This window comes from Crinia signifera, chromosome 4, assembly GCF_055691185.1.
Source record: "Crinia signifera chromosome 4, ASM5569118v1, whole genome shotgun sequence".
Classification (NCBI taxonomy): domain Eukaryota; kingdom Metazoa; phylum Chordata; class Amphibia; order Anura; family Myobatrachidae; genus Crinia; species Crinia signifera.
In genome coordinates, this window is record NC_139220.1 from 297,312,515 (window position 1) to 297,436,544 (window position 124,030).

A 124,030-nucleotide genomic window follows, 5' to 3' on the forward strand; every position below is an offset into this window, starting at 1 on the left:
GTTATATAAAATCTAACCTCTTTCTTCTTTCTTATCAATCTTTCCCTGTTTAGGCTGTCTCTTTCCCTTCACTCTTTTTCCAGCTTTTACTATCTTTCACTGCACCTCCCTCGATATGCCCCGTCCGCGCCGAGTGTCTCGCCCGCCCGCCCGGCTGGCAGAGGACGCCTACCTGGCTTGGGGGGCTGCAGGGCCAAGCGGAGCCATCCCTGGTGGTTCCTGTGGGGACCGGAGGGGTGCCCGACGCGGCACTGTGGCTCCTGAGCGGGCCGCGTCTCCAGCATATGACGCGGCCAGACGCCGGGCCTCGCGTGTTCAGCGCGCAGGCCGCGGCGGCCGCGCTTCACGCGGCCAGCCCTCGGGGGAGTCGGGCAGGGGTAGAGCCCGTGGCGCAGTGACGCGGAGTGGCGGGCCAGGCCTACGCCGCCCCGCAGCTCCCGAGGCTCCAGAATAACTGGCTTCTAGAGGCCGCGGTAGGCAGCAGCCACGCCGCAGTGACGGGGGGTCGGGCACGGGTAGAGCCCGTGGCTCCATAGAAAGGAATAATGGGCAGGGCCCCCGACACACAGCACGTGGCAATAAAGCCAGTGGCCCCACAGTGAGGCCTTCCAGCCGGGCTCGCGCCGGAAGGTCAGGGGGTCAGGTCAGGCGGAGTCAGAGTGCCAGTATGGGCACCAGGGACAGGGTCACTGTTCGCGCCAGCACTACTGTGCCGGATCATAGCGCAAGACAAAGGGGGCTTCCCTCTGGAACCCCTTCCCCTCACACTCCCGCACAGGGCAGAGGTCGGGGGCGGGCTAGGGGGGTAGCACAGGTGCAAGGACAGATGGCGGGGGGACAGTCAGGCCCTGCTGGGCTGGCAGGTGTCCCTCTGGGGACACCTAGGGGTAGGTCCCCTTTACACATTGCCAGCCGCCAATTACTCAGGCGAGCTAGGCTGTTTCCTCTGCGGTCTTCATCTGCACCAACCCCAGCGGCAGTGGCAGCAGCCACTACCCCTTTAACAACTGGGGATGGGGGGGCGCAACAGTTCCTGACGCTGCTGTCCAGCTTGATGAGTCAGGTTAGCCCTCAAGGGAAAATGTATCATTGTTCTAATTATGTTGCTATGAGCTGAGTAGACAGTCTTTGAAGTCCCAGAGAAGGGAAAATAGTCTAATCAGTGCTGTTAAGTGTATAGTGTGGAAGAGAAAAGCCAGCAGTTGATATACTGATCTACCAGAAGTCCATGTGGACAGATATTATTGATCAGATATAAATGAAACTGACCTATATTGGTAATACTTTATTATTATCTTCTCTTATGTACCAGAAACGCTAATTATTAAAGACCTGACAGAATATCATACAGTCAGGCAGGCTCTACCCACACCACTTTACTTAACCTGATATATCAGCACGATTTTTCATATTAAATATTGGGAATAAAATGCCAAATTCCTGAGTCACAGGAAAAACTCAGAACTTGTCAATAAAGACCTGTGGCTTCTAAACCCAAAACCTATCAGTACTGTACCTATATTATAAAAAACAACGGCACTCTTAAATTTTTTCTTGTCTGAGGGGATCCAAATAAATTTGATACCAGATATTCATGGGTGTAGAAATCCTGACACCAAAAAACAGCTAAAATAATTTAAAGGGCCGGGTGTAATATTTAATAAAGATCTCTCAAAATACACACCCAGAGGGGAATTATAACCCCCGGAGCATTATAAAGGAGGATACAGGTGTAATATTAGATAAAAGATCTTTCAAATATACACCCAGAGGGGAATTACACCCCTAGAGCATCATAAAGGATAAAATATCCTATACTATCCCAAATACTGAACCCACCCGCTGATATCAATTACCCCCAAAAAAAACAAAGGGATAAAGGGACACGAGGAAACCAATTATTGGTTATCAAATGCTTTATGTCCTCAGTGTCGGACTAGACCCTATAAGAAGTGACCCATAATGAGTTAAGTTATGACATACATAGCCATCTGGTACTGACTGATAGGAGAATAATTACAGAAATCCCTTGAGAAGTGGGAATTAAAACCCGTCAACAAAGAATACCAACTGTACTCCCTTCTCTAATCCAGGGACTAAATCTAAAGAACTATATTACCAACTACTCATAGCATTTTTTGTAGCCAGTCTTAGTGGTAATTTTATCGCTATAAATTCACCATTTCTTTCTTTTTGTGCATAACGCACATCACATATATATGTTACATGTTTGTATGTCTAAAGTCTTTTTAAACTCTCAAAATATTTCACAAACTCCAGAGGGAGATCTTCCTGTGAGATTATATATATAAAACAATCTGCACAGGCAACAGATCTCACTCCTTTTTAAACTTTGAATAAAAATTAAAAGCTAAGTTTTAAGACATTATACTCTTCTTCTGGTGTGCATCCGTAGTGCAATCCTTCTCTCTTCTTTTTGTCTTCATGCATATTACATTGCCTGGATAGCACCCACTGCCAGAAATTTTCAATAAGGCACCTGATTAACCCTCCCCGAATTGAAATATACTTCTGGGGTATATCATAGGAATTAATGTGTGCGGACCCTTAACAAATCCTCTCCCCTCATCCCCCTACAAAAACTAGCCCTCAAGGGGGGCAGGTGTCCGCCCCTAGTCAGTCTGCTACTGCCTCTTCCGGTGCGATTAACCCTCCTCATGCAGTGGTGGCGGGTCCTTCCACTTCTCACCAAGGGTCTACACCCCTCACGTCCGTGGCGGTTGTCGCATCCGGGACTCCTCCAGTGGGGACAGTGGATACTTCGGCCGAGATGAGCCTCGTGCCAGCGAGAGGCGCTGCAGGTGGGTCAGCAGCTAAGCGTAAGCTGCGCAGGCGTAGGGCGCACACCTCATCCTCCTCGGGTGGGTCCGATTCGGGAACGTCCGAGGGGGAGGGCGGCCGCAAATCACGCAGGAGGCGTCGGCACCGACGTCGCCGACACTCCAGTTCTAGCGGGAGCTCTGGATCACCACTTTTCCCTAGGGGGCAGGTGGTTCAATGTGAAAATACTGCAGTGCTTAGGGGTCTGCGACGCAGCGTACAGGAAAGAATAAATGAAGGGAAATATGTTAGTTTCTTTTCCATGACGGCACAAGCCGAAAAGGAATACCGGGCAGCCAAGCGCCGAGGCGGTATAGGGGAGGAAGCCTTCTGCACCTATCACCGGTGGCAGGCGGGCATGTTTATGTTCGCGGCTTGCTACCTGGAGACGAGGCCACAGGAACACATGAATATGGTGCGTTACATGCACATGATTCATCAAATGTTCCTCTCGGAGGCTGACTCATCATGGCGCTCCTATGATGAAAATTTCAGGCGCAAGCAGTCGGGATTGCATGTCATGGCATTCGGGTGCAAGGACGTGGAGATCTGGATGGGGCCGAAGCCCTCTTCAGCTCAGGTGTCCACACAGGTCTCCACCCCTCCCCCGCGAAAACCCCAGCCTCCCTTTCGAGGGAGGGCGGGGGGAACCCCCGCAGGTCGTTGCTTCGCCTTTAACGGTGCGGGCTGCTCCCTCGGGGCCACCTGCAAGTTCAAACATGCTTGCTCCAAGTGCTGGGGCAATCATCCTTTCAAGGATTGCAGGAAAGGAAAGCAGGGAGGGGCCACCCAGGCTGCAGCAGCCGGGGGTGCACCTCACTAAGGCCCCTTCTCCTGTGCGGGTCGACCGCTTGGCCAGCTGGCTGAGTAGGTACCCGCGTAGGGGGGAGGCTGAGTTCCTGGAGTCCGGGTTTCTCCTGGGCTTCCGCCTCCCTATACAGGGGAACATCATAGCCCACGCCCCCAGGAACTTAAAATCTGCTATCCAGATGCCCGGGGTAGTTTTAGAAAAGGTGGCCAAGGAAGTGAGCCTGGGTAGAATGGTGGGTCCATTCCCGGCACCACCTATCGAGAACTTAGTGCTATCCCCAGTGGGGGTGGTCCCCAAAAAAGCCAGCGGCAAGTTCCGGCTCATCCAGCACTTGTCACACCCCCCGGGTACATCGGTCAACGATGCCATCCCTGAGGACTTGTGCCGCGTGCGGTACCAGTCGTTTGAGGAGGCGCTGGATATAGTGCGCGGCCATGGCCCCGGGGCTCTGATGGCGAAGGTGGACATTGAATCGGCCTTCCGCCTTCTCCCGTTCCGGTTCATGGGCTTTCGCCTCCCCACGGGTTTCTACGTGGACAGGTGTTTGCCTATGGGCTGCTCGATTTCTTGCGCCTACTTCGAGCGCTTTAGCAGTTTCTTACACTGGTGCGTAGTGACAGGCTCGGGCGAGTCGGGAGTGGCCCACTACCTGGATGATTTCCTGTGCGTGGGACCCGCAGGATCACAGCGGTGCGGTCTTATCCTGGCATACCTGCAGGATCTTTTTCAGCACTTGGGGGTTCCCATAGCGGTGGACAAGACGGAGGGGCCAGTATCGTGCCTGTCCTTCTTGGGCATCGAGATCGATACTGTGGCAGCCTGCTGCCGCCTTCCGCTAGACAAGCTGGCTAGACTTCAAAGGGCGGTTAGCCTGGCGTTAGCCACGGGAAAACTCCAGTTGCGCCAGCTTCAGTCTCTACTAGGGCTTCTGCACTTTGCCTGCAGGGTAATACCCATGGGCAGGGTGTTTTGTAGGAAGCTGGAGAGATCCATGGCCGGGGTCAAGCACCCCCTGCATTACGTCCGCCTGCGAGCGGAGGTGAAGAGGGACTTGCGCATCTGGCTTGCCTTCCTGGAGCAATTTAATGGGGTCCTTATTTGGCCAGCAAAACCCCGCACCAATGCGCAGTTGCAACTGTATACCGAAGCTGCGGGCGGGTTTGGCTTTGGAGCCTTCTTGCACGGTTCATGGTGCGCCGCGCCATGGCCCGTCGAGTGGATTGCCGAGGGCCTCACAAAAAACCTTTTGCTGCTTGAGCTGTTTCCCATCGTAGTCGCCCTGGAACTGTGGGCAGAGAGGCTCCGCGACTCTAGTATAATATTTTGGTGTGACAACTTGGGAGTAGTGCACGCGGTGAACAGACAGGGCTCAGCATCCATGCCGGTCGTTCGCCTCCTTGCGCGGCTAGTACTAAAATGCCTGATGTTTAACATCCAATTCATAGCGCAGCATGTACCCGGAGTAGAGAACTCTGTGGCAGACGCATTGTCCAGGGCCGACTGGGTTAAGTTCCGGGCCTTGGCACCTGATGCAGATGTGGTTGGTGAACGCTGTCCCTCTTATATTTGGCAGATGATCAGGCCGGAGTGGAGGGGCTAGCCATGCGGGCTGTAGCACCGAGGACGCTCCATTGCTATCAAGCAGGATGGCAGGAGTGGGAGCAGTTCCGACTGTCCGCATCGCAAGCAGGTAAGACACCTGAGGCGGCCATGGTGGCTTTTGTGTGGAGTGCATACTCCTCTGGTCGCTCTGTCGCCTCCGTGCGCAGAACTTTGGCAGGGGTGTCATTTTTCTCCTCTCTGCAGGGTAGGGCGGACCCGTCACGGTCATTCTTGGTGTCCAGGGCGTTACGGGGTTGGCGGAGGGCTACGCCCGTTCTCCCAGACTGCAGGCGCCCTATTGATATGTCGTTACTTCCAGCATTGCTGGACGCCCTGGTGGACATTTGCTGGCCTTATTATGAGGTCCTGCTGTTCCGCACGGCGTACGTAATGGCGTATCACGGGGCCTTCAGGATTGGGGAGCTGGTGGCCCCGTCAAAACGGGCGCCCTCACCTTTGACCGTGGACGATCTGGTGGTCCAAGCTGATTCGGTGCTATGTCACCTGCGACGTTCCAAGACGGACCAGGCTGGGAGGGGGCGGTGGCTGTCCTTGCTCCCGTGCACGGTGGAAAGGGCGTGCCCTGTGACGTTGGTCTCGACCTTCGCCCAGGTGCGCCCGGACCTCCCGGGCGCATGGCTGATACACGAGGATGGGTCACCGCTCACCAAATACCAATTTTGTCATGTATTGGGACGGGCGCTGGAGGCCACGGGTCTCGATCCTAAGGAATTTGGGTCTCATTCCTTTAGGATTGGGGCGGCTACCTCGGCGGCTGCGGAGGGCCGCTCCGACGCAGAGATTCAAGCTCTGGGTCGATAGCGCTCGGCAGCATTCCGGAGGTACATTCGGCCAGCTTTATCTGTCACTTTCAACCTTGGTCAACTGGACGCATAAGCGCTCGCCAACTTCCAGTGGGGGCCTTGAGGTGTGTTTTCACATCCGTCTGGGGGCACAATTCGGCTATAATTACAATCTGGCATGGCGTACTTGTTAGTTTACTCCAGACGGTGTGTTTTGTGCCTCAAGAGCTGGTCGGCCAGGGTTTTTCTCATTCCTCTCTCCTAACAAGTGTGATGAATGCATGGCATGCAACATTGTCGACAGCCTTCTAACCTCTATATAAATATTTCAGGTCGACAGGACGTTAAGTCCATATGGATGATTGGACATTCCTTTGTCTATTGGGCTTCCAGGGCTAACATCGCTTCTGATATAAGTGTGTTTGGTCGAGCTGGGGAGGTTAGGTGGCTGGGTGAGAGAGGCATGCTGTGGGGAGGACTGCAGGCGGGGCTGATTCGAGCCCTGCGAAATTTTGGGGTCCCGAAGGTCATCATATTTCATCTGGGTGGCAATGACCTGGGGCGGGTAACCGCTCTTGAGCTACGCTCAGTGATGGTTCGGGACCTCTATTTTATTTCACGGTACTTACCGACATGCAGGTTAGTGTGGTCCTCCATTATCTCCAGGATTGTGTGGAGGAATGCTGTGTCCTGCCCCCGCCTGGAGCGTTCACGGAAGACGGTGAACGCTGCAGTTGAGAGGTATCTGCTGACCAGTGGCGGGGGTGTTATTCGCCATGAAGCCATCAGCTTTCAGCGGAGTGCGCTGTATAGGAGCGATGGCGTTCATCTGAGCCCGGAGGGCGTGGCTCTGTTTTTAGGCGATGTTTTTAGTTGGTTAGATGCACAGTGCTGAGCGTTTCCTACTTGGTGGCGGTGCTGCGGCTTAGGGCCTAGCTTTGGCGGTAAAGAACGGTCATCCTTGTAAGATCTTGATGTGTGTGTGTAGATAGTGGGGTGTCGCTCTCTCCTGACATCGATGGTCATCGGCCATGCTCCCGCCCGGGGTGGTGGTCACCACTAGCAACGAGTGGATGACCGGGGAGAGCGATCACCAGCGATGGTGTGTATGGTAACATCTTTAACCCCACTTTCCTATAATGACCGTTCTTTGGTGCCGCCACCATTATATATATATATATAGTTTAGTTTAATTGTCAAATAAATTTGACATTCATGTTTGAAACGCCAGCACTTGTGTCTGTGTCTTTTTTATTAGATAAGTTATGGTTTAAGGTTTAGGTTAAGTTATGGGTGAGTGGAAGCGTGGACCTGGGGGATACCTGATGGGGAGTTTATTAATTAAATGAAAGCGAAAAAAAGCAGAGGTACACTTAAGGGGGTGCACCTGGGGGGCATTACTACTTTGATTGAGTAGCTCTCACCACTGATGTAACATGTGCAGAAAGAGTTACATTTGGGTAAGTTATTTTGTTTCTGTGCTGAGTAAATACTGTCTCTGCACATGTTACACCTGCCCCACCTGCAGTGCACATGATTTTGCCCATTGAAGAAAGAGTTTGCTTTGCTACCCAACCAGAATCACCCTCTTAGCCACTATAGCGCTTGCCCAAAGCTTGTGTGGGGCTTTTCCCCATTCTTTCTGTGCGCATGCACAATAGCTAGGATCCGGGCTGCAGCTGAGGCATACCATTGGATAGACAGCAACTAGGTCGACAAGCATTAGGTCAACACCACTAGGTCGACTAGCATTAGGTCAACACCACTAGGTCAACTAGCATGAAGTTCAACATGACTGAAGGTCAACATGCAGGAATGTCGATATGGGTTAGTTCGACAGGGTCATTAGGTCAACACATAACCTGACCAGAGCTGCTGATGATTCCCCCACACTGGGACATTATAGAGAGATCTCTGCAGACATGTGTATTAAATCCATCTACAGTGATACAAGGGGTTTAAATAGAAGAAAAGTAGAAGGGTTAATGGGGTTTTAAAAGGAAATATGAATGAACAAATATTTCTAGAATGAAATCCACAGAGATGGACGCATCCCAAAACCTGTGATGTAAATGTGGTTGTTGCCTTGCGGATTAATGTTTTCCCACATTTCCATGTCCTCACAGCTTACAGAGAACCATCCAATTCCGTTACATGATCCATCCAATGTCATTTTCAGATGGGAAGATTTGCACAGTCCTTGGTTGCTCAATATTGTCCCAAAACGGGCCCATATATTACATACATATATATCAGTTAGAAATGATGACGTATCAAACCTCGGGGGGTATTCAAAACAAGTTAGATCTGTTTTGTCTGAAAAGGCCACGGATTGTCGAATTCTCTGGCATTTTTCAACAATACGTGGCCGTTTTCGACAATCCTTTGACTTTCCGACACACGACAGTTGGACCATAGAATTCCGACTGTCAAGTTCCTGTCGAACGAAACGAAAATGGATTTCCGACTGTCGGAACGTTCTGCCAGTTGCGATTCCAGATTGATTACCCCCCCCCTTGGAGAGAGATGGGTGTGGATTAACTCACAATGTCTAGGAAAACAGTCAATTGGTCTACACCGAAAGGTTGACATGGAGTAGGACAACATTGGCAAAAGGTCGAGATGCACCAGGTTGGCAGTACCAAAGGTCAATATGTTCTAGATCGACAGTGGCAAAAGGTCGAGATGCACTAGGTTGGCAGTACCAAAGGTCAATATGTGCTAGATCGACAGTGGCAAAAGATCAACACAAGTAAAAGGGCTACAATGGAAAATCAGCTGCGTAAGTTCACCCCAGTTGTTTGGAGGCAAGATTTACTGGTGCCTCCCCCCCCCCCCCCACACCCCCCACAACCTTATATAATATATCTATATATGTGTCTGTTCTTATATATAAATATATGAACACTGACATTGCAAGCATATCCCAAAAAAACATCAGATCGGCAAACAGAATTGCGTTAAGTGCTATGTTTAACTGAACGTACATTCAAATAATCTCGCAATCTATTGTATAATGTAGAGCAGTGTTTTTCAACCACTGTGCCGTGGTACACTAGTGTGCCTTGAGCTGTTCTCAAGTGTGCCCCCAGATCTAGCGATGCTCAAACCAGTTTACAGCCACCACCAGTTCAACTGTTATTTACTGGTCTCATGTAAAGGACCAATGTATTTTATTTTTATTACCTGTGGGGACCAGTGTGATTGTTTTTTTTATATGGGGGCCAATCGGTTTTTTATTTTTTTCCTGTGGGGACCAATGTGTTTTGCCCTGTGGGGATCTCATGGTGTGCCTTGGCAATTTGAAAATCCTATTTAGTGTGCCGCAAGGTAAAAAGGTTAAAAATCACTGATATAGAGCCAACTACACAGTGTAGCGGGAACACACACCTGTGTGGGGGCTCCGCGGGCAGACAGGCACATGAAGGGCACGGAGCCCCCACAGTGATACAGCTTACACATGACCCTCACTGCATATATTTTCTTACATGATGCTAACAATGTACTTCCAAGATCCAAATCTATCTAAACCTATATTTAAGTCTGTCCCGTGGCTGGAGGGAAGAATTTCTGGGATGAGAACCCCATAATTTAGCACATGACCTCAGTCTCTTTACAATATTTATTTTTCATAATATTTCTTTCCATTTAAAAGAGCTGACAGAGCTTTAATCAAATTCACCCAGGGAATAAGATACTTTAATATGCACACAGGCAGAGTTTAACCCTTTGTGTTACACAACTTTTGCATGTTTGGAGTTCTATGCTAGAGATTAAAGCTGCTGTGGTTGCCCATAGCAACCAATCAGCTTCAATTTCTTGTTTATTTATCACCGTCTAGGAGATAATAGATATAATCTGATTGGTTGCTATGGACAATATCATATCTACAATAGAAATCCCATCTTTGTAAATGTAATCCTGAGCAACCAGCTGCCATTAGGCCTAATTCAGACCTGATCGCAGGACAGATTTGTTCTCAAAATGGGCAAATTTGTCCTGCGATCGGGCATGAATTACATCCATTACATACCTCCCTAATTTTTTGGATGGTTGCACAGCCCATCCGGGGCTGGCGGTGTCCCTTGGGGAGGGGGGCAGGTGTCAGTCATCCCTGCTACCCACTGCTCTGCTGACAGTAAATAGACACTGTGCCACCAGGGCTCTTGGCGGAAACATATATTAATAGTGTCCCCCTGCTGTGGCATTACCCTGATGGCTTTTGGAGCCCGCGGCTTGCTGTGTTCCACGGGGGGGGGGGGGGGGGGGGGGGGGGCAGTTGTCAGTCCTTCCTGCTACCCACATTCCACACATGATGGATTCCTCCAGAACAGCACAGAGAGCTGTCATCCAATGTATCGTAGGATGAAGGCGGTGTACGTAGAGCGGTCCCTCGCGCTGTGCACCATATTCCAGTGGTGTTAGCGGTATGAAGCGGGACGCAAAAGCATCAAGAATTTGCCGCAGTCCATGCAGGCACACTTTGTCACCAAACCTGTCACGATTTGGGAGTGCCATGGAAAAGTTGGCCATGGTATTGGTAAATCTGGTAGTGGTTTGGATGGTTCAGGAATATAGCAAAATTGTTTTATGATATATTGAACTGGAAATATTGGGAAATAGGCTAAGCACCACCTCCATTTTTGACTGGGCCATGGCCTAACCAGCACCTGCCAGCAGTAGCCATTGAGTGGCACATACCATCAATGGGTCACTATAAATAGTCTGTGCCATCAATGGTTATCACCAAAATGTGCCATCAATGGTATGTGCCATCAATGGTTATCACCGATGACACAATTCATGGTGACCTTGATGGGCAGCCCACCGATGGCCATCTCTATCACAAACGCAATAACTGAAACAGACCCAAATGCACTAACAAATTGAGAGAACATTCCAAAAGTATAGAGTACGCCTCATATATCCCTTATCAATAGTGACCCCTGCTGGCAGAACTGGGTAATCGCAAATAGTCCATGTAGAACAACTATTAGTTATAATTATAGGGGTATAGACAGATTTAATAACTTTTTTTTTTAAACTAAAATAATGTGAAATAGGGTGTTCTTACATTTTAAGTATTTAAGATAATTTGGAGCAGTTTTATATAAAAATTCCTGCCTCCTGGCAGCTTTCTCTGGCTGTATGCAGAGAATGCGGTGCAGCAACCTGGTTGTTATGATCAGCTTTGAGTTTCTGATGGACACACAAGCTGATCACTGTGTTATGTATATAATTCTACTCACCTATAGCCAGGGACCAGGGATCGGTGAGGGCTGTCAGCCATTGCGTATGAAAAAGTCCAGAGCTTGGACAGACACTACATGACCATGCCTCCAAGGATTGCGGCGTCTTCCCCCATACCTCTGGATTTAAATGCCGCAATCCGCGGGTCTCAGAGGAGGGGGCGGAGCTAAAATGACCACAATCGCGTCATTTTAGCCCCGCCCCCTCCACGGAGATCCGTGAATTTGTTTTTTTTTTTACATCCTGGGGGCGGGGCTTAATGATGTAACGCTCAATGAAATGCTGGGCATTCCCATGGGCAGGACTCATGTGTGCCGTCCTCCACCCGCACTGCTCGATGCAAATGGGCTGGCGACTATACAAGTCGCGATGTCTGTTTGCAAACGGAGCCTGCACATGCGCATAAATGCTTATAAACATGCGCTGTAGAAATGCATCGCTGCTCCGTGCAAACATACGGGAGAGCGTGGTGATCAGAATAACCTCCAATAGGCGACCAATATCGTGGGGGGGGGGTCACAACTCCATGTTGCTGACCATCAGGCTGATGACTTTTCTAATCTCAGTCAGTGATTCAAGGATTCTGAAAATTCTGTTGAATCATCTGTTATGTTAGACTCCTCACATCACTCCACAATGCTGCCATGTATGTGCTGTCTGCTGACTACACATGTGATGGTCCTTCTGCAGGGCCCTGCTGGGGTCCTGTAATTATTTTTATTGTCTAATGGGGTCCCAGAGCAAAATAGTTTGAGGAACCCTTGTCTATGGTGATTGAGACCTCAGTGTAAGTGGGCCCGCCCAGTTGCGACATCACGTGAGACGGAACGGGCTGTGTGTATGGAGAACACACTGCCCGATCCAACAACAGATATATTTGCAGATCAGTTGATCTACAGATATATCTGTGTAGCTAGGGGTTGGTTTGCAGAGAGGCATGAATGAAATATGGATAGTCCCTTCAAAAAATAGATATCAGCTTAATAGCATGAATTAATAGCATCTATTTTTTGAAGGGACTATCCATATTTCATTTTTATTTTTTCGCCTATGGTCGCATTGCATTACCATCAATGCTGACATGACGATATGCGCCTAATGAAATAAAATAGAAGTGTGATTCACTGTCAAGTGGGCTATTGAGCCAATCACACGACACATATTTTTTCTTCTATATTGTTGTTTATCCCCAGCTCTTGTCATATATTCTGAAGGAATCATATTAAAAGTTACGTTTTAAATTAGTTACATTTACAATCAAAAGAGCCCACAAGCATTTTTCGTCTATTGTTTGCCTCTCTGCAAACCAACCCCTAGCTACACAGTTACGTTTACTAGATGCCGGGCGCACCACCAATCGACAACTACAAGAATTAATTACCCAGTAGGGTACTTGTGTATTTTGGCGGCGCCCACGATGAGGATCGCGTCCATCGTGTGTGAAAAATCGGGTCCATCGCGTCCATCGCGTCGCGTCGTGTGCATTAACATGGCACACGACGCGACCGACGCGATGGACGCGATTTCTCCATAGGCTTCAATGTTAAAATATTTAAACATTGAAATCGTGTCGGTCGCGTCGGTCTTGTGCCATTATAATGGCACAAGATAAGATGGACTTGATAAAGTCCATTTTACATGGAATAAAATGGGAAATGGGCCAATATGGCCCATTTCTCATTGTATATGTCCCCGTCATGTCCAAATATAACTGCCCCCCCATTGTGAGCGGCACCCCAGTATTGACGTCAACCCGAAGCGTGGCGAGCGCAGCGAGCCCGCGAGGGGCGGCGGTGCGCGTCCTCCGACCTTTTCATACCCCTACTATCCACGTCGGCGTGGAGTTGAGAATAGAATAGTGTGGCGAGCGCAGCGAGCCACCGAGCCCGAAGCGGACACCTGTGAAGCCTGCGTGGGGACGCGGATACCTGTGAAGGTATCCGCGTCCCCTCGCGGGGCTCGCTGCGCTCGCCATGCTTCGGGCTCGGTGGCTCGCTGCGCTCGCCACACTATTCTATTCTCAACTCCACGCCGACGTGGATAGTAGGGGTATGAAAAGGTCGTAGGACGCGTACCGCCGCCCCTCGCGGGCTCGCTACGCTCGCCACGCTACGCTCGCCACGCTTCGGGTTGGCGTCAATACTGGGGTGCCGCTGACAATGGGGGCCATTTATATTTGGACATGACGGGGCCATATACAATGAGAAATGGGCCATATTGGCCCATTTCCCATTGTTTTCTATGTTAGATGAACTTTATCAACTACATTTGATCTTGTGCCATTATAATGGCACAAGTCCGACGCGACCGACAGTATTTCAATGTTAAAAATATTTTAACATTGAAGCCTATGGAGAAATCGTGTCGGTCGCGTCGGTCGCGTCGTGTGCCTTAACTTTAAGGCACACGACGCGACGGGATGGACCCGATTTCTCCATCGGGTTCAATGTTAAAAATATTTTAACATTGAAGCCTATGGAGAAATCGCGTCCATCGCGTTACGTCGTGTGCCTTAAAGTTAAGGCACACGATGCCCGCGACGGGCGCCGCCAAAATACACAAGTACCCCCAGTAGTTCTTTATATTGGTTTCATATAATTTATTTTATCATCTTTGGTTAAGTCTGTGCGGCTCCTCCTACATCCCATATTACTACAGATATATCTGCCAGTGTCTACAGCGTATCTTAGGAAACCTGTACTCCTGTGTCTCTATCTGCACTGCATACTGTCATGCTCACATTCTGACTTCCTGGTTCTGCTGCTGCATAAGAGGGACAGCTAGTGCAGTAGGACCCAGGGTACCATCACCTTGATAAAGTTGCTAGAGCAACGAAACACGTCTGCACAAGCGACCCACCCAGCTCAGGTACTTTCAAGCCACCAAAGTGTCCGGACCAGCCTCGACATCTGAATTTGTGGTCCTCCCGGGTGACGATCCGGTTGAGGTCCCCACCTACCTCCAAGTGAGCCAGCGTAAAAACATTCCAGGCTACCACAAGCATAGAAGGCTGCTTCCTCCATAAAGTCTAAAAAGGAACATTCCCACCTGCTTTTGGGATTAACCATACCAATGAGGCACCACTAGGAATGGACACACTGCTACAACAGGTCACATGACGTAGGGCAGTACGGATGGTGTAACGGTGAGCATTACCGCCTCACAGCACTGAGGTCATGGGTTCAATACCCACCATGGCCCTAACTGTGCAGAGTTTGTATATTCTCCCCGTACTTGCGTGGGTTTCCTCCGGGTATTTCAGTTTCCTCCCACAATCCAAAAATATACTGGTAGGCTAATTGGCTACCAAAAAATTAACCCTATGTCTGTATGTGCATGTACATGTGGCAGGGACTATAGATTGTAAGCTCCACTGGGGCAGGGACTGATGTGAATGTTCAAATATTCTCTGTAAAGCGCTGCGGTATCTGTGTGCGCTATATAAGAAACTGGTAATAAATAAATAATAAATAAATGACCTAACAGTGACTATATCATTAATACAAACCACCTGAGCTATAGGTCACTTTTTATTTATTGCTCTTATCTACGTAATTGATGTATGTCTATTTGTATCCACCTAATATATTTTTTATTAAAATTTTGTTTTATTAAAATTGTGATAGTCACAATATCGTTGTCATCTACCTACATAGCACAGTTGTAACCCCTCCTTTTTTCCTTTTGCATCTTTGCACAGGAGTGACACCCCCGTTTCACATAACTGCAGCTTAGCACAGCAGCCCACCACTCAGCGCCCCATCAGATACTTGTTATCTGTTTGTATCCATTTCTCCCAGGTACAGTAGGCCTGCCCCGCTTGGAGGTGACCCAGCAGATCACTTCTGCAACCGGCGCGACTCGCAGGATTTGATACAATGTGCACAGGACCGTGCATTGCATCGGACCTGCTGTCAATCACATGCGATTTGGATGCTTTTCATGCAAATGATCGACGCAATCTCATGGAAAAAGCCCAAATCCATGTAAATTGCCTAGTGTATGGGGATACAGTCATTTGGTCTACAACAAGAAGGTCGATAAGCATTGGGTCAACACCATTAGTTTGACATATAGAAAGGTTGACATGGGTCTAGATCGACATGGGTTAGGTCGACAGGGTCATTTGGTCGACACAAGCATTAGGTTGACATGGGCAAGGTCGATAGTCAAAAGGTCAACATGGGGTTTTTCAATGTCTTTTGGCCGACATGTGCCAACAGGCGGTATTTCATGCCCTACCATCCACTAGGGCATGGTGGGAGAATAAAATAGTGTGCCGAGCGTAGCGTGGCACCAAGCCCAAAGCATATCGAGCGCAGCGAGCCATGCTAGGGGCCGCAGTGCACTTTAACCTGTGTCCATGTCGACTGTGTAGACATTCGGGTAAAATAAACAGTGAAAACCCCCATGTCGACCTTTTGACTGTCGACCTTGCCCATGTCAACCTAATGCTTGTGTCGACCTAATCCATGTTGACCTAACCCATGTTTATGTCAACCTTTCTGTATGTTGACCTAATGCTGTTTACCCAATGCTTACAGTTGCATAGTACTTTCGAATGTTGCAGAATCAATAATTGTTGTATTATTATTTAAGTACTGTACAGTATATCCAGGAGAATGTAATTATCTGCAGTCAATTACAACTGCTAATTGATTACTGGGGGTAAATCAGTTGATGCCATAACTGTCATTATCAGGGGTTATTTTTTACTTGGCCAGAGGCTAAAAATGACTAATTGTTGCTGGAAAAATGGGCATTAATTCGATTGGCTGAAGAAAAGAACAGGAAAAAATACTGCAAAAATATTTTTTTCCCCCCTCAGATAATGGAATTCCCCCCCATAGTGGTAAAACATGAAAACAATCTATGGACCTGGGAATGTTGAGAGAGCTGCAAAAGTTTATTCTTCAATCTATGGCTTTTATTTTATGACATTAGTTTTTGTTTGACAACACTTATGATTTATCGTCTCTTGGGACTGCAATGGGGACCAGATATTCTCCTGGTTTTACAAATACTTATATGGGTTATTCCTAAACATCTGGAGGAAACATGCAACAAGAGTGGTCCCCTATGGAAACTTTTTATTTATTATTTCTGAGATGGGGCCTCCTGCTCTTTTACTAGCATTTTAGATTAACTAACCCTTTCATGCATGCATTTTAAATGTATTCGTTTTCAGGACCATTAAAGTGCACAAAAGTTTTTCATTTGTTCAAACTATAAAAGTAAAAATTTGTACCTAGCACCAACCATCAGTGAACAATTTACACAGTACCATTGTGTCCATCTCTGAACCCAGCCTAATATCCTCCTGCTGGGCTACTTTGTCTGAGTCACTTCATTAATGGCCTGAGGTGGTAATTGCCATAAAAGAAAATGCAAATCCACTCCCAGAATCCTCTGGTCCTCAGGAACTAATGACGATATGTCTCCACAGCCTTAGCCAGCATTTTGTGTAAGGTGATCCTTGCTTTACTAGAGTCCAGTTAGCTTTGCGCAGTGGCAGTATCATAGCCAATGAGGTTAATCTGAGGCGTGATTATTGCTTTTTGAAAACTTTTCCCAATACCCCGCCATGATGACTTGAAATATAGTCAGCATAGGCAATTTTTGACAGTCTCCTTGGAGACTGAATAATGTGTTAAATAATAGATCTACATAGAGAACAAAACTGTAAGGGTTGTGTTTGTACATAGATTTTTTATTTGAGAACTATCATTCTAGAAACTATTTATTACTGTTGGCCATCATTGTGATTGCCATTGATGCTAATATACTATATGTCATTGATGACCATCAATGGTTTTAACCATTTTTATTTGACTGACTAGACCATAGGCCAATCAAAATCTGGGAGCAGGGCTTCATGGGTGTCCTGAAACTTTCGGAAAATTGAAAAAACTATTTGATTATGCTGTGCCATCTCTTCAATGTCAAAACTATTCTACATTGACCATAAACCATTGATAAGTTTGACACATGGATGGACATCCCTAATATATATAAACTATGGAGCAAAAAAAATATTTTTTAGACTTTTTGTATATCTGTTTGTTCTGGCATCACGCAAACACTGCTGGAGTTATTTGGATGGAGTTTTTACTACTGTTTAGCTTAGTGACCTAGAAATAAACTGAGTTATGTATTAAATGTAAAGTGTATTTTTATGTGCAGTATACAATGATGGGGGGGGGGTATTGATTTTGGAGACACAATGTATTGGTAAAATCCAGAAATCATAGTGGAAGAAGTAGTGAAAACACTAGTTACCCAGCATCCTGTGCCATGTGGCCAATTTTATTTTTCCTTTTTTTAACTGTGCATGCGTCAAAATGATATAAATGTTTGGAAAGATTGATATTTTCCTGATTACTTTCTGTATAAAATACAAACAGGGCAATCCCGTATTGATGTAGAAGAGTGATGCTGGACCACAGATTTGCCATTCCTACTTCTTATGGCTATGACCAAATGTTAAACAGGTGATGGACGATAGTGGTGCTGAAATAAAGTAAGGTCACCATTTATTAAAGGTATGCTAAGTGGAATTCCAATTATAATTACTACCTGGAGACAGAAGGTTTTTACCTTCATTATAAGGATCATTTTCTCATTGTTAAAGTATAAATCATAGTTAATTCTTGTGTTTTTGCCTAGATTATGATTAGTTTCATAGTGCTTTGTTAAATTTACTACTGTTTTATTATTATTATTATTATTATTATCATTATGTAAGTATTGTAGGTAAATTATCACTTCTAATCGATTCACGGGGGTATTTCAATTGATGCCAGTAGTTGGCATTATCAGGGATTATGTTTCACCTGGACTGGCCAGAGGCATGAGAAACATCTCCAATAATCGTTGTTGTTTTGTGGCGGAAATTGTAACAATACATAGATCCAGGAACTTATTCCAGATCCCATGTGTTTGCTAATTGTTGCTGTAAACAATTAGATATTAATTGGAATGCCTGAAGAAAAAAGAACAGGTAAAAAATAGCAAATATATTTTTTTCACAGATATAGGAATTCCGCTCCATTGTGCTAAAAAACAAAATCAGTGTTTTTTTGTCTGATTTCACACAGCTTTATTGTATGAATTCTGCTGTTTATGGGGATACTCCTGTTTAAAGATATTTAAAGGAGGAAATAATTTTTTTTAGATGTATGGACATGGGAATGTTGAGGGATCTGCAAAAGTTTATTCTTCAATCTATAGATTTCATTTAATGACATTGATTTTTGTTTGACAACACTTTTTATTTAATGTTTTTTGGGACTGCAATGGGGACCAGATATTCTCCTGGTTTTACAAACACTAATATGGGTCATTCCAAAAATCGGTACATCTGGAAACGGGCAACAAGGGTGGTCCCCTATGGCCACTTTTTTCTATTTTTGGGATGTGGTCTCCTGCTCTTCTACTTGCATTGTAGATGAATTAATCTTTCATGCATGAATTCAATATACTGTATATTTTTTTAAATGTATTCGTTTTGATGGCTTCTAGAAATGCACAAAAGTTTTTATTTGTTCAAACTATAAAAAAAAGTTGTACACGTGTCCTCCCAGCTCCTCCCTCTCAGTGGCCAAGTTTAGTTCAGTGCCATTGTGTGTCTATCTCTGAATTCGGATAAAATGCTCCTGCTGGGCTTCTTTGTCTCAATCACTTTATTAATGGCCTGAGGTGGTAATTGCCATGAAAGAAAATGCAAATCCACTCCCAGAATCCTCTGCTCCTCAGGAACTAATGACGATATGTCTCCACAGCCTTAGCCAGCATTTTGTGTAAGGTGATCCTTGCTTTACTAGAGTCCAGTTAGCTTTGCGCAGTGGCAGTATCATAGCCAATGAGGTTAATCTGAGGCGTGATTATTGCTTTTTGAAAACTTTTCCCAATACCCCGCCATGATGACTTGAAATATAGTCAGCATAGGCAATTTTTGACAGTCTCCCTGGAGACTGAATAATGTGTTGAATAATAGATCTATATAGAGAACAAAACTGTAAGGGTTGTGTTTGTACATAGATTTTTTATTTGAGAACTATCATTCTAGAAACTATTTATTACTGTTGGCCATCATTGTGATTGCCATTGATGCTAACATACTATATGTCATTGATGACCATCAACGGTTTTAACCATTTTTATTTGACTGACTAGACCATAGGCCAATCAAAATCTGGGAGCAGGGCTTCATGGGTGTCCTGGAACTTTCGGAAAATTGAAAAAACTATTTGATTATGCTGTGCCATCTCTTCAATGTCAAAACTATTCTGCATTGACCATACACCATTGATAAGTTTGACACATCGATGGACATCCCTAATATATATAAACTATGGAGCAAAAAAATTATTTTTTAGACTTTTTGTATATCTGTTTGTTCTGGCATCACGCAAACACTGCTGGAGTTATTTGGATGGAGTTTTTACTACTGTTTAGCTTTGTGACCTAGAAATAAACTAAGTTATGTATTAAATGTAAAGTGTATTTTTATGTGCAGTATACAATGATGGGGGGGGGGGGGGGTATTGATTTTGGAGACACAATGTATTGGTAAAATCCAGAAATCATAGTGGAAGAAGTAGTGAAAACACTAGTTACCCAGCATCCTGTGCCATGTGGCCAATTTTATTTTTCCTTTTATTAACTGTGCATGCGTCAAAATGATATAAATGTTTGGAAAAATTGATATTTTCCTGATTACTTTCTGTATAAAATACAAACAGGGCAATCCCGTATTGATGTAGAAGAGTAATGCTGGACCATGGATTTGCCATTCCTACTTCTTATGGCTATGACCAAATGTTAAACAGGTGATGGACGATGGTGGTGCTGAAATAAAGTAAGGTCACCATTTATTAAAGGTATGCTAAGTGGAATTCCAATTATAATTACTACCTGGAGACAGAAGGTTTTTACCTTCATTATAAGGATCATTTTCTCATTGTTAAAGTATAAATCATAGTTAATTCTTGTGTTTTTGCCTAGATTATGATTAGTTTCATAGTGCTTTGTTAAATTTACTACTGTTTTATTATTATTATCATTATGTAAGTATTGTAGGTAAATTATCACTTCTAATCGATTCACGGGGGTATTTCAATTGATGCCAGTAGTTGGCATTATCAGGGATTATGTTTCACCTGGACTGGCCAGAGGCATGAGAAACATCCCCAATAATCGTTGTTGTTTTGTGGCGGAAATTGTAACAATACATAGATCCAGGAACTTATTCCAGATCCCATGTGTTTGCTAATTGTTGCTGTAAACAATTAGATATTAATTGGAATGCCTGAAGAAAAAAGAACAGGTAAAAAATAGCAAATATATTTTTTTCACAGATATAGGAATTCCGCTCCATTGTGCTAAAAAACAAAATCAGTATTTTTTTGTCTGATTTCACACAGCTTTATTGTTTGAATTCTGCTGTTTATGGGGATACTCCTGTTTAAAGATATTTAAAGGAGGAAAGAATTTTTTTTAGATGTATGGACATGGGAATGTTGAGGGATCTGCAAAAGTTTATTCTTCAATCTATAGATTTCATTTAATGACATTGATTTTTGTTTGACAACACTTTTTATTTAATGTTTTTGGGACTGCAATGGGGACCAGATATTCTCCTGGTTTTACAAACACTAATATGGGTCATTCCTAAGATCGGTACATCTGGAAACGGGCAACAAGGGTGGTCCCCTATGGCCACTTTTTTTCTATTTTTGGGATGTGGTCTCCTGCTCTTCTACTTGCATTGTAGATTAATTAATCTTTCATGCATGAATTCAATATACTGTATATTTTTTAATGTATTCGTTTTGATGGCTTCTAGAAATGCACAAAAGTTTTTATTTGTTCAAACTATAAAAAAAAGTTGTACACGTGTCCTCCCAGCTCCTCCCTCTCAGTGGCCAAGTTTAGTTCAGTGCCATTGTGTGTCTATCTCTGAATTCGGATAAAATGTTCCTGCTGGGCTTCTTTGTCTCAATCACTTCATTAATGGCCTGAGGTGGTAATTGCCATAAAAGAAAATGCAAATCCACTCCCAGAATCCTCTGCTCCTCAGGAACTAATGACGATATGTCTCCACAGCCTTAGCCAGCATTTTGTGTAAGGTGATCCTTGCTTTACTAGAGTCCAGTTAGCTTTGCGCAGTGGCAGTATCATAGCCAATGAGGTTAATCTGAGGCGTGATTATTGCTTTTTGAAAACTTTTCCCAATACCCCGCCATGATGACTTGAAATATAGTCAGCATAGGCAATTTTTGACAGTCTCCCTGGAGACTGAATAATGCGTTGAATAATAGATCTACATAGAGAACAAAACTGTAAGGGTTGTATTTGTACATAGATTTTTTATTTGAGAACTATCATTCTAGAAACTATTTATTACTGTTGGCCATCATTGTGATTGCCATTGATGCTAATATACTATATGTCATTGATGACCATCAATGGTTTTAACCATTTTTATTTGACTGACTAGACCATAGGCCAATCAAAATCTGGGAGCAGGGCTTCATGGGTGTCCTGGAACTTTCGGAAAATTGAAAAAACTATTTGATTATGCTGTGCCATCTCTTCAATGTCAAAACTATTCTACATTGACCATAAACCATTGATAAGTTTGACACATGGATGGACATCCCTAATATATATAAACTATGGAGCAAAAAAAATATTTTTTAGACTTTTTGTATATCTGTTTGTTCTGGCATCACGCAAACACTGCTGGAGTTATTTGGATGGAGTTTTTACTACTGTTTAGCTTAGTGACCTAGAAATAAACTGAGTTATGTATTAAATGTAAAGTGTATTTTTATGTGCAGTATACAATGATGGGGGGGGGGTATTGATTTTGGAGACACAATGTATTGGTAAAATCCAGAAATCATAGTGGAAGAAGTAGTGAAAACACTAGTTACCCAGCATCCTGTGCCATGTGGCCAATTTTATTTTTCCTTTTATTAACTGTGCATGCGTCAAAATGATATAAATGTTTGGAAAGATTGATATTTTCCTGATTACTTTCTGTATAAAATACAAACAGGGCAATCCCGTATTGATGTAGAAAAGTGATGCTGGACCACGGATTTGCCATTCCTACTTCTTATGGCTATGACCAAATGTTAAACAGGTGATGGACGATGGTGGTGCTGAAATAAAGTAAGGTCACCATTTATTAAAGGTATGCTAAGTGGAATTCCAATTATAATTACTACCTGGAGACAGAAGGTTTTTACCTTCATTATAAGGATCATTTTCTCATTGTTAAAGTATAAATCATAGTTAATTCTTGTGTTTTTGCCTAGATTATGATTAGTTTCATAGTGCTTTGTTAAATTTACTACTGTTTTATTATTATTATCATTATGTAAGTATTGTAGGTAAATTATCACTTCTAATCGATTCACGGGGGTATTTCAATTGATGCCAGTAGTTGGCATTATCAGGGATTATGTTTCACCTGGACTGGCCAGAGGCATGAGAAACATCCCCAATAATCGTTGTTGTTTTGTGGCGGAAATTGTAACAATACATAGATCCAGGAACTTATTCCAGATCCCATGTGTTTGCTAATTGTTGCTGTAAACAATTAGATATTAATTGGAATGCCTGAAGAAAAAAGAACAGGTAAAAAATAGCAAATATATTTTTTTCACAGATATAGGAATTCCGCTCCATTGTGCTAAAAAACAAAATCAGTATTTTTTTGTCTGATTTCACACAGCTTTATTGTATGAATTCTGCTGTTTATGGGGATACTCCTGTTTAAAGATATTTAAAGGAGGAAAGAATTTTTTTTAGATGTATGGACATGGGAATGTTGAGGGATCTGCAAAAGTTTATTCTTCAATCTATAGATTTCATTTAATGACATTGATTTTTGTTTGACAACACTTTTTATTTAATGTTTTTGGGACTGCAATGGGGACCAGATATTCTCCTGGTTTTACAAACACTAATATGGGTCATTCCTAAGATCGGTACATCTGGAAACGGGCAACAAGGGTGGTCCCCTATGGCCACTTTTTTTCTATTTTTGGGATGTGGTCTCCTGCTCTTCTACTTGCATTGTAGATGAATTAATCTTTCATGCATGAATTCAATATACTGTATATTTTTTTAAATGTATTCGTTTTGATGGCTTCTAGAAATGCACAAAAGTTTTTATTTGTTCAAACTATAAAAAAAAGTTGTACACGTGTCCTCCCAGCTCCTCCCTCTCAGTGGCCAAGTTTAGTTCAGTGCCATTGTGTGTCTATCTCTGAATTCGGATAAAATGCTCCTGCTGGGCTTCTTTGTCTCAATCACTTTATTAATGGCCTGAGGTGGTAATTGCCATGAAAGAAAATGCAAATCCACTCCCAGAATCCTCTGCTCCTCAGGAACTAATGACGATATGTCTCCACAGCCTTAGCCAGCATTTTGTGTAAGGTGATCCTTGCTTTACTAGAGTCCAGTTAGCTTTGCGCAGTGGCAGTATCATAGCCAATGAGGTTAATCTGAGGCGTGATTATTGCTTTTTGAAAACTTTTCCCAATACCCCGCCATGATGACTTGAAATATAGTCAGCATAGGCAATTTTTGACAGTCTCCCTGGAGACTGAATAATGTGTTGAATAATAGATCTATATAGAGAACAAAACTGTAAGGGTTGTGTTTGTACATAGATTTTTTATTTGAGAACTATCATTCTAGAAACTATTTATTACTGTTGGCCATCATTGTGATTGCCATTGATGCTAACATACTATATGTCATTGATGACCATCAACGGTTTTAACCATTTTTATTTGACTGACTAGACCATAGGCCAATCAAAATCTGGGAGCAGGGCTTCATGGGTGTCCTGGAACTTTCGGAAAATTGAAAAAACTATTTGATTATGCTGTGCCATCTCTTCAATGTCAAAACTATTCTGCATTGACCATACACCATTGATAAGTTTGACACATCGATGGACATCCCTAATATATATAAACTATGGAGCAAAAAAATTATTTTTTAGACTTTTTGTATATCTGTTTGTTCTGGCATCACGCAAACACTGCTGGAGTTATTTGGATGGAGTTTTTACTACTGTTTAGCTTTGTGACCTAGAAATAAACTAAGTTATGTATTAAATGTAAAGTGTATTTTTATGTGCAGTATACAATGATGGGGGGGGGGGGGGTATTGATTTTGGAGACACAATGTATTGGTAAAATCCAGAAATCATAGTGGAAGAAGTAGTGAAAACACTAGTTACCCAGCATCCTGTGCCATGTGGCCAATTTTATTTTTCCTTTTATTAACTGTGCATGCGTCAAAATGATATAAATGTTTGGAAAAATTGATATTTTCCTGATTACTTTCTGTATAAAATACAAACAGGGCAATCCCGTATTGATGTAGAAGAGTAATGCTGGACCATGGATTTGCCATTCCTACTTCTTATGGCTATGACCAAATGTTAAACAGGTGATGGACGATGGTGGTGCTGAAATAAAGTAAGGTCACCATTTATTAAAGGTATGCTAAGTGGAATTCCAATTATAATTACTACCTGGAGACAGAAGGTTTTTACCTTCATTATAAGGATCATTTTCTCATTGTTAAAGTATAAATCATAGTTAATTCTTGTGTTTTTGCCTAGATTATGATTAGTTTCATAGTGCTTTGTTAAATTTACTACTGTTTTATTATTATTATCATTATGTAAGTATTGTAGGTAAATTATCACTTCTAATCGATTCACGGGGGTATTTCAATTGATGCCAGTAGTTGGCATTATCAGGGATTATGTTTCACCTGGACTGGCCAGAGGCATGAGAAACATCCCCAATAATCGTTGTTGTTTTGTGGCGGAAATTGTAACAATACATAGATCCAGGAACTTATTCCAGATCCCATGTGTTTGCTAATTGTTGCTGTAAACAATTAGATATTAATTGGAATGCCTGAAGAAAAAAGAACAGGTAAAAAATAGCAAATATATTTTTTTCACAGATATAGGAATTCCGCTCCATTGTGCTAAAAAACAAAATCAGTATTTTTTTGTCTGATTTCACACAGCTTTATTGTTTGAATTCTGCTGTTTATGGGGATACTCCTGTTTAAAGATATTTAAAGGAGGAAAGAATTTTTTTTAGATGTATGGACATGGGAATGTTGAGGGATCTGCAAAAGTTTATTCTTCAATCTATAGATTTCATTTAATGACATTGATTTTTGTTTGACAACACTTTTTATTTAATGTTTTTGGGACTGCAATGGGGACCAGATATTCTCCTGGTTTTACAAACACTAATATGGGTCATTCCTAAGATCGGTACATCTGGAAACGGGCAACAAGGGTGGTCCCCTATGGCCACTTTTTTTCTATTTTTGGGATGTGGTCTCCTGCTCTTCTACTTGCATTGTAGATTAATTAATCTTTCATGCATGAATTCAATATACTGTATATTTTTTAATGTATTCGTTTTGATGGCTTCTAGAAATGCACAAAAGTTTTTATTTGTTCAAACTATAAAAAAAAGTTGTACACGTGTCCTCCCAGCTCCTCCCTCTCAGTGGCCAAGTTTAGTTCAGTGCCATTGTGTGTCTATCTCTGAATTCGGATAAAATGTTCCTGCTGGGCTTCTTTGTCTCAATCACTTCATTAATGGCCTGAGGTGGTAATTGCCATAAAAGAAAATGCAAATCCACTCCCAGAATCCTCTGCTCCTCAGGAACTAATGACGATATGTCTCCACAGCCTTAGCCAGCATTTTGTGTAAGGTGATCCTTGCTTTACTAGAGTCCAGTTAGCTTTGCGCAGTGGCAGTATCATAGCCAATGAGGTTAATCTGAGGCGTGATTATTGCTTTTTGAAAACTTTTCCCAATACCCCGCCATGATGACTTGAAATATAGTCAGCATAGGCAATTTTTGACAGTCTCCCTGGAGACTGAATAATGCGTTGAATAATAGATCTACATAGAGAACAAAACTGTAAGGGTTGTATTTGTACATAGATTTTTTATTTGAGAACTATCATTCTAGAAACTATTTATTACTGTTGGCCATCATTGTGATTGCCATTGATGCTAATATACTATATGTCATTGATGACCATCAATGGTTTTAACCATTTTTATTTGACTGACTAGACCATAGGCCAATCAAAATCTGGGAGCAGGGCTTCATGGGTGTCCTGGAACTTTCGGAAAATTGAAAAAACTATTTGATTATGCTGTGCCATCTCTTCAATGTCAAAACTATTCTACATTGACCATAAACCATTGATAAGTTTGACACATGGATGGACATCCCTAATATATATAAACTATGGAGCAAAAAAAATATTTTTTAGACTTTTTGTATATCTGTTTGTTCTGGCATCACGCAAACACTGCTGGAGTTATTTGGATGGAGTTTTTACTACTGTTTAGCTTAGTGACCTAGAAATAAACTGAGTTATGTATTAAATGTAAAGTGTATTTTTATGTGCAGTATACAATGATGGGGGGGGGGTATTGATTTTGGAGACACAATGTATTGGTAAAATCCAGAAATCATAGTGGAAGAAGTAGTGAAAACACTAGTTACCCAGCATCCTGTGCCATGTGGCCAATTTTATTTTTCCTTTTATTAACTGTGCATGCGTCAAAATGATATAAATGTTTGGAAAGATTGATATTTTCCTGATTACTTTCTGTATAAAATACAAACAGGGCAATCCCGTATTGATGTAGAAAAGTGATGCTGGACCACGGATTTGCCATTCCTACTTCTTATGGCTATGACCAAATGTTAAACAGGTGATGGACGATGGTGGTGCTGAAATAAAGTAAGGTCACCATTTATTAAAGGTATGCTAAGTGGAATTCCAATTATAATTACTACCTGGAGACAGAAGGTTTTTACCTTCATTATAAGGATCATTTTCTCATTGTTAAAGTATAAATCATAGTTAATTCTTGTGTTTTTGCCTAGATTATGATTAGTTTCATAGTGCTTTGTTAAATTTACTACTGTTTTATTATTATTATCATTATGTAAGTATTGTAGGTAAATTATCACTTCTAATCGATTCACGGGGGTATTTCAATTGATGCCAGTAGTTGGCATTATCAGGGATTATGTTTCACCTGGACTGGCCAGAGGCATGAGAAACATCCCCAATAATCGTTGTTGTTTTGTGGCGGAAATTGTAACAATACATAGATCCAGGAACTTATTCCAGATCCCATGTGTTTGCTAATTGTTGCTGTAAACAATTAGATATTAATTGGAATGCCTGAAGAAAAAAGAACAGGTAAAAAATAGCAAATATATTTTTTTCACAGATATAGGAATTCCGCTCCATTGTGCTAAAAAACAAAATCAGTATTTTTTTGTCTGATTTCACACAGCTTTATTGTATGAATTCTGCTGTTTATGGGGATACTCCTGTTTAAAGATATTTAAAGGAGGAAAGAATTTTTTTTAGATGTATGGACATGGGAATGTTGAGGGATCTGCAAAAGTTTATTCTTCAATCTATAGATTTCATTTAATGACATTGATTTTTGTTTGACAACACTTTTTATTTAATGTTTTTGGGACTGCAATGGGGACCAGATATTCTCCTGGTTTTACAAACACTAATATGGGTCATTCCTAAGATCGGTACATCTGGAAACGGGCAACAAGGGTGGTCCCCTATGGCCACTTTTTTTCTATTTTTGGGATGTGGTCTCCTGCTCTTCTACTTGCATTGTAGATGAATTAATCTTTCATGCATGAATTCAATATACTGTATATTTTTTTAAATGTATTCGTTTTGATGGCTTCTAGAAATGCACAAAAGTTTTTATTTGTTCAAACTATAAAAAAAAGTTGTACACGTGTCCTCCCAGCTCCTCCCTCTCAGTGGCCAAGTTTAGTTCAGTGCCATTGTGTGTCTATCTCTGAATTCGGATAAAATGCTCCTGCTGGGCTTCTTTGTCTCAATCACTTTATTAATGGCCTGAGGTGGTAATTGCCATGAAAGAAAATGCAAATCCACTCCCAGAATCCTCTGCTCCTCAGGAACTAATGACGATATGTCTCCACAGCCTTAGCCAGCATTTTGTGTAAGGTGATCCTTGCTTTACTAGAGTCCAGTTAGCTTTGCGCAGTGGCAGTATCATAGCCAATGAGGTTAATCTGAGGCGTGATTATTGCTTTTTGAAAACTTTTCCCAATACCCCGCCATGATGACTTGAAATATAGTCAGCATAGGCAATTTTTGACAGTCTCCCTGGAGACTGAATAATGTGTTGAATAATAGATCTATATAGAGAACAAAACTGTAAGGGTTGTGTTTGTACATAGATTTTTTATTTGAGAACTATCATTCTAGAAACTATTTATTACTGTTGGCCATCATTGTGATTGCCATTGATGCTAACATACTATATGTCATTGATGACCATCAACGGTTTTAACCATTTTTATTTGACTGACTAGACCATAGGCCAATCAAAATCTGGGAGCAGGGCTTCATGGGTGTCCTGGAACTTTCGGAAAATTGAAAAAACTATTTGATTATGCTGTGCCATCTCTTCAATGTCAAAACTATTCTCCATTGACCATACACCATTGATAAGTTTGACACATCGATGGACATCCCTAATATATATAAACTATGGAGCAAAAAAATTATTTTTTAGACTTTTTGTATATCTGTTTGTTCTGGCATCACGCAAACACTGCTGGAGTTATTTGGATGGAGTTTTTACTACTGTTTAGCTTTGTGACCTAGAAATAAACTAAGTTATGTATTAAATGTAAAGTGTATTTTTATGTGCAGTATACAATGATGGGGGGGGGGGGGGTATTGATTTTGGAGACACAATGTATTGGTAAAATCCAGAAATCATAGTGGAAGAAGTAGTGAAAACACTAGTTACCCAGCATCCTGTGCCATGTGGCCAATTTTATTTTTCCTTTTATTAACTGTGCATGCGTCAAAATGATATAAATGTTTGGAAAAATTGATATTTTCCTGATTACTTTCTGTATAAAATACAAACAGGGCAATCCCGTATTGATGTAGAAGAGTAATGCTGGACCATGGATTTGCCATTCCTACTTCTTATGGCTATGACCAAATGTTAAACAGGTGATGGACGATGGTGGTGCTGAAATAAAGTAAGGTCACCATTTATTAAAGGTATGCTAAGTGGAATTCCAATTATAATTACTACCTGGAGACAGAAGGTTTTTACCTTCATTATAAGGATCATTTTCTCATTGTTAAAGTATAAATCATAGTTAATTCTTATGTTTTTGCCTAGATTATGATTAGTTTCATAGTGCTTTGTTAAATTTACTACTGTTTTATTATTATTATCATTATGTAAGTATTGTAGGTAAATTATCACTTCTAATCGATTCACGGGGGTATTTCAATTGATGCCAGTAGTTGGCATTATCAGGGATTATGTTTCACCTGGACTGGCCAGAGGCATGAGAAACATCCCCAATAATCGTTGTTGTTTTGTGGCGGAAATTGTAACAATACATAGATCCAGGAACTTATTCCAGATCCCATGTGTTTGCTAATTGTTGCTGTAAACAATTAGATATTAATTGGAATGCCTGAAGAAAAAAAGAACAGGTAAAAAATAGCAAATATATTTTTTTCACAGATATAGGAATTCCGCTCCATTGTGCTAAAAAACAAAATCAGTATTTTTTTGTCTGATTTCACACAGCTTTATTGTTTGAATTCTGCTGTTTATGGGGATACTCCTGTTTAAAGATATTTAAAGGAGGAAAGAATTTTTTTTAGATGTATGGACATGGGAATGTTGAGGGATCTGCAAAAGTTTATTCTTCAATCTATAGATTTCATTTAATGACATTGATTTTTGTTTGACAACACTTTTTATTTAATGTTTTTGGGACTGCAATGGGGACCAGATATTCTCCTGGTTTTACAAACACTAATATGGGTCATTCCTAAGATCGGTACATCTGGAAACGGGCAACAAGGGTGGTCCCCTATGGCCACTTTTTTTCTATTTTTGGGATGTGGTCTCCTGCTCTTCTACTTGCATTGTAGATTAATTAATCTTTCATGCATGAATTCAATATACTGTATATTTTTTAATGTATTCGTTTTGATGGCTTCTAGAAATGCACAAAAGTTTTTATTTGTTCAAACTATAAAAAAAAGTTGTACACGTGTCCTCCCAGCTCCTCCCTCTCAGTGGCCAAGTTTAGTTCAGTGCCATTGTGTGTCTATCTCTGAATTCGGATAAAATGTTCCTGCTGGGCTTCTTTGTCTCAATCACTTCATTAATGGCCTGAGGTGGTAATTGCCATAAAAGAAAATGCAAATCCACTCCCAGAATCCTCTGCTCCTCAGGAACTAATGACGATATGTCTCCACAGCCTTAGCCAGCATTTTGTGTAAGGTGATCCTTGCTTTACTAGAGTCCAGTTAGCTTTGCGCAGTGGCAGTATCATAGCCAATGAGGTTAATCTGAGGCGTGATTATTGCTTTTTGAAAACTTTTCCCAATACCCCGCCATGATGACTTGAAATATAGTCAGCATAGGCAATTTTTGACAGTCTCCCTGGAGACTGAATAATGCGTTGAATAATAGATCTACATAGAGAACAAAACTGTAAGGGTTGTATTTGTACATAGATTTTTTATTTGAGAACTATCATTCTAGAAACTATTTATTACTGTTGGCCATCATTGTGATTGCCATTGATGCTAATATACTATATGTCATTGATGACCATCAATGGTTTTAACCATTTTTATTTGACTGACTAGACCATAGGCCAATCAAAATCTGGGAGCAGGGCTTCATGGGTGTCCTGGAACTTTCGGAAAATTGAAAAAACTATTTGATTATGCTGTGCCATCTCTTCAATGTCAAAACTATTCTACATTGACCATAAACCATTGATAAGTTTGACACATGGATGGACATCCCTAATATATATAAACTATGGAGCAAAAAAAATATTTTTTAGACTTTTTGTATATCTGTTTGTTCTGGCATCACGCAAACACTGCTGGAGTTATTTGGATGGAGTTTTTACTACTGTTTAGCTTAGTGACCTAGAAATAAACTGAGTTATGTATTAAATGTAAAGTGTATTTTTATGTGCAGTATACAATGATGGGGGGGGGTATTGATTTTGGAGACACAATGTATTGGTAAAATCCAGAAATCATAGTGGAAGAAGTAGTGAAAACACTAGTTACCCAGCATCCTGTGCCATGTGGCCAATTTTATTTTTCCTTTTATTAACTGTGCATGCGTCAAAATGATATAAATGTTTGGAAAGATTGATATTTTCCTGATTACTTTCTGTATAAAATACAAACAGGGCAATCCCGTATTGATGTAGAAAAGTGATGCTGGACCACGGATTTGCCATTCCTACTTCTTATGGCTATGACCAAATGTTAAACAGGTGATGGACGATGGTGGTGCTGAAATAAAGTAAGGTCACCATTTATTAAAGGTATGCTAAGTGGAATTCCAATTATAATTACTACCTGGAGACAGAAGGTTTTTACCTTCATTATAAGGATCATTTTCTCATTGTTAAAGTATAAATCATAGTTAATTCTTGTGTTTTTGCCTAGATTATGATTAGTTTCATAGTGCTTTGTTAAATTTACTACTGTTTTATTATTATTATCATTATGTAAGTATTGTAGGTAAATTATCACTTCTAATCGATTCACGGGGGTATTTCAATTGATGCCAGTAGTTGGCATTATCAGGGATTATGTTTCACCTGGACTGGCCAGAGGCATGAGAAACATCCCCAATAATCGTTGTTGTTTTGTGGCGGAAATTGTAACAATACATAGATCCAGGAACTTATTCCAGATCCCATGTGTTTGCTAATTGTTGCTGTAAACAATTAGATATTAATTGGAATGCCTGAAGAAAAAAGAACAGGTAAAAAATAGCAAATATATTTTTTTCACAGATATAGGAATTCCGCTCCATTGTGCTAAAAAACAAAATCAGTATTTTTTTGTCTGATTTCACACAGCTTTATTGTATGAATTCTGCTGTTTATGGGGATACTCCTGTTTAAAGATATTTAAAGGAGGAAAGAATTTTTTTTAGATGTATGGACATGGGAATGTTGAGGGATCTGCAAAAGTTTATTCTTCAATCTATAGATTTCATTTAATGACATTGATTTTTGTTTGACAACACTTTTTATTTAATGTTTTTGGGACTGCAATGGGGACCAGATATTCTCCTGGTTTTACAAACACTAATATGGGTCATTCCTAAGATCGGTACATCTGGAAACGGGCAACAAGGGTGGTCCCCTATGGCCACTTTTTTTCTATTTTTGGGATGTGGTCTCCTGCTCTTCTACTTGCATTGTAGATGAATTAATCTTTCATGCATGAATTCAATATACTGTATATTTTTTTAAATGTATTCGTTTTGATGGCTTCTAGAAATGCACAAAAGTTTTTATTTGTTCAAACTATAAAAAAAAGTTGTACACGTGTCCTCCCAGCTCCTCCCTCTCAGTGGCCAAGTTTAGTTCAGTGCCATTGTGTGTCTATCTCTGAATTCGGATAAAATGCTCCTGCTGGGCTTCTTTGTCTCAATCACTTTATTAATGGCCTGAGGTGGTAATTGCCATGAAAGAAAATGCAAATCCACTCCCAGAATCCTCTGCTCCTCAGGAACTAATGACGATATGTCTCCACAGCCTTAGCCAGCATTTTGTGTAAGGTGATCCTTGCTTTACTAGAGTCCAGTTAGCTTTGCGCAGTGGCAGTATCATAGCCAATGAGGTTAATCTGAGGCGTGATTATTGCTTTTTGAAAACTTTTCCCAATACCCCGCCATGATGACTTGAAATATAGTCAGCATAGGCAATTTTTGACAGTCTCCCTGGAGACTGAATAATGTGTTGAATAATAGATCTATATAGAGAACAAAACTGTAAGGGTTGTGTTTGTACATAGATTTTTTATTTGAGAACTATCATTCTAGAAACTATTTATTACTGTTGGCCATCATTGTGATTGCCATTGATGCTAACATACTATATGTCATTGATGACCATCAACGGTTTTAACCATTTTTATTTGACTGACTAGACCATAGGCCAATCAAAATCTGGGAGCAGGGCTTCATGGGTGTCCTGGAACTTTCGGAAAATTGAAAAAACTATTTGATTATGCTGTGCCATCTCTTCAATGTCAAAACTATTCTCCATTGACCATACACCATTGATAAGTTTGACACATCGATGGACATCCCTAATATATATAAACTATGGAGCAAAAAAATTATTTTTTAGACTTTTTGTATATCTGTTTGTTCTGGCATCACGCAAACACTGCTGGAGTTATTTGGATGGAGTTTTTACTACTGTTTAGCTTTGTGACCTAGAAATAAACTAAGTTATGTATTAAATGTAAAGTGTATTTTTATGTGCAGTATACAATGATGGGGGGGGGGGGGTATTGATTTTGGAGACACAATGTATTGGTAAAATCCAGAAATCATAGTGGAAGAAGTAGTGAAAACACTAGTTACCCAGCATCCTGTGCCATGTGGCCAATTTTATTTTTCCTTTTATTAACTGTGCATGCGTCAAAATGATATAAATGTTTGGAAAAATTGATATTTTCCTGATTACTTTCTGTATAAAATACAAACAGGGCAATCCCGTATTGATGTAGAAGAGTAATGCTGGACCATGGATTTGCCATTCCTACTTCTTATGGCTATGACCAAATGTTAAACAGGTGATGGACGATGGTGGTGCTGAAATAAAGTAAGGTCACCATTTATTAAAGGTATGCTAAGTGGAATTCCAATTATAATTACTACCTGGAGACAGAAGGTTTTTACCTTCATTATAAGGATCATTTTCTCATTGTTAAAGTATAAATCATAGTTAATTCTTATGTTTTTGCCTAGATTATGATTAGTTTCATAGTGCTTTGTTAAATTTACTACTGTTTTATTATTATTATCATTATGTAAGTATTGTAGGTAAATTATCACTTCTAATCGATTCACGGGGGTATTTCAATTGATGCCAGTAGTTGGCATTATCAGGGATTATGTTTCACCTGGACTGGCCAGAGGCATGAGAAACATCCCCAATAATCGTTGTTGTTTTGTGGCGGAAATTGTAACAATACATAGATCCAGGAACTTATTCCAGATCCCATGTGTTTGCTAATTGTTGCTGTAAACAATTAGATATTAATTGGAATGCCTGAAGAAAAAAAGAACAGGTAAAAAATAGCAAATATATTTTTTTCACAGATATAGGAATTCCGCTCCATTGTGCTAAAAAACAAAATCAGTATTTTTTTGTCTGATTTCACACAGCTTTATTGTTTGAATTCTGCTGTTTATGGGGATACTCCTGTTTAAAGATATTTAAAGGAGGAAAGAATTTTTTTTAGATGTATGGACATGGGAATGTTGAGGGATCTGCAAAAGTTTATTCTTCAATCTATAGATTTCATTTAATGACATTGATTTTTGTTTGACAACACTTTTTATTTAATGTTTTTGGGACTGCAATGGGGACCACATATTCTCCTGGTTTTACAAACACTAATATGGGTCATTCCTAAGATCGGTACATCTGGAAACGGGCAACAAGGGTGGTCCCCTATGGCCACTTTTTTTCTATTTTTGGGATGTGGTCTCCTGCTCTTCTACTTGCATTGTAGATTAATTAATCTTTCATGCATGAATTCAATATACTGTATATTTTTTAATGTATTCGTTTTGATGGCTTCTAGAAATGCACAAAAGTTTTTATTTGTTCAAACTATAAAAAAAAGTTGTACACGTGTCCTCCCAGCTCCTCCCTCTCAGTGGCCAAGTTTAGTTCAGTGCCATTGTGTGTCTATCTCTGAATTCGGATAAAATGTTCCTGCTGGGCTTCTTTGTCTCAATCACTTCATTAATGGCCTGAGGTGGTAATTGCCATAAAAGAAAATGCAAATCCACTCCCAGAATCCTCTGCTCCTCAGGAACTAATGACGATATGTCTCCACAGCCTTAGCCAGCATTTTGTGTAAGGTGATCCTTGCTTTACTAGAGTCCAGTTAGCTTTGCGCAGTGGCAGTATCATAGCCAATGAGGTTAATCTGAGGCGTGATTATTGCTTTTTGAAAACTTTTCCCAATACCCCGCCATGATGACTTGAAATATAGTCAGCATAGGCAATTTTTGACAGTCTCCCTGGAGACTGAATAATGTGTTGAATAATAGATCTACATAGAGAACAAAACTGTAAGGGTTGTATTTGTACATAGATTTTTTATTTGAGAACTATCATTCTAGAAACTATTTATTACTGTTGGCCATCATTGTGATTGCCATTGATGCTAATATACTATATGTCATTGATGACCATCAATGGTTTTAACCATTTTTATTTGACTGACTAGACCATAGGCCAATCAAAATCTGGGAGCAGGGCTTCATGGGTGTCCTGGAACTTTCGGAAAATTGAAAAAACTATTTGATTATGCTGTGCCATCTCTTCAATGTCAAAACTATTCTACATTGACCATAAACCATTGATAAGTTTGACACATGGATGGACATCCCTAATATATATAAACTATGGAGCAAAAAAAATATTTTTTAGACTTTTTGTATATCTGTTTGTTCTGGCATCACGCAAACACTGCTGGAGTTATTTGGATGGAGTTTTTACTACTGTTTAGCTTAGTGACCTAGAAATAAACTGAGTTATGTATTAAATGTAAAGTGTATTTTTATGTGCAGTATACAATGATGGGGGGGGGGGTATTGATTTTGGAGACACAATGTATTGGTAAAATCCAGAAATCATAGTGGAAGAAGTAGTGAAAACACTAGTTACCCAGCATCCTGTGCCATGTGGCCAATTTTATTTTTCCTTTTATTAACTGTGCATGCGTCAAAATGATATAAATGTTTGGAAAGATTGATATTTTCCTGATTACTTTCTGTATAAAATACAAACAGGGCAATCCCGTATTGATGTAGAAAAGTGATGCTGGACCACGGATTTGCCATTCCTACTTCTTATGGCTATGACCAAATGTTAAACAGGTGATGGACGATGGTGGTGCTGAAATAAAGTAAGGTCACCATTTATTAAAGGTATGCTAAGTGGAATTCCAATTATAATTACTACCTGGAGACAGAAGGTTTTTACCTTCATTATAAGGATCATTTTCTCATTGTTAAAGTATAAATCATAGTTAATTCTTGTGTTTTTGCCTAGATTATGATTAGTTTCATAGTGCTTTGTTAAATTTACTACTGTTTTATTATTATTATCATTATGTAAGTATTGTAGGTAAATTATCACTTCTAATCGATTCACGGGGGTATTTCAATTGATGCCAGTAGTTGGCATTATCAGGGATTATGTTTCACCTGGACTGGCCAGAGGCATGAGAAACATCCCCAATAATCGTTGTTGTTTTGTGGCGGAAATTGTAACAATACATAGATCCAGGAACTTATTCCAGATCCCATGTGTTTGCTAATTGTTGCTGTAAACAATTAGACATTAATTGGAATGCCTGAAGAAAAAAGAACAGGTAAAAAATAGCAAATATATTTTTTTCACAGATATAGGAATTCCGCTCCATTGTGCTAAAAAACAAAATCAGCATTTTTTTGTCTGATTTCACACAGCTTTATTGTATGAATTCTGCTGTTTATGGGGATACTCCTGTTTAAAGATATTTAAAGGAGGAAAGAATTTTTTTTAGATGTATGGACATGGGAATGTTGAGGGATCTGCAAAAGTTTATTCTTCAATCTATAGATTTCATTTAATGACATTGATTTTTGTTTGACAACACTTTTTATTTAATGTTTTTGGGACTGCAATGGGGACCAGATATTCTCCTGGTTTTACAAACACTAATATGGCTCATTCCTAAGATCGGTACATCTGGAAACGGGCAACAAGGGTGGTCCCCTATGGCCACTTTTTTTCTATTTTTGGGATGTGGTCTCCTGCTCTTCTACTTGCATTGTAGATGAATTAATCTTTCATGCATGAATTCAATATACTGTATATTTTTTTAAATGTATTCGTTTTGATGGCTTCTAGAAATGCACAAAAGTTTTTATTTGTTCAAACTATAAAAAAAAGTTGTACACGTGTCCTCCCAGCTCCTCCCTCTCAGTGGCCAAGTTTAGTTCAGTGCCATTGTGTGTCTATCTCTGAATTCGGATAAAATGCTCCTGCTGGGCTTCTTTGTCTCAATCACTTTATTAATGGCCTGAGGTGGTAATTGCCATGAAAGAAAATACAAATCCACTCCCAGAATCCTCTGCTCCTCAGGAACTAATGACGATATGTCTCCACAGCCTTAGCCAGCATTTTGTGTAAGGTGATCCTTGCTTTACTAGAGTCCAGTTAGCTTTGCGCAGTGGCAGTATCATAGCCAATGAGGTTAATCTGAGGCGTGATTATTGCTTTTTGAAAACTTTTCCCAATACCCCGCCATGATGACTTGAAATATAGTCAGCATAGGCAATTTTTGACAGTCTCCCTGGAGACTGAATAATGTGTTGAATAATAGATCTATATAGAGAACAAAACTGTAAGGGTTGTGTTTGTACATAGATTTTTTTATTTGAGAACTATCATTCTAGAAACTATTTATTACTGTTGGCCATCATTGTGATTGCCATTGATGCTAACATACTATATGTCATTGATGACCATCAACGGTTTTAACCATTTTTATTTGACTGACTAGACCATAGGCCAATCAAAATCTGGGAGCAGGGCTTCATGGGTGTCCTGGAACTTTCGGAAAATTGAAAAAACTATTTGATTATGCTGTGCCATCTCTTCAATGTCAAAACTATTCTCCATTGACCATACACCATTGATAAGTTTGACACATCGATGGACATCCCTAATATATATAAACTATGGAGCAAAAAAATTATTTTTTAGACTTTTTGTATATCTGTTTGTTCTGGCATCACGCAAACACTGCTGGAGTTATTTGGATGGAGTTTTTACTACTGTTTAGCTTTGTGACCTAGAAATAAACTAAGTTATGTATTAAATGTAAAGTGTATTTGTATGTGCAGTATACAATGATGGGGGGGGGGTATTGATTTTGGAGACACAATGTATTGGTAAAATCCAGAAATCATAGTGGAAGAAGTAGTGAAAACACTAGTTACCCAGCATCCTGTGCCATGTGGCCAATTTTATTTTTCCTTTTATTAACTGTGCATGCGTCAAAATGATATAAATGTTTGGAAAAATTGATATTTTCCTGATTACTTTCTGTATAAAATACAAACAGGGCAATCCCGTATTGATGTAGAAGAGTAATGCTGGACCATGGATTTGCCATTCCTACTTCTTATGGCTATGACCAAATGTTAAACAGGTGATGGACGATGGTGGTGCTGAAATAAAGTAAGGTCACCATTTATTAAAGGTATGCTAAGTGGAATTCCAATTATAATTACTACCTGGAGACAGAAGGTTTTTACCTTCATTATAAGGATCATTTTCTCATTGTTAAAGTATAAATCATAGTTAATTCTTATGTTTTTGCCTAGATTATGATTAGTTTCATAGTGCTTTGTTAAATTTACTACTGTTTTATTATTATTATCATTATGTAAGTATTGTAGGTAAATTATCACTTCTAATCGATTCACGGGGGTATTTCAATTGATGCCAGTAGTTGGCATTATCAGGGATTATGTTTCACCTGGACTGGCCAGAGGCATGAGAAACATCCCCAATAATCGTTGTTGTTTTGTGGCGGAAATTGTAACAATACATAGATCCAGGAACTTATTCCAGATCCCATGTGTTTGCTAATTGTTGCTGTAAACAATTAGATATTAATTGGAATGCCTGAAGAAAAAAGAACAGGTAAAAAATAGCAAATATATTTTTTTCACAGATATAGGAATTCCGCTCCATTGTGCTAAAAAACAAAATCAGTATTTTTTTGTCTGATTTCACACAGCTTTATTGTTTGAATTCTGCTGTTTATGGGGATACTCCTGTTTAAAGATATTTAAAGGAGGAAAGAATTTTTTTTAGATGTATGGACATGGGAATGTTGAGGGATCTGCAAAAGTTTATTCTTCAATCTATAGATTTCATTTAATGACATTGATTTTTGTTTGACAACACTTTTTATTTAATGTTTTTGGGACTGCAATGGGGACCAGATATTCTCCTGGTTTTACAAACACTAATATGGGTCATTCCTAAGATCGGTACATCTGGAAACGGGCAACAAGGGTGGTCCCCTATGGCCACTTTTTTTCTATTTTTGGGATGTGGTCTCCTGCTCTTCTACTTGCATTGTAGATGAATTAATCTTTCATGCATGAATTCAATATACTGTATATTTTTTTAAATGTATTCGTTTTGATGGCTTCTAGAAATGCACAAAAGTTTTTATTTGTTCAAACTATAAAAAAAAGTTGTACACGTGTCCTCCCAGCTCCTCCCTCTCAGTGGCCAAGTTTAGTTCAGTGCCATTGTGTGTCTATCTCTGAATTCGGATAAAATGCTCCTGCTGGGCTTCTTTGTCTCAATCACTTTATTAATGGCCTGAGGTGGTAATTGCCATGAAAGAAAATGCAAATCCACTCCCAGAATCCTCTGCTCCTCAGGAACTAATGACGATATGTCTCCACAGCCTTAGCCAGCATTTTGTGTAAGGTGATCCTTGCTTTACTAGAGTCCAGTTAGCTTTGCGCAGTGGCAGTATCATAGCCAATGAGGTTAATCTGAGGCGTGATTATTGCTTTTTGAAAACTTTTCCCAATACCCCGCCATGATGACTTGAAATATAGTCAGCATAGGCAATTTTTGACAGTCTCCCTGGAGACTGAATAATGTGTTGAATAATAGATCTATATAGAGAACAAAACTGTAAGGGTTGTGTTTGTACATAGATTTTTTTATTTGAGAACTATCATTCTAGAAACTATTTATTACTGTTGGCCATCATTGTGATTGCCATTGATGCTAACATACTATATGTCATTGATGACCATCAACGGTTTTAACCATTTTTATTTGACTGACTAGACCATAGGCCAATCAAAATCTGGGAGCAGGGCTTCATGGGTGTCCTGGAACTTTCGGAAAATTGAAAAAACTATTTGATTATGCTGTGCCATCTCTTCAATGTCAAAACTATTCTCCATTGACCATACACCATTGATAAGTTTGACACATCGATGGACATCCCTAATATATATAAACTATGGAGCAAAAAAATTATTTTTTTGACTTTTTGTATATCTGTTTGTTCTGGCATCACGCAAACACTGCTGGAGTTATTTGGATGGAGTTTTTACTACTGTTTAGCTTTGTGACCTAGAAATAAACTAAGTTATGTATTAAATGTAAAGTGTATTTTTATGTGCAGTATACAATGATGGGGGGGGGGGTATTGATTTTGGAGACACAATGTATTGGTAAAATCCAGAAATCATAGTGGAAGAAGTAGTGAAAACACTAGTTACCCAGCATCCTGTGCCATGTGGCCAATTTTATTTTTCCTTTTATTAACTGTGCATGCGTCAAAATGATATAAATGTTTGGAAAAATTGATATTTTCCTGATTACTTTCTGTATAAAATACAAACAGGGCAATCCCGTATTGATGTAGAAGAGTAATGCTGGACCATGGATTTGCCATTCCTACTTCTTATGGCTATGACCAAATGTTAAACAGGTGATGGACGATGGTGGTGCTGAAATAAAGTAAGGTCACCATTTATTAAAGGTATGCTAAGTGGAATTCCAATTATAATTACTACCTGGAGACAGAAGGTTTTTACCTTCATTATAAGGATCATTTTCTCATTGTTAAAGTATAAATCATAGTTAATTCTTATGTTTTTGCCTAGATTATGATTAGTTTCATAGTGCTTTGTTAAATTTACTACTGTTTTATTATTATTATCATTATGTAAGTATTGTAGGTAAATTATCACTTCTAATCGATTCACGGGGGTATTTCAATTGATGCCAGTAGTTGGCATTATCAGGGATTATGTTTCACCTGGACTGGCCAGAGGCATGAGAAACATCCCCAATAATCGTTGTTGTTTTGTGGCGGAAATTGTAACAATACATAGATCCAGGAACTTATTCCAGATCCCATGTGTTTGCTAATTGTTGCTGTAAACAATTAGATATTAATTGGAATGCCTGAAGAAAAAAGAACAGGTAAAAAATAGCAAATATATTTTTTTCACAGATATAGGAATTCCGCTCCATTGTGCTAAAAAACAAAATCAGTATTTTTTTGTCTGATTTCACACAGCTTTATTGTTTGAATTCTGCTGTTTATGGGGATACTCCTGTTTAAAGATATTTAAAGGAGGAAAGAATTTTTTTTAGATGTATGGACATGGGAATGTTGAGGGATCTGCAAAAGTTTATTCTTCAATCTATAGATTTCATTTAATGACATTGATTTTTGTTTGACAACACTTTTTATTTAATGTTTTTGGGACTGCAATGGGGACCAGATATTCTCCTGGTTTTACAAACACTAATATGGGTCATTCCTAAGATCGGTACATCTGGAAACGGGCAACAAGGGTGGTCCCCTATGGCCACTTTTTTTCTATTTTTGGGATGTGGTCTCCTGCTCTTCTACTTGCATTGTAGATGAATTAATCTTTCATGCATGAATTCAATATACTGTATATTTTTTAATGTATTCGTTTTGATGGCTTCTAGAAATGCACAAAAGTTTTTATTTGTTCAAACTATAAAAAAAAAGTTGTACACGTGTCCTCCCAGCTCCTCCCTCTCAGTGGCCAAGTTTAGTTCAGTGCCATTGTGTGTCTATCTCTGAATTCGGATAAAATGTTCCTGCTGGGCTTCTTTGTCTCAATCACTTCATTAATGGCCTGAGGTGGTAATTGCCATAAAAGAAAATGCAAATCCACTCCCAGAATCCTCTGCTCCTCAGGAACTAATGACGATATGTCTCCACAGCCTTAGCCAGCATTTTGTGTAAGGTGATCCTTGCTTTACTAGAGTCCAGTTAGCTTTGCGCAGTGGCAGTATCATAGCCAATGAGGTTAATCTGAGGCGTGATTATTGCTTTTTGAAAACTTTTCCCAATACCCCGCCATGATGACTTGAAATATAGTCAGCATAGGCAATTTTTGACAGTCTCTCTGGAGACTGAATAATGTGTTGAATAATAGATCTACATAGAGAACAAAACTGTAAGGGTTGTATTTGTACATAGATTTTTTATTTGAGAACTATCATTCTAGAAACTATTTATTACTGTTGGCCATCATTGTGATTGCCATTGATGCTAATATACTATATGTCATTGATGACCATCAATGGTTTTAACCATTTTTATTTGACTGACTAGACCATAGGCCAATCAAAATCTGGGAGCAGGGCTTCATGGGTGTCCTGGAACTTTCGGAAAATTGAAAAAACTATTTGATTATGCTGTGCCATCTCTTCAATGTCAAAACTATTCTACATTGACCATAAACCATTGATAAGTTTGACACATGGATGGACATCCCTAATATATATAAACTATGGAGCAAAAAAAATATTTTTTAGACTTTTTGTATATCTGTTTGTTCTGGCATCACGCAAACACTGCTGGAGTTATTTGGATGGAGTTTTTACTACTGTTTAGCTTAGTGACCTAGAAATAAACTGAGTTATGTATTAAATGTAAAGTGTATTTTTATGTGCAGTATACAATGATGGGGGGGGGTATTGATTTTGGAGACACAATGTATTGGTAAAATCCAGAAATCATAGTGGAAGAAGTAGTGAAAACACTAGTTACCCAGCATCCTGTGCCATGTGGCCAATTTTATTTTTCCTTTTATTAACTGTGCATGCGTCAAAATGATATAAATGTTTGGAAAGATTGATATTTTCCTGATTACTTTCTGTATAAAATACAAACAGGGCAATCCCGTATTGATGTAGAAAAGTGATGCTGGACCACGGATTTGCCATTCCTACTTCTTATGGCTATGACCAAATGTTAAACAGGTGATGGACGATGGTGGTGCTGAAATAAAGTAAGGTCACCATTTATTAAAGGTATGCTAAGTGGAATTCCAATTATAATTACTACCTGGAGACAGAAGGTTTTTACCTTCATTATAAGGATCATTTTCTCATTGTTAAAGTATAAATCATAGTTAATTCTTGTGTTTTTGCCTAGATTATGATTAGTTTCATAGTGCTTTGTTAAATTTACTACTGTTTTATTATTATTATCATTATGTAAGTATTGTAGGTAAATTATCACTTCTAATCGATTCACGGGGGTATTTCAATTGATGCCAGTAGTTGGCATTATCAGGGATTATGTTTCACCTGGACTGGCCAGAGGCATGAGAAACATCCCCAATAATCGTTGTTGTTTTGTGGCGGAAATTGTAACAATACATAGATCCAGGAACTTATTCCAGATCCCATGTGTTTGCTAATTGTTGCTGTAAACAATTAGATATTAATTGGAATGCCTGAAGAAAAAAGAACAGGTAAAAAATAGCAAATATATTTTTTTCACAGATATAGGAATTCCGCTCCATTGTGCTAAAAAACAAAATCAGTATTTTTTTGTCTGATTTCACACAGCTTTATTGTATGAATTCTGCTGTTTATGGGGATACTCCTGTTTAAAGATATTTAAAGGAGGAAAGAATTTTTTTTAGATGTATGGACATGGGAATGTTGAGGGATCTGCAAAAGTTTATTCTTCAATCTATAGATTTCATTTAATGACATTGATTTTTGTTTGACAACACTTTTTATTTAATGTTTTTGGGACTGCAATGGGGACCAGATATTCTCCTGGTTTTACAAACACTAATATGGGTCATTCCTAAGATCGGTACATCTGGAAACGGGCAACAAGGGTGGTCCCCTATGGCCACTTTTTTTCTATTTTTGGGATGTGGTCTCCTGCTCTTCTACTTGCATTGTAGATGAATTAATCTTTCATGCATGAATTCAATATACTGTATATTTTTTAATGTATTCGTTTTGATGGCTTCTAGAAATGCACAAAAGTTTTTATTTGTTCAAACTATAAAAAAAAGTTGTACACGTGTCCTCCCAGCTCCTCCCTCTCAGTGGCCAAGTTTAGTTCAGTGCCATTGTGTGTCTATCTCTGAATTCGGATAAAATGTTCCTGCTGGGCTTCTTTGTCTCAATCACTTCATTAATGGCCTGAGGTGGTAATTGCCATAAAAGAAAATGCAAATCCACTCCCAGAATCCTCTGCTCCTCAGGAACTAATGACGATATGTCTCCACAGCCTTAGCCAGCATTTTGTGTAAGGTGATCCTTGCTTTACTAGAGTCCAGTTAGCTTTGCGCAGTGGCAGTATCATAGCCAATGAGGTTAATCTGAGGCGTGATTATTGCTTTTTGAAAACTTTTCCCAATACCCCGCCATGATGACTTGAAATATAGTCAGCATAGGCAATTTTTGACAGTCTCCCTGGAGACTGAATAATGTGTTGAATAATAGATCTACATAGAGAACAAAACTGTAAGGGTTGTGTTTGTACATAGATTTTTTATTTGAGAACTATCATTCTAGAAACTATTTATTACTGTTGGCCATCATTGTGATTGCCATTGATGCTAATATACTATATGTCATTGATGACCATCAATGGTTTTAACCATTTTTATTTGACTGACTAGACCATAGGCCAATCAAAATCTGGGAGCAGGGCTTCATGGGTGTCCTGGAACTTTCGGAAAATTGAAAAAACTATTTGATTATGCTGTGCCATCTCTTCAATGTCAAAACTATTCTACATTGACCATAAACCATTGATAAGTTTGACACATGGATGGACATCCCTAATATATATAAACTATGGAGCAAAAAAAATATTTTTTAGACTTTTTGTATATCTGTTTGTTCTGGCATCACGCAAACACTGCTGGAGTTATTTGGATGGAGTTTTTACTACTGTTTAGCTTAGTGACCTAGAAATAAACTGAGTTATGTATTAAATGTAAAGTGTATTTTTATGTGCAGTATACAATGATGGGGGGGGGGTATTGATTTTGGAGACACAATGTATTGGTAAAATCCAGAAATCATAGTGGAAGAAGTAGTGAAAACACTAGTTACCCAGCATCCTGTGCCATGTGGCCAATTTTATTTTTCCTTTTATTAACTGTGCATGCGTCAAAATGATATAAATGTTTGGAAAGATTGATATTTTCCTGATTACTTTCTGTATAAAATACAAACAGGGCAATCCCGTATTGATGTAGAAGAGTGATGCTGGACCACGGATTTGCCATTCCTACTTCTTATGGCTATGACCAAATGTTAAACAGGTGATGGACGATAGTGGTGCTGAAATAAAGTAAGGTCACCATTTATTAAAGGTATGCTAAGTGGAATTCCAATTATAATTACTACCTGGAGACAGAAGGTTTTTACCTTCATTATAAGGATCATTTTCTCATTGTTAAAGTATAAATCATAGTTAATTATTGTGTTTTTGCCTAGATTATGATTAGTTTCATAGTGCTTTGTTAAATTTACTACTGTTTTATTATTATTATTATTATCATTATGTAAGTTTTGTAGGTAAATTATCACTTCTAATCGATTCACGGGGGTATTTCAATTGATGCCAGTAGTTGGCATTATCAGGGATTATGTTTCACCTGGACTGGCCAGAGGCATGAGAAACATCCCCAATAATCGTTGTTGTTTTGTGGCGGAAATTGTAACAATACATAGATCCAGGAACTTATTCCAGATCCCATGTGTTTGCTAATTGTTGCTGTAAACAATTAGATATTAATTGGAATGCCTGAAGAAAAAAGAACAGGTAAAAAATAGCAAATATATTTTTTTCACAGATATAGGAATTCCGCTCCATTGTGCTAAAAAACAAAATCAGTATTTTTTTGTCTGATTTCACACAGCTTTATTGTATGAATTCTGCTGTTTATGGGGATACTCCTGTTTAAAGATATTTAAAGGAGGAAATAATTTTTTTTAGATGTATGGACATAGGAATGTTGAGGGATCTGCAAAAGTTTATTCTTCAATCTATAGATTTCATTTAATGACATTGATTTTTGTTTGACAACACTTTTTATTTAATGTTTTTTGGGACTGCAATGGGGACCAGATATTCTCCTGGTTTTACAAACACTAATATGGGTCATTCCAAAAATCGGTACATCTGGAAACGGGCAACAAGGGTGGTCCCCTATGGCCACTTTTTTTCTATTTTTGGGATGTGGTCTCCTGCTCTTCTACTTGCATTGTAGATGAATTAATCTTTCATGCATGAATTCAATATACTGTATATTTTTTTAAATGTATTCGTTTTGATGGCTTCTAGAAATGCACAAAAGTTTTTATTTGTTCAAACTATAAAAAAAAGTTGTACACGTGTCCTCCCAGCTCCTCCCTCTCAGTGGCCAAGTTTAGTTCAGTGCCATTGTGTGTCTATCTCTGAATTCGGATAAAATGCTCCTGCTGGGCTTCTTTGTCTCAATCACTTTATTAATGGCCTGAGGTGGTAATTGCCATGAAAGAAAATGCAAATCCACTCCCAGAATCCTCTGCTCCTCAGGAACTAATGACGATATGTCTCCACAGCCTTAGCCAGCATTTTGTGTAAGGTGATCCTTGCTTTACTAGAGTCCAATTAGCTTTGCGCAGTGGCAGTATCATAGCCAATGAGGTTAATCTGAGGCGTGATTATTGCTTTTTGAAAACTTTTCCCAATACCCCGCCATGATGACTTGAAATATAGTCAGCATAGGCAATTTTTGACAGTCTCCCTGGAGACTGAATAATGTGTTGAATAATAGATCTACATAGAGAACAAAACTGTAAGGGTTGTGTTTGTACATAGATTTTTTATTTGAGAACTATCATTCTAGAAACTATTTATTACTGTTGGCCATCATTGTGATTGCCATTGATGCTAATATACTATATGTCATTGATGACCATCAATGGTTTTAACCATTTTTATTTGACTGACTAGACCATAGGCCAATCAAAATCTGGGAGCAGGGCTTCATGGGTGTCCTGGAACTTTCGGAAAATTGAAAAAACTATTTGATTATGCTGTGCCATCTCTTCAATGTCAAAACTATTCTACATTGACCATAAACCATTGATAAGTTTGACACATGGATGGACATCCCTAATATATATAAACTATGGAGCAAAAAAAATATTTTTTAGACTTTTTGTATATCTGTTTGTTCTGGCATCACGCAAACACTGCTGGAGTTATTTGGATGGAGTTTTTACTACTGTTTAGCTTAGTGACCTAGAAATAAACTGAGTTATGTATTAAATGTAAAGTGTATTTTTATGTGCAGTATACAATGATGGGGGGGGGGGTATTGATTTTGGAGACACAATGTATTGGTAAAATCCAGAAATCATAGTGGAAGAAGTAGTGAAAACACTAGTTACCCAGCATCCTGTGCCATGTGGCCAATTTTATTTTTCCTTTTATTAACTGTGCATGCGTCAAAATGATATAAATGTTTGGAAAGATTGATATTTTCCTGATTACTTTCTGTATAAAATACAAACAGGGCAATCCCGTATTGATGTAGAAGAGTGATGCTGGACCACGGATTTGCCATTCCTACTTCTTATGGCTATGACCAAATGTTAAACAGGTGATGGACGATAGTGGTGCTGAAATAAAGTAAGGTCACCATTTATTAAAGGTATGCTAAGTGGAATTCCAATTATAATTACTACCTGGAGACAGAAGGTTTTTACCTTCATTATAAGGATCATTTTCTCATTGTTAAAGTATAAATCATAGTTAATTCTTGTGTTTTTGCCTAGATTATGATTAGTTTCATAGTGCTTTGTTAAATTTACTACTGTTTTTTTATTATTATTATCATTATGTAAGTATTGTAGGTAAATTATCACTTCTAATCGATTCATGGGGGTATTTCAATTGATGCCAGTAGTTGGCATTATCAGGGATTATGTTTCACCTGGACTGGCCAGAGGCATGAGAAACATCCCCAATAATCGTTATTGTTTTGTGGCGGAAATTGTAACAATACATAGATCCAGGAACTTATTCCAGATCCCATGTGTTTGCTAATTGTTGCTGTAAACAATTAGATATTAATTGGAATGCCTGAAGAAAAAAGAACAGGTAAAAAATAGCAAATATATTTTTTTCACAGATATAGGAATTCCGCTCCATTGTGCTAAAAAACAAAATCAGTATTTTTTTGTCTGATTTCACACAGCTTTATTGTATGAATTCTGCTGTTTATGGGGATACTCCTGTTTAAAGATATTTAAAGGAGGAAAGAATTTTTTTTAGATGTATGGACATGGGAATGTTGAGGGATCTGCAAAAGTTTATTCTTCAATCTATAGATTTCATTTAATGACATTGATTTTTGTTTGACAACACTTTTTATTTAATGTTTTTGGTACTGCAATGGGGACCAGATATTCTCCTGGTTTTACAAACACTAATATGGGTCATTCCTAAGATCGGTACATCTGGAAACGGGCAACAAGGGTGGTCCCCTATGGCCACTTTTTTTCTATTTTTGGGATGTGGTCTCCTGCTCTTCTACTTGCATTGTAGATTAATTAATCTTTCATACATGAATTCAATATACTGTATATTTTTTAATGTATTCGTTTTGATGGCTTCTAGAAATGCACAAAAGTTTTTATTTGTTCAAACTATAAAAAAAAAGTTGTACACGTGTCCTCCCAGCTCCTCCCTCTCAGTGGCCAAGTTTAGTTCAGTGCCATTGTGTGTCTATCTCTGAATTCGGATAAAATGTTCCTGCTGGGCTTCTTTGTCTCAATCACTTCATTAATGGCCTGAGGTGGTAATTGCCATGAAAGAAAATGCAAATCCACTCCCAGAATCCTCTGCTCCTCAGGAACTAATGATGATATGTCTCCACAGCCTTAGCCAGCATTTTGTGTAAGGTGATCCTTGCTTTACTAGAGTCCAGTTAGCTTTGCGCAGTGGCAGTATCATAGCCAATGAGGTTAATCTGAAGGCGTGATTATTGCTTTTTGAAAACTTTTCCCAATACCCCGCCATGATGACTTGAAATATAGTCAGCATAGGCAATTTTTGACAGTCTCCCTGGAGACTGAATAATGTGTTGAATAATAGATCTATATAGAGAACAAAACTGTAAGGGTTGTGTTTGTACATAGATTTTTTATTTGAGAACTATCATTCTAAAAAATATTTATTACTGTTGGCCATCATTGTGATTGCCATTGATGCTAACATACTATATGTCATTGATGACCATCAACGGTTTTAACCATTTTTATTTGACTGACTAGACCATAGGCCAATAAAAATCTGGGAGCAGGGCTTCATGGGTGTCCTGGAACTTTCGGAAAATTGAAAAAACTATTTGATTATGCTGTGCCATCTCTTCAATGTCAAAACTATTCTACATTGACCATAAACCATTGATAAGTTTGACACATCGATGGACATCCCTAATATATATAAACTATGGAGCAAAAAATTTATTTTTTAGACTTTTTGTATATCTGTTTGTTCTGGCATCACGCAAACACTGCTGGAGTTATTTGGATGGAGTTTTTACTACTGTTTAGCTTTGTGACCTAGAAATAAACTAAGTTATGTATTAAATGTAAAGTGTATTTTTATGTGCAGTATACAATGATGGGGGGGGGGGTATTGATTTTGGAGACACAATGTATTGGTAAAATCCAGAAATCATAGTGGAAGAAGTAGTGAAAACACTAGTTACCCAGCATCCTGTGCCATGTGGCCAATTTTATTTTTCCTTTTATTAACTGTGCATGCGTCAAAATGATATAAATGTTTGGAAAAATTGATATTTTCCTGATTACTTTCTGTATAAAATACAAACAGGGCAATCCCGTATTGATGTAGAAGAGTAATGCTGGACCATGGATTTGCCATTCCTACTTCTTATGGCTATGACCAAATGTTAAACAGGTGATGGACGATGGTGGTGCTGAAATAAAGTAAGGTCACCATTTATTAAAGGTATGCTAAGTGGAATTCCAATTATAATTACTACCTGGAGACAGAAGGTTTTTACCTTCATTATAAGGATCATTTTCTCATTGTTAAAGTATAAATCATAGTTAATTCTTATGTTTTTGCCTAGATTATGATTAGTTTCATAGTGCTTTGTTAAATTTACTACTGTTTTATTATTATTATCATTATGTAAGTATTGTAGGTAAATTATCACTTCTAATCGATTCACGGGGGTATTTCAATTGATGCCAGTAGTTGGCATTATCAGGGATTATGTTTCACCTGGACTGGCCAGAGGCATGAGAAACATCCCCAATAATCGTTGTTGTTTTGTGGCGGAAATTGTAACAATACATAGATCCAGGAACTTATTCCAGATCCCATGTGTTTGCTAATTGTTGCTGTAAACAATTAGATATTAATTGGAATGCCTGAAGAAAAAAGAACAGGTAAAAAATAGCAAATATATTTTTTTCACAGATATAGGAATTCCGCTCCATTGTGCTAAAAAACAAAATCAGTATTTTTTTGTCTGATTTCACACAGCTTTATTGTATGAATTCTGCTGTTTATGGGGATACTCCTGTTTAAAGATATTTAAAGGAGGAAAGAATTTTTTTTAGATGTATGGACATGGGAATGTTGAGGGATCTGCAAAAGTTTATTCTTCAATCTATAGATTTCATTTAATGACATTGATTTTTGTTTGACAACACTTTTTATTTAATGTTTTTGGGACTGCAATGGGGACCAGATATTCTCCTGGTTTTACAAACACTAATATGGGTCATTCCTAAGATCGGTACATCTGGAAACGGGCAACAAGGGTGGTCCCCTATGGCCACTTTTTTTCTATTTTTGGGATGTGGTCTCCTGCTCTTCTACTTGCATTGTAGATTAATTAATCTTTCATGCATGAATTCAATATACTGTATATTTTTTAATGTATTCGTTTTGATGGCTTCTAGAAATGCACAAAAGTTTTTATTTGTTCAAACTATAAAAAAAAAGTTGTACACGTGTCCTCCCAGCTCCTCCCTCTCAGTGGCCAAGTTTAGTTCAGTGCCATTGTGTGTCTATCTCTGAATTCGGATAAAATGTTCCTGCTGGGCTTCTTTGTCTCAATCACTTCATTAATGGCCTGAGGTGGTAATTGCCATAAAAGAAAATGCAAATCCACTCCCACAATCCTCTGCTCCTCAGGAACTAATGACGATATGTCTCCACAGCCTTAGCCAGCATTTTGTGTAAGGTGATCCTTGCTTTACTAGAGTCCAGTTAGCTTTGCGCAGTGGCAGTATCATAGCCAATGAGGTTAATCTGAGGCGTGATTATTGCTTTTTGAAAACTTTTCCCAATACCCCGCCATAATGACTTGAAATATAGTCAGCATAGGCAATTTTTGATAGTCTCCCTGGAGACTGAATAATGTGTTGAATAATAGATCTATATAGAGAACAAAACTGTAAGGGTTGTGTTTGTACATAGATTTTTTATTTGAGAACTATCATTCTAGAAACTATTTATTACTGTTGGCCATCATTGTGATTGCCATTGATGCTAATATACTATATGTCATTGATGACCATCAATGGTTTTAACCATTTTTATTTGACTGACTAGACCATAGGCCAATCAAAATCTGGGAGCAGGGCTTCATGGGTGTCCTGGAACTTTCGGAAAATTGAAAAAACTATTTGATTATGCTGTGCCATCTCTTCAATGTCAAAACTATTCTACATTGACCATAAACCATTGATAAGTTTGACACATGGATGGACATCCCTAATATATATAAACTATGGAGCAAAAAAAAAATTTTTTAGACTTTTTGTATATCTGTTTGTTCTGGCATCACGCAATCACTGCTGGAGTTATTTGGATGGAGTTTTTACTACTGTTTAGCTTAGTGACCTAGAAATAAACTGAGTTATGTATTAAATGTAAAGTGTATTTTGATGTGCAGTATACAATGATGGGGGGGGTATTGATTTTGGAGACACAATGTATTGGTAAAATCCAGAAATCATAGTGGAAGAAGTAGTGAAAACACTAGTTACCCAGCATCCTGTGCCATGTGGCCAATTTTATTTTTCCTTTTATTAACTGTGCATGCGTCAAAATGATATAAATGTTTGGAAAGATTGATATTTTCCTGATTACTTTCTGTATAAAATACAAACAGGGCAATCCCGTATTGATGTAGAAAAGTGATGCTGGACCACGGATTTGCCATTCCTACTTCTTATGGCTATGACCAAATGTTAAACAGGTGATGGACGATAGTGGTGCTGAAATAAAGTAAGGTCACCATTTATTAAAGGTATGCTAAGTGGAATTCCAATTATAATTACTACCTGGAGACAGAAGGTTTTTACCTTCATTATAAGGATCATTTTCTCATTGTTAAAGTATAAATCATAGTTAATTCTTGTGTTTTTGCCTAGATTATGATTAGTTTCATAGTGCTTTGTTAAATTTACTACTGTTTTATTATTATTATCATTATGTAAGTATTGTAGGTAAATTATCACTTCTAATCGATTCACAGGGGTATTTCAATTGATGCCAGTAGTTGGCATTATCAGGGATTATGTTTCACCTGGACTGGCCAGAGGCATGAGAAACATCCCCAATAATCGTTGTTGTTTTGTTGCGGAAATTGTAACAATACATAGATCCAGGAACTTATTCCAGATCCCATGTGTTTGCTAATTGTTGCTGTAAACAATTAGATATTAATTGGAATGCCTAAAGAAAAAAGAACAGGTAAAAAATAGCAAATATATTTTTTTCACAGATATAGGAATTCCGCTCCATTGTGCTAAAAAACAAAATCAGTATTTCTTTGTCTGATTTCACACAGCTTTATTGTATGAATTCTGCTGTTTATGGGGATATTCCTGTTTAAAGATATTTAAAGGAGGAAATAATTTTTTTTAGATGTATGGACATGGGAATGTTGAGGGATCTGCAAAAGTTTATTCTTCAATCTATAGATTTCATTTAATGACATTGATTTTTGTTTGACAACACTTTTTATTTAATGTTTTTTGGGACTGCAATGGGGACCAGATATTCTCCTGGTTGGGTCATTCCAAAAATCGGTACATCTGGAAACGGGCAACAAGGGTGGTCCCCTATGGCCACTTTTTTTCTATTTTTGGGATGTGGTCTCCTGCTCTTCTACTTGCATTGTAGATGAATTAATCTTTCATGCATGAATTCAATATACTGTATATTTTTTTAAATGTATTTGTTTTGATGGCTTCTAGAAATGCACAAAAGTTTTTATTTGTTCAAACTATAAAAAAAAGTTGTACACGTGTCCTCCCTGCTCCTCCTTCTCAGTGGCCAAGTTTAGTTCAGTGCCATTGTGTGTCTATCTCTGAATTCGGATAAAATGCTCCTGCTGGGCTTCTTTGTCTCAATCACTTTATTAATGGCCTGAGGTGGTAATTGCCATGAAAGAAAATGCAAATCCACTCCCAGAATCCTCTGCTCCTCAGGAACTCATGACGATATGTCTCCACAGCCTTAGCCAGCATTTTGTGTAAGGTGATCCTTGCTTTACTAGAGTCCAGTTAGCTTTGCGCAGTGGCAGTATCATAGCCAATGAGGTTAATCTGAGGCGTGATTATTGCTTTTTGAAAACTTTTCCCAATACCCCGCCATGATGACTTGAAATATAGTCAGCATAGGCAATTTTTTACAGTCTCCCTGGAGACTGAAAAATGTGTTGAATAATAGATCTACATAGAGAACAAAACTGTAAGGGTTGTGTTTGTACATAGATTTTTTATTTGAGAACTATCATTCTAGAAACTATTTATTACTGTTGGCCATCATTGTGATTGCCATTGATGCTAACATACTATATGTCATTGATGACCATCAACGGTTTTAACCATTTTTATTTGACTGACTAGACCATAGGCCAATCAAAATCTGGGAGCAGGGCTTCATGGGTGTCCTGGAACTTTCGGAAAATTGAAAAAACTATTTGATTATGCTGTGCCATCTCTTCAATGTCAAAACTATTCTACATTGACCATAAACCATTGATAAGTTTGACACATGGATGGACATCCCTAATATATATAAACTATGGAGCAAAAAAAATATTTTTTAGACTTTTTGTATATCTGTTTGTTCTGGCATCACGCAATCACTGCTGGAGTTATTTGGATGGAGTTTTTACTACTGTTTAGCTTAGTGACCTAGAAATAAACTGAGTTATGTATTAAATGTAAAGTGTATTTTTATGTGCAGTATACAATGATGGGGGGGGGGGTATTGATTTTGGAGACACAATGTATTGGTAAAATCCAGAAATCATAGTGGAAGAAGTAGTGAAAACACTAGTTACCCAGCATCCTGTGCCATGTGGCCAATTTTATTTTTCCTTTTATTAACTGTGCATGCGTCAAAATGATATAAATGTTTGGAAAGATTGATATTTTCCTGATTACTTTCTGTATAAAATACAAACAGGGCAATCCCGTATTGATGTAGAAAAGTGATGCTGGACCACGGATTTGCCATTCCTACTTCTTATGGCTATGACCAAATGTTAAACAGGTGATGGACGATAGTGGTGCTGAAATAAAGTAAGGTCACCATTTATTAAAGGTATGCTAAGTGGAATTCCAATTATAATTACTACATGGAGACAGAAGGTTTTTACCTTCATTATAAGGATCATTTTCTCATTGTTAAAGTATAAATCATAGTTAATTCTTGTGTTTTTGCCTAGATTATGATTAGTTTCATAGTGCTTTGTTAAATTTACTACTGTTTTATTATTATTATCATTATGTAAGTATTGTAGGTAAATTATCACTTCTAATCGATTCACGGGGGTATTTCAATTGATGCCAGTAGTTGGCATTATCAGGGATTATGTTTCACCTGGACTGGCCAGAGGCATGAGAAACATCCCCAATAATCGTTGTTGTTTTGTGGCGGAAATTGTAACAATACATAGATCCAGGAACTTATTCTAGATCCCATGTGTTTGCTAATTGTTGCTGTAAACAATTAGATATTAATTGGAATGCCTGAAGAAAAAAGAACAGGTAAAAAATAGCAAATATATTTTTTTTCACAGATATAGGAATTCCGCTCCATTGTGCTAAAAAACAAAATCAGTATTTTTTTGTCTGATTTCACACAGCTTTATTGTATGAATTCTGCTGTTTATGGGGATACTCCTGTTTAAAGATATTTAAAGGAGGAAATAATTTTTTTTAGATGTATGGACATGGGAATGTTGAGGGATCTGCAAAAGTTTATTCTTCAATCTATAGATTTCATTTAATGACATTGATTTTTGTTTGACAACACTTTTTATTTAATGTTTTTTGGGACTGCAATGGGGACCAGATATTCTCCTGGTTGGGTCATTCCAAAAATCGGTACATCTGGAAACGGGCAACAAGGGTGGTCCCCTATGGCCACTTTTTTTCTATTTTTGGGATGTGGTCTCCTGCTCTTCTACTTGCATTGTAGATGAATTAATCTTTCATGCATGAATTCAATATACTGTATATTTTTTTAAATGTATTCGTTTTGATGGCTTCTAGAAATGCACAAAAGTTTTTATTTGTTCAAGCTATAAAAAAAAGTTGTACACGTGTCCTCCCAGCTCCTCCCTCTCAGTGGCCAAGTTTAGTTCAGTGCCATTGTGTGTCTATCTCTGAATTCGGATAAAATGCTCCTGCTGGGCTTCTTTGTCTCAATCACTTTATTAATGGCCTGAGGTGGTAATTGCCATGAAAGAAAATGCAAATCCACTCCCAGAATCCTCTGCTCCTCAGGAACTAATGACGATATGTCTCCACAGCCTTAGCCAGCATTTTGTGTAAGGTGATCCTTGCTAAACTAGAGTCCAGTTAGCTTTGCGCAGTGGCAGTATCATAGCCAATGAGGTTAATCTGAGGCGTGATTATTGCTTTTTGAAAACTTTTCCCAATACCCCGCCATGATGACTTGAAATATAGTCAGCATAGGCAATTTTTGACAGTCTCCCTGGAGACTGAAAAATGTGTTGAATAATAGATCTACATAGAGAACAAAACTGTAAGGGTTGTGTTTGTACATAGATTTTTTATTTGAGAACTATCATTCTAGAAACTATTTATTACTGTTGGCCATCATTGTGATTGCCATTGATGCTAACATACTATATGTCATTGATGACCATCAACGGTTTTAACCATTTTTATTTGACTGACTAGACCATAGGCCAATCAAAATCTGGGAGCAGGGCTTCATGGGTGTCCTGGAACTTTCGGAAAATTGAAAAAACTATTTGATTATGCTGTGCCATCTCTTCAATGTCAAAACTATTCTGCATTGACCATAAACCATTGATAAGTTTGACACATCGATGGACATCCCTAATATATATAAACTATGGAGCAAAAAAATTATTTTTTAGACTTTTTGTATATCTGTTTGTTCTGGCATCACGCAAACACTGCTGGAGTTATTTGGATGGAGTTTTTACTACTGTTTAGCTTTGTGACCTAGAAATAAACTAAGTTATGTATTAAATGTAAAGTGTATTTTTATGTGCAGTATACAATGATGGGGGGGGGGGTATTGATTTTGGAGACACAATGTATTGGTAAAATCCAGAAATCATAGTGGAAGAAGTAGTGAAAACACTAGTTACCCAGCATCCTGTGCCATGTGGCCAATTTTATTTTTCCTTTTATTAACTGTGCATGCGTCAAAATGATATAAATGTTTGGAAAAATTGATATTTTCCTGATTACTTTCTGTATAAAATACAAACAGGGCAATCCCGTATTGATGTAGAAGAGTAATGCTGGACCATGGATTTGCCATTCCTACTTCTTATGGCTATGACCAAATGTTAAACAGGTGATGGACGATGGTGGTGCTGAAATAAAGTAAGGTCACCATTTATTAAAGGTATGCTAAGTGGAATTCCAATTATAATTACTACCTGGAGACAGAAGGTTTTTACCTTCATTATAAGGATCATTTTCTCATTGTTAAAGTATAAATCATAGTTAATTCTTGTGTTTTTGCCTAGATTATGATTAGTTTCATAGTGCTTTGTTAAATTTACTACTGTTTTATTATTATTATCATTATGTAAGTATTGTAGGTAAATTATCACTTCTAATCGATTCACGGGGGTATTTCAATTGATGCCAGTAGTTGGCATTATCAGGGATTATGTTTCACCTGGACTGGCCAGAGGCATGAGAAACATCCCCAATAATCGTTGTTGTTTTGTGGCGGAAATTGTAACAATACATAGATCCAGGAACTTATTCCAGATCCCATGTGTTTGCTAATTGTTGCTGTAAACAATTAGATATTAATTGGAATGCCTAAAGAAAAAAGAACAGGTAAAAAATAGCAAATATATTTTTTTCACAGATATAGAAATTCCGCTCCATTGTGCTAAAAAACAAAATCAGTATTTCTTTGTCTGATTTCACACAGCTTTATTGTATGAATTCTGCTGTTTATGGGGATATTCCTGTTTAAAGATATTTAAAGGAGGAAATAATTTTTTTTAGATGTATGGACATGGGAATGTTGAGGGATCTGCAAAAGTTTATTCTTCAATCTATAGATTTCATTTAATGACATTGATTTTTGTTTGACAACACTTTTTATTTAATGTTTTTTGGGACTGCAATGGGGACCAGATATTCTCCTGGTTGGGTCATTCCAAAAATCGGTACATCTGGAAACGGGCAACAAGGGTGGTCCCCTATGGCCACTTTTTTTCTATTTTTGGGATGTGGTCTCCTGCTCTTCTACTTGCATTGTAGATGAATTAATCTTTCATGCATGAATTCAATATACTGTATATTTTTTTAAATGTATTTGTTTTGATGGCTTCTAGAAATGCACAAAAGTTTTTATTTGTTCAAACTATAAAAAAAAGTTGTACACGTGTCCTCCCTGCTCCTCCTTCTCAGTGGCCAAGTTTAGTTCAGTGCCATTGTGTGTCTATCTCTGAATTCGGATAAAATGCTCCTGCTGGGCTTCTTTGTCTCAATCACTTTATTAATGGCCTGAGGTGGTAATTGCCATGAAAGAAAATGCAAATCCACTCCCAGAATCCTCTGCTCCTCAGGAACTCATGACGATATGTCTCCACAGCCTTAGCCAGCATTTTGTGTAAGGTGATCCTTGCTTTACTAGAGTCCAGTTAGCTTTGCGCAGTGGCAGTATCATAGCCAATGAGGTTAATCTGAGGCGTGATTATTGCTTTTTGAAAACTTTTCCCAATACCCCGCCATGATGACTTGAAATATAGTCAGCATAGGCAATTTTTTACAGTCTCCCTGGAGACTGAAAAATGTGTTGAATAATAGATCTACATAGAGAACAAAACTGTAAGGGTTGTGTTTGTACATAGATTTTTTATTTGAGAACTATCATTCTAGAAACTATTTATTACTGTTGGCCATCATTGTGATTGCCATTGATGCTAACATACTATATGTCATTGATGACCATCAACGGTTTTAACCATTTTTATTTGACTGACTAGACCATAGGCCAATCAAAATCTGGGAGCAGGGCTTCATGGGTGTCCTGGAACTTTCGGAAAATTGAAAAAACTATTTGATTATGCTGTGCCATCTCTTCAATGTCAAAACTATTCTACATTGACCATAAACCATTGATAAGTTTGACACATGGATGGACATCCCTAATATATATAAACTATGGAGCAAAAAAAATATTTTTTAGACTTTTTGTATATCTGTTTGTTCTGGCATCACGCAATCACTGCTGGAGTTATTTGGATGGAGTTTTTACTACTGTTTAGCTTAGTGACCTAGAAATAAACTGAGTTATGTATTAAATGTAAAGTGTATTTTTATGTGCAGTATACAATGATGGGGGGGGGGTATTGATTTTGGAGACACAATGTATTGGTAAAATCCAGAAATCATAGTGGAAGAAGTAGTGAAAACACTAGTTACCCAGCATCCTGTGCCATGTGGCCAATTTTATTTTTCCTTTTATTAACTGTGCATGCGTCAAAATGATATAAATGTTTGGAAAGATTGATATTTTCCTGATTACTTTCTGTATAAAATACAAACAGGGCAATCCCGTATTGATGTAGAAAAGTGATGCTGGACCACGGATTTGCCATTCCTACTTCTTATGGCTATGACCAAATGTTAAACAGGTGATGGACGATAGTGGTGCTGAAATAAAGTAAGGTCACCATTTATTAAAGGTATGCTAAGTGGAATTCCAATTATAATTACTACATGGAGACAGAAGGTTTTTACCTTCATTATAAGGATCATTTTCTCATTGTTAAAGTATAAATCATAGTTAATTCTTGTGTTTTTGCCTAGATTATGATTAGTTTCATAGTGCTTTGTTAAATTTACTACTGTTTTATTATTATTATCATTATGTAAGTATTGTAGGTAAATTATCACTTCTAATCGATTCACGGGGGTATTTCAATTGATGCCAGTAGTTGGCATTATCAGGGATTATGTTTCACCTGGACTGGCCAGAGGCATGAGAAACATCCCCAATAATCGTTGTTGTTTTGTGGCGGAAATTGTAACAATACATAGATCCAGGAACTTATTCTAGATCCCATGTGTTTGCTAATTGTTGCTGTAAACAATTAGATATTAATTGGAATGCCTGAAGAAAAAAGAACAGGTAAAAAATAGCAAATATATTTTTTTTCACAGATATAGGAATTCCGCTCCATTGTGCTAAAAAACAAAATCAGTATTTTTTTGTCTGATTTCACACAGCTTTATTGTATGAATTCTGCTGTTTATGGGGATACTCCTGTTTAAAGATATTTAAAGGAGGAAATAATTTTTTTTAGATGTATGGACATGGGAATGTTGAGGGATCTGCAAAAGTTTATTCTTCAATCTATAGATTTCATTTAATGACATTGATTTTTGTTTGACAACACTTTTTATTTAATGTTTTTTGGGACTGCAATGGGGACCAGATATTCTCCTGGTTGGGTCATTCCAAAAATCGGTACATCTGGAAACGGGCAACAAGGGTGGTCCCCTATGGCCACTTTTTTTCTATTTTTGGGATGTGGTCTCCTGCTCTTCTACTTGCATTGTAGATGAATTAATCTTTCATGCATGAATTCAATATACTGTATATTTTTTTAAATGTATTCGTTTTGATGGCTTCTAGAAATGCACAAAAGTTTTTATTTGTTCAAGCTATAAAAAAAAGTTGTACACGTGTCCTCCCAGCTCCTCCCTCTCAGTGGCCAAGTTTAGTTCAGTGCCATTGTGTGTCTATCTCTGAATTCGGATAAAATGCTCCTGCTGGGCTTCTTTGTCTCAATCACTTTATTAATGGCCTGAGGTGGTAATTGCCATGAAAGAAAATGCAAATCCACTCCCAGAATCCTCTGCTCCTCAGGAACTAATGACGATATGTCTCCACAGCCTTAGCCAGCATTTTGTGTAAGGTGATCCTTGCTAAACTAGAGTCCAGTTAGCTTTGCGCAGTGGCAGTATCATAGCCAATGAGGTTAATCTGAGGCGTGATTATTGCTTTTTGAAAACTTTTCCCAATACCCCGCCATGATGACTTGAAATATAGTCAGCATAGGCAATTTTTGACAGTCTCCCTGGAGACTGAAAAATGTGTTGAATAATAGATCTACATAGAGAACAAAACTGTAAGGGTTGTGTTTGTACATAGATTTTTTATTTGAGAACTATCATTCTAGAAACTATTTATTACTGTTGGCCATCATTGTGATTGCCATTGATGCTAACATACTATATGTCATTGATGACCATCAACGGTTTTAACCATTTTTATTTGACTGACTAGACCATAGGCCAATCAAAATCTGGGAGCAGGGCTTCATGGGTGTCCTGGAACTTTCGGAAAATTGAAAAAACTATTTGATTATGCTGTGCCATCTCTTCAATGTCAAAACTATTCTGCATTGACCATAAACCATTGATAAGTTTGACACATCGATGGACATCCCTAATATATATAAACTATGGAGCAAAAAAATTATTTTTTAGACTTTTTGTATATCTGTTTGTTCTGGCATCACGCAAACACTGCTGGAGTTATTTGGATGGAGTTTTTACTACTGTTTAGCTTTGTGACCTAGAAATAAACTAAGTTATGTATTAAATGTAAAGTGTATTTTTATGTGCAGTATACAATGATGGGGGGGGGGGTATTGATTTTGGAGACACAATGTATTGGTAAAATCCAGAAATCATAGTGGAAGAAGTAGTGAAAACACTAGTTACCCAGCATCCTGTGCCATGTGGCCAATTTTATTTTTCCTTTTATTAACTGTGCATGCGTCAAAATGATATAAATGTTTGGAAAAATTGATATTTTCCTGATTACTTTCTGTATAAAATACAAACAGGGCAATCCCGTATTGATGTAGAAGAGTAATGCTGGACCATGGATTTGCCATTCCTACTTTTTATGGCTATGACCAAATGTTAAACAGGTGATGGACGATGGTGGTGCTGAAATAAAGTAAGGTCACCATTTATTAAAGGTATGCTAAGTGGAATTCCAATTATAATTACTACCTGGAGACAGAAGGTTTTTACCTTCATTATAAGGATCATTTTCTCATTGTTAAAGTATAAATCATAGTTAATTCTTGTGTTTTTGCCTAGATTATGATTAGTTTCATAGTGCTTTGTTAAATTTACTACTGTTTTATTATTATTATCATTATGTAAGTATTGTAGGTAAATTATCACTTCTAATCGATTCACGGGGGTATTTCAATTGATGCCAGTAGTTGGCATTATCAGGGATTATGTTTCACCTGGACTGGCCAGAGGCATGAGAAACATCCCCAATAATCGTTGTTGTTTTGTGGCGGAAATTGTAACAATACATAGATCCAGGAACTTATTCCAGATCCCATGTGTTTGCTAATTGTTGCTGTAAACAATTAGATATTAATTGGAATGCCTGAAGAAAAAAGAACAGGTAAAAAATAGCAAATATATTTTTTTCACAGATATAGGAATTCCGCTCCATTGTGCTAAAAAACAAAATCAGTATTTTTTTGTCTGATTTCACACAGCTTTATTGTATGAATTCTGCTGTTTATGGGGATATTCCTGTTTAAAGATATTTAAAGGAGGAAATAATTTTTTTTAGATGTATGGACATGGGAATGTTGAGGGATCTGCAAAAGTTTATTCTTCAATCTATAGATTTCATTTAATGACATTGATTTTTGTTTGACAACACTTTTTATTTAATGTTTTTTGGGACTGCAATGGGGACCAGATATTCTCCTGGTTGGGTCATTCCAAAAATCGGTACATCTGGAAACGGGCAACAAGGGTGGTCCCCTATGGCCACTTTTTTCTATTTTTGGGATGTGGTCTCCTGCTCTTCTACTTGCATTGTAGATTAATTAATCTTTCATGCATGAATTCAATATACTGTATATTTTTTAATGTATTCGTTTTGATGGCTTCTAGAAATGCACAAAAGTTTTTATTTGTTCAAACTATAAAAAAAAAGTTGTACACGTGTCCTCCCAGCTCCTCCCTCTCAGTGGCCAAGTTTAGTTCAGTGCCATTGTGTGTCTATCTCTGAATTCGGATAAAATGTTCCTGCTGGGCTTCTTTGTCTCAATCACTTCATTAATGGCCTGAGGTGGTAATTGCCATAAAAGAAAATGCAAATCCACTCCTAGAATCCTCTGCTCCTCAGGAACTAATGACGATATGTCTCCACAGCCTTAGCCAGCATTTTGTGTAAGGTGATCCTTGCTTTACTAGAGTCCAGTTAGCTTTGTGCAGTGGCAGTATCATAGCCAATGAGGTTAATCTGAGGCGTGATTATTGCTTTTTGAAAACTTTTCCCAATACCCCGCCATGATGACTTGAAATATAGTCAGCATAGGCAATTTTTGACAGTCTCCCTGGAGACTGAATATCGTGTTGAATAATAGATCTATATAGAGAACAAAACTGTAAGGGTTGTGTTTGTACATAGATTTTTTATTTGAGAACTATCATTCTAGAAACTATTTATTACTGTTGGCCATCATTGTGATTGCCATTGATGCTAACATACTATATGTCATTGATGACCATCAATGGTTTTAACCATTTTTATTTGACTGACTAGACCATAGGCCAATCAAAATCTGGGAGCAGGGCTTCATGGGTGTCCTGGAACTTTCGGAAAATTAAAAAAAACTATTTGATTATGCTGTGCCATCTCTTCAATGTCAAAACTATTCTACATTTACCATAAACCATTGATAAGTTTGACACATCGATGGACATCCCTAATATATATATAAACTATGGAGCAAAAAAAATATTTTTTAGACTTTTTCTATATATGTTTGTTCTGGCATCACGCAAACACTGCTGGAGTTATTTGGATGGAGTTTTTACTACTGTTTAGCTTAGTGACCTAGAAATAAACTGAGTTATGTATTAAATGTAAAGTGTATTTTTATGTGCAGTATACAATGATGGGGGGGGGGTATTGATTTTGGAGACACAATGTATTGGTAAAATCCAGAAATCATAGTGGAAGAAGTAGTGAAAACACTAGTTACCCAGCATCCTGTGCCATGTGGCCAATTTTATTTTTCCTTTTATTAACTGTGCATGCGTCAAAATGATATAAATGTTTGGAAAGATTGATATTTTCCTGATTACTTTCTGTATAAAATACAAACAGGGCAATCCCGTATTGATGTAGAAGAGTGATGCCGGACCACGGATTTGCCATTCCTACTTCTTATGGCTATGACCAAATGTTAAACAGGTGATGGACGATGGTGGTGCTGAAATAAAGTAAGGTCACCATTTATTAAAGGTATGCTAAGTGGAATTCCAATTATAATTACTACCTGGAGACAGAAGGTTTTTACCTTCATTATAAGGATCATTTTCTCATTGTTAAAGTATAAATCATAGTTAATTCTTGTGTTTTTGCCTAGATTATGATTAGTTTCTTAGTGCTTTGTTAAATTTACTACTGTTTTATTATTATTATCATTATGTAAGTATTGTAGGTAAATTATCACTTCTAATCGATTCACGGGGGTATTTCAATTGATGCCAGTAGTTGGCATTATCAGGGATTATGTTTCACCTGGACTGGCCAGAGGCATGAGAAACATCCCCAATAATCGTTGTTGTTTTGTGGCGGAAATTGTAACAATACATAGATCCAGGAACTTATTCCAGATCCCATGTGTTTGCTAATTGTTGCTGTAAACAATTAGATATTAATTGGAATGCCTGAAGAAAAAAGAACAGGTAAAAAATAGCAAATATATTTTTTTCACAGATATAGGAATTCCGCTCCATTGTGCTAAAAAACAAAATCAGTATTTTTTGTCTGATTTCACACAGCTTTATTGTATGAATTCTGCTGTTTATGGGGATACTCCTGTTTAAAGATATTTAAAGGAGGAAAGAATTTTTTTTAGATGTATGGACATGGGAATGTTGAGGGATCTGCAAAAGTTTATTCTTCAATCTATAGATTTCATTTAATGACATTGATTTTTGTTTGACAACACTTTTTATTTAATATTTTTTGGGACTGCAATGGGGACCAGATATTCTCCTGGTTTTACAAACACTAATATGGGTCATTCCTAAAATCGGTACATCTGGAAACGGGCAACAAGGGTGGTCCCCTATGGCCACTTTTTTTCTATTTTTGGGATGTGGTCTCCTGCTCTTCTACTTGCATTGTAGATGAATTAATCTTTCATGCATGAATTCAATATACTGTATATTTTTTTAAATGTATTCGTTTTGATGGCTTCTAGAAATGCACAAAAGTTTTTATTTGTTCAAACTATAAAAAAAAAGTTGTACACGTGTCCTCCCAGCTCCTCCCTCTCAGTGGCCAAGTTTAGTTCAGTGCCATTGTGTGTCTATCTCTGAATTCGGATAAAATGCTCCTGCTGGGCTTCTTTGTCTCAATCACTTCATTAATGGCCTGAGGTGGTAATTGCCATGAAAGAAAATGCAAATCCACTCCCAGAATCCTCTGCTCCTCAGGAACTAATGACGATATGTCTCCACAGCCTTAGCCAGCATTTTGTGTAAGGTGATCCTTGCTTTACTAGAGACCAGTTAGCTTTGCGCAGTGGCAGTATCATAGCCAATGAGGTTAATCTGAGGCGTGATTATTGCTTTTTGAAAACTTTTCCCAATACCCCGCCATGATGACTTGAAATATAGTCAGCATAGGCAATTTTTGACAGTCTCCCTGGAGACTGAATAATGTGTTGAATAATAGATCTATATAGAGAACAAAATTGTAAGGGTTGTGTTTGTACATAGATTTTTTATTTGAGAACTATCATTCTAGAAACTATTTATTACTGTTGGCCATCATTGTGATTGCCATTGATGCTAACATACTATATGTCATTAATGACCATCAATGGTTTTAACCTTTTTTATTTGACTGACTAGACCATAGGCCAATCAAAATCTGGGACTAGGGCTTCATGGGTGTCCTGGAACTTTCGGAAAATTGAAAAAACTATTTGATTATGCTGTGCCATCTCTTCAATGTCAAAACTATTCTACATTGACCATAAACCATTGATAAGTTTGACACATCGATGGACATCCCTAATATATATATAAACTATGGAGCAAAAAAATTATTTTTTAGACTTTTTGTATATCTGTTTGTTCTGGCATCACGCAAACACTGCTGGAGTTATTTGGATGGAGTTTTTACTACTGTTTAGCTTAGTGACCTAAAAATAAACTGAGTTATATATTAAATGTAAAGTGTATTTTTATGTGCAGTATACAATGATGGGGGGGGGGGGGGTATTGAGTTTGGAGATACAATTGATAATACCGAAATCAACGAATCAATAAATCTATACTTTTATCATATTCTGTTTTCCTGACTGCTGCTATTATCGCTGCAGATGACTTTTGCCTGTTGCACAATGTACTATTCACTGCGTATGAGGCCTTCCCTTTGCGCTAAACAGTGATAATATGTCAGACACTGCGACCATTTTGTTAGGCATGACCTGCATATATCGTTACAAGATGGCGTGTGGAATCAGAATACTGCTGAAATAAGTAATTTCTTATGAGATATTGTTTTGGATTTCTGGGTTTAAGAATGCCTTATTGATGTAACAGAGGACAAGGGCAGACAGCCAGTCTGCACAGTTTTGTCTAGAAATAGGAACAAACTAGATAACGGGGTACGCATGCGTAGACCCCAAGGCCTCCAGGTCAACGAGACCTCGATATTTCTCTTCCTAGTTACCAGTCTGAAATGACGTGACTAATTATAATATCATTAATTCAATACTGACTGATCCAATCACATTTTAGGCCATATGAATAATGAAATAACTGAGCTGAATAAAGTATAAATATTGGGCATAAAGGGGGAGTGGTTAAGGAATTGAGGAAGCAGTTCAGGAGCCGTGTGATTGGAGCCGGAGGTGCAGGTAATTATCCCTGAGGTACTGGCTGATTCTGTCCCTGGTCTTCTGATATTGAGTTAAGGTTTAGATCAATTTAAATTAGTATAGTAGGTTTATATCTTTAGTGTGTTAAGTTTGCTTTGGCCTTTGCAACATATGTAATCAAGTTATTCTTTATTATCTTTTATTATTCTTCAAGTAAAGCATTTATACTTTGGTGTTGAGTGAATTCATTTCAGTGTCATTCCAAGGGTTGAAATTCAATGTTTTAACAGTTGGAGTGCCCCAGCGAGATCAATGATAGCGGTGCTATCACCCTTGACGGTGATTGAGAGAATTTGAGTTGCACAAGTGATTGGAAAAAAATATATATATAATAAATAACTTTAAAAAAAAAAAAAAAAAAACTCATCTATCTCTCGATGTCCGTAATGGGGTGGTAAACCAAATCACTTGAAAAAGAAAGGAAGTGTTTTTTTACCCTTGGAGTGTTTAGCTGTAAAAAAAAGGTGATGCTGACGTTTTTTTCTTTCTTCAAGTTTGTGAGCCGGGAGAGTTAAAATTTAACCCCTCCCTTCCAGCCTGTCAGCTCTGTCTTGGCAGCGGGCACAGTGAGATAATCTTTCACTTGTTCCCAGAGTTTGGTCATAGCTGATAACAAACTTGAAGAAAAGCTGAAGAGAATTATAACAGTTTCTCCCTGAGCTAATTAAAAGATTTGTTTTTTTCTTCTTCCAAATAAATATTTAAATGCATAAAATAGTTGTTAATTTTTTTGAGTTATAATAAATTTTTAGTTTTTTTAAGTTTCAACTTTTAGATTTACTCATTTGTATTTTTTTTTTTTTTTAAAGTTTTAATAAGTAGTTTACTATTGTTGGTAGTTTTTACACTGTATTCTGTGATAAGGGAGGAGATTTGTGCAGTACCGTTTCTTGTGGATTGGACGGCTTGGACGGCGGCCGATCACCGGGAGCTGGGGTGCATAATTTCACCTTTCCTGTTGGAAACTCCGGCTGGAGTATTTCAGCGTATTTCAGAGTATTTGTGTTTCAATGTGTTTTAATTGTTTGTATTTTGCTGTATTGGATTTGGCAGATGGTTTGATTAGTGTGGATCGGTTTGTGGAGATATTTTTTAGTGTCTACAGACTTGACTTGTTCATTTCAGAATTTGAAGAAGTGTGCGCTGATGTATTAATTCAAGGAACCTTGGATGATAGTGAAATATCTCTAAATTTGTTTCAAACTGAGTAAATAAGGTTGATTGGAGAAGCTTAGCCTAATAACATCAGAATAAGCTTTATTACAGGTTTTGCAATTTAGCAGGGTTTGGAGAGATTGATTAGTAGCCGATTTTTCTGCTGTGGGTTTTTTTATTTTTTATTTTTATTCAATTTTTTTTTGATTGATAGTTCATTTTCTTTGTTATTTTCAAGGTTGTTTTGAAAAAAAAAAAGGGGTAATAAATTGATAAAGTATCTTAAGGGGTTAATACTGTGGCCACAGTTAGCTAAGATAACCAGGACATATAGCAATCTAAACGCGTACTGATTGCTTTGATGCAAATATGGTAACAGATTGACATATTGCATATAATTTGGTTTTTGATTTGACAAGTTGATTTTTTCCTGTGAGCGTGCTGACCGGTAGCGAGATTCACAGGGGGTATCTGCCACCTACGTGCAAGGTAGAATATACTGACAATAAAGGGTGGGACACGTGACTACTGATAACAGAGGACAGTAGATGAAACACCAGGCTGATAACAGAGACGGACAGTAGGTGGCCCACTATACTGATAACAGGGGACAGTATGTGGAAGGCGTAGGTGTGATAACAGTGACAGACACATAACGCACGGTTAGGTTTTTTTGGGAAGGGTTTTCATTTGACAAGACGTTGTTATTTTATTTTTGATTTTTTTTCCTTGAAAGAAGTAACACCTTTTTAAGCATTTGTATGGGATCCCAGAATGTTTTGAGTACGTGACTTGTGTGAGCAGGTGTGAAAAGTTCCACTGTTGGAATTGGCGTGTGATGCAATGAGTCTTTAATAAAGGTTCTTATCTTGGCGAAAGATCTGGTGATAGGTGTGAAGGAATTGTTTTGAGATAGTATATCCCACTAACCAGCATTTGTTTGAAAGGATTGTAAGATTTCACTGAAGAGTTGAGTCTGTTCGGTGAATGAGGAAGAAAAGTGTTAGTTATTTCAGGGATTTAGTCTAGCTTAAGGGATAATACAGTGATAGCACCATTGGAATTGAGGAGTTGAAAAAATTTTGGTTTTGTTTTTGTTTTTTTAAAGCAGAAGATAGGTTACAAGTCTTTCAATAATGAGCGCGGATAATGGGCTGAGAGCTACACCATTGTCCAGGTCATTTAAGAAAAGACTGGGAAGGAATTGGAATGAGGAAATGGATAAGGAGATTAATTTATTTCGTGATTCAGGGGAAAAAAGTGCATTTGATGTTATGTCTGATAAGTTTGGTGAAGACAGTGTGAAGTTTGTTCCTAATTGGTATAAAATAACTGAGGAATCCACACATCCATTTCCCATGACAGGCACATTTAAACAATCTGTGTTAGAACATCTTAAATCCAAAATAATCTTTTCTAAAGAAAAGAAAAAAATCAAACAATTACAGTGTTTATCCGCTTGGCAACGAGAGGCGGCATTATGGAAAGTTACAGCACGGGACAGTAATCAGCCAACCCAGGGTGCACCTCTGGCTCCACCTCTGTCACCACCTCCAGCTCCTCCTTTACCTCTGTCATCACCTCTGACATCACCTCTGTCACCACCTTCAGCTCCTCCTTTACCACTGTCATCACCTCTGTCACCACCTCCAGCTCCTCCTTTGCCACCCTCTGGGCATAGAGCTGTCTCATCTAAAGCTGTTCCTATTTCCCAGATTTTAACCCCTTCTGTTACAACTTATTCTTCATTAGCTCTGAAACAAAGAAAACCTGTACTTTCATTTTATCCTGTTGTGTCTCAGGCATGTGCAGTGAAGTCAATTGTTTCTGATGATGATGAGGAGGCTGATGAAATGCCTGAGCTTACAGCTATTGCATTACTAGCATACACTAGTGGACCTTCTACTAGTCTGAGTCTGAGAGTGTTACATCTGATACGACATCAGAATCAGAGACTGAGGAGTTACCTGAGACTCTTGTGTTATCTGATGTGCCCGATTCTAAAGTAAAAAAATATGTTAAGGAAAAGAGGGTTACTACCAAAGAGAAAAAAACTGAAAAAAAAAGTAAATCTCCTAAAAAGAGTAAATCCCAAACTGCAGGTACCTCAGCAGAATCATTGTTAATGCCCTTAAGGAGCATGATTCTGCCAGGAGAAGGGGGAAATCCAGACCGCAAGGTGGTTATTGATGCCCCGTGGTCACGTAATGAGTTGCGTTCCATGATCACTGATTTTCCAGACCCACGTAAGGATCTGACAGGATGTTGTCAGTTCATTAAGACTTTGGGTTATTCACTTGAACCCACAAATAAGGATTGGAGGTCACTGCTAGGAGCTGCATTGCCGGACACTATTGACACCACTGCTGCCTGGGTTACAATGGGGATTTCTACTGATAATCGTGAAGCTAATACAACTAACCTTACTGTAATCACAAGTATTTGTAATGCTTTAATGACTCTTTTTCCTCCTAGAGTCGATTGGCAGAAATTGTTTACCATTAAACAAGGACCTCAGGAATCTGTGAGAGATTACTGTCACAGGGCACTGACTGAGATGAGAACATTCACTGGGATAGAAGATATTGACACTAAGGACGCTCACAGAGCCTTGGTAGTCAGTGTTCTGGTGGAGGGCCTAGTTGATTCAGTTAAATCTAGATTGCAAACAGAGACCCCCACCTGGAGGGCAGAGACCCCAGCTATGATTACTGAGCGGGCGGTTTTACATGATGCTAATACCGTTAGACAGAAGGAGGCACAGAAAACCAAACTGTTAAATTTACAGATAAATGACTTAAAAAGAAGAGAGGGGAGAGGGGTTTTTAACACCAACCCTTATACATCAGTTGAGGATAGACGCCAATTACAAAAAGCTTATGGTTGGGATTCTAGGCCTCCTAACACGGAGTACTGGACAGATGGACTTAGATGTCCCTCAACAATCAGATGCTACAATTGTGGTAAGTTGGGGCACATAAGTCGACAGTGTCGCTCCCCTGGTCAAGGGCGTGGTCCTTCAATGGGGCAACGATACCCATACCAGGGCGCAAATTGGAATCCCCGCTTTGAGTATAATGCCAATCCCTATGGAGTTAGACCCACAGCCCCCAGAGGTAGAGGTACTTTTAACCCACAGGCCATGTCTTTCCAGCCCAGGGGAGACTCTTTTCCTCCTTATTGAAAGGAAGGCCATACCAGTGTCATGAATTTTTCTTCTGTACAGTCAGCGCAAGAACCTTTTGTAAACCTTACCATACAGGATCAAAATTACAGATTTTTAATTGACACCGGGGCGGCCAAATCACTAATAAATGAATCATGCTCATTGCCATTGTCACACAACACTATCTCTGCAATGGGGGTGACGGGACAATCAAAAGATTATCCCATAACTCAACCTGTTACAACCACAGTAGGGCCATTAACGTGTGACCATGCTTTCATTTTGGCAGAACAGGCCCCAGTCAATCTTTTGGGACGTGATCTGCTCATGAAAATGAACTGTGTGATATATTGCACTCCGGATGGTATTTACCTTGATATGCCCCATAAAGTTCAGGAGGAGGTTCAATGTGTTCTGGATACCTTGCATTTGCCTAACCATTTATTGTTTGAGAGTGTTTCACAGTTTCCTGAAGAAATAACGCAGATGTTGTCACGGGTTCCTGAGCATCTCTGGACCACTGACATGCAGGAGGTTGGGCTAATGCAACAGGTAAACCCAGTACATATTGAAATAAAACCAGGTGCAAAACTTCCACGTATTCCACAGTACCCACTGAAACCAGAGGCCGAAATTGGTATTTTTCCAATCATTCAAAGATTCTTGCAGCAAGGCATACTAGTCCGCACACATAGTCCATGTAACACGCCACTTTTCCCGGTTTTCAAGGCCAATGGCCGTGATTACCGCTTATGTCAGGATTTGCGCGCAGTTAACAAGATAGTGCAATCTCAGTTCCCGGTGGTGCCTAATCCGGTTACCATTTTGATACAAATCCCGTCACATGCTTCACATTTCACAGTCACCGATTTGTGTTCTGCATTTTTTTCTATTCCTGTACATGCAGATAGTCAATACCTTTTCGCATTTACTTACAGAGGAGTCCAATATACGTGGACCCGATTAAGCCAGGGGTTCATTGACAGTCCAAACATTTTCTCCCAGGCATTGCACGATTGCTTGGAGGGTTACTTACCACAGTGTGGTTCAGTATTGATTCAGTATGTTGATGATCTGTTGTTGTGCTCAAACTCGTTGCAGGACTCTATTACTGACACTTTCCTACTGTTGCTGTACCTCTCTGACACAGGACACAGGGTTTCAAAGTCGAAACTGCAGCCATGCCGCCCCAAGGTAACTTACTTGGGCCATTGCCTCACACAGGGTAAGCGACATCTTACACCAGAAAGGGTTGCCCTCATTCTTAAACATCCGCTTCCCTGCAACCAAAAACAGGTGAGAGCATTCTTGGGATTGTGTGGGTACTGCAGACAGTGGATCCCAGGATTTACTATTATGGCTTTTCCACTTCAGTCTCTGGTCTCACAGAATCTTCCTGACAAAGTACAACATACTGATGACACCATTGCCTTCTTTGAGGCTCTAAAAAAGGCACTGACAGAAGCAGCAGCACTTGGTTTACCAGACTATGACAAAAATTTTTATCTGTTTTGTAATGAACAACAGGCGGCTGCCTTGGGAGTTTTAACACAGATACATGGGGATTCACATAGACCGATTGGGTATTACAGCTGCACACTGGACCAAGTGGCAGCTGCATTACCGACATGCTTAAGAGCTGTGGCGGCTGCCGCGGCCTTAGTGCAGAAAGTAGAGGACATTGTACTACAACACCCACTGACATTATGTGTTCCTCATGCGGTTGCTTTCCTACTGAATTCCTCACAGACAAGACATGTTTCCAGTGCACGCTTCACTCGCTGGGAACTTTTGCTCCTGGCGCCACCTAACCTGACCATAGTCAGGTGTGGTACGCTAAATCCTGCTACTCTGCTACCTGGTGGGACCCAGGAGTCCCAGAGGATGGATGAGAGGCAGGATTTAGAACATGATTGTGAGAAATATTTACAGCAAAATTTCTCCATCAGACCTGATATCTCTGACACACCACTGAGTGAGGTAGATCTTACCCTCTACACAGATGGAAGCTGTCACCGACAGGGAGACTCAGGACTACTGTGTACGGGATACGCAGTAGTGACGGATACGGAGATCCTGGAGGCTGGCCCATTGGGCCCTCCTCACTCTGCACAGGTGGCAGAACTGGTAGCTCTTACCAGGGCTTGTCACCTGGCTAAGGATCAGGCGGTTAACATATATACCGACTCCAGATACGCGCATGGAGTTGTGCACGATTTTGCAATGCTGTGGGCGATACGCGGGTACCTAACCGCGTCGGGTGCCCCAATATCGCATGCCCAGCAGGTAAAAGAGCTCATTGAGGCTGTACAACTCCCTGAAAAGGTAGCAGTTGTTAAGTGTCAAGCTCACACTTCTCAGAGTGATCCTGTATCACTCGGTAACAGAAGGGCGGATGAGGCCGCCAAAAGGGCAGCTGTCGTGAATCACACCAATGTACAATTGAATATTTTTCAGACTATTGATCAACAAAAGTTAATAGATCATCAGGAATCATGCACTAAACAGGAACGTGCCATTTGGATTATGAAGGGATGTAAACAAGAGGCTGATGGCCTATGGAGAGATGGCAAGGGCAGACCAGTGGCTCCCAAATCCCTTCTACCGGCATTAGTAGAGGCTGCCCATGGGATGACCCATGTGGGGAGAGAGGGCATGTGTCGCGTGATTGGGAACTACTGGTGTGCACCTGGATTTTCATCTTATGCAGAAAAGAAGGCCCAAACCTGCCTCATCTGTATGAGAGTGAACCCAGGAAAGACTATTCCTACAGAACCATCTCACATTCCTCCTACCACTGGTCCATTCCAAAGGTTGCAAATTGATTTCATTCATATGCCTAAAGTGAGAAATTTTCAGTACGTCCTTACGGTAATAGATATGTTTTCTGGATGGCCAGAAGCTTATGCAGCTGTATCCTGTACAGCATCATTTACAGCAAAGAAATTGGTACAGGAATTTGTGTCCAGATATGGTATCCCATGTGTTATTGAGAGTGATAGAGGTACACATTTCACAGGGAAGGTTTTCCAGGCAATGTGCCAATACATGGGGATAGAAAGTAAGCTCCATGGGCCGTATCGTCCCCAAGCTTCAGGTCGTATTGAGAGAACTAATATGGTTTTGAAGAACAAATTGTCTAAGGTGGGGGCGGAGACCTCCATGAATTGGCTTGAAGCGTTACCTTTGGTTTTGTACAGCATTCGCACCACTCCAAAGCGGCCACTTAACCTGTCTCCTTATGAAATACTGTTTGGAAAACTGCCTAATCTTGTTATAAGTCCAGCAATTGACTTGTCACTCTCACATGACCTAACTACAGACTATGTTATAAAATTCTCACAGCACCTCAGGACTCTGCAAGGGAAGCAAGGACAGCTGATGAAGGGACTGCCAGAGGGGCCTTGCCATGAAGTAAAACCTGGAGACTATGTGATGGTGAGAAATTTCTTGCGTTCTGGTTGTCTCGTAGATCGGTGGCAAGGTCCATTCCAGGTTCTGCTAACGACCTCAACGTCCCTGAGAGTGGCTGAAAAGGACACTTGGATTCACACATCTCACTGCAAGAAGGTTTCCGACCTGGTGGTGAAGTCAGCTGACCGTAAAGACGCTGGAGAAGATAAATACGGCGATACAGACTTGAACCTAATAAACCTGTTCGATGATGGGCTTATTCCAAGCCACCTCAGTTCCGATCGAGAAGAAGTTCACGGAATCGGGGGGCATTCCTAGGGGTGTCCCTGCGGGTTGTGGACAAAATAAAGGAAGGATTCTAAGGAGCAACAACATGCCAAAGCTTATCCTGGTCATTTGTTTTTTGTTTTTGTCCAACTTTTTGTTTCCAACAGTGAAAAGGGGCGACCAGGAGACAGTGGCTGGCAAAGATGGTGTGGAGAGTTATCACCAAGGTATTGCTAGAGTTCTAGTGGATCCCGTACCCGTAAGTGGTTTATCAACAGTATCCACAGACACACGCACATATTTGACTATTAAGGTACCCCGGTATAAGTACGAATCAGAGGATGGTAAAAAGGCCAAGGTGAAAATTGGTAATGGCCCAAATGTTAAACTGGGTAAAAATAATCGGAAAAAGAGAGCCATCACATTGAAAAGGTGTGGAGGTTTGCCATCAACTTCAAAATGTATATGTGAATATTGTGGTCTTAATCCTGAGAAAATGTGTATACAATGGTGCAGAAATAACACATCTATGCAAACTGACATTTCTTCTCTAGACACTTATCATGAGTTGATAGGGAAAACGATAAGGTTAACTAATTGTTGGGTGTGCAGTCATCTACCATATCACTCCAGCAATGTTGGGTTAATGGCTATTCCCCTACAGCCAAATCAAACAACACTTCTCTCTCTATGTGGTACTCACACAAGTGAACTCTATGTTAATACTGACTCTCCAGGTTTAAAACTAACAAAATACCAAAGGTATGGTCAAGAAAATATTACCTGTATTAATAAGACTGTATGGGACTCAAGATCTGAAGGTACCTATTTGGGAACCAGTGTGTGTAGCACCATCTTAGAGGAAGGACCCTTTAAAAATAAACTGGATTGGGGAAAAGCTATTTTTGAAATCATTAAATACACAAAACCTTATAAAGAACAATGGCCCTTATTCTGATCGGATCGGTACGGCCCGCGTGCGGCCGTACCGCCGATGTTTTTACTCTGCACATGCGCAGAGGTGAATCTGCGCATGTGCAGCCCCCTTCGCCGCAGACGTATTTCGTCCGCCGCAAAGGGGGCGTATAGGGGCGTGAGAGGCATCATGCCCTCATTTCCCTATGTGTACGCCCCGTGTTTCATGGGCGTTCCCATGCAAACGCGGGGCGTACGCATGGTAATGAGGCCATGACGCAACTCATGGGGGCGGAAAGCTGACGTCGCCGGATGTCAGCTTTCAGCCCCCATACAAGCTACCACACGGACGATTGTCCGTGTGGTCTCAGCTTGCGGGAGCTGCCGCGGCGTGCGGACCTGCCTTCGATGGTCGACGACCATCGAATGCAGGGGGCAGCTCCCACCATGGTGGAGGCGTAGCCTCCACCATTTTTATGCGGATCGCCAGTCGTCCGTGTACGGACGGCCGTGGCGATCCGTAGGGTGGGCGGGGATTCGTCTGGTGCGGTCGGAGCCGCATATGCGGCTCGACCGCACCAACCAGAATAAGGGCCAATGTGTGCAGGAACTGGTGAAATGCATAATGAATGCAGGAATTTTGGGTTACAACAAGACATGTAAATTTAATGCGACAAAGTGTGGTGAGCTAGGTGGGAATGGAGATAAAAGAGGTAATCATTGTAATGTTCCTTATGACGCTTTCTCAAGTATATTGTCTAATAAGCCCTGGACACTACCACAAGGGTTGTATTACATTTGTGGACTTAGAGCTTACCGATGGTTACCAGTTAATTCTTTTGGGATATGTTTTATAGGTACAATACTACCTGATGCAGTGGTAATACAACATGAGGATTTGAAAGAAACATACATGAAGGGTTTAATTCCAAAAAGAATGAACATGGTAAAGCGGGAGATACAAGTAGTACATGAGAAGTATAAACACCTTTTCACATTATCCCAAGGTTATAAGATTGGCCTGGGATTTGGAAATATAATCACATTTGGTACATGGGGGGTAACAGCAAATCAGAGAATGATACAGGAGTTGGGAGACCTCATAAATAATATCACTGACATATATGATAGTACCTTTAGATTTGTGGGGAGAGAGTTAAAATTTATAAGAACTGAGATAATGCAAAATAGAATGATTCTGGATTACCTTACCGCCGCAACCTCAGGATATTGTGTTACACTGCAAACAATATATGGGTTAAAATGCTGTACATACATTACCAATTCTTCTGATGCTGAAGAAGTAATTGAAGGAAAGCTAAATGAAATTACTCAGGTTAAAAATGAATTCGCTGAGCGAAATAAGCGCGATGGTGTGATTCCCGACAGTTGGTTAACTTGGTTAAATCCTAATACTTGGTTTGCATGGGTGGGAGATTGGTTGGTCAACATCATGCATACGTTGGGAAGTTTAATCTTTTTTGCCATGATAATATTATTGATTTTCTATATACTAGTGAAATGCTTCAAGAAGGTTTTCCGATGTATTAAGAAAGAGACATACGATGCACAATACGAGAGATACGAACTTTCTTCGGAGATATGAAAAAAGTTCTGAGGATGGACTGATAATACCGAAATCAACGAATCAATAAATCTATACTTTTATCATATTCTGTTTTCCTGACTGCTGCTATTATCGCTGCAGATGACTTTTGCCTGTTGCACAATGTACTATTCACTGCGTATGAGGCCTTCCCTTTGCGCTAAACAGTGATAATATGTCAGACACTGCGACCATTTTGTTAGGCATGACTTGCATATATCGTTACAAGATGGCGTGTGGAATCAGAATACTGCTGAAATAAGTAATTTCTTATGAGATATTGTTTTGGATTTCTGGGTTTAAGAATGCCTTATTGATGTAACAGAGGACAAGGGCAGACAGCCAGTCTGCACAGTTTTGTCTAGAAATGGGAACAAACTAGATAACGGGGTACGCATGCGTAGACCCCAAGGCCTCCAGGTCAACGAGACCTCGATATTTCTCTTCCTAGTTACCAGTCTGAAATGACGTGACTAATTATAATATCATTAATTCAATACTGACTGATCCAATCACATTTTAGGCCATATGAATAATGAAATAACTGAGCTGAATAAAGTATAAATATTGGGCATAAAGGGGGAGTGGTTAAGGAATTGAGGAAGCAGTTCAGGAGCCGTGTGATTGGAGCCGGAGGTGCAGGTAATTATCCCTGAGGTACTGGCTGATTCTGTCCCTGGTCTTCTGATATTGAGTTAAGGTTTAGATCAATTTAAATTAGTATAGTAGGTTTATATCTTTAGTGTGTTAAGTTTGCTTTGGCCTTTGCAACATATGTAATCAAGTTATTCTTTATTATCTTTTATTATTCTTCAAGTAAAGCATTTCTCTATACTTTGGTGTTGAGTGAATTCATTTCAGTGTCATTCCAAGGGTTGAAATTCAATGTTTTAACACAATGTATTGGTAAAATCCAGAAATCATAGTGGAAGAAGTAGTGAAAACACTAGTTACCCAGCATCCTGTGCCATGTGGCCAATTTTATTTTTCCTTTTATTAACTGTGCATGCGTCAAAATGATATAAATGTTTGGAAAGATTGATATTTTCCTGATTACTTTCTGTATAAAATACAAACAGGGCAATCCCGTATTGATGTAGAAGAGTAATGCTGGACCACGGATTTGCCATTCCTACTTCTTATGGCTATGACCAAATGTTAAACAGGTGATGGACGATGGTGGTGCTGAAATAAAGTAAGGTCACCATTTATTAAAGGTATGCTAAGTGGAATTCCAATTATAATTACTACCTGGAGACAGAAGGTTTTTACCTTCATTATAAGGATCATTTTCTCATTGTTAAAGTATAAATCATAGTTAATTCTTGTGTTTTTGCCTAGATTATGATTAGTTTCATAGTGCTTTGTTAAATTTACTACTGTTTTATTATTATTATCATTATGTAAGTATTGTAGGTAAATTATCACTTCTAATCGATTCACGGGGGTATTTCAATTGATGCCAGTAGTTGGCATTATCAGGGATTATGTTTCACCTGGACTGGCCAGAGGCATGAGAAACATCCCCAATAATCGTTGTTGTTTTGTGGCGGAAATTGTAACAATACATAGATCCAGGAACTTATTCCAGATCCCATGTGTTTGCTAATTGTTGCTGTAAACAATTAGATATTAATTGGAATGCCTGAAGAAAAAAGAACAGGTAAAAAATAGCAAATATATTTTTTTTCACAGATATAGGAATTCCGCTCCATTGTGCTAAAAAACAAAATCAGTATTTTTTTGTCTGATTTCACACAGCTTTATTGTATGAATTCTGCTGTTTATGGGGATACTCCTGTTTAAAGATATTTAAAGGAGGAAAGAATTTTTTTTAGATGTATGGACATGGGAATGTTGAGGGATCTGCAAAAGTTTATTCTTCAATCTATAGATTTCATTTAATGACATTGATTTTTGTTTGACAACACTTTTTATTTAATGTTTTTTGGGACTGCAATGGGGACCAGATATTCTCCTGGTTTTACAAACACTAATATGGGTCATTCCTAAAATCGGTACATCTGGAAACGGGCAACAAGGGTGGTCCCCTATGGCCACTTTTTTTCTATTTTTTTGATGTGGTCTCCTGCTCTTCTACTTGCATTGTAGATGAATTAATCTTTCATGCATGAATTCAATATACTGTATATTTTTTTAAATGTATTCGTTTTGATGGCTTCTAGAAATGCACAAAAGTTTTTATTTGTTCAAACTATAAAAAAAAAGTTGTACACGTGTCCTCCCAGCTCCTCCCTCTCAGTGGCCAAGTTTAGTTCAGTGCCATTGTGTTTCTATCTCTGAATTCGGATAAAATGCTCCTGCTGGGCTTCTTTGTCTCAATCACTTCATTAATGGCCTGAGGTGGTAATTGCCATGAAAGAAAATGCAAATCCACTCCCAGAATCCTCTGCTCCTCAGGAACTAATGACGATATGTCTCCACAGCCTTAGCCAGCATTTTGTGTAAGGTGATCCTTGCTTTACTAGAGTCCAGTTAGCTTTGCGCAGTGGCAGTATCATAGCCAATGAGGTTAATCTGAGGCGTGATTATTGCTTTTTGAAAACTTTTCCCAATACCCCGCCATGATGACTTGAAATATAGTCAGCATAGGCAATTTTTGACAGTCTCCCTGGAGACTGAATAATGTGTTGAATAATAGATCTATATAGAGAACAAAACTGTAAGGGTTGTGTTTGTACATAGATTTTTTTATTTGAGAACTATCATTCTAGAAACTATTTATTACTGTTGGCCATCATTGTGATTGCCATTGATGCTAACATACTATATGTTATTGATGACCATCAATGGTTTTAACCATTTTTATTTGACTGACTAGACCATAGGCCAATCAAAATCTGGGAGCAGGGCTTCATGGGTGTCCTGGAACTTTCGGAAAATTGAAAAAACTATTTGATTATGCTGTGCCATCTCTTTAATGTTAAAACTATTCTACATTGACCATAAACCATTGATAAGTTTGACACATCGATGGACATCCCTAATATATATAAACTATGGAGCAAAAAAAATATTTTTTTGACTTTTTGTATATCTGTTTGTTCTGGCATCACGCAAACACTGCTGGAGTTATTTGGATGGAGTTTTTACTACTGTTTAGCTTAGTGACCTAGAAATAAACTGAGTTATGTATTAAATGTAAAGTGTATTTTTATGTGCAGTATACAATGATGGGGGGGGGGTATTGATTTTGGAGACACAATGTATTGGTAAAATCCAGAAATCATAGTGGAAGCAGTAGTGAAAATACTAGTTACCCAGCATCCTGTGCCATGTGGCCAATTTTATTTTTCCTTTTATTAACTGTGCATGCGTCAAAATGATATAAATGTTTGGAAAGATTGATATTTTCCTGATTACTTTCTGTATAAAATACAAACAGGGCAATCCCGTATTGATGTAGAAGAGTAATGCTGGACCACGGATTTGCCATTCCTACTTCTTATGGCTATGACCAAATGTTAAACAGGTGATGGACGATGGTGGTGCTGAAATTAACTTAGGTCACCATTTATTAAAGATATGCTTAGTGGAATTCCAATTATAATTACTACCTGGAGACAGAAGCAGAGGTGGGATTTAGCCGGTTCGCACCGGTTCTGCAGAACCGATACCTAATATACGATTGGGTCTGCAGAGTCGGTGGCTAAGGAGCGCTGCGGACGCTCACAAGGTACTTGAAGCAGGCAGCTGTGACAGCCGGGCAGAGACCTGCATGCTGCCCGGCTGTATATTGAAAGCGGGTTTGCCACCGTCCGCGGCTATTTTGAATGCTACTGCTGGACCGCGAGCCAATAGGAGCTCCAATGGGGGCTTCTTATTGGCTGCCGGCCACAAGCTCCTACTGTCTCTCGGTCCAGTGGAAGAATTCAAAATAGCCCCGGACCTGCTTTCAGCACGCAGCTCTCTGCCCGCATCCCGGCTGTCACAGCTCCTTACAGTGCCTCTCCTCTCTATTAGCCGAGCGCTCCATGGTGGCATTCATCCCTGCAGTCTCCTCCTCCATGCCGAGCGCTGCGGTGTGGACCCAGTGGATGACAGAGAACCCCTCACTCACTCTCACTCCTGGAATCCCTGGCACTGGGACAAATGCCTGTATTTACCGCTGAGCAGGTAGAGCCTCTCTGTGACAGTCTCTAAGATGCTCTCTCTCTCTCTGACACACTCTCTCTCCCTCTCTGAGAGGGTGGGGGGGCCTTCCAAAAACTTTTTGTTTGGGGCCCAAAAAGTTCTAGTTATGCTCCTGGCAACCAGCATGTACTCCCCCTTGGCAACGAGCATGAAGCCCCCTTGGCATCCAGCATGAAGCCCCTGGCATCCAGCATGAAGCCCCTGGCATCGAGAAACAACCCACTAGCAATGAGAATGTAGGTAAGTGGCACATGTTTCAAATATGTAATGGGCATCATGGTGTGCAGCAAAATGTGTAACTGGCATCACGGTGTGTAGCACAATGTGTAATGGGTATTATGGTGTGTGGCCTTATGTGTTATTGGCATTATGGCATGTGGCTTTATGTGCAATGGGCATTAGGACATAGAACCTGTTGTTAATTTATTTAAATCCCACCACTGGACACAAGGTTTTTTACCTTCATTATAAGGATCATTTTCTCATTGTTAAAGTATAAATCATAGTGAATACTTGCATTTTTGCCTAGATTATGATTAGTTTCATAGTGCTTTGTTAAATATACTACTTTTTTATTATTATTATCATTATGTAAGTATTGTAGGTAAATGATCACTTCTAATTGATTCACGGGGGTAATTCAATTGATGCCAGTAGTTGGCATTATCAGGGATTATGTTTCACCTGGACTGCCCAGAGGCATGAGAAACATCCCCAATAATCGTTGTTGTTTTGTGGCAGAAATTGTAACAATACATAGATCCAGGAACTTATTCCAGATCCCGTGTGTTTGCTAATTGTTGCCGTAAACAATTAGGAATTAATTGGATTGCCTAAAAAAAAAACAGGTAAAAAAATAGCAAATATATTTTTTTCACAGATAAAGGAATTCTGCTCCATTGTGCTAAAAACAAAATCAGTATTTTTTTGTCTGATTTCACACAGCTTTATTGTATGAATTCTGCTGTTTATGGGGATACTCCTGTTTAAAGATATTTAAAGGAGGAAATGTTTTTTTTAGATGTATGGACATGGGAATGTTGAGGGATCCGCAAAAGTTTATTCTTCAATCTATAGATTTCATTTAATGACATTAGTTTTTGTTTGACAACACTTTTTATTGAATGTTTTTTGGGACTGCAATGGGGACCAGATATTCTCCTGGTTTTACAAACACTTATATGGGTCATTCCTAAGATCGGTACATCTGGAAACGGGCAACAAGAGTGGTCCCCTATGGCCACTTTTTTTTCTATTTTTGGGATGTGGTCTCCTGCTCTTCTACTTGCATTGTAGATGAATTAACCTTTCATGCATGAATTCAATATACTGTATACTTTTTTAAATGTATTCGTTTTGATGGCTTCTAGAAATGCACAAAAGTTTTTATTTGTTCAAACTATAAAAAAAAAGTTGTACACGTGTCCTCCCAGCTCCTCCCTCTCAGTGGCCAAGTTTAGTTCAGTGCCATTGTGTGTCTATCTCTGAATTCGGATAAAATGCTCCTGCTGGGCTTCTTTGTCTCAATCACTTCATTAATGGCCTGAGGTGGTAATTGCCAAGAAAGAAAATGCAAATCCACTCCCAGAATCCTCTGCTCCTCAGGAACTAATGACGATATGTCTCCACAGCCTTAGCCAGCATTTTGTGTAAGGTGATCCTTGCTTTACTAGAGTCCAGTTAGCTTTGCGCAGTGGCAGTATCATAGCCAATGAGGTTAATCTGAGGCGTGATTATTGCTTTTTGAAAACTTTTCCCAATACCCCGCCATGATGACTTGAAATATAGTCAGCATAGGCAATTTTTGACAGTCTCCCTGGAGACTGAATAATGTGTTGAATAATAGATCTATATAGAGAACAAAACTGTAAGGATTGTGTTTGTACAAGTTTTTTTTATTTGAGAACTATCATTCTAGAAACTATTTATTACTGTTGGCCATCATTGTGATTGCCATTGATGCTAACATACTATATGTCATTGATGACCATCAATGGTTTTAACCATTTTTATTTGACTGACTAGACCATAGGCCAATCAAAACCTGGGAGCAGGGCTTCATGGGTGTCCTGGAACTTTCGGAAAATTGAAAAAAACTATTTGATTATGCTGTGCCATCTCATCAATGTCAAAACTATTCTGCATTGACCATAAACCATTCATAAGTTTGACACATCGATGGACATCCCTAATATATATAAACTATGGAGCAAAAAAAATATTTTTTAGACTTTTTGTATATCTGTTTGTTCTGGCATCACGCAAACACTGCTGGAGTTATTTTGATGGCGTTTTTACTACTGTGTAGCTTAGTGACCTAGAAATAAACTGAGTTATGTATTAAATGTAAAGTGTATTTTTATGTGCAGTATACAATGATGGGGGGGGGGGTATTGATTTTGGAGACACAATGTATTGGTAAAATCCACAAATCATAGTGGAAGCAGTAGTGAAAACACTAGTTACCCAGCATCCTGTGCCATGTGGCCAATTTTATTTTTCCTTTTATTAACTGTGCATGCGTCAAAATGATATAAATGTTTGGAAAGATTGATATTTTCCTGATTACTTTCTGTATAAAATACAAACAGGGCAATCCCGTATTGATGTAGAAGAGTGATGCTGGACCATGGATTTGCCATTCCTACTTCTTATGGCTATGACCAAATGTTAAACAGGTGATGGACGATGGTGGTGCTGAAATAAAGTAAGGTCACCATTTATTAAAGGTATTCTAAGTGGAATTCCAATTATAATTACTACCTGGAGACAGAAGCAGAGGTGCGATTCAGCCGGTTCACACCGGTTCTGCAGAATCGGTGGCTAAGGAGCGCTGCAGACGCTCACAAGGTACTTGAAGCAGGCAGCTGTGACAGCCGGGCAGAGACCTGCATGCTGCCCGGCTGTATATTGAAAGCGGGTTCGCCACCGTCCACGGCTATTTTGAATGCTACTGCTGGACCGCGAGCCAATAGGAGCTCCAATGGGGGCTTCTTATTGGCTGCCGGCCACAAGCTCCTACTGTCTCTCGATCCAGTGGGAGAATTCAAAATAGCCCCGGACCTGCTTTCAGCACGCAGCTCTCTGCCCGCATCCCGGGTGTCACAGCTCCTTACAGCGCCTCTCCTCTCTATTAGCCGAGAGCTCCATGGTGGCATTCATCCCTGCAGTCTACTCCTCCATGCCGAGCGCTGCGTTGTGGACCCAGCGGATGAAAGAGAACCCCTCACTCGCTCTCACTCCTGGAATTCCTGGCACTGGGACAAATGCCTGTATTTACCGCTGAGCAGGTAGAGCCCCTCTGTGACACTCTCTAAGATGCTCTCTCTCTAACACACTCTCTCTCCCTCCCTGAGAGGGTGGGGGGGGGCCTTCCAAAAACTTTTTGTATGGGGCCCAAAAAGTTCTAGTTTTGCTCCTGGCAACCAGCATGTACTCCCCCTTGGCAACGAGCATGAAGCCCCCTTGCCATCCAGCATGAAGCCCCTGGCATCCAGCATGAAGCCCCTGGCATCGAGAAACAACCCCCTAGCAATGAGAATGTAGGTAAGTGGCACATGTTTCAAATATGTAATGGGCATCATGGTGTGCAGCAAAATGTGTAACTGGCATCACGGTGTGTAGCACAATGTGTAATGGGCATTATGGTGTGTGGCCTTATGTGTTATTGGCATTATGGCGTGTGGCTTTATGTGCAATGGGCATTAGGACATAGAACCTGTTGTTAATTTATTTAAATTCCACCACTGGACACAAGGTTTTTTACCTTCATTATAAGGATCATTTTCTCATTGTTAAAGTATAAATCATAGTGAATACTTGCATTTTTGCCTAGATTATGATTAGTTTCATAGTGCTTTGTTAAATTTACTACTTTTTTATTATTATTATTATTATCATTATGTAAGTATTGTAGGTAAATTATCACTTCTAATTGATTCACGGGGGTAATTCAATTGATGCCAGTAGTTGTCATTATCAGGGATTATGTTTCACCTGGACTGGCCAGAGGCATGAGAAACATCCCCAATAATCGTTGTTGTTTTGTGGCGGAAATTGTAACAATACATAGATCCAGGAACTTATTCCAGATCCCATGTGTTTGATAATTGTTGCCGTAAACAATTTGGTATTAATTGGATTGCCTGAAGAAAAAAGAACAGGTAAAAAAATAGCAAATATATATTTTTCACAGATATAGGAATTCCGCTCCATTGTGCTAAAAAACAAAATCAGTATTTTTTTGTCTGATTTCACACAGCTTTTTTGTATGAATTCTGCTGTTTATGGGGATACTCCTGTTTAAAGATATTTAAAGGAGGAAAGGATTTTTTTTAGATGTATGGACATGGGAATGTTGAGGGATCTGCAAAAGTTTATTCTTCAATCTATAGATTTCATTAAATTACATTGTTTTTTGTTTGACAACACTTTTTATTTAATGTTTTTTGGGACTGCAATGGGGACCAGATATTCTCCTGGTTTTACAAACACTAATTTGGGTCATTCCTAAGATCGGTACATCTGGAAACGGGCAACAAGAGTGGTCCCCTATGGCCACTTTTTTTTCTATTTTTGGGATGTGGTCTCCTGCTCTTCTACTTGCATTGTAGATGAATTAACCTTTCATGCATGAATTCAATATACTGTATATTTTTTTAAATGTATTCGTTTTGATGGCTTCTAGAAATGCACAAAAGTTTTTATTTGTTCAAACTATAAAAAAAGTTGTACACGTGTCCTCCCAGCTCCTCCCTCTCAGTGGCCAAGTTTAGTTCAGTGCCATTGTGTGTCTATCTCTGAATTCGGATAAAATGCTCCTGCTGGGCTTCTTTGTCTCAATCACTTCATTAATGGCCTGAGGTGGTAATTGCCATGAAAGAAAATGCAAATCCACTCCCAGAATCCTCTGCTCCTCAGGAACTAATGACGATATGTCTCCACAGCCTTAGCCAGCATTTTGTGTAAGGTGATCCTTGCTTTACTAAAGTCTAGTTAGCTTTGCGCAGTGGCAGTATCATAGCCAATGAGGTTAATCTGAGGCGTGATTATTGCTTTTTGAAAACTTTTCCCAATACCCCGCCATGATGACTTGAAATATAGTCAGCATAGGCAATTTTTGACAGTCTCCCTGGAGACTGAATAATGTGTTGAATAATAGATCTATATAGAGAACAAAACTGTAAGGATTGTGTTTGTACATAGTTTTTTTTATTTGAGAACTATCATTCTAGAAACTATTTATTACTGTTGGCCATCATTGTGATTGCCATTGATGCTAACATACTATATGTCATTGATGACCATCAATGGTTTTAACCATTTTTATTTGACTGACTAGACCATAGGACAATCAAAACCTGGGAGCAGGGCTTCATGGGTGTCCTGGAACTTTCGGAAAATTGAAAAAAACTATTTGATTATGCTGTGCCATCTCATCAATGTCAAAACTATTCTGCATTGACCATAAACCATTCATAAGTTTGACACATCGATGGACATCCCTAATATATATAAACTATGGAGCAAAAAAAATATTTTTTAGACTTTTTGTATATCTGTTTGTTCTGGCATCACGCAAACACTGCTGGAGTTATTTTGATGGCGTTTTTACTACTGTGTAGCTTAGTGACCTAGAAATAAACTGAGTTATGTATTAAATGTAAAGTGTATTTTTATGTGCAGTATACAATGATGGGGGGGGGGGTATTGATTTTGGAGACACAATGTATTGGTAAAATCCAGAAATCATAGTGGAAGCAGTAGTGAAAACACTAGTTACCCAGCATCCTGTGCCATGTGGCCAATTTTATTTTTCCTTTTATTAACTGTGCATGCGTCAAAATGATATAAATGTTTGGAAAGATTGATATTTTCCTGGTTACTTTCTGTATAAAATACAAACAGGGCAATCCCGTATTGATGTAGAAGAGTGATGCTGGACCATGGATTTGCCATTCCTACTTCTTATGGCTATGACCAAATGTTAAACAGGTGATGGACGATGGTGGTGCTGAAATAAAGTAAGGTCACCATTTATTAAAGGTATGCTAAGTGGAATTCCAATTATAATTACTACCTGGAGACAGAAGCAGAGGTGCGATTCAGCCGGTTCACACCGGTTCTGCAGAATCGGTGGCTAAGGAGCGCTGCAGACGCTCACAAGGTACTTGAAGCAGGCAGCTGTGACAGCCGGGCAGAGACCTGCATGCTGCCCGGCTGTATATTGAAAGCGGGTTCGCCACCGTCCACGGCTATTTTGAATGCTACTGCTGGACCGCGAGCCAATAGGAGCTCCAATGGGGGCTTCTTATTGGCTGCCGGCCACAAGCTCCTACTGTCTCTCGATCCAGTGGGAGAATTCAAAATAGCCCCGGACCTGCTTTCAGCACGCAGCTCTCTGCCCGCATCCCGGGTGTCACAGCTCCTTACAGCGCCTCTCCTCTCTATTAGCCGAGAGCTCCATGGTGGCATTCATCCCTGCAGTCTACTCCTCCATGCCGAGCGCTGCGTTGTGGACCCAGCGGATGAAAGAGAACCCCTCACTCGCTCTCACTCCTGGAATTCCTGGCACTGGGACAAATGCCTGTATTTACCGCTGAGCAGGTAGAGCCCCTCTGTGACACTCTCTAAGATGCTCTCTCTCTAACACACTCTCTCTCCCTCCCTGAGAGGGTGGGGGGGGGCCTTCCAAAAACTTTTTGTATGGGGCCCAAAAAGTTCTAGTTTTGCTCCTGGCAACCAGCATGTACTCCCCCTTGGCAACGAGCATGAAGCCCCCTTGCCATCCAGCATGAAGCCCCTGGCATCCAGCATGAAGCCCCTGGCATCGAGAAACAACCCCCTAGCAATGAGAATGTAGGTAAGTGGCACATGTTTCAAATATGTAATGGGCATCATGGTGTGCAGCAAAATGTGTAACTGGCATCACGGTGTGTAGCACAATGTGTAATGGGCATTATGGTGTGTGGCCTTATGTGTTATTGGCATTATGGCGTGTGGCTTTATGTGCAATGGGCATTAGGACATAGAACCTGTTGTTAATTTATTTAAATTCCACCACTGGGCACAAGGTTTTTTACCTTCATTATAAGGATCATTTTCTCATTGTTAAAGTATAAATCATAGTGAATACTTGCATTTTTGCCTAGATTATGATTAGTTTCATAGTGCTTTGTTAAATTTACTACTTTTTTATTATTATTATTATTATTATTATTATTATTATCATTATGTAAGTATTGTAGGTAAATTATCACTTCTAATTGATTCACGGGGGTAATTCAATTGATGCCAGTAGTTGGCATTATCAGGGATTATGTTTCACCTGGACTGGCCAGAGGCATGAGAAACATCCCCAATAATCGTTGTTGTTTTGTGGTGGAAATTGTAACAATACATAGATCCAGGAACTTATTCCAGATCCCATGTGTTTGCTAATTGTTGCCGTAAACAATTTGGCATTAATTGGATTGCCTGAAGAAAAAAGAACAGGTAAAAAAATAGCAAATATGTTTTTTTCACAGATATAGGAATTCTGCTCCATTGTGCTAAAAAACAAAATCAGGGGGGCGTGGCCTGGTCGTCCAGACAGTAAGCCACGTTTTACAGGAGCTCCCTAAGTTTTACTATTAAAACATACGCTTAGGCCATCTGCACTAACAGCAGTAGCCCATCTTAAGAAGCCCCACCATCCCAACACCCTCCGGTGCGTGGTTGACGGTGCTGCAGAGCCAGGAGGGGGAGAAATCCAACTCTGCAGGTTGCGGCCCTCACCTCTCCTGAAGCCGCGGACTAAAGTTGGACCCCTTCACCCGGCAGCCAGGCTCCGTGGACGGATCATCGCGGGCGGCGGGTCCTGGAGGCAGCCAGCCAGCTCGACAGCGTACCTGGAGGTAGGATTGGTGTGCCCCAGACCCCCCTTGTCAGTTCGGCTCCGTCTGAGTGGCTCCGGAGCCGGAGGGAGAGTGAGTAATCTCCAGCTCACAGCCGCGGTTGCCATCTTGGATCCTGGCGCACGGCAGTCTCCAGCCCATGCACTCAGCATAACAGGGGGAGCGGCACTGGAGGGAAGCCGGGGGTACCTCTGCACACCCAGTGAGGCACTACTGTACTCAGGAGGCCAGGGAGACGAGAGGCGGCTGCCAGCTCTCTCCCCCCATATAAAACAGCGGCGGCCATCTTGAAATAGGTATAATAAGCATATATCAGGCAGTGCACCAACACAGTAGCTGCTGCTCCTGGCTCCCATACACCTCTCCTGTGACCTTTGGAGATCACTTAGGGGCCCTGCCAATTGGGAGTATTATTTTGGAGAGTGACATATTTTTTTTTTTTAAATAAAAAATTGAAAAACCCTGCTTTGCACAACTACCAGCCTGTCACATAAAGAAGGATACACTGTAAGCAATATCTGCATCTTTGCTGGGCTTAATATATAAAAGCTACTTATAAAATCATACTGCAGAACCTGCGCTACCCCTTCAGAGTTGAAATACACCTATTACGGGGCGTTGCTTAGGCGGGCACGTAGGAGGAAGTCTTCTTCGGCTGCTCCCCACTCCATTTATCCTTCTACCCCACCCTGACAGCGACTAGGGTCACCAAACATAGATTCTGGTAATTGGAAGAAGAAACGGAACTTCCAAAGAATATTTTACCTGATTCCAGTAATCCGAGTGACTTTTGAAAATGTTCCTCCTCCATCACATCCGACATTAGGGAATTGATATAATGACCGACTGATGACGACCGCCTAGACCATGGAGGAGCCTTGACACGACAATGACCCGCTGTTATTTTTTAACACAAGACCTGAAGAGTGGAGCTTGTTTTTACTAACTGACCTTACAGCCACACGCATATAAACCGGTGCTTATGGTGAAAAATGCTAAGAAAAAATCTAAGACCAAACCGGAGGGAACACCTAAACCCTCTGATTGCCACACAGCTGATCTACGTCAGTTCTTATTACCTTCCAACACGAATTCGTCGAGTACAACAGAAACCCCTTCCTCGTCGGCTTCCCCCTCTCGTTCGGATGAGATGTCTTTACCCGAAGGCACCCAGTCCCAAGATGCTTCTTCATTGACCACAGAGATTAGGGAGATCCTGGCACATGTCAAAACCTTACCAACAAAGCAAGACTTTTCAAACCTGGAGTCTAGCCTACTTGCTACTATCAAACACGAAGTATCTGTCCTTCGGAAAGACATGTCTTCACTTGAGTCAAGAGTAGATATACTAGAGCGACACGAATCACCAACTACAGCTATCTTGACTAAATTCAAGGAAGTGATCTCCCATCAAGCATCAGACATCACCTTCTTTAAAGCCCGCATAGAAGATATGGACAATCGGGGTAGAAGAAATAACATTAGGGTCAGAGGTCTATCAGAAGATATACCACAGTCCAATCTTGTAGATGTCCTTACAAAATTGTTTGGGGAAATCCTGGGTTTAGACCCTGGCAGTGGCGGATTCGGGGGGGGGGGGCACCCGGGCACATTGAATTTTGTAGCTGAGGACCAGGGCTTTCCAACGAGCCCAGCCCCATGTCTCTAGCCCCCCGGGAACCGGAGATATCGCCTGGCAAAGCTGTAACGTTTTTTCCCCATAGGATAATATGGGACCCGTCAATTCCGACCCCCACCCGGTTCCGACGGCTGCCAGTTCCCGCCCTGGCATCATAGAAGTTGTGGTTGATTCCAAATCGCTGGGCCTTCAATATGATACCAGGCTGGTCCATATTGGTCAATCGGTTCCAGAGATATTGGGTGTAAACCGATTTTTTTATTTTTAAAAAGGTAATTTCATGGCTGTTCATGTTCTTTGAGGGCAGATTACTCTGGAACCAAACGTTCCAGTTTCACTGGACCAAAATCATTCAAAGCCCACTCAAAAGTTCTTCAATATGATACTCATGTAAATGGGTCAGTTGCTTCCGAAGATATAGCCGAGATAATGGTTAAAAGGGGGGGGGGGGGGAGGGGTAGTTTTCTCTCCCCCTCACACCAGAAAATGCAGGGACTAGGATGGTGTAAAAGGGGCCAAACTGGAAATGCATTTTCTGGTGTGAAAGGGGTATTATTTCAAATAGCCGGTACCTGCAGTGCTCTGAATACAGCCAGGCTCTGCCACTGTCAGTGGCTATCACTTCTGCCTGGCGGCGGCTGTCCCCCATTTCCTGCGAGCATGTATTCCCCCTTGGCAATGAACATGTAATCCCACATGGCAACGAGCATGGAACCTCTGGCAATGAGCATGGAACCCTTGGCAATGAGCATGTAGATAAGCAGCACTTATGTAGCAAAATTTTGAATAGGCATTATGGTGTTTGGCATAATACATAATGGACATAATGGCGTGTAACTTAACGTGTAATGGACATTATGGTGTAAATGTTTAATGCGTGCCTTTGGTGGACAATGTCCCTGTTTATGAAGCGTATTGTGAATTTTGGCTTAATCTGTGTGCCATTATGTGAATTCTGGCTCAATCCGTGTGGCATTATGTGAATTTTTGCTCAATATATGTGGCATTATGTGAATTTTGGCTCAATCCGTGTGGCATTTTATGTGAATTTTGGCTCAATCCATGTGGCATTATGTGAATTTTGGCTCAATCCATGTGGCATTATGTGAATTTTGGCTCAATTCGTGTGGCAGTATGTGAATTTTGGCTCAATCCATGATGCATTATGTGAATTTTGGCTCAATCCATTTGGCATTATGTGAATTTTGGCTCAATCCGTGTGTTATTATGTAAACTTTGGCTCAATCCATGTGGCATTATTTGAATTTTGGCTCAATCCATGTGGAATTATGTGAATTTAGTTTTATTCCATTTGGCATCATGTGTAAGGGGGAAGTATAAAGGGGTCTAGTATTTTCTTGCATAATATGTAGAAGTTGTATATGGTGTTGTAGACTACACTCAAGGACACACCTCTGTTGAGTGACTACACCCCTTTTCCGGAGCACGCCTTCGGCGTGCGTATAACTACATCCTTCGCTTTTGTCGCCATGGTGGGCCTGCGTACTTTAAATGCCAGCGCCTATTTTTAATCCCATTCCCACCCTCTCTCTGCCGCTCTCTTAGCATGTACACTGGCACCACTAACACTGCCCCTCCCCCACCTAAACCCTCTTTTATCATGGTGCCCCCCCTGTCATTTTATCCTGGATCTGCCCCTGGACCCTGGTACAGCCATTATATTCGATAGAGCACACCGAGCCCTGAGACCCAGGGGCCTTCCATCGGACCGACCTCGTGATGTTATTTGTAGACTGCATTATTACACCCAAAAAGAAGAAATACTACAAAAACACGCCTACTAGAAGGGATCGAATTCCAAGGAGACAAGATCCAATTATTTCCTGATTTGGCATGGTCGACCTTACAGCAGACCTTACAGAGAGAGAGAGAGAGAGAGAACAACCCTTTTTTTTTGGTCACTAAACCCTGGGGTCATGAAAAGTGGTACTGTGGTTCTTTCCTTTTAAAGCCTTATGTGTTCTGTTGACTCAAGGTTTATTATAATGATAGATACTTTCAGTTTTACATTAATCGCTGTATCTTCTCTGCTCATATAGAAGCGACAGATAGATAGCTGATTGTTTATATTTGTGTTGATGCTCAGCTCTTTAATGGTACATCCATTTAGACTTATTTCATATATATTATCTTCATATGTGATTAGTTAGACGACTAACTATTTGCGGTGGACGGTTGTTGTTCTTGGCTCCCCGCTAATCCCCCATTGAGCTGCACCTTTTTTCTCCATGGGACGGGAGGATGCAGGCCTCCTCCCTTGTCCCATTTGCAGCTGTGTTTTTTCTTACATGTTCTTACTTACATAACGTATATAACATACTATCATTGCGCTATGCTACATACTTAGTTATGTGGCAACCTCTTCTTCTTTTTTCCCACCTGTTTCTTCACCTCTACTCCTCTCCCTATCTATATGGCCTTGAGATTTGTAAGATTTGCCTTGAACCAAACTGGCAATGGGTGTTAACGATCTACATATAACTACCCTTAACGTTAAGGGCTTAAACGTTCCAGAGAAACGCTCCGGGTTGCTAAAATGGCTCAGAGATGAGAAAGCATATATCGCGCTCATTCAGGAAACCCATTTTAAAAAGGGTAATGTTCCCTCTCTCAGGTGTCACTACTACCCCCATGTTTTTACTGCAAATAATCCAATAGGAAAATCACTAGGGGTGGGAATTTTGATAGCTAGACATATACCTATCTTGAACGTATCTTCTCATATTATTCTAAAGGGCAGAGCATTACTTGTCAAGTGCGACATTAACTCTCAACGTTTCTCTTTCCTGAATATTTACGCCCCTAATACGAAACAACCTCAATTTATTTCATCAGCCTTATACAAAGCAGATGCTCTTCTCGAGGAAGTGACGGTAATGGGAGGAGACTTAAACTGGACCCTTGATCCCCTTCTTGACTCCTCAAAAAAGGGGCTTATAGATCGGAACGGGAATATAGGGGAATGAGACGCACCTTGCTGGACCACCAGCTGATCTACACCTGGAGACTGACCCACCCCTCAGATTCAGACTTTTCATACTTCTCTCACCCCCACCAATCCTATTCTAGGTTAGATTATATATTTCTCGGCCACCGACATCTGCACCTGATTGCAAACACCTCGATAGGTCAAATCACATGGTCCGATCATGCCCCAGTCCATCTAACTCTGCTTTTTCCTACACAGACCACACGCTCATGGAATTGGCGTTTCAATGACACTCTCTTACAGGATATAGCATGCAAAGCTCAGTTAGATAAAGCCATTGATTCCTATATATCCGATAACGACAACACTGAAGCCTCCAAAATCTCTATTTGGGAGGCACATAAATGCGTGCTACGTGGAGTGTGTATTCAGCTAGGCACCATGCGGAAAAAACAAAAATGTAAACAAAGGGATGATCTACTAACTCAGATTAAAATGCTAGAAACTCTCCATAAGAAATCACAATCCCCATAACATTATATAGATCTTGAACTGGCACGTGCCTCCCTAAATAAACTGCTCAATGACAACATAAAGTTCTCATACCGCAAATGTCATAGCCGATATTATCAATGGGGTAATAAACCCGGCAAACTTCTAGCCAAAGCCCTTAGAGAACAACGAGCCCTCACCTTTATACACGCCATAAAAGATGATGGCGGCAACACGCACCATGACACCTCACAGATAGCCAAAATCTTCCAAACGTACTACTCAAATTTGTATAATCTTTCAGGGCCTGGGGGGAGAACAGACCTAACAGCTCATAGTTCTGCGGTGGCTGAATACTTAAAATCGATAAATTTTCCCACATTACCCAAAGACGAAGTAGATGCCCTAGATGCCCCCTTTACTCTCGAGGAGGTAGAGAAAGCCATAGATTCCTCCGCCAATGGGAAAAGCCCAGGCCCTGACGGGTTCACTACTGCCTACTTCAAGGCCTATAAAAACAAATTGGCTCCCCTACTTACCCGAGCTTTTAATGAGATCTCTGCAGAGTCACATTTTTCCCCGCACTCATTGGAGGCACATATCACTGTACTGCCTAAAGAAGGCAAAGACCCTAGTCTATGCCCAAGCTATAGACCGATCTCTTTATTAAATATCGACATAAAAAATTTCGCCAAACTGATTGCAAATCGCCTAAAAATGTTATTACCTGATTTAATCCATGGAGATCAGGTCGGTTTTGTTATGGGCCGAGAGGCCAGAGACAACACTGTCAAAGTGATTAATATGATCCACTACGCCTCTTTGTCTACACAACCATCAGTCGTTATCACGACAGACGCCGAAAAGGCATTCGATAGAGTAGATTGGGGATTTATGTCGGGGGTACTAAAACACCTGGGACTAGGCAAGACCTGCTTTCATAGAATCCTATGCCTATATACCTCACCATATGCCTGCATTAAAATCAATGGGTCTCTATCTGATCCCTTCACAATTACTAATGGTACGAGACAAGGTTGTCCCTTATCCCCCCTATTTTTTGTCCTATGTATAGAAACATTAGCCAGGAGCATCAGAGTAAACCCAAATATCACAGGTCTTACGGTAAAAGGTAAAGAATACAAGCTAGCTATGTTTGCTGACAACTTACTTGCTCTCATCTCCAACCCATCAACCTCCCTCTCAAACCTGATATCAGAATTCAATAAATTTGGAGCCCTGTCCAATTTTAAAATAAATTATTCTAAATCTATCGCAATGAATTTAACTACACCTACCAATGTACTTCTAAACTTGAAAAATAGTTTCCCGTTTACTTGGCAGGATTGCAAAATAAAATATTTAGGTGTAATGATCCCGAAAGACCTGTCTTAATTATTTGCATTAAATTGTATCCCTTTGCTGAACGCATTGCGTACGGACTTTCAGAAGTGGCGGAAATTACATCTGTCATGGTTTGGCAGAATAAATGTCATTAAAATGAATGCTCTACCAAGAATTCTATTTTTCTTGCAAACATTGCCAATACACATCCCATCTACTTGGTTCCGCTCAATCCAAAATCTAATCAAAGCCTTTGTCTGGGATCGCTCTACCCCACGCTTTAAACATGATATCTTATTCATGAGAAAACACCAAGGAGGCCAACAACTCCCACATATCCCAAAGTACTACGATGCAATACTTTTACATAGAATAATAGATTGGACACGGGCCAAGAGTGAAAAACAATGGGTCCTTCTGGAGGAAGCATGCTTCCAAGAATATATAGAAGTTACACCTTGGTTACCCTCATTGCCGAAAATTTCCCACCCAACGATCACCCCTACACTTAAAAGATGGGATAGGCTCCGAGATAATACTCACATAACCTCTAGAATTTCCTCTCTTACTCCCTTCCTTTATAACCCAGAATTTACCCCTGGGCTCGATAGACTAGCTTTTGACCGATGGGCAGAATGTGGAATCTTTGGACTGGGCCAGCTGGTGAGTGCCGGTGAGGTGCGGACATTCTCTGATGTTCAGTCACTCTGAAGCATACCAAATTCAGACTTTTGGAAGTATCTCCAGGTACGTCACTCCCTTCGAGAAGATGTGCATCTCACCCCAGACCCCTACTCATACTGTCTCCCAAGTATACGCGATCATTATGGACAACTTTGCTGCTAAAACACCCTCTTTTACAACCACCTGGGAGAAAGACATGAAAGCACTAGCTATACAAACAAACTGGGATACAATTTTTCGTAATACACAGTGCAGTTCTCTATGCCTACACACATAAGAAAACCTCTAGAAAATCTTATATAGATGGTATAGAACCCCCATATATTCTCAATAAAATGTTTCCTACAGTGTCCAACCTCTGTTGGAAATGTAAGTCGGCAACGGGCACTTTTGTACACATCTGGTGGGAGTGACACCACATTTCTGCTTTTTGGACTGAGGTATTTAGGTGCTCAGAACTAATACTGGGGGATATTGTGCCCAAAGACCCAGGATTTTGGTTACTAAACCTTATTCAAATAGAGACATGCACTTACAAACACTCACTACTTAGACATTTTAATAATGCGGCCAAAGCCATCATCCCAACCTTATGGAAGTCTTCCACACCTCCCTCGATGAAACAATGGATAAAGAAAATTGACTACTTCTTGGATATGGAAGATCTGATCTCCTATTCCACAGGCCAGTCCATTATCCCACCAGAGACATATCGACTATGTCATAATTTCAAACTTACACCCACTTATAGGTCATATATGTCCACATAACCCTTACACCTTACTTTTCCTTTTCTTTACTTCCTTTCTCTCTTTCCTTTCTTTCTCCCCTCTAGTATATTTTATATTGATTAAATTGTAATGTAGACACTGAGAGCGGGTGCGGGGAACGTGAGCTATGTAGAAATCCTGCTTGTAAATCCTACCCCGGGACCTGCTGATGATCTTTATGCACCTCAGCTTTCGTCAGAACCGCTCCTGTGTCTCCTGAGTTGTCTGCATCTCTTCTGGCTCGTTCGGGGAGTGCTGGTGGACTGGCCTGGCCTGCTGTGCCTCGTGCATCCTCTCCAGCAGCGAGCGCCATTTTGGATTCCCCGGCTGCCTTGGCTAAACGGAGGAGTCCCCAGTCAGCGATCTCCGACATTTGGCTGTGCTTTTGCCTTTGGTCGGGGGGCTCGGCGGGAGGGGGCGTCTGGAAGTACTCCGGGGTGTAGCGGAGAGAGTGACAGCTGATCTCACTGAGACAGGGTGCTCAGCCGCACGGAGGGAACGGCGCTGCCCTGCCTGCTTGTCTCCTGGACTGGGGTAACTATACAGACCTGATCTTGTGCTGGGTACAGCGGCTACATATGGTGTCTGCTTTCTGGAGCCTGCGGGGTCAGCTCTATACCTATTACACACCACTTGGTTTTGCTTAGGGGACGCTACAGCCAGATATCCTGCTGCTACCAATATCCCTAAAGGTTAGGTGGTGTGCTAGCCACCACCATACTTCAGCCTATTAAGCCTCCTTTACAGCAGCCTGCCTACTCATCGCCTGTCGGGTAGTCTGGAGGTGTGCACTGCTGGCGCAAGTATGGAAGCACGCCTGCAACAAATTCTTCAGGCTATATCTGCCTCGGCTGATAGACTTGCTGGCAGGCTTGATGATGTCCGGAAGTTAACCCCTTCTATTTCTTATGTCTCGGACGAATACCCTTTTGTGGCTGGAAAAATTCTGCATCAATATCCCGCGTCTGCAACCCCTATGACGCCTATACTTGTTCATGCCCTGGAGGCATTTCCGAGGATGAATCCTGCTGGCTCTGAAAGTACCTGGTACCCCATACACATCCGCATTGCTATGGCTATGTCTTGCCAAATATCTCCCACTTCTCCTCTATTGACAACTCTACAAGTCTTCACTTCGTTATCTGACTACCCTGGCTGTACTCCTGCGAGTCCCCAAGGGATGAGATATGGGTCTTCTACTATACCGCGGCCCATTCATGGCACTGAAAACTGGCCGGACTAGATCCTGTACTATAAAACTCTGGAATGCCCACTTTATCTCTTGTCCTAATTTGCTATTTTCTCAGCATTATACTGTCTTATTCATAACCTGTCTGTATTTTCTTGTTGTCACAGAAAATATATGTATAGTATACACTTGAATATTCTATGCAAACTGTGCATATCTCCTGTAGGTGTGCTGGCCTCCATATATCCTAGCTTAAGATCCTTTTTCCATTGCCCTGAGTTTTCATCCGACAAATATCCTGTTCATATGGGGGGGGGGGGGGGGGGGTAGGTAGTAGAAGGTAGGATTTATAGTTAGTGGGGAGGGATAAGGTTTAGGGCTCCAGGTATACCTCAAGTTGGGTGTAGGTATACAGGGTGAGGGGTCTTTTTCGGGTGGGTTGCTTTTGGGGGTTAGTTTGTTTTTATTGTTTCTATATCCTTCTTCTTTACGTGGCTAGATATATGCTATCCTAGTTTAGTCTTAGTCAGTACGGGCACTGCAGGGACCTCAAGAGCACTGTAGACATTATATACATAATGGGAGGAAACAAAGCGCTCTGCTTCATATTTTTTGCTTTATTGTATGCCTTAGTTAGGACATATGCTGTGTGTATCTGTGCCCGATTGGCGCCTTCGGGTACTGGTGGACTACAGCTTTTAAACTGTGCTGTTATCTGTATCTTGCAGGTGATACATTAACCCTTACTGCTTTATTACGTGTATGTGCCCCTGAGATATCCTGATGCACTAATTGTACAGCTCTGACTTCACTGCTTTACTGGCTATCTTTTTCTATGTTTGGGGTGTTACTGTTGTCTGTGCAAAAAAAAATCTTCAATAAAAATTATTGAATTTTAAAAAAAAAATTGTAATGTAGACATATTACCGATTTCAACTTGTGGATTGAATGTTATGATCAATGATGTTGTCTACAGCTTCAATAAAAACAGTTTACGTTCAAAAAAAAAAATCAGTATTTTTTGTCTGATTTCACACAGCTTTATTGTATGAATTCTGCTGTTTATGGGGATACTCCTGTTTAAAGATATTTAACCCCTTCCCGACATTTGACGTACATTTACGTCATGGTCGGGAAGTACTTCCCAACACATGGCGTAAATGTACGTCATGGCTTGTAACTGTCACCGCGTCTATAGACGCGGTGACAGTTTCAACATGTCTGCTGTCCCTGACAGCAGACATGTCCCTGCATGCCCAGGGGGGGCTGCGATGCCGCCCCCCCGTCGGCGATCGCTGTGATTGGCTGTTCAGTGTGAACAGCCAATTACAGCGTTTTCTGTGTCACCGGCGAATAACGTTCGCCGGTGACACGCGATCGGAGGTGATTGGTGCTGTAAAGTACAGCACCAATCACCGCGGGGTGTAAGGGTGACACTGGTGTCACCCCACCTCACCCCGCCCGCCCCCAAAGGCCGTGATTGGTTCGTCGGACCGACGGACCAATCACAGCCAAGGAGGGAGATTTAAACTAACGGTGACTGCACTGCAGACGCCATTCCGGTCTGGAATTGCGTGCAGTGCGGTCACCGTGCCTAGCTGCCGCAGTATACTGACCTGAACCGAGCAAAATACTTACCTGATCACTGCTTCATTACTGCTTGTAGTGTGCTGGATGCTTCCTGGATCCTGTTACTACTTGTGACTTCCTGTGTTGTGAACTTGTGCTGCTGCAGTGTAATAGCGTTAGATAGAGAGAGAGAGATAGAGAGAGATAGTGTCAGAGAGTGCTATATTTTGTGCTGCTGCAGTGTGATATAGTTATAGATAGAGAGATAGAGAGAGAGAGATAGAGAGAGATAGAGAGATAGTGACAGATTGTGCTATATATTTTTTATATAACTGACTGCTGCCCCCCCTTTTGTGCTGATCAGTATAAATTAACTGATCAGCAACTTTTTGGGGGCGCAGGGTTTTTTTTATATATATATATATACCTGTCAGTGCTGCTGCTGCAGTGTTATAGAGTGATAGATAGTGAGAGATAGAGAGATAGAGAGATAGAGAGAGATAGTGACAGAGAGTGATAGAGACTGCTATATTTTGTGTCTGCTGCCCCATTTTGTGCACCACCAGCAACTTTTTGGGGGTGCAGGGGTTATTTTTCATATATATAACTGTCAGTGCTGCTGCTGCAGTGTCATAGAGTGATAGATAGTGAGAGATAGAGAGATAGAGAGAGATAGTGACAGAGAGTGATAGAGGCCCTTATTCTGATCTGTGCGGCCGGAGCCGCATACGTTGCTCCGGCCGCACAAACCAATCCCCGCCTACAATACGGATCGCCACGGCCGTCCGTACGCGGACGGCTGGCGATCCGCATGAAAATGGTGGGGCGTACGCCTCCACCATGGTGGGAGCTGCCCCCTGCATTCGATGGTCGGCGACCATCGAAGGCAGGGCCGCACCCTCCACCAGCTCCCGCAAGCTTAGACCACACGGACAATCGTCCGTGTGAAAGCTTGTATGGGGGTGGAGAGCTGACATCCGGCGATGTCAGCTTTCCGCCCCCATCACTGGCGTCATAGCCTCATTACCATGCATACGCCCCGCGTTTGCATGGGAACGCCCATGAAACGCTGGGCGTATGCATAGGGTAATGAGGCTATTAAGCCCCTCAAGCCCCTCACGCCCCTATACGCCCCCTTTGCCGCGTATACATTTTTTGTGCGGCGATTTCCCCTGCACATGCGCAGAGTGACCTCTGCGCATGTGCAGAGTGAAAACATCGGCGGTACGGCCGCACGCGGGCCGTACCGCCGAGATCAGAATAAGGGCCAGAGAGTGCTAAATTTTGTGTCTGCTGCCCCCGCCTTTTGTGCTGATCACTATATCTGAGGTGATCAGCAACTTTTTGGGGGTGCAGAGGTTTTTTTTTTTATATATACCTGCCAGTTGCTGCCAGTTGCACTGTCAGTTGCACCAAAGGTTGTGCACCTGCTGCCCCTCACTGGTAATCAGTGTCGCATCACTGATCACCTTTTTTTTTTTTTGAGGCTGCTGTGGGGTCTTTTTTTAATTTTTTTTTTACACACACTGTGATTTTGTGGGTGTCCTGTGGCCACTGTGCGCTGATCAGTGACGTACATCACTGATCAGCTTTTTCGGCACAGGGTTGATCTTTTTTTTTTTTTTTTGGTCAAATTCCTGTTGCCTTTGAGCGCTGTTCAGTGACGGACGTAACTGACCAACATCTGTGCTCAATTTTTGGCGCAGGACCTTTTTTTTTTTTTTTTTAACCCCTTCAATTTTTTTTTTCTTTAACCCCTTCAATTTTTTTTTTTTTTAACCCCTTCAATTTTTTTTGTTTTGTATAAAGTATTTTTTTTTTCTGCACTACATACACACTACACACTACATACCCCCCGGGTTGAAATAAAGTTTGTACCCCCCCCCCCCCCTACACTATACACGTGTTAAAACATTTCACTACCAGTAACACAAAAATAAAAATGGCATCCCAAATGTCATCCCAAATGTCATCCCAGTCATCCAGAAGAATGTATTCAGCGGAGGAGGCATATGCCATGCTTGCCTCTGACTCTGACACAGCCAGTGATGCAAGCGGGGAATTTGAAGGCTTCGTCTTAAGCTCCTCTTCCTCCTCTAGTGATGAGGGACCCCCTCAAAGACGCCCCCGTAGAGCAGCTGAGACCCCCCCCCAATAATTGATCTCGTATGGACCCCACCACCAGACAATTTTGAGCCCCAGGTTCCTGAGTTTTTGGCCATGCCAGGAATCCAATTTGATTCCACAGGTCTCAGAGAAATTGACTTTTTCAAATTATTTTTCTCTGATGATTTTATAAATTTAATGGTGGACCAAACTAATTTATATGCCCAGCAGTTTATTGCTCAAAACCCCACGTCATCATTTGCTAGGTGGACCCCTGTAGATGCAGTAGAGATGATGACGTTTTGGGGTCTGGTGTTTCATATGGGCATAGTAAAAAAGCCAGAAATTAGGCAATATTGGAGTACAGATGTTCTGTACAGCACCCCATTTTACCGTATGGCCATGCCCCGGGCTCGATTTGAGACGATCCTTAAATTTTTGCATTACAACGATAATGCACAGTGCCCACCCAAAGATGATCCCACCTTTGACCGGCTATTCAAAGTCAGGCCGGTCATTGATCATTTCAGTGCCAAATTTGAAGAGATGTACATCCCAGATAAATTCATTTGCATAGACGAGTCCCTTATACATTTTAAAGGAAGGGTTAAATTCCGCCAGTACCTTCCCAGTAAGAGGGCAAGGTATGGCATAAAAATGTATAAGCTGTGTGAAAGCACCTCAGGGTACACCCACAGGTTTAGGGTATATGAAGGGAAGGATTCAAGAATTGAACCGCCAGAATGCCCCCCCTCCCTCGTAGGTGTTAGTGGAAAAATTGTCTGGGATTTAGTGCACCCCTTCCTGGATAAAGGTTATCACCTCTATGTGGATAACTTTTACACCAGCATCCCCCTGTTTAAGGCCCTTGGTTCAAGAGGTACAGCAGCTTGCGATACTGTGCGCAAGAACCAAAGAGGCCTCCCAAAAACGCACATTGCCCAAGTAATGAGAAGGGGTGAAAGCAGGGGAATATGCACCGAAAATATGTTGTTGGTCAAATATAAGGACAAGAGGGATGTCCTTATACTGACAACAATTCACGGAGACAGTACCACCTCCGTCCCTGTACGAGGTACCAGTACCCACACCTCGAAACCTAATTGTATCCTGGATTACAATAGGTACATGGGCGGAGTGGATCTTTCAGATCAGGTACTGAAGCCGTACAGTGCCCTGCGGAAAACAAAAATCTGGTACAAGAAGCTGGCCGTGTATATCATCCAGATGGCACTGTATAACGCTTACGTGCTATTCCGTTCTACCGGCCAGAGGGGGACATTTATGCACTTTCAAGAGGAAGTCATAAAGGGCCTAGTATTTGGGAACCAGCAGGCAGAGGGCCCCAGTACTTCTAGTACTGGCCCCCGTATTGTACCAGGGCAGCATTTTCCTGATGAAATCCCCTAAACTGGAAAAAAGGGCAGGACACAAAAAAGGTGCAAAGTTTGCTATAAAAAGGGAATAAGAAAGCAAACTATTTTCCAGTGTGACACTTGCCCCGACAAACCCGGCCTATGTATAAAGGAGTGTTTTAAAATATACCACACATCTATGGATTTTTAGGTTCATCATTTCACCGTGCTTCGGGGGTCTTGCTAATGCCACATAGCACCCACCATTCATTCCACCAGAATCTGAGCCGCAAAATCCAAAAATCACTCCTTCCCTTCTGAGTCCTGCCATGCACCCAACTGGTATTTTTTGGTCACATGTGAGGCATTGCCGTACTCGGGAGAAATTGGGGCACAGATTTTGGGGTGCTTTTTCTCCTTCATACCTTCTGAAAATGAAAAATTTTGAGCCAGAACTGCATTTTTGTGTAAAAAAATGTAATTTTTCATTTTCACTGCCCAGTTGTATCAAAATTGGTGAAACCCCTGGGGGTTTGAAATGTACACTATACCCCTAGATGAATTCCCTGAGGGGTGTAGTTTGCAAAATGGGGTCACTTGTGGGGGGGTTCCACTGTATTGGTGCTTTGGGGGTCTTGCTAATGCGACATAGCACCCACCAACATTTCACCAGAATTTGTGCTGCAAAATCCAAATATCACTCCTTCCCTTCTGAGTCCTGCCACTTTTTGGTCACACATGAGGCATTGCCGTACTCGGGAGAAATTGGGGCACAGATTTTGGGGTGCTTTTTCTCCTTCATACCTTCTTAGAATGAAAAATTTTGAGCCAGATCTGCATTTTTGTGTAAAAAAATTTAATTTTTCATTTTCACTGCCCAGTTGTATCAAAATTGGTGAAACCCCTGGGGGTTTGAAATGTACACTATACCCCTAGATGAATTCCCTGAGGGGTGTAGTTTGCAAAATGGGGTCACTTGTGGGAGGGTTCCACTGTATTGGTGCTTTGGGGGTCTTGCTAATGCGACATAGCACCCACCAACATTCCACCAGAATTTGTGCTGCAAAATCCAAATATCACTCCTTCCCTTCTGAGTCCTGACCCTTTTTGGTCACACATGAGGCATTGCCATACTCGGGAGAAATTGGGGCACAGATTTTGGGGTGCTTTTTCTCCTTTATACCTTATGAAAATGAAAAATTTTGAGCCAGAACTGCATTTTTGTGTAAAAAAAATTTAATTTTTCATTTTCACTGCCCAGTTGTATCAAAATTGGTGAAACCCCTGGGGTTTGAAATGTACACTATACCCCTAGATGAATTCCCTGAGGGGTGTAGTTTGCAAAATGGGGTCACTTGTGGGGGGGTTCCACTGTATTGGTGCTTTGGGGGTCTTGCTAATGCAACATAGCACCCACCAACATTCCACCACCAAAAATCACTCCTTCCCTTCTGAGTCCTGCCATGCACCCAAATGGTATTTTTTGGTCACATGTGAGGCATTTCCGTACTCGGGAGAAATTGGGGCACAGATTTTGGGGTGCTTTGTCTCCTTCATTCCTTGTGAAAATGAAAAATTGAGCCAGAACTGCATTTTTGTGTAAAAAATGTAATTTTGCATTTGCACAGCCCAGTTGTATCAAAATTGGTGAAACCCCTGGGGGTTTGAAATGTACACTATACCCCTAGATGAATTCCCTGAGGGGTGTAGTTTGCAAAATGGGGTCACTTGTGGGGGGGTTCCACTGTATTGGTGCTTGGGGGGGGCTTGCTAATGCGACATAGCACCCACCAAAATTCCACCAGAATCTGAGCTGCAAAATCCAAAAATCACTCCTTCCCTTCTGAGTCCTGCCATGCACCCAAATGGTAATTTTTGGTCACATGTGAGGCATTGCCGTACTCGGGAGAAATTGGGGCACAGATTTTGGGGTGCTTTTTCTCCTTCATACCTTCTGAAAATGAATAATTTTGAGCCAGAACTGCATTTTTGTGTAAAAAAATGTAATTTTTCATTTCCACTGCCCAGTTGTATCAAAATTGGTGAAACCCCTGGGGGTTTGAAATGTACACTATACCCCTAGATGAATTCCCTGAGGGGTGTAGTTTGCAAAATGGGGTCACTTGTGGGGGGGTTCCACTGTATTGGTGCTTTGGGGTCTTGCTAATGCGACATAGCACCCACCAACATTCCACCACCAAAAATCACTCCTTCCCTTCTGAGTCCTGCCATGCACCCAGCTGGTATTTTTTGGTCACATATGAGGCATTGCCATACTCGGGAGAAATTGGGGCACAGATTTTGGGGTGCTTTTTCTCCTTCATACCTTATGAAAATGAAAAATTTTGAGCCAGAACTGCATTTTTGTGTAAAAAAATGTAATTTTTCATTTTCACTGCCCAGTTGTATCAAAATTGGTGAAACCCCTGGGGGTTTGAAATGTACACTATACCCCTAGATGAATTCCCTGAGGGGTGTAGCTTGCAAAATGGGGTCACTTGTGGGGGGGTTCCACTGTATTGGTGCTTGGGGGGTCTTGCTAATGCAACATAGCACCCACCAACATTCCACCAGAATCTGAGCTGCAAAATCCAAAAATCACTCCTTCCTTTCTGAGTCCTGCCATGCACCCAAATGGTATTTTTTGGTCACATGTGAGGCATTGCCGTACTCGGGAGAAATTGGGGCACAGATTTTGGGGTGCTTTGTCTCCTTCATTCCTTGTGAAAATGAAAAATTTTGAGCCAGAACTGCATTTTTGTGTAAAAAATGTAATTTTGCATTTGCACAGCCCAGTTGTATCAAAATTGGTGAAACCCCTGGGGGTTTGAAATGTACACTATACCCCTAGATGAATTCCCTGAGGGGTGTAGTTTGCAAAATGGGGTCACTTGTGGGGGGGTTCCACTGTATTGGTGCTTTGGGGTCTTGCTAATTCGACATAGCACCCACCAACATTCCACCACCAAAAATCACTCCTTCCCTTCTGAGTCCTGCCATGCACCCAGCTGGTATTTTTTGGTCACATATGAGGCATTGCCATACTCGGGAGAAATTGGGGCACAGATTTTGGGGTGCTTTGTCTCCTTCATTCCTTGTGAAAATGAAAAATTGAGCCAGAACTGCATTTTTGTGTAAAAAATGTAATTTTGCATTTGCACAGCCCAGTTGTATCAAAATTGGTGAAACCCCTGGGGGTTTGAAATGTACACTATACCCCTAGATGAATTCCCTGAGGGGTGTAGTTTGCAAAATGGGGTCACTTGTGGGGGGGTTCCACTGTATTGGTGCTTGGGGGGGGCTTGCTAATGCGACATAGCACCCACCAAAATTCCACCAGAATCTGAGCTGCAAAATCCAAAAATCACTCCTTCCCTTCTGAGTCCTGCCATGCACCCAAATGGTAATTTTTGGTCACATGTGAGGCATTGCCGTACTCGGGAGAAATTGGGGCACAGATTTTGGGGTGCTTTTTCTCCTTCATACCTTCTGAAAATGAATAATTTTGAGCCAGAACTGCATTTTTGTGTAAAAAAATGTAATTTTTCATTTCCACTGCCCAGTTGTATCAAAATTGGTGAAACCCCTGGGGGTTTGAAATGTACACTATACCCCTAGATGAATTCCCTGAGGGGTGTAGTTTGCAAAATGGGGTCACTTGTGGGGGGGTTCCACTGTATTGGTGCTTTGGGGTCTTGCTAATGCGACATAGCACCCACCAACATTCCACCACCAAAAATCACTCCTTCCCTTCTGAGTCCTGCCATGCACCCAGCTGGTATTTTTTGGTCACATATGAGGCATTGCCATACTCGGGAGAAATTGGGGCACAGATTTTGGGGTGCTTTTTCTCCTTCATACCTTATGAAAATGAAAAATTTTGAGCCAGAACTGCATTTTTGTGTAAAAAAATGTAATTTTTCATTTTCACTGCCCAGTTGTATCAAAATTGGTGAAACCCCTGGGGGTTTGAAATGTACACTATACCCCTAGATGAATTCCCTGAGGGGTGTAGTTTGCAAAATGGGGTCACTTGTGGGGGGGTTCCACTGTATTGGTGCTTGGGGGGTCTTGCTAATGCAACATAGCACCCACCAACATTCCACCAGAATCTGAGCTGCAAAATCCAAAAATCACTCCTTCCTTTCTGAGTCCTGCCATGCACCCAAATGGTATTTTTTGGTCACATGTGAGGCATTGCCGTACTCGGGAGAAATTGGGGCACAGATTTTGGGGTGCTTTGTCTCCTTCATTCCTTGTGAAAATGAAAAATTTTGAGCCAGAACTGCATTTTTGTGTAAAAAATGTAATTTTGCATTTGCACAGCCCAGTTGTATCAAAATTGGTGAAACCCCTGGGGGTTTGAAATGTACACTATACCCCTAGATGAATTCCCTGAGGGGTGTAGTTTGCAAAATGGGGTCACTTGTGGGGGGGTTCCACTGTATTGGTGCTTTGGGGTCTTGCTAATTCGACATAGCACCCACCAACATTCCACCACCAAAAATCACTCCTTCCCTTCTGAGTCCTGCCATGCACCCAGCTGGTATTTTTTGGTCACATATGAGGCATTGCCATACTCGGGAGAAATTGGGGCACAGATTTTGGGGTGCTTTGTCTCCTTCATTCCTTGTGAAAATGAAAAATTGAGCCAGAACTGCATTTTTGTGTAAAAAATGTAATTTTGCATTTGCACAGCCCAGTTGTATCAAAATTGGTGAAACCCCTGGGGGTTTGAAATGTACACTATACCCCTAGATGAATTCCCTGAGGGGTGTAGTTTGCAAAATGGGGTCACTTGTGGGGGGGTTCCACTGTATTGGTGCTTGGGGGGGGCTTGCTAATGCGACATAGCACCCACCAAAATTCCACCAGAATCTGAGCTGCAAAATCCAAAAATCACTCCTTCTCTTCTGAGTCCTGCCATGCACCCAAATGGTAATTTTTGGTCACATGTGAGGCATTGCCGTACTCGGGAGAAATTGGGGCACAGATTTTGGGGTGCTTTTTCTCCTTCATACCTTCTGAAAATGAATAATTTTGAGCCAGAACTGCATTTTTGTGTAAAAAAATGTAATTTTTCATTTCCACTGCCCAGTTGTATCAAAATTGGTGAAACCCCTGGGGGTTTGAAATGTACACTATACCCCTAGATGAATTCCCTGAGGGGTGTAGTTTGCAAAATGGGGTCACTTGTGGGGGGGTTCCACTGTATTGGTGCTTGGGGGGTCTTGCTAATGCAACATAGCACCCACCAACATTCCACCAGAATCTGAGCTGCAAAATCCAAAAATCACTCCTTCCTTTCTGAGTCCTGCCATGCACCCAAATGGTATTTTTTGGTCACATGTGAGGCATTGCCGTACTCGGGAGAAATTGGGGCACAGATTTTGGGGTGCTTTGTCTCCTTCATTCCTTGTGAAAATGAAAAATTTTGAGCCAGAACTGCATTTTTGTGTAAAAAATGTAATTTTGCATTTGCACAGCCCAGTTGTATCAAAATTGGTGAAACCCCTGGGGGTTTGAAATGTACACTATACCCCTAGATGAATTCCCTGAGGGGTGTAGTTTGCAAAATGGGGTCACTTGTGGGGGGTTCCACTGTATTGGTGCTTTGGGGGTCTTGCTAATGCGACATAGCACCCACCAACATTCCACCACCAAAAATCACTCCTTCCCTTCTGAGTCCTGCCATGCACCCAACTGGTATTTTTTGGTCACATATGAGGCATTGCCATACTCGGGAGAAATTGGGGCACAGATTTTGGGGTGCTTTTTCTCCTTCATACCTTATGAAAATGAAAAATTTTGAGCCAGAACTGCATTTTTGTGTAAAAAAATGTAATTTTTCATTTTCACTGCCCAGTTGTATCAAAATTGGTGAAACCCCTGGGGGTTTGAAATGTACACTATACCCCTAGATGAATTCCCTGAGGGGTGTAGTTTGAGGCATTGCCGTACTCAGGAGAAATTGGGGCACAGATTTTGGGGTGCTTTTTCTCCTTCATACCTTATGAAAATGAAAAATTTTGAGCCAGAACTGCATTTTTGTGTAAAAAAATGTAATTTTTCATTTTCACTGCCCAGTTGTATCAAAATTGGTGAAACCCCTGGGGGTTTGAAATGTACACTATACCCCTAGATGAATTCCCTGAGGGGTGTAGTTTGCAAAATGGGGTCACTTGTGGGGGGGTTCCACTGTATTGGTGCTTGGGGGGTCTTGCTAATGCGACATAGCACCCACCAAAATTCCACCAGAATCTGAGCTGCAAAATCCAAAAATCACTCCTTCCCTTCTGAGTCCTGCCATGCACCCAAATGGTAATTTTTGGTCACATGTGAGGCATTGCCGTACTCGGGAGAAATTGGGGCACAGATTTTGGGGTGCTTTTTCTCCTTCATACCTTATGAAAATGAAAAATTTTGAGCCAGAACTGCATTTTTGTGTAAAAAAATGTAATTTTTCATTTCCACTGCCCAGTTGTATCAAAATTGGTGAAACCCCTGGGGGTTTGAAATGTACACTATACCCCTAGATGAATTCCCTGAGGGGTGTAGTTTGCAAAATGGGGTCACTTGTGGGGGGTTCCACTGTATTGGTGCTTTGGGGTCTTGCTAATGCGACATAGCACCCACCAACATTCCACCACCAAAAATCACTCCTTCCCTTCTGAGTCCTGCCATGCACCCAGCTGGTATTTTTTGGTCACATATGAGGCATTGCCATACTCAGGAGAAATTGGGGCACAGATTTTGGGGTGCTTTTTCTCCTTCATACCTTATGAAAATGAAAAATTTTGAGCCAGAACTGCATTTTTGTGTAAAAAAATTTAATTTTTCATTTTCACTGCCCAGTTGTATCAAAATTGGTGAAACCCCTGGGGGTTTGAAATGTACACTATACCCCTAGATGAATTCCCTGAGGGGTGTAGTTTGCAAAATGGGGTCACTTGTGGGGGGGTTCCACTGTATTGGTGCTTGGGGGGTCTTGCTAATGCAACATAGCACCCACCAACATTCCACCAGAATCTGAGCTGCAAAATCCAAAAATCACTCCTTCCTTTCTGAGTCCTGCCATGCACCCAAATGGTATTTGTTGGTCACATGTGAGGCATTGCCGTACTCGGGAGAAATTGGGGCACAGATTTTGGGGTGCTTTGTCTCCTTCATTCCTTGTGAAAATGAAAAATTTTGAGCCAGAACTGCATTTTTGTGTAAAAAATGTAATTTTGCATTTGCACAGCCCAGTTGTATCAAAATTGGTGAAACCCCTGGGGGTTTGAAATGTACACTATACCCCTAGATGAATTCCCTGAGGGGTGTAGTTTGCAAAATGGGGTCACAAAATTCCACCAGAATCTGAGCTGCAAAATCCAAAAATCACTCCTTCCCTTCTGAGTCCTGCCATGCACCCAAATGGTATTTTTTGGTCACATGTGAGGCATTGCCGTACTCGGGAGAATTTGGGGCACAGATTTTGGGGTGCTTTTTCTCCTTCATACCTTCTGAAAATGAAAAATTTTGAGCCAGAACTGCATTTTTGTGTAAAAAAAAATTTAATTTTTCATTTTCACTGCCCAGTTGTATCAAAATTGGTGAAACCCCTGGGGGTTTGAAATGTACACTATACCCCTAGATGAATTCCCTGAGGGGTGTAGTTTGCAAAATGGGGTCACTTGTGGGGGGGTTCCACTGTATTGGTGCTTTGGGGGTCTTGCTAATGCGACATAGCACCCACCAACATTCCACCACCAAAAATCACTCCTTCCCTTCTGAGTCCTGCCATGCACCCAACTGGTATTTTTTGGTCACATATGAGGCATTGCCATACTCGGGAGAAATTGGGGCACAGATTTTGGGGTGCTTTTTCTCCTTCATACCTTATGAAAATGAAAAATTTTGAGCCAGAACTGCATTTTTGTGTAAAAAAATGTAATTTTTCATTTTCACTGCCCAGTTGTATCAAAATTGGTGAAACCCCTGGGGGTTTGAAATGTACACTATACCCCTAGATGAATTCCCTGAGGGGTGTAGTTTGCAAAATGGGGTCACTTGTGGGGGGGTTCCACTGTATTGGTGCTTGGGGGGTCTTGCTAATGCAACATAGCACCCACCAACATTCCACCAGAATCTGAGCTGCAAAATCCAAAAATCACTCCTTCCTTTCTGAGTCCTGCCATGCACCCAAATGGTATTTTTTGGTCACATGTGAGGCATTGCCGTACTCGGGAGAAATTGGGGCACAGATTTTGGGGTGCTTTTTCTCCTTCATACCTTCTGAAAATGAAAAATTTTGAGCCAGAACTGCATTTTTGTGTAAAAAATTTAATTTTTCATTTTCACTGCCCAGTTGTACCACAATTGGTGAAACCCCTGGGGGTTTGAAATGTACACTATACCCCTAGATGAATTCCCTGAGGGGTGTAGTTTGCAAAATGGGGTCACTTGTGGGGGGGTTCCTAAATTTTACCATCTTATGGTGCCTAGAAACCTACATGGTGCCTAAAAAATAATCTCATAAAAAGGAGGCTCCAAAATCAAGTAGGTGCTCCTTCTATTATGAAGCCTGTGGTTTGGTCAACGTGCACACTAGGGCCACATATAGGATATTTATGAAAACAAAAGAATTGGGGGAATCAATTTTTAGTCACATTTCTCTAGTAAAATGTACTGTGTTCCTTAGAAAAATGTATTAAAATTGCAAATCTGCAAAAAAAAGGAAATTTTGAAATTTCACCTACACTTTTTTTTTAATTCCTGTGAAACACCTAAAGGGTTAACAAACTTCCAAAATGCTGTTTTGAATACTGTGAGGGGTGCAGTTTTTGAAATGGTATCATTTATGGGGGTGTCTCACATACAAGTCCCTCAAAGTCACATCAGAACTGAACTGGTCCCTAAAAAAATCAGTGTTTGAAATTTTCTTGAAAATTTGAGAATTTGCTATTCATATTGTAAGCCTCCTAGTGTCCAAAAAATTAAAAGGAAGTTGAAATAATGATGGAAACATAAAGTAGACATATGGTCTATGTTAGTTATTAACTATTTTGAGTGGTATGATTATTTGTCTCACAAGCAGAAAATTTAACATTTTGCAAATTGCAAAATTTTCCATTTTTTCACGACATTTTGGTATTTTTCACAAAAAAACACAGACTGTATCGACCCAAATTTACCACTAATTTGAAGTACAATGTGTCACGAAAAAACAATCTCAAAATCACTGGGATAAGTAAAAGCAAAAAAAAGTTATCCCCACTTAAGTGATACATGTCAGATTTGAAAAAAAGGGCTCTGTCAGGAACGCAAAAACTGGCTCTGTCAGGAAGGGGTTAAAGGAGGAAAGGATTTTTTTTAGATGTATGGACATGGGAATGTTGAGGGATCTGCAAAAGTTTATTCTTCAATCTATAGATTTAATTTAATGACATTAGTTTTTGTTTGACAACACTTTTTATTTAATGTTTTTGGGACTACAATGGGGACCAGATGTTCTCCTGGTTTTACAAACACTAATATGGGTCATTCCTAAGATCGGTACATCTGGAAACGGGCAACAAGAGTGGTCCCCTATGGCCACTTTTTTTTCTATTTTTGGGATGTGGTCTCCTGCTCTTCTACTTGCATTGTAAATGAATTAACCCTTCATGCATGAATTCAATATACTGTATATTTTTTTAAATGTATTCGTTTTGATGGCTTCTAGAAATGCACAAAAGTTTTTATTTGTTCAAACTATAAAAAAAAGTTGTACACGTGTCCTCCCAGCTCCTCCCTCTCAGTGGCCAAGTTTAGTTCAGTGCCATTGTGCTATCTCTGAATTCGGATAAAATGCTCCTGCTGGGCTTCTTTGTCTCAATCACTTCATTAATGGCATGAGGTGGTAATTGCCATGAAAGAAAATGCAAATCCACTCCCATAATCCTCTGCTCCTCAGGAACTAATGACTATGTGTCTCCATAGCCTTAGCCAGCATTTTGTGTAAGGTGATCCTTGCTTTACTAGAGTCCAGTTAGCTTTGCGCAGTGGCAGTATCATAGCCAATGAGGTTAATCTGAGGCGTGATTATTGCTTTTTGAAAACTTTTCCCAATACCCCGCCATGATGACTTGAAATATAGTCAGCATAGGCAATTTTTGACAGTCTCCCTGGAGACTGAAAAATGTGTTGAATAATAGATCTACATAGAGAACAAAACTGTAAGGGTTGTGTTTGTACATAGATTTTTTATTTGAGAACTATCATTCTAGAAACTATTTATTACTGTTGGCCATCATTGTGATTGCCATTGATGCTAACATACTATATGTCATTGATGACCATCAACGGTTTTAACCATTTTTATTTGACTGACTAGACCATAGGCCAATCAAAATCTGGGAGCAGGGCTTCATGGGTGTCCTGGAACTTTCGGAAAATTGAAAAAACTATTTGATTATGCTGTGCCATCTCTTCAATGTCAAAACTATTCTGCATTGACCATAAACCATTGATAAGTTTGACACATCGATGGACATCCCTAATATATATAAACTATGGAGCAAAAAAATTATTTTTTAGACTTTTTGTATATCTGTTTGTTCTGGCATCACGCAAACACTGCTGGAGTTATTTGGATGGAGTTTTTACTACTGTTTAGCTTTGTGACCTAGAAATAAACTAAGTTATGTATTAAATGTAAAGTGTATTTTTATGTGCAGTATACAATGATGGGAAGAATCCAGAGATTAGAGGGATCACCGCACCAGGTCCAGACCACCCAGTGGCCAAGTGCTCGCTGTACATGGACGACGTCACTGTCTTCTGCGCGGATCATCGCTCGGTGGCAGCACTCGTCCAGACCTGTGAGGACTTCGGCCGTGCTTCGGGGGCAAAAGTCAACTGCGGGAAGTCAGAGGCCATGCTCTTCGGAAAGTGGCACCTGTCATCCTCGGCTCCTTTCCCATTTACCGTCAAACCGGACCTCATCAAAATTCTGGGGGTCTGGTTCGGTGATGATGGAGCCGCCCGGAAGTGCTGGGATGAGAAACTTGCAACAGTGAGACAGAAAATTGGACTGTGGAGCCTCAGAGACCTTTCCATCGAAGGGAAAGCCCTTGTGCTGCGGAACGAGATTCTTCCCGTCCTGCAGTACACAGCCCAGGCCTGGCCGCCGCCCACTGCGGTCTGCAAGGCCATTACCCGGGCCACTTTCCACTTCATCTGGGGCTCCAAAATGGACAGAGTGAAGCGGAGCATTATGTACAAGGATCCCCTCAAAGGTGGCAAAGGCATTCCAGACATTCCAACTATGCTGAGAGCCTTCTTTGTATGTACTTGCATCCGCAGAACTTTGATTGAAAATTGTGCCGGCTCTGCAGGGAACTCCATGTCCCGCTTCTTCCTCCTGCCTTTGTGGAGGACCCTTAAATGGGACAAGTGGGACAGCTCCATCCCTTACAACTGGACAACTCCGTGGTTCTACCTGGATGTGTCCAAGTTTGTGAGGGAACACCAACTGGAGGGATTGAAACCCGACTTGTGGAAGCCAAAAACTGTCCACAAGCTCATCAGAGCCAGAGACACTATGGAATCGATACCAGGGCTCCCGGCGGCAACTGTTAAGTTTGTCTGGGAGTGCGTGGCATCCAAGAGACTGAGTAATAGACATAAAGACTTGTCATGGATGGCCATCCAGGGGGGATTGCCTCTCCGGTCATTCATGCACTCCCGAAACTTGTGTAGGTACAGACATTGTCCCTGGTGCCTCGTTCGCGAGGAAACATCTATGCACCTCTTCTGGGACTGCACCTATGCACAGTTGCTGCTGGATGCCTTAGAGACTGAGTTTAAGGACTGTGTGCCCAGGAGCCACCTATCGTACCATTCGGTGCTTTATGGACTGTTCCCCGGCACACACACTGTTGGGGCGACCCAGGAGGCCTGGCGCCTTATAAACTGTTTTAAGGACGCTGTGTGGTTTGCCAGGAATCGCCTCATTATGAGGAGGGAGAGGATGTCCGTGCAGGACTGCCGCAGGCTGATCCACAGCCTGCTCAGAGACTACTCCATCCGGGATAGCCCTGAGGAAGAAGAGGACTAACCCCCCCCTTCTTCTGGCCCTCTCCCCATTGAACTGAGTGATAAGAACTGTGACGTGGCCCCACTCCCCCATTTCACGATGTCTGTTGTTTTATTGATGTCCTGTCTATTTATTGCCCTCCCCTTATATGTGTCTGTCTGGTCAATAAAGCTTCGGGCAACGTGACTCCCCCTCCCTCATCCCCCTCCCCTCCACCCATAGTCTTATCCATAGTCAATGATTGTTTAAGGTTAGAATGCATAGTGCATAGCATGTCTTATGGTATTTGATTTCTTATACTGTATTTCATGAAATGTACTATACAGTTTTGCATGTGTGCTGTGTTTTGGCTGTGCTGCGACACAGTATATATGTCTGAATGTTACTGTCTGTTTTTTGCTTTCTTTATGTACAATAAAGATTTGCCTTTTCAATCAAAAATCTGAGGCGTGATTATTGCTTTTTGAAAACTTTTCCCAATACCCCGCCATGATGACTTGAAATATAGTCAGCATAGGCAATTTTTGACAGTCTCTCTGGAGACTGAATAATGTGTTGAATAATAGATCTACAGATAACAAAACTGTAAAGGTGCCCACACACTATAAAGATCTGCGATCATAAAATGTGCGCATAAATTAGCCTTGAAATCTTTTTTCCGTCCTGGACAAAAGATTTCAGGCAAGCGCACATCTTTACCAAAGATTTTTCTTAAGATCCCGTGTGCGTTCCTATGGATCTTATGTTAAATCTTCTGATCTTTTGTGCAGCATGTAAGATCAGAAGATTCAGCTAAAGATCCACGGGAGCGCGCATCGGTCAAAAATCGGCCGATTTTCGAACGATTATCGGCAAACATCTGACGATATATCGGCCAATCGGCCCAAAAATCGTTCTAGTGTGTGGGCACCTTAAGGGTTGTGTTTAAACATAGTTTTTTTGTGGAAAATAATGCTGTGTACACACGGGGTAATATGATTGCTGGGGATATATTGCTAGCATCCATATATAGCTCCATCCCTTACAACTGGACCACTCCGTGGTTTTACCTGGACGTGTCCAAGTTTGTGAGGGAACACCAACTGGAGGGATTGAAACCCGACTTGTGGAAGCCAAAAACTGTCCACAAGCTCATCAGAGCCAAAGACACTATGGAACCGATCCCAGGGCTCCCGGCGGCAACTGTTAAGTTTGTCTGGGAGTACGTGGCATCCAAGAGACTGAGTAATAGACATAAAGACTTGTCATGGATGGCCATCCAGGGGGGTTTGCCTCACCGGTCATTCATGCACTCCCGAAACTTGTGTAGGTACAGACATTGTCCCTGGTGCCTCGTTCGCGAGAAAACATCTATGCACCTCTTCTGGGACTGCACCTATGCACAGTTGCTGCTGGATGCCCTAGAGACTGAGTTTAAGGACTGTGTGCCCAGGAGCCACCTATCGTACCATTCGGTGCTTTACGGACTGTTCCCCGGCACACACACTGTTGGGGCAACCCAGGAAGCCTGGCGCCTTATAAACTGTTTTAAGGACGCTGTGTGGTTTGCCAGGAATCGCCTCATTTTGAGGAGGGAGAGGATGTCCGTGCAGCGACCATTAGGCGACCAGCGACCATTAGGCAGTGCACACGGGAGCGCGCTCCAAATCACTGGCAATATGCGCTCCAAATCACTGGCAATATGGTCGCTCAGCGACCATATTGCCAGCGATTTTACATGAAATTGCACCCGTGTGTACTCACCTTATATTCTAGGGACTATCTATTAGGGATGGTCATTGTTGTGATTGCTATTGATGATGGTTGCCGTCGATGGTGATAGTACATACTACAATCGATGGTAGCATACTATATAATGGATGACCATCGATGGTTTTATCTATTGATGGTCAACAATATTCTTTGACTGGAAGTCCCGCCCACAATCAGAACTTGGGGCGGGGCTTCACATGTGTCCTTCAGGAAAATGAATAAAAAAATATCCGATTTTATTATGCTTTGCTATTGGTTGAGGGGAACAATGTGATTGTTCCCCATCAATAGCAAAACTATTTTAAATCGTCCGTAAACCATCAATGATTATGAATCATCGATGGACCATCCATACTATTTATGAACTATGGAGAAGCAAAAGGTATTTTGTTTAGAATTTTTGTCTCTCTGTTTGTTCCGTCATCATGCAAACACTGGAGGAATTTGGAGTGGAGTTTTCACTGCTGTATAGCTTAGTGACCTAGAAAGAAACGGAGGTATGTATTATGTTGATGTGACATCAGGGAGAGACGTAGGGATGGCCATCGGTGCCTTTGCCATCGATGGCGGAAAACTATTCAATGGGTGACCATCAATAGTCTTATATAACGATGGTCCTCTATTACGTTTGAGTGATTGCCCTGAGGGCCAATCAAAACACGTGGGTGGGGCTTCATGGGTGTCAGGGTGAAACCATCGGGTTCTCCCCCATCAATGGCAAAAGTATTCAACATTGGCCATAAACCATCATCATCGATGGTCAATGGCCATCCCTAGAGAGAAGTAATAAATAAAAAACACATCTTATATACAGTGATACAATAAACTGGGTATTTACAGAAAGTCAAAGGTATGAGGGCCCTGCTTGCAAGCTTACAATCTATAGGATGCTAATGCTAGTTATTAAACCCTTTGAGTGCCAACATCTCTGTGAGAGATGTGCAAATTATCTGCTAAAAAGCGTCTCTCACATTTGTTATATAAGTTCAAATAAAAAATGTTGTGTAAAAAAGATTTTATTTCCCATATAAGGTAAACATTGCAGGTCATCATGATGAATAAAAAAAAAATTCTTGGCAATTTTCACACCTATTTGGACAAATTTACTTGCCACTCAAAGGGTTAATAAAGATAACTATTCGAATGATTGAGGATTAAGGATCTATAATGCTATTGCTGCTTCACATTGATTCTAAAACTGATTAATGTGTATAATAATAAAGTTTTTACAGCCAATGTTAAATGTCCTCTGGTATTATATCGGAGATTGCATTATCACAGACTGAGCTACTAGTAGGCTCCTGGGTAAAACAGGTAACCTGCCCCTAGATTAATTTGTTGGGAGTGAAAATAATATTGGCCCTTATTTTGATCTGAGCGGTACGGCCCGCGTGCGGCCGTACCGCCGATGTTTACACTCTGCACATGCGCAGAGGTCACTCTGCGCATGTGCAGGGGAATTCGCCGTGTAAAAAATTTAGACGCCGCAAAGGGGGCGTATAGGGGTGTGAGGGGCTTAATAGCCTCATTACCCTATGTATACGCCCAGCGTTTCATGGGCGTTCCCATGCAAACGCGGGGCGTATGCATGGTAATGAGGCTATGACGCCAGTGATGGGGGCGGAAAGCTGACATCGCCGGATGTCAGCTGCCCGCCCCAATACAAGCTTTTACACGGACGATTGTCCGTGTGCTCGAAGCTTGCGTGAGCGGGGGGAGCGTGCGGCCCTGCCTTCGATGGTCATCGACCATCGAATGCAGGGGGCAGCTCCCAACATGGTGGAGGCGTACGCCCCGCCATTTTCATGCGGATCGGCAGCCGTCCGTGTACGGACGGCCGTGCCGATCCGTCTTGTAGGCGGGGATTCGTCTGGTGCGGTCGGAGCCGCATATGCGGCTCGACCGCACCAACCAGAATAAGGGCCATTGTGACTGGACTGAATGGTCCTTCAGCTAGGGATGGGCATTGGCCCTGTTATGGTGCCTATACACTTATACGATAAGATGTGATGCGACAATGCAATGTCCCATCGCATCTGATCGCATCAAGTGGTGCCCAGTGCAGCACCCAATGTTGCATGCTATCTGGATGGACATCGGGTGCTGCAAGAGGCGTAGGGTGGTAACTGTGTAGCAGGGACCATGGTGGCTGTGTAGTGGGGACCAGAGCGGTGGAGCTTTCAGGTGGTGGGACTCGGCAGTGGCAGCAGATTACTTTGAAATACTGGATGACCCTCTAAGGCCCCTGAGAGAGAGCTCTCTCAGCCAATCAGTGGCCTCACATTCAGGCGGCCACTGATTGGCTGAGAGAGCTCTCTCAGTGGCCTCAGCCAATCAGAGTGCCGTCCAGTGTTTCAAAGTCATCTGCTGTCGCTCCACTCAGGTCCAGCGCTACCCCCTCAGCACAGCCTGCAAAGCAGGTAGGCGCCTACCCTGAGAGGCGCTCTCCTCCCCGCCTTCCTTCTGCCCCTGCGTCTGTCAGAATATATGACAGGTAGCAGCGCCGTCAGCCGGCTAACGGTTCCGCACATATCAGTGGATTGGGAGTGAGGAGGCCATTGGTATTGTACAAGAGGGCAAAATGCTGCAGGCAGTGAATGACGGGCAGGACCAGGGCCGGCGCTACCCGCTCAGCAGATCCTGCAAAGCAGGGAGGCACCAGGCTGTGTAGGGGCTGCTCTCCCTGCTCTGGGACTCTGCTGTGAGCAGGTAAATCAGTGCTGCCGGGTGCTGCTGGTGTGTGTAAGGCAGGCAGCGGCACCTGCAGGAGAGCGGAGGAGGACTTACATGATGAAACAGAGACCAGACCAGCAGCAGGAGAAGTCTCTTCATCTCCTAAGCTCACTGCGGTGCCGAGCCCCTCCCCCTGATGACAGAATCAGGGTCAGAACAGCCTGTGCCGAGCTGTGAGTGGAGGGCACATGCTGGTTAGAAGAGCTCCTTATTGGAGGGCTGGGTCACGTGCTCCCCTGACCCTTGGAATACTGAGGATCATCAGATAACAGAAGAATGGCCCCATTTGTGAGTTACAGTATACATCAATCTAGCACCCTGCCTGCCCAGTTTCTGCCCCCCTCTTTGCCCAACTTCTGCCCTCCTCTACCCAGAATCTGCCCAGCATATGTGTCCCACTCTCTGCCCAGCATCTGCCCCCCCTCTGACCAGCATCTGCCCCCCTCTGTGCCCAGCATCTGCCCTCATCCTCTCTCTGCCCAGCATCTGCCCTCCTTTTCTCTACCCTGCATCTGTCCCCCTCTCTCTCTACACAGCATCTGCCCCCCTTCTGCCCAGCATCTGACCCCCCCTCTTTCTGCACATTTGTCCCCCCTCTCTGTCTCTCTGCACAGAATTTGTCACCCCACTTTTTGTACACGTATTTCTCCCCCTCTCTTGGCCCAGCACCTGCCCCCCCCCCCCCCCGTAGCGCAGGGTACCTGCCCCTGGACAATGAGCATGTAACCCCCTAGACAATGAGCATTTAATCCCCCCCGGACAACAACCATGTAAACCCCCTAGGTAATAAGCATGTAATCCCCCATGGCAATGAACATGTAATCCCCCTTGGCAACGAGCATGTTCTCCCCCTTGACAATGAGCATGTAATCCCCCTTGGCAAGGAGCACATAATCCCACATGGCAAGTAGCAAGAAACATCTGGCATCGAGCAAGAAATCCCTGGCAACGAGCATGTAACCCCTTTCAGTGTGCATGTAACTTCTGGTAACGAGCATGTAGGTAAGTGGCAAGTGACACTTATGTTGAGTAATATGCATTACAGTGTACAGTGGTATAATGTGTCAAAAGCATAACGATGTGTAGTGTAATGGCCATTACGTGGTGTGTGGTATAATGGGAATTACGTTGTGTGACATAATGGGAATTATACATTATTGTACAATTTGCAATAAACATTACATTGTGTGGCATATTTTGTAATGGGCATTATGGTGTCTGGCATAATGTATAAGGGGCATTACAGTGCAAACGTTTTGACGCGCGCCTACAGTGCGGTTTGTCCCTATTTTGTGTGTGTGGGCACCAATTCCTTTTCTGGCACAGGGCAATAAAATATCAATTTATGGCACTGCTGATACTGGGCACATTATGTGTATGACGCAATACTACTACGGGCATTATACTGTACACCAGTGGTTCCCAAACTGTGTGCCTAGGCACCCTGGGGTGCCTCAGGACACTTGCAGGGGTGCCTTGGGTTGGTGGACCAGGATCAATTCATATTATTTATGGTCAATGTAACAGGCAAAACCAGTGCTTGTGGCTGCCAATCATAATATATGTGGACAAACAGAAGCAAATCCTGTCCCTTACCAGATAATCCTGTCCCTCGCCAGATTTTCTGAATTTCTCGATAAGCATTTGGCCTAGGGGTGCCATGAAAATATTTTGATGCTCTAGGGCGCCATGATTAAAAAAAGTTTGGGAACCCCTGCTGTACACCCTTTTTTTTCAGCATGCGCTGTCTCTTTGCAAAGTATGGGAGGGCACAAATGTATAGTTTGCAGGGGGGCGCCGAACACCCTAGCACCGGCCCTGGGCAGGACGGTATTAACATGCAGCACTTCCGCGCAGACAAGCAGCCATCCTTGATAAAGCATCCCAGTGATGTGAAACTTGTTGGATGGAGTAACATAGAGCTCAGAAAAACCGCCACAGTCTGCACACCGTCGCACCAGACAGCCGAAAGGAGGGTGATGTTATCAAACAGACTCCCGCCGAGCCGCATATGCTGAAGCCGCGGACCAGCAATTGCCGCCTAACTGTCGCCTTGAAGTACCTGCTGAACATACTCCAGGTACATTTAGATAGGGCAAGATAGCAATTATTTACAGTTTCTTCATTTAGAATTGGCTACAAACATTCTGAGACTCTCCAATTAATCCTTTAAAGGATTGTAAACATTCATCACCAGTTTTCATTTGTTTATTATATTTTATTATTTATTTATTTGTTTATTCTTTCTCTTATTTTTTTCAAACCTTCCTGCTATCCCTAGTCCTCCTTGTCCTGCCCTCTCTCTGAAGGTGCCCATACACGCACCGAGTTTGCTGTGCGTTTTGTGCTAAATCGCATTGCATCGCATGCGTTGTGCGATGCAAAAGACAGTACAAAAAGTATGTGCAGCACATACTTTTTGTACCGTGCGATGAGATGCCGCAGGAGCGCACATCTCATCGCATAGCATTGCACCGGGAAAATCGGTGCATGTATGGACACCTTAATAAGTGCCTAGTTTACATTTCTGTACCATTACCATAAAAACACAGCGCTCAAACATTAGCGCAATATCGTTTTTTATGATATTATCCTAATTTTTTGCTGATTTACCCCATGCTTCATACCCGGTCACTACTGCGGGCATGTGTAAGGGGCACTACTAAGGAACCGGCTCCCCGCCAGCGCTCCGGTTCCGCTCCTCCGCCACCGCCAGCTCTGGTCCCCATCAGTGGCGGATTCAGGGGGGGGGGGCACCCGGGCACGTGCCCCCCTGTCATTTATTTTGTAGCTGAGGACCAGAGCTTTGCAACGAGCCCAGCCCCGTGTCTCTAGCCCCCCGGGAACCGGAGATATCGCCTGCAAACCTGTAACGTTTTTTCCCCATAGGATAATATGGGACCCGTCAATTCCGACCCCCACCCGATTCCGACGGCTGCCCTGACATCACAGAAGCTTGTGGTTGATTTCATTCAATTCCAAATCGCTGGGCCTTCAATATGATACCAGGCTGGTCCAAATCGGTCAATCGGTTCTAGAGATATTGTGTGTAAACCGATTTTTTAATTTTTGAAATGAAATTTCATGGCTGTTCATGTTCTTTGAGGACAGATTACTCTGGAACCAAACGTTCCAGTTTCACTGGACCAAAATTATTCAAAGCCCACTCAAAAGTTCTTCAATATAATACTTGTCTCATGTAAATGGGAAAGTTGGTTCCGAAGATATAGCCGGTTAAATAAGATAACTGGTTAAAGGGGGGAGGGGTGGATTTCTCTCCCCCTCACACCAGAAAATGCAGGGACTAGGCTGGTGTAAAAGGGGCCAACCTGGGAATGCATTTTCTGGTGTGAAAGGGGTATTATTTCAAATAGCCGGGACCTGCAGTGCTCTGAATACAGCCAGGCTCTGCCACTGTCAGTGGCTATCACTTCTGCCTAGCGGCGGCTGTCCCCCATTTACCACGAGCATGTATTCCCCCTTGGCAATGAGCATGTAATCCCACATGGCAACGAGCATGGAACCTCTGGCAATGAGCATGGAACCCTTGGCAATGAGCATGTAGAGAAGCAGCACTTATGTAGCATAATTTTTAATAGGCATTATGGTGTTTGGCATAATACATAATGGACATAATGGCGTGTAACTTAACGTGTAATGGACATTATGGTGTAAATGTTTAATGCGAGCCTTTGGTGGACAATGTCCCTGTTTATGAAGTGTATTGTGAATTTTGGCTTAATCTGTGTGGCATTATGTGAATTTTGGCTCAATCCATGTGGCATTATGGGAATTTTGGCTCAATCCGTGTGGCGTTATGTGAATTTTTTCCCAATCCGTGTGGCATTATGTGAATTCTGGCTCAATCCATGTGGCATTATGTGAAT

General features: G+C 40.9%; 27 non-coding genes across 27 annotated transcripts; all 27 read left to right on the plus strand.

Moving 5' to 3' along the window:
• Nucleotides 1–16,804: 16,804 nt before the first annotated feature.
• On the plus strand, nt 16,805–16,945 carry LOC146076522 (U4 spliceosomal RNA). Its single transcript, XR_014473922.1, has one exon. It is a non-coding gene; the product is annotated as a U4 spliceosomal RNA (small nuclear RNA).
• Nucleotides 16,946–19,139: 2,194 nt separating this feature from the next.
• LOC146076529 (U4 spliceosomal RNA) lies at nt 19,140–19,280 on the plus strand. Its single transcript, XR_014473929.1, has one exon. It is a non-coding gene; the product is annotated as a U4 spliceosomal RNA (small nuclear RNA).
• Nucleotides 19,281–21,465: 2,185 nt separating this feature from the next.
• On the plus strand, nt 21,466–21,606 carry LOC146076530 (U4 spliceosomal RNA). Its single transcript, XR_014473930.1, has one exon. It is a non-coding gene; the product is annotated as a U4 spliceosomal RNA (small nuclear RNA).
• A 2,182-nt stretch (nt 21,607–23,788) lies between these two features.
• LOC146076532 (U4 spliceosomal RNA) lies at nt 23,789–23,929 on the plus strand. Its single transcript, XR_014473932.1, has one exon. It is a non-coding gene; the product is annotated as a U4 spliceosomal RNA (small nuclear RNA).
• Nucleotides 23,930–26,113: 2,184 nt separating this feature from the next.
• On the plus strand, nt 26,114–26,254 carry LOC146076533 (U4 spliceosomal RNA). Its single transcript, XR_014473933.1, has one exon. It is a non-coding gene; the product is annotated as a U4 spliceosomal RNA (small nuclear RNA).
• A 2,182-nt stretch (nt 26,255–28,436) lies between these two features.
• On the plus strand, nt 28,437–28,577 carry LOC146076534 (U4 spliceosomal RNA). The gene has a single exon (XR_014473934.1). It is a non-coding gene; the product is annotated as a U4 spliceosomal RNA (small nuclear RNA).
• A 2,185-nt stretch (nt 28,578–30,762) lies between these two features.
• Nucleotides 30,763–30,903, plus strand: LOC146076535 (U4 spliceosomal RNA). Its single transcript, XR_014473935.1, has one exon. It is a non-coding gene; the product is annotated as a U4 spliceosomal RNA (small nuclear RNA).
• Nucleotides 30,904–33,084: 2,181 nt separating this feature from the next.
• LOC146076536 (U4 spliceosomal RNA) lies at nt 33,085–33,225 on the plus strand. Its single transcript, XR_014473936.1, has one exon. It is a non-coding gene; the product is annotated as a U4 spliceosomal RNA (small nuclear RNA).
• A 2,184-nt stretch (nt 33,226–35,409) lies between these two features.
• On the plus strand, nt 35,410–35,550 carry LOC146076537 (U4 spliceosomal RNA). Its single transcript, XR_014473937.1, has one exon. It is a non-coding gene; the product is annotated as a U4 spliceosomal RNA (small nuclear RNA).
• Nucleotides 35,551–37,733: 2,183 nt separating this feature from the next.
• LOC146076538 (U4 spliceosomal RNA) lies at nt 37,734–37,874 on the plus strand. The gene has a single exon (XR_014473938.1). It is a non-coding gene; the product is annotated as a U4 spliceosomal RNA (small nuclear RNA).
• Nucleotides 37,875–40,057: 2,183 nt separating this feature from the next.
• LOC146076539 (U4 spliceosomal RNA) lies at nt 40,058–40,198 on the plus strand. Its single transcript, XR_014473939.1, has one exon. It is a non-coding gene; the product is annotated as a U4 spliceosomal RNA (small nuclear RNA).
• Nucleotides 40,199–42,381: 2,183 nt separating this feature from the next.
• LOC146076518 (U4 spliceosomal RNA) lies at nt 42,382–42,522 on the plus strand. Its single transcript, XR_014473918.1, has one exon. It is a non-coding gene; the product is annotated as a U4 spliceosomal RNA (small nuclear RNA).
• Nucleotides 42,523–44,701: 2,179 nt separating this feature from the next.
• Nucleotides 44,702–44,842, plus strand: LOC146076540 (U4 spliceosomal RNA). The gene has a single exon (XR_014473940.1). It is a non-coding gene; the product is annotated as a U4 spliceosomal RNA (small nuclear RNA).
• A 2,189-nt stretch (nt 44,843–47,031) lies between these two features.
• Nucleotides 47,032–47,172, plus strand: LOC146076541 (U4 spliceosomal RNA). The gene has a single exon (XR_014473941.1). It is a non-coding gene; the product is annotated as a U4 spliceosomal RNA (small nuclear RNA).
• Nucleotides 47,173–49,357: 2,185 nt separating this feature from the next.
• LOC146076772 (U4 spliceosomal RNA) lies at nt 49,358–49,499 on the plus strand. The gene has a single exon (XR_014474170.1). It is a non-coding gene; the product is annotated as a U4 spliceosomal RNA (small nuclear RNA).
• Nucleotides 49,500–51,681: 2,182 nt separating this feature from the next.
• LOC146076706 (U4 spliceosomal RNA) lies at nt 51,682–51,822 on the plus strand. Its single transcript, XR_014474105.1, has one exon. It is a non-coding gene; the product is annotated as a U4 spliceosomal RNA (small nuclear RNA).
• A 2,165-nt stretch (nt 51,823–53,987) lies between these two features.
• On the plus strand, nt 53,988–54,128 carry LOC146076718 (U4 spliceosomal RNA). Its single transcript, XR_014474116.1, has one exon. It is a non-coding gene; the product is annotated as a U4 spliceosomal RNA (small nuclear RNA).
• A 2,169-nt stretch (nt 54,129–56,297) lies between these two features.
• Nucleotides 56,298–56,438, plus strand: LOC146076543 (U4 spliceosomal RNA). Its single transcript, XR_014473943.1, has one exon. It is a non-coding gene; the product is annotated as a U4 spliceosomal RNA (small nuclear RNA).
• Nucleotides 56,439–58,606: 2,168 nt separating this feature from the next.
• LOC146076719 (U4 spliceosomal RNA) lies at nt 58,607–58,747 on the plus strand. Its single transcript, XR_014474117.1, has one exon. It is a non-coding gene; the product is annotated as a U4 spliceosomal RNA (small nuclear RNA).
• A 2,168-nt stretch (nt 58,748–60,915) lies between these two features.
• On the plus strand, nt 60,916–61,056 carry LOC146076544 (U4 spliceosomal RNA). Its single transcript, XR_014473944.1, has one exon. It is a non-coding gene; the product is annotated as a U4 spliceosomal RNA (small nuclear RNA).
• A 2,166-nt stretch (nt 61,057–63,222) lies between these two features.
• LOC146076554 (U4 spliceosomal RNA) lies at nt 63,223–63,363 on the plus strand. Its single transcript, XR_014473954.1, has one exon. It is a non-coding gene; the product is annotated as a U4 spliceosomal RNA (small nuclear RNA).
• A 2,186-nt stretch (nt 63,364–65,549) lies between these two features.
• On the plus strand, nt 65,550–65,690 carry LOC146076545 (U4 spliceosomal RNA). Its single transcript, XR_014473945.1, has one exon. It is a non-coding gene; the product is annotated as a U4 spliceosomal RNA (small nuclear RNA).
• A 14,257-nt stretch (nt 65,691–79,947) lies between these two features.
• Nucleotides 79,948–80,088, plus strand: LOC146076546 (U4 spliceosomal RNA). Its single transcript, XR_014473946.1, has one exon. It is a non-coding gene; the product is annotated as a U4 spliceosomal RNA (small nuclear RNA).
• A 3,198-nt stretch (nt 80,089–83,286) lies between these two features.
• On the plus strand, nt 83,287–83,427 carry LOC146076547 (U4 spliceosomal RNA). The gene has a single exon (XR_014473947.1). It is a non-coding gene; the product is annotated as a U4 spliceosomal RNA (small nuclear RNA).
• A 3,174-nt stretch (nt 83,428–86,601) lies between these two features.
• On the plus strand, nt 86,602–86,742 carry LOC146076548 (U4 spliceosomal RNA). Its single transcript, XR_014473948.1, has one exon. It is a non-coding gene; the product is annotated as a U4 spliceosomal RNA (small nuclear RNA).
• A 26,869-nt stretch (nt 86,743–113,611) lies between these two features.
• LOC146076549 (U4 spliceosomal RNA) lies at nt 113,612–113,752 on the plus strand. The gene has a single exon (XR_014473949.1). It is a non-coding gene; the product is annotated as a U4 spliceosomal RNA (small nuclear RNA).
• Nucleotides 113,753–116,059: 2,307 nt separating this feature from the next.
• On the plus strand, nt 116,060–116,201 carry LOC146076798 (U4 spliceosomal RNA). The gene has a single exon (XR_014474196.1). It is a non-coding gene; the product is annotated as a U4 spliceosomal RNA (small nuclear RNA).
• The last annotated feature ends 7,829 nt before the right edge of the window (nt 116,202–124,030 follow it).